This window comes from Chlorocebus sabaeus, chromosome X (genome assembly GCF_047675955.1).
Source record: "Chlorocebus sabaeus isolate Y175 chromosome X, mChlSab1.0.hap1, whole genome shotgun sequence".
NCBI lineage: Eukaryota > Metazoa > Chordata > Mammalia > Primates > Cercopithecidae > Chlorocebus > Chlorocebus sabaeus.
Window position 1 is genome coordinate 15,159,975 of NC_132933.1, and position 144,179 is coordinate 15,304,153.

The 144,179-nt window shown below is 40.0% G+C and overlaps 1 protein-coding gene across 1 annotated transcript; it reads left to right on the forward strand.

The window, feature by feature from the left end:
- Positions 1-128,195: 128,195 nt before the first annotated feature.
- SOX3 (SRY-box transcription factor 3) lies at positions 128,196-130,354 on the forward strand. Its single transcript, XM_007992866.3, has one exon. It carries the CDS (start codon positions 128,213-128,215, stop codon positions 129,551-129,553), a length of 1,341 nt encoding a protein of 446 aa, XP_007991057.1. The 5' UTR covers positions 128,196-128,212; the 3' UTR covers positions 129,554-130,354.
- The last annotated feature ends 13,825 nt before the right edge of the window (positions 130,355-144,179 follow it).

Sequence of the window (144,179 nt, forward strand, 5' to 3'; positions counted from 1 at the left end):
GCTGTTTTGCATTTTTAATTGTGTGTTCATTGGAGCAGCACTTTTAATTTCCTTCAAGAATGTTTCCTTTGCGTTCACTATGTGACTAACTGTTGCATGCCAGAGGCCTGGCTTTTGGCCCATCTTGTCTTTTGACAGGCCTTCATCCCTAAACGTAATCATTTCTAGATTTTGATTTAAAGTGAGAGACATGGGACACTTTCTTTCACTTAAACACTTAGAGGCCATTGTTAAGGTAATTACTTGGTCTAATTTCAGTATCATTGTGTCTCAGGGAACAGAGAGGTTCCCTCAGAGGGAGAGAGACCAACTGGTTGGTGGAATAGTCAGAACACACACGTTTCTCAATTAACATTGTCATCTTATATGGACTCAGTTTGTGACGCCTCAAAACAATTAGATAGCAACATCAAAGATCATTGATCATAGATTGCCATAGCAGATGCAATAATAATAAAGTTTGAAATATTGTGGGAATTTTCAAAACATGACCCAGAGACACAAAGTGAGCACACACTCTTGGAAAAATAGTGCTGATAGACTTGCTCAACATAGGGTTGCCACAAACCTTCACTTTGTAAAAAAAAAAAAAAATATATATATATATATATATATATATATATATATGCAAAGCACAATAAAGTGAAGCACAATAAAATTAGGTATGCTTGTATATGTATGGTCCAAACACTTCTCATTGTCTCCATTATTCCACCATGGTTCAAACTTTCATCATCCTTCAGCTTAAGTATTGTAATAACCTCCTATCTCCTCTCCCTAGTTGCACTCGGGCTCCCTAATCTCTTTCAAATGGTAGCCAGATTGATCCTTTGAAAACCTAAGAAAGATCACGTCACATACCTCTGCTTTAATGTCCTCCAGTGGCTTCCCATCAAACTGAGGGTAAAGCTAACATCCTTACAACTTTACAACTTCTTCTTTTTAAGATGTAGTTTTGCTCTTTCACCCAGGCTGGAGTAAAATGGCACAATCTCGGCTCACTGCAACCTCTGCCTCCCAGGATCAAGAGATTCTCGTGCCTCAGCCTCCTGAGTAGCTGGGATTACAGACTCCCACCACCTCACCAGGCTAATTTTTGTATTTTTAGTAGAGACGGCGTTTCACCATGTTGGCCAGGCTGGTCTCAAACTCCTGACCTCAAGTGATCCACCCACCTCAGCCTCCCAAAGTGCTAGGATTGCAGGTGTAAGCCATCCTGCCCGGTCCCTACAACAGCTTCTAAGAGCCTGGACCCATGTAACCTCTCTGACCTCATCACTTCTTTCCATCTCTTGGTTTCTGTTTTTCACTCTCCTCCAGGCACACTCACCTTCATCTTTCTTCTTCTTCTTTTTCTTTTTCTTTTTTCTTTGCAAATGCTACACATGATCTGATATGGTTTGGATTTGTGTCCCTGCCCAAACCTCATGTGGAATTTAACCCTCAGTGTTGGAGGAGGGGCTTGGTGGGAGGCGATTAGATCATCAGGACCGATTTCCCCTTGCTGTTCTCATGATAATAAATGCATTCTTGTAAGATCTGGTTGTTTAAAAGTTTGTAGCACCTCCCCCTTCACTCTCTTCCTCCTGCTTTGGCCATGTAGGATGCTCCTCCTTCTCTTCCCCTTCTGCCATGATAGAAAGTTTCCTGAGGACTCACCAGCCATGCTTTCTGTACAGCCTGCAAAACCATGATCCAATTAAAACTTTTTTCTTTGTAAGTTACCCAGTTTCCGGTATTTCTTTACAGCAGTGCAACAGTGAACTGATACATGATTTCCTCTCAAGTCCTAGCATCTGTTCTTCTCTCTGCCTGAAATGCTCTTTCTCAAGCTATAGACATGGCTCCTACACTTAGCTCCTTCAAGACTTTGCTCTCAAATCTTACCTTCTGAGTGATCACTGCCCTGATGTCTATTTAAAACTCTCAGCCTCCACTCATAGAATTCTTTGATTTTTTACAATATTTATTCCATCTACTATCCTATATAAATATTTTAATTAGTTTTTTATTGTATTTTGCCCTTTTATTTAAATTAAAACTCTGTGGATGATGAGTTTTTTTTTTTTTTTTTTTTTTTTGAGACGGAGTCTCGCTCTGTCGCCCAGGCTGGAGTGCAATGGCCGGATCTCAGCTCACTGCAAGCTCCGCCTCCCGGGTTTACGCCATTCTCCTGCCTCAGCCTCCCGAGTAGCTGGGACTACAGGCACCCGCCACCTCGCCCGGCTAGTTTTTTGTACTTTTTTTAGTAGAGACGGGGTTTCACTGTGTTAGCCAGGATGGTCTCGATCTCCTGACCTCGTGATCCACCCGTCTCGGCCTCCCAAAGTGCTGGGATTACAGGCTTGAGCCACCGCGCCCGGCGATGAGTTTTTAATGTTTAATTCATTTCTGCATCTCTACCATGTGGAACAGTGTCTCTTGAATAGCAAAAGCTCAATAAATACTCATTGAATAAACGTATAGTATGTTAACTCTTACAGTGTTTATAATATTGAAAAACTGGAAATTACTTAAATGTGTAAATATTACTTAAATATTGCAATGGTAAAATAAGTTATGGTATAGCTATGTAATGAAACACTAAACAGCTGCTAAAAAGAATGATAAAGGACTATAGGCACTAATACAGAAATAGCTCTAAAATGAGGAATTTAAGTTGTAAAATAGTATGTGTTTATATTTGAAAAAACGATAAAATTACACATATATACATGTAAATGTAAATTTAAAAATTTGAAGAATGAACATGAAACTGCTGTGCGTAGTTTCCTCTGAAGAAAAGGATAGATTTGGGAGAGATGGTGGAGTGGAGTGGAACTTACAATACATTTACAGAGACGGTAGGGTTGACTAGCTTGAGAGGATAAACACTGGCTTAGTCTTTATGGAGGGAAATATGGAAATAACTAGCAAAATTTAAAATATACATATCCAGCAATTTCACTTATTTGAATCTATGCTTCCAAAAAATATTCTAAACAAGTTAGAGTTTATTAATTAAGAAAAAATTATCAAGTCTTTCTGGGTTTGCATCTTGATTCCAATATTTTCCAGATATGTAGCACTGAGTTAAATCTAAGCATCAGCTACTTCATTGCAATATGGAAATAATAGTAGTAATAATAACAGTAGAACCTACTGAACCATGTAAATATTAAATGAGATTGTTTATATAAAGCCCTATGCATAGCACTTGGCAAATACTAACCACACAAGAAATGCTAACTATTAGGACTATAATGGAAATAATAGTAGCAACTATTTACAAAGATATTTTACAAGGCAGTATATTACTGTTTGAAAGAGCGAAAACTTGAAAATAATCTAAATAAGTAAATGGTTAAATAAATTATGACTTTTAAAACTGGAAACACAAATTGGTAATGTAGTTAAAATTGATCTACATACATTAACATGAAAAAGTCTGGGCAACATAGTAAGACCCTATCTCTCCAAAAATTTTTTTATATTATCCAAGCATGGTAGCACACACCTGTGGTCCTAGCTACTCAGGAGGCTGAGGCAGGAGGATTGCATGAACCTGAGAGACTGAAGCTGCAGTGAGCTTTGGTGGTGCCACTACAGTCCAGCCTGGGCAACAAAGTGAGATTTCATCTCTAAAAAAGAAGAAGAAGAAGAAGAAGAAGAAGAAGAAGAAGAAGAAGAAGGAGGAGGAGGAGGAGGAGGAGGAGGAGGAGGAGGAGGAGGAGGAGGAGGAGGAGGAGAAGAGATCCTCACAATATATTTTTGAGCAAAAATGAAAGCAAACTGAAAAGTAATATGCATATAGGATGATCACGTTTATGTTTTATGTAATTATATATTTGACTGAGAACATTTATATGTATGTTAATGCATAGAAAACAGTTTTAGGCATGCACATCAAAATGTTACTGCTACCAACAACCTCCGACAGGGGTAGATTTAGGAGGATAGAGATGAGGGATGAGGAAGGATCAAATATAATTTTTTCTATTTTTAATGTATATACTTATATAATTTCTAAAAATATTTCACAACAATAATGCAATCATTTGGTATTCGTGTTAAAAGTATTAAAGAATTCAAAGGAAAATGAACATAGTGAGAAGAGAGGAAAAATGGTTATGAGAAATAGTCAAAGGTAACTTCCTAAAAGAAAAATAAAATATATGGAAAAAAAATACACTTGAAATTAAGAGCAGATTAGACACCTGAGAAGAAAAAAACATAGTGAACTTGAAGACACAGCAACAGAAACTAACCAAAATAGGCCAGGTGCAGTGGCTCACACCTGTAATCCCAGCACTTTAGGAGGCCGAGGCAGGTGGATCACGAGGTTAGGAGTTCAAGACCAGCCTGGCCAAGATGGTGGAACCCCATCTCTACCAAAAATACAAAAATTAGCCGGGCATGGTGGTGTGCGTCTGTAATCCTAGCTCCTCGGGAGGCTGAGGCAGGAGAATCGTTTGAACTCGGGAGGCGGAGGCTGCAGTGAGCAGAGATTGCGCCATTGAACTCCAGCCTGGGCAACAAGAGCGAAACATCAAAAAACAAAACAAAACAAAAACTATCCAAAATAAAGCATAAAGACAAAAAAGACCAAAACATTAGCAGAATCTCAGTAACGTATGGAACAAAATCAAACAGTCCTGGTATATGTATAATTGTAGTCCCAGAAAGCTGGTGAACAACAGCAAAAAATATTTAAAGAAATAATGCCCCAAAATTATCTAAATTTGATAAAAACTACAAATCCATAAATTCAATAAAGTCAATGAATACAAGTAGGACAAACACAAACAAAGCCACACTGAACACATCATAATAGAATTCTTAAAAAACAGTGATAGAGAAAAAATAAGTATAAGCAGCCAGGAATACAATATATTGGTGTCGAGAAACAAAAATCAGAATAAACATGAACTTCTCATCATAAAGTATATAAGTCAGATCTCAGCAAAATACGTTCTTTAACATTCTAAAAAAAAGACAACGTAAACTTTGAGTTCTGTAATCAATGAAGACATCTTTCAAAATTTAAGGCAAAATAAAAATTTTTCAGACAAACATCGGAATTTGTTTCTAGCAGAACTACATTTTAAGATAGGTTAAAGATAGTCCTCAAGCAGAAAAAATAATAGATGGAAATACGGATCTATAAAAAGGAGTGAAGAGTACTACAAGTATTGAATATGTGGGTAATAAGAAAGACTATTTTCCTCATTCACTTTTTTAAAAATTGCTTTAAAAATATTTGATCAATAATATGATCAACCAACATCATGTACCCCTAATATGATGCGCTGAGAAGGGTATAACACTTACGTTGTATCCTTTCCCATAACGCATAACATCAGTCTAATCATGAGAAAAATTTGGACAAACTCCAAATGCATGACATTTTATAAAATAACTGGCCAGTGTCCTTTGAAAGTGTCAAAGTCATGGAATGAGAGGCAAGGATGAGATATTTTCACAGTTTGGTGGAAACTAAAAAGACATGACTAAATAAAATGTGGGATCTCAGATTACATCTTAGAACAGAAAAAAAAAAAGTGGAAAAATTAATGGAATTTGAAGAAAGTTTATGGTTTGGTTAATTGTATTATATCAATGTTAACTTATTATTTTGATAATTGTATTATGGATATGTAAGAGTTTAACATTAGAGGAGCTGAATAAAGCATATACAAAAACCCTGTGTACTATTTCTGAAATTCTTCTATAAGTCCAAAATGATCTCAATAAGTTTTAAAAAAAAGATAGTTGACTAACTAAAGGAAAAACATATAACACATTTAGAAATAAAATCCAAGACAACACAGTAGAAAGGATGTGTTATGGATTGAATGTTTGTTTGTTTGTTTGTTTGACTCAGTCATCCAGGCTGGAGTGCAGTGGTGCAAACATGTCTCACTGCAGCTTTGAACTCCTGGGCTCAAGTGATCCTCCCACCTCAGCCTCCCAGTAGCTGGTGCCACAGCCATGAGCCACCATGCCAGGATAATTAAAAAAAAAATTTTTATAGAGATGGGGTCTCGCTGTGTTGCCCAGGCTGGGTCTGAATATTTTTGTCCCCTCCAAATTCATATGTTGAAACTTGATCCTCAATGCAATGATATTAAAAGGTAGGGCCTTTGGGAGGTCATTAGGTCATCAGGGTAAAGCCCTCAAGGATTGTATTAGTGCCCTCATAAAAGAGGATAAAGGGAGCTTGTTTGCCACCGCCACCATGTAAGGACACAGCTAGAAGGCACCATTTAGGAAACAGAGAGCTAGGTTTCCCCAGACACTGGGCTTGCTGGCACCTTGATCTTCAACTTCTCAGCCTCTAGAACTATGAGCAATAAATTTCTGTTGTTAACAAACTACCCAGTCTAAGATATTTTGTTATAGCAGCCTGAATGGACTAAAACAGATAAAAGAGACAAATGGAAGCATATTGGTCAAAAGTTCTTATATGTAAAATTGTATTGTATCATTTAAAGGTACACTGTAATAAGTTAAGATACACATTATAAACTCTAGCAAAACCATTGTTTAAAGTCCAGCTAATAGTCAAATAATGGAGATAATATGAAATCCTTAAAAAAAAAAAAGGAAAGTAGGAAACAAAGATATGTTTTCCAAAAGAAACATATGTTTTCTTTTAGAAAAAAATGTAACAAAGATGGAACAAGCAGAAAGCAACCAGCAAGTTAGTAGATACCATTGATAATTACATTACATACAGGCAGGGCATATCAGACTGAATGAAAAGAGAAACACTGTCTACAAAACACCTATTTTGAATATGAAGAATAAACTATACCATGTAAGCATTAATCATAAGACAGCTAGAGAGGCTACAGTAACATTACACAATGTAGACTTCAAAACAAAAAATATTACCAGAAATTTAAAAGGGCATTTCATAGGGATTAAAAGGTCACATTATCAAGTAGACCTAAAAATCCTAAATCCCAAATCCTATGCATCTAACAAGAGTGCTTCAAAGTAAGGAAGATAAAACCAAAAGAAATGAAAGGAGAAATAGGCAAATCCACATTATAGTTGGAAACTTCAACATTCTTCCCTTTCATGAATTAAAAGGACAAGCAGAAAATTAATGAGGCTATATAATATTTGAGTATCACTATCAACTAAATAATATAATAACCATTTGTAGAAAATTCCACCCAACAACTGCATAAAATGAAAATTTTCCTAATACACCAGAAACATTCATCATGATGGGCCATATTGTAGACCATAAAACAATTACCAATCAATTTCAAAATTTTTTTCTCTAACCAAAATGAATTTAAATTTGAAATAAAAAACAAAAAATTATGTAGAACACTACATATTCAGAAATTAACACAGATTTAATAATTCATAAGTCAAAAAAGAAATTCCAACATAAATTAGAAAATATTTGAGCTGAATGAAAAGGAAAACACAACAAATTAAAATCTATGAGTTGGAACTAAGAAAGAGTTTGGTGGAGAATGTATAGCTTTAAATGTTTATAATAGAAAATAAAAAAGGTTAAAAATCACTGATCTCAATTTTGAACTTAAGAAGGTAGTAAAAGAAGAGCAAGTTAAATCAAAATTAAGTAAAATCAAACAGATAATAATAAGTGTACAAATCTATGAAATAGAAAATCATAAAAAGAAAAAAGGAGAAAATAAGGAAGGCAAAAAGTTGATCTTTCGCAAATACTTAAATGGATAGGTATTTATCAAGAGTGATCAGGATCAAAGGACAACAATTTAACAACTAGCAATAGCTACACGCGCGCGCACACACACACACACAAATGAGAACCAAAAATCAGGAGAGCACTTACAGTCCTGGTTTTAATTTCATATAGCTGAAAGAGGCACTGAAGAGATAGAAAAAAAAACAGTCCAAAAATCACTGATACCACCCCTCCCCCAACCCAAGGCAGCAGTGGCATGGTGCAGAGAGCCTCTCTGGGCACTGGGGTAGCAAGAACACAGCAACTGGGAAACACTGAACTCAGTGCTATTCTCTTAGAGCACAAAGGAAAGCCACACCAAACTAAGCCAATGCCTGCTCGTGGAGGGAGCATGTAAAACAGCCCTAGCCAGACGGGAATTGTGGATCCCAGTGGTCAGGACTTGATTTCTTGCAAACCTCACCACTGAGGGTTACAGCACTCTGTGTTGCCAAGTAAACCTGAAAGGCAGTCAAGGCCATAAGGACTGCAATTCATAGGTGAGTCCTAGGGCTGAAGTGGGCCCTGAGACAGTGGACTGGCAGGGCATGCAACCTCCTAAGACACCAGCTGGGGCAGCCAAGGGAGTGCTAGCATAACCACTCCCTTAACCCCAGGCTGCACAGCTTGTGGTTCCAAATGAGACCCCTTCCTTCCCCTTGAGGAGAGGACAGAGAAGACTGGGTAAGACTTTGTCTTGCATCTAGAATGCCAGTTCAGCCACAGCAGATAGGGCACCAGTTGCAGCTGTGAGAGCCCCATCCCAGGCTCTAGCTCCCAGACAACATTTCTAGACACACCTTGGGCCAGAAGGGAACCCACTTCCTTGAAGGAAAGGGCCAAGTCCTGGCAGCATTTATTACCAGCTAACTGAAGAGCCTTTGTGCCCTGAATAACCAGCAGTGATATCCAGGTACTACCTCAAGGGTCTTGGGTGAGCCACTGAGACTTGCTGACTTTAGGTGAGACTCAGCACATAACCAGCTATGGTGGCTACGAGAGGCAAAACTCCTTCTGCTTGAGAAAAGTAGGGAAAAGTAAAGGGGACTTTGTCTTCCACTCTAGGTCCATCTCAGCCAAAGCGGGGTAGAGTACCAAGTAGTCTCTTGCAGTCCCCAGTTCTAGGACGTGACTCCTGGACTGTATTTCTGAACCGACCTGGGCCAGAGGGGAGCCTACTGCCCTAAAAGGTGAATCCCAGGACAGGCAGCATTCACCACAAGCTGACTTAAGAGCCTTTTGGCCTTAAGGGAACATCAGTGGTAGTCTGGCAGTACTCCATGTGGTCTGTGGTGGTGGTGACTATGGGGTGAGGCTCCTCTCCCTTTGGAAAGAGGGAAGACTGGGAAGGACTGCACCTTGTGGTCTGAGTGCCAGCTCAGCCACAAGACAATAGAACATTTCTAAGGTTTTGCCTCTAGTCCAAAACTCCCGGATGGCACTTTTGGACCCACCTGGGGCTAGGGGGACCTTGCTGCCTTGAAGGGAAAAACGCAGGCCTGGTTGGCTTTGCCACCAGTTGATTATAGAACCCCAGGGCCTATGAGAGAACATAGGCAGTGGACAGGGCACGGTTACAGCAGGCCCTGGGTGAGATCTATGGCTGTGCTGGCTTCAGATATGACTCAGCACAGTCATAATGGTGGCCACAGGGGTGCTTGTGTCAGTCCACCCTCAATGTTAGGAGATTCAGAACAGAGAGAGACACTCTATGTTTGGGAGAAAGTAATAAAAAAGAACAAGAGTCTCTGCCTGGCAATCCAGAGAATTCTCTGGGATCTTGTCCAAGACCATCAAAGTGGTACCTCTATGAGTCTGCAAGAACCACAGGGTTACTGGGCTTGGGGTACCCTCTAAGGAAGATACAGTGTAGATCACACCCAAGTCCATTCAAATACTGAAAAGCATTCCCAAGGACAGCTACAAGTAAGCTCAGACAGTGAAGACTGCAATAAATACTTAAGCCTTCAATGCCCAGACACTGAAGAACATCTACTAGCATCAACATTATCCAGGAAAACATGACCTCACTAAATGAACAAAATAAGGCACCACGGACCAATCCTTGAGAAACAGAGATGTGTGACCATTCAGACAGAAAATTCAAAATGATTGCTTTGAGAAAATTCTAAGAAATTCAAGATCATGGAGAGAAAGAATTCAGAATTATATCAGATAAATATAACAAAGAGATCAAAATAATAAGAATCAAACAAAAATTCTGAAGCTAAAAAATGCAGTTGGCATACTGAAGAATGCATCAGAAGTACTTTAATAGCAGAATTGATCAAGCAGAAGAAAAAAATTAGTGGGCTTTAAGATAGGCTAATTGTAAGTACATAGAGAATACAAAAGAAAAAAATTTAAAAACAATGAAGCACACCTACAGGATCTAGAAGAAAGCCTTAAAAGGGCAAATATAAGAGTTATTAGCGTGAAAGAGGAGGTAGAAAAAGCGGTAAGAGTAGAAAGTTTATTCAAGGAACGATAACTCAGAACTTCCCAAACCTAGAGAAAGATATCAATATCCAAGTACAAGAAGGTTACAGAACACCAAGATTTAACCCAAAGAAGACTATCTCAAGGCATTTAATAATCAGACTCCTAAAGATCAAGGATAAAGAATTCTAAAAGCATTCTAAAGAATTCTAAATGCAGCAAGAGAAAAGAAGCGAATAACATACAATGGAACTCAAATACTTATGGCAGCAGACTTTTCAGTTGAAACCTTAAAAGCCTGGAAAACAGTGGCATGACATATTTAAAGTGCTAAAGAAAAATAACTTTTACCCTAGAATAGTACAGCTGGTGAAAATGCCCCTCAAACAAGAAGAAATAACGATTTTCCCAGACAAACAAAAGCTGAGGGATTTCATCAATACCAGACCTATCCTACAAGAAATGCTAAAGGGAGTACTTTAATTAGAAAGGAAAGGACATTAATGAGCAATAAATAATCACCAAAAGGTACAAAAGTCACTGGTAATAGTAAGTACACAGGAAAACACAAAGTATTATAATACTGTAACTGTGATGCATAAACTACTCTTATTCTAAGTAGCAAGACTAAATGATGAACCAATCTAAAACACAAACTACAACAGCTTTTCAAGACACAGTCAATACAATAAGATGTAAATAGGAACAACAAAAAGTTAAAAAGCTGGAGGATGAAGTTAAGGCATAGAGTTTTTATTAGTTTTCTTTTAGTTTATTTGTTTGTTTATGCAAATAGTGTCAAGTTGTTAGTAGGTTAAAATAATGGGTTGTAAGATGGTATTTGCAAGCCTAATGGCAATCTCAAACCAAAAACATACAATGGAAACACAAAAAATACAAAACAACAAACTAAATCATATCACCAGAGAAAATCACCTTCATTAGAAGAAGACGGAAAGGAAAGAAAGAATGAAGAGAGGACCACAAAACAACCAGAAAACAATAAAATAGCAGGGTTAAGTCCTTAGTTATCAATAATAACATTGAATGTAAATGGACTCAACTCTCTCCAATCAAATGATACAGACTGGCTGGCTGGATTAAAACACAAAACCCATTGATTGGTTGTCTACAAGAAACACATTTTACTTGTAAGGACATGCATAGACTGAAAATAAAGGGATGAAAAGAGATATTCCATGCCAATGAAAACCAAAAAAAAAAAAAAAAAAAAAAAGCAAGAGTCACTATACTTTCATCAGACAAAATAGATTTCAAGACCAAAACTCAAAGAAAAGACAAAGAAGGTCAACTGTATAATGATAACGAGGTCAATTCAGCAAGAGAATATAACAACTTTCAATATATTTGCACCTGGCACTGGAGCACCCAGATATATAAAGAAGATATTACTAGAGCTAAAGAAAGAGAGAGAAAGAAAGAGAGAGAGAGAGAGAGAGAGAGAGAGATAGGCCCCAATACAATAATAACTGGAGACTTCAACACTCCACTTTCAGCATTGGACAGATCTTCCAGACAAAGTCAACAAAGAAATGTCAGACATAATCTGCACTATAGATCAAATGTACCTAATAGATATTTACAGAACATTTCATCCAAGAGCTGCAGAATACACATTATTTTCCTCAGCACATGGATCATTCTAAAAGATAGACCACATGTTAGGTAACAAACATTCAAACTTGAAATACTATCAAGCATCTTCTCTGACCACAATGGGATAAAACTAGAAATTAATTTTAAAAAGGAATTTTGGAAACTATAAAAATACACAGAAATTAAACAATATGCTCATGAATAAACAGTGAGTCAATAAAGAAAGTAAGAAGGAAATTTAAAAATTTCTTGAAACAAATGATAACAGAAATAAAACATACTAAAACCTATGGGATATTGCAAAAGCAATACGGACAGGAAAGTTTACAGTTATAAGCACCTATATCAAAAAAGAGAAAAACCTTCAAGTAAAAAATCTAACAATGCATTTTAAAGAACTAGAAAAGCAAGAACAAACAAAATCTAAGATTATTACATAAAAATTAATAATAAAGATCAGAGCAGAAATAAATAAAATTGAAATAACAAAGAATACAAACTATTAATGAAACAAAAGTTGGCTTTTTAAAAAGTTAAAAAAATGGACAAACCTTTAGCCAGACTAAGAAAAAATAGAGAAGATCCAAATAAATAAAGCCAAAATGAAAAAGGAAGCATTATAACTCATATTGCAAAAATTCAAAGGATTACTAATGGATACTATAAGCAGCTATCTGCCAGTAAATTGGAAAATCCAGAAAAAATGGGCAAATTTCTAGCTACATACAATTTACCAGGCCCCAATGGCTTCTCTGTTACATTTCACTAAACATTTAAAGAACAAATAATACCAATCCTAGTCAAACTATTCCTAAAAATAGAGGAGGAGGAAATACTCCCAAACTCATTCTGGGAGGCCAGTATTATCCTCATACCAATACCAGACAAAGATGTATCAAAAAAAGAAAACTACAGGCCAATATCCCTGATGAATATTGATGCAAAAATCAACAAAATACTAACAAACCAAATTTAATAATTCATTAGAAAGATCATTCATCATGACCAAATGGGATTTATCCCTGGGATGCAAGGATGGGTCAACATACACAAATCAACCAACATGTTGCATCATATCAACAAAATGAAGGATTAAAAACCATATGATCATTTCAATTGATGCTGAAAAAGCACTTCATAAAATTCAGCATCCCTTCATGATAAAAACCTTCAAAAAACAGGGTGTAGAAGGGACATACCTCAGCATAATAAAAGCCATATATCACAGACCAATGGCTAGTGTCATCCTGAATGACAAAGGTGAAATCCTTTCCTCTAAGATCTGGAACACGAAAAGGATGTCCACTGTCACCACCGTTATTCAACATAGTACCAAATGCTTGTACTGCAGCTAGTTAGGAACATTTAGTACATGTTGAATACATAGTACTGAATGCTTATAACTAGATCAACCATACAAGAGAAAGATATAAAGGGCATTTGAAGTGGAAAGAAAGACGTCAAATTATCCTTGTTTGAGGATAATATGATCTTATATTTAGAAAAACCTTAAGACTCCACAAGAAAACTATTAGAACTGAGGAACAAATTCAGTACAGTTGCAGGATACAAAATCCAAATTCATAAATCAGTAGTGTTTCCATATGTCAACAGTGAACAATGTAAAAAAGAAATTTTAAATAGTAATCCCAATAGTTTAACTATTTGATACTAGGTTTAATGCCTGGGTAATGAAATAATCTGTACAACAAACCCACATGACATGAGTTTACCTACATAACAAACCTTCACATGTACCATTATATTAGCCCATTTCACACTGTGATTAAAAAAAATACCTGAAACTGGGTAATTTATGAAGAAAAGAGGTTTAATTGGTTTCACAGGCTGCACACGAAGCATGGTTGGTGAGGCCTCAGAAAACTTTCCATTGTGGCTGACGTGGAAGGAGGCACATCTTACATGGCTGCAGTAGAAGGAAGAGAGTGGAGGGGTAGGTGCTACACACTTGTAAACAACCAGATCTCTTAAGAACTCACTCACTATCATGAGAACAGCAAGGGGGATATCTGCCCTCATGATCCAATCACCTCCCACTAGGCCCCTCCTCCAACACTGGGGATTATAGCTCGACATGAGATATGGGTGGGGACACAAATACAACCCATATCATTCCACCCTGGGGACCTCTTAAATCTCATGTCCTTCTTACATTGCCAAATACAATCATCCCTTCTCAAAATTTACCCAAGTCTTAACTAATTTCAGCATTAACTCAAAAGTCCACAGTCCAAAGTCCCATCTGAGACAAGGCAAGTCCTTTCCACCTATAAGCCTGTAAAATGAAAACCAATTTAGTTACTTCTGAGATACCATGGTTGTACAGGCATTGGGTAAATGCACCCATTTCAAAAGAGAAAAATCAGCCAAGAGAGAAGGGCTATAGGCCCTGCTCAAGTCCAAAACCCAGCAAGGCAGTCACTGAATCTTAAAGCTCCCAAATAATCTCCTTTGAATCCATGCCTCACATCCAGGCTACAGTGGGTGCAAGGGGTGGGCTCCCAGGGCCTTGGACAGCTCTGCCCCTGTGGCTCTGCAGGGCATGGCTCCCATGGTTGTTCTCAAGAGGTGGTGTTGAGTGCCTGTGGCTTTTCCAGGTGTGCAGTGCAAGCTGTTGGTGGACCTGCCATTCTGGGGTCTGGAAGATGGTGGCCCTCTTTTCACAGCTCCCTTAGGCAGTGCCTCAGTGGGGACTCTGTGTAGGGGATCCAAACCCACATTTCCTCTCCCCACTGCCCTAGCTGAGGTTCTCCATGAGGGCTCCGCCCCTGCAGCAGACATCTGCCTGGACATGCAGGCATTTCCAAACAACCTCTGAAATCTAGTCAGAGGCTCCCAAGAATCCATTCTTTCTCTCTGTGCACCTGCATGCTTAAGACCACATGGAAGCCACCAAAGCTTATGGCTTGCACTCTCTGGACCAATGGCCTGAGACATATCTGGGGCCCTTTTAGCCACAGCTGGAGCTGGAGTGGCTGTAACACAGGAAACAGTGTCCCAAGGCCCTGGGGTTGGCCCATGAAACCATTCTTCTCTCCTAGGCTTCTGGGCCTGTGATGGGAGGGGCCGCCACAAAGGTCTCTGAAATGCCTTCAAGACATTTTCCCCATTGTCTTGACTATTAACATTTGGCTCCTCTTTACTTATGCAAATTTCTGTAGCAGTCTGGATGCTTGCTGTGAAAATGGGTTTTTCTTTTCTACCACATGGCCAGGCTACAAAATTTCCAAACTTTTACACCCTGCTTTTCTTTTAAGTTCTACTTTTATGTCATTTATTTGCTCACAAACATTAGCATAGGCTGCAAGAAGCAGGCAGGCCACATCTTAAACACTTTGCTCCTTAGAAATTACTTATGCCAATTTCCTAAATCATCACTCTCAAGTTAAAAGTTTCACAGATCCCTAGGGCAGGGACACAATGCTTCCAACCTCTTTGCTAAGGCATAACAAATGTGACCTTTGCTCCAGTTCCCAACAAGTTCCTCATCTCCACCTGAGACCTCCTCAGCCTGGGCTTCATTGTCCCTATCACTATCAGCATTTTGGTCACAATTTAACAAGTCTCTAGGAAGTTCAAAACTCTCGCTCATCATCCTGTCTTCTTCTGAGCTTGCCAAACCCTTCCAACATCTGCCTCTTACCCAGTTCCAAAGTCACTTCCACATTTTCAGGTATCTTTATAGCAATGCCCCACTCCAAGACACCAATTTTCTGTATTAGTCTGTTTTTGCACTGCTGTAAAGAAATGCCTGAAATTGGGTAATTTATAAAGAAAAAGTGACCAATTGGCTCACAGTTCTGCAGGCTGCACAGGCAGCATGGCTGATTAGGTCTCAGGAAACTTAAAATCATGACTGAATGGGAAGCAGGCACATCTTACATGGCCAAAGCAGGAGGACCAGGGCAAAGGAGAAGGTATTACATACTTTTAAACAACCAGATCTCTTGAGAACTCGCTCACTATCATGAGAACAGCAAGGGAGAAATCTGCCCTCATGATCTAATCAGCTCCCACCAGGCCCCTCCTCCAACATTGGGGATTAAAATTTGACATGAAATTTGGGCGAGAATACAAATCCAAACCATATCAACCCCCAAACCTAAAATAAAAGTTTAAAGAAAAAAAAAGAAAACAAATGGTCTCCAGAAGAGCTCCACTCAGTAAATATTTCATAAGACTCTGAAGAGAAGTGCAGGCCTGAACTCTGATTTTGTTTTCCATTAATGTATAAGTGTTTATTAAGCAAAGATAAATGTAACTTAAAAAAAAGAAAAATATCAAAATAAAGGTATCAATAACAAAAAAGTAATCCCATTTACAATAACCACACATAAAATTAAATACCTAGGAATTAACTCAACCAAAGAAGTGAAAGATCTCTATAATGAAAGCTATAAAACACTAATGAAGGAAATCAAAGAGGACACTCTTTGACAGAAGAGTGGAAGATATTCCATGGAAAAACATTCCATGTTCATGAATTGGAAGAATCAATGTTGTTAAAATGTCCATACTACCCAAAGCAAACTACAGATTAAATGTAATCAAAATACCAAGGACAATCTTCACAGGAATAGAAAAAAAAAATTTATGAAACCACAAAAGACCAAGAATAGCCAAAGCTGTCCTGAGGAAGAAGAACAAAACTAGAGGAATCACATTACCTGACTTCAAATTATACTACAGAGCTATAGTAATCCAAACAGTGTGGTACTGGCATAAAAACAGACACATAGGCCGGAGGAACAGAATGGAATAGAGAACCCAGAAAAAAATCCACATACCTACAGTGAACTCATTTTTGACAAAGCTGCCAAGAACATATAGTAGGGAAAACAGTCTCTTCAGTAAATGGCACTGGGAAAACTGGATATCCACATGGAAAAGAATGAAACTAGACCCTTATCTATTACCATATACAAAAATAAAATCAAAATGGATTAAAGGCTGAAATCTAAGACCTTGAACTATGAAATTACTACAAGAAAACATTGGGAAAAATCTCCAGGACATTGGTCTAGGAAAAGACTTCTTGAGGCATACCCCACAAGCACAGGCAACCAAAGCAAACATGAACAAATGGGATCACATCAAGTTAGAAAGCTTCTCTGCAGCAAAGGATACAATCAACAAAGTGAAGGGACAACCCACAGAATGGAAGAAAATATGTGCAAACTACCTCTTTGACAATGGATTAATAACTAGAATATATAAGGAACTCAAATGACCCTATAGGAAAAAAAAATCTAATAATCTGATTTTTTTTAAATGGACTAAAGTTCTGAATAGACCTTCTCAAAAGAAGACATACAAATGGCAATTAGGCATATGAAATGGTGCTCAAGATCACTGATCCTCAGAGAAATTCAAATCAAAACTACAATGACATATCTTCTTATCCCAGTTAAAATGGCTTTTATCCAAAGACAGGCAATAACAAATACTAGTGAGGATGTGGGGAAAGGGAACCCTAATACACTGTTGGTGGGAATGTAAATTAGTACAACCACTACAGAGAACAGTTTGGAGATTCCTCAAAAAACTAAAAATTGAGCTACCATATACCCTGAAGAAAGAAAAACAGTATATTAAAGAGATATCTGTACTCCTATGTCTGTTGAGCACTGTTTACAATAGCTAACATTTGGAAGCAACTTAAGTGTCCATCAGGGAATGAATGGATTAAGATAATGTTGTACGTACACACAATGGAGTACTATTCAGCCACAAAAAATAATGAAATCCTGTCATTTGTAACAATATGTATGGAACTGGAGATCATTATGTTCAGTGAAATATGCCAGATACAGAAAGACAAACATCACATGTTCTCATTTATTTGTCAAATCTAAAAATCAAATCAATTGAACTCATGGAGATAGAGAGTAGAAGGATGGTTACCAGAAGCTGGAAAGAGTTGTAGGATTTGGAGAGGAGGTGAGAATAGTTAATGGGTACAAAAAATACAAAGAATGAATAAGATCCTCTATTTGATAGCACAATAGGGTGACTATAGTCAATAAAAACATAACTGTATATTTTGAAATAACTTAAAAAATATAATTGGATTATTTATAACTCAAAGGATAAATGCTTGAGGGGATGGATACCCCATTCTCCATGATGTGCTTATGTCACATTGCATGCCTGTATCAAAACATCCCATGTACCCCATAAATATATACACCTACGACATAACCCCCCAAAATTTTTTTAATAAAAAATTAAAAACAAAGAGTGACCAGGGTCAAAAAGAAAAAAAACACAAATGACCAACAAAGAAATGAAATGAAAGACATCACTATGGAACCAACTGATGTCCAAGGACGAATAATTCAATATTATGAATCACTTTATACCAATCAGCAATAAGATCAATAACCTAGATGAAACAGACAAATTCCTGTAAAAACACAACTTTCCAAAACTGATTTGAGAAGTACAAAAATCTGCATAGCCCTATATCTAAGAAAGAAATAGAATTTGTAATTTTAAAAACTCCCCATAATAAAAACTCAGATCCAGATGATTTATCTAGTAAATTCCATCAAACACTTAAGGAAGAAAATATCAATCTTACACAAACTCTATCAGAAAATAGAGAAGAAAGAAACACTGCGGAACTGATTTTATGAGGCTAACATAATGCTGATTTTAAAACTTGACAGAATCACTATAAGAAAGAAAAATTTTCCACATGAAAATAGATGCAAATATCGTTAACAAAACATTGCTATTTCACAGAGGCTGGAAAACTATAGCACACTGGCCAAATCTGGCCTGCCACCTGTTTTTGTAAATAAAAGTTTTATTGGAACACAGTCATGCCCATTCAATTATGCATGGTCTATGGCTGCTTTACTGTTACAAAGGCAGAGTTAAGTAGTTGCCACAAAGACCATATGGCTTGTAAAACTGAAAATATTTAACATTTCGTCCTTTAGAGGAAAACATTTTGTTGGTGTATGGCATATTAAATCCAGTAATATATTAAAAAGATAATACATTATCAGTAATTGATGTATATGTTAGGAATCCAAGCTTGGTATAACCTTCAAAAATTAAACAGTATAATTCACTACAATAAAGGAGAAAACACATATGATAATCTTAATAACTGCAAAAAAATCATTTGATCTAAGTCAACACTTTGAATGATTTTAAAATTTCAGTAAATTTGGAATTAGACTTTTTCATTGAGATAAACAATATCCCACTGCTGGATACATATCCAAAAGGAAGGAAACCAGTATATCAAAGAGATATCTGCACTCTCATGTTTGTTGAAGCATGGTTCACAATAGCTAAGATTTGGAAGCAACTTAAATGTCCATCAACAGATTAATGGATAAAGATAATGTGGTACTTATATACAATTGAGTACTATTCAGTCATAGAATATAATGAGATCCAGTCATTTGCAACAAGACTGATAAATCTGGAGATCGTTATGTTAAGTGAAATAAGCCAGGCACAGAAAGACAAACATCACATATTCTCATTTATTTGTAGGATCTAAAAATCAAAACAGTTGAACTCATGGATATAGAGAGTAGAAAGATGGTTATGAGAGGCTGGGAAGAGTGAGGGTAGTGGGAGGTTTGGTGGCGGGGGGGAGCTGGGAATGGATAATGGGCACAAAAAAATAATTTAAAAGAATGAATAAGACCTACTATTTGTAGCACAATAGGGTGACTGTAGTCAATAATAACTGTATATTTTGAAATAACTTAAATGTCATTGGATTATTTGCAACTCAAAGGAAGAATGCTTGAAAGGATGGATGTCCCATTCTCCATGACGTGCTTATTTCATATTGCATGCCTGTATCAACACATCTCATATACCCCATAAATATATACAACTACTATATACCCACAAAAATTATAAATAAAAAAATCCTACATATAATGACATATTTAATGGTAAAATATTGACCACTGATCCCCCAATACCAGTAACAAGACAAGGAGGTATGCTCCCAACACTTATATTCAATATTGTATTGCACATTCCGGCCATCACAATCAGGCAAACAAAAGAAAGAAATGGCACACAACAAATGTATGAAAACCCTAAATAATGTACAAAAAATATATAATTAAATGTATTAAGTTCAGAGTATACGAGGTCAATATAAAATAATCAATTGCATTTTATATAGTAGCAGCAATCTGAAAATAAAATTTAAAATTAAATAATTTTAAATAAATAGCATCAAAAATTAAATGTTTAGAAATCAATTTAACAAAAGATGTACAAGATCTCCATACTGAAAATTACACAAACTAAGATAAATGAAGATTTAAATATGTAGAGAGATATACCGCAGTCATGAATTACAAAGTTCAATATCCTTATTATGTTAATTCTCCTCAAATTTATCAATTGACAAATTGATCATAAAATTTATGTGGAATTGCAAAGTGCTCAGAGTAGCCAAAATAATCTTGTGCAGGGAAAAAAAGAACAAAGCTGGAGGACTCACACTAGTTGGTAATCAAGATAGTGTGGTTGTGGCTTAAGGATTGACAGGTAAGCCAACAGAACAAAATATTAGGTTGGTGCAAAAGTAACTGCGGTTTTTGCCAGTTTAAAAGTAATGGCAAAAACCGCAATTACTTTTGCACCAACCTAATAGAAGATCCACAGGTCATTATGTTAAGTCAAATAATGCAGGCACAGAAAGACAAATATCACATATTATCATTCATATATGGTAGCTAAAAATTCATATATGGTACCTAAAAATTTCATCTCATGGAGGTAGAGAGTAGAATGATAGTAACTAGAGGCTTGGGAAGGATACAGGGGGATGAAGAGAGGTTGGTTAATGGGTAAAAACATACAGTTAGATAGAAGGAATAAGATCTAGTGTTTAATGGCACAGTAAGGTGACTACGATTAACAGCAATATATTGTATGTTTCAAAATAAATGGAAGAGAAGATTTGAAATGTTCCCAACACAAATAAATAAATAAATAAATATTTGAGGTGATGCATATCCTAAATACCCTGATTTGATTATTACACATTGTATGTGTGTATCAAAATACCACATGTACTCCATAAATATGTACAAATATTATCTATCAATTTTAAAAGCAGTAAAAAAAAGAGAGTTCACAAATAGACCCATGTAATTGATTTTCCACAAAGGCATCAAAGTATTCAATGTAGAAAGTATAGTCTACTTAACAAACGGTGCTAGAAATTTTGATATCCATATGGAAAACTATAAACCCCAACCTTTGTCTCACATCCACACAAAAATTAACTCAAAATGGATCATAGAAGTAAATTTAAAAGTTCAAACTGTAAATCTTAAAGAAATAACACATGAAAATATGTGGTCTTTCAGTAGGCAAAGATTTCTTAGGGCATATAAAACACAAACTACAAACAAAAAATGTGACAAAATTAGCTTTGTCACCGGGCACGGTGGCTCACTCGTGTAATCCCAGCACTTTGGGAGGCCGAGGCGGGCAGATCACAAGGTCAGGAGTTCAAGACCAGCCTGACCAACATGGTGAAACCCCATCTGTAGTGAAAATACAAAAATTAGCCAGTGTGGTGGCACGCACCTATAATCCCAGCTACTCAGGAGGCTGAGGCAGGAGAACTGCTTGAACCTGGGAGGCGGAGGTTAGGGTGAGCTGAGATCATACCGCTGCGTTCCAGCCTGGGGGACAGAGTCAGACTCCATCTCAAAAAAAAAAAAAAAAAAAAAAATTGTAAATTTAAAAATTCGAACTGTAAATCTTAAAGAAATCACACAGGAAAATCTGTGATCTTGCAGTAGGCAAAGATTTCTTAGGACATATAAAACATAAACTACAAATTTAAAAAAGTGATAAAATTAACTGTCAAAATTTACATCTTCTGCTCTTAAAACTACTGTTATGGAAATGAAAAGTTAAGCTGTATACTGGAAGCAAATATTTTCAGTACATATATCTGATCCAGAACTTTATAAAGAATATATAAAAGACTTATGACTTAAAGATAAAAGACAACCTATAAAGATGGTAAACCTAAGTAAATGCAGAGATGAGCCATGTTCATGATTTGGAAGACTCTGGATAATAAAGATATCAATTCTCCTCAAATTAATATATAGGTTGAATGCAATCTCTATAAAAATTCCAGCAAAGGCTTTTGTAAATGTTGACAAGTATATTCTAAAATTTATATGAAAAGGCATAGGCCTAAGAATAACTCAATTGTGAAAAGTAAAAGAATTATGAAGAAGGAATCATTACCTGATATTAAGACCTACCATGTAACTACATTAATCAAGATAATGTGGTATTGGCAGAGGGACAGAAACATTCATCAAGGGAATAGCATAAAGAACTCAGAAATAGACCCACACAAATATGCCCAAATGATTTTTGAGAAAGGTATAATAGGAAGAATAGTCTTTTCCACAAATGGTGCTGGAGCCATTGGACATTTATAGGCAAAAATTTTAAAAAATATTATTGGCCTAAATCTCACATCTTATACAGGAATTACCTCAAAAGGAATCATGGACTTTGATATGGTTTGGATGTTTCGTCCCCTCCAAATCTCATGTTGAAATGTTATCCTTAATGTTGGAGGTGGGACCTGGTGGGAGGTGTTTGGGTCATGGGGGCAGATCCCTCATGCATGGCTTGTTGCCCTCCTCATGGTAATAAGTGAGTTCTCACTCTGATTTCATGTGAGATCTGGTAGTTTTAAAAAGTGTGCCACTTCCCCTATTGTCTCTCTCTCTTGCTACCTTTCTTATCAAATGATATACCTGCTCCATCTTTACCTTCTGCCATGATTGTAAGCTCCCTGGGGCCCTTGCCAGAAGTAGATGCTAGCATCACACTTTCTGTACAACCTGTAGGGCTGTAAGCCAAAATAAATCTCTTTTCTTTATAAATTATCCATCCTCAGGTATTTCTTTGTATAATGCAAAAGGCCTAATACGGACTTAAATGTAAAATGTAAAACTACACAACTTCTAGAAAAAAAAAAATAGAAGAAAATCTTCAGGATCCAGGACTAGGTAAGACATTCTTATACTTGACAGCAAAAACATGATACAAAAAAGGCAAAATTAAATAAATTGGACTTCACCAAAATTAAAAACTTTTGTTCAGTGAATGCCCAGGTGAACAGAATGAAAAGACAAGCTACAGAGTGGGAAAAAATATTGCAAACCATATTTCCAACAAAGGACTCATATTTAGAACATATAAAGAACTCACAAAACTCAGCAGTTAAGAAAACAAACAAATAAATAATCCAATTTGAAAACTGACCAAAAACATGAAGAGACATTTCACTGAAGAAGATATACAAATGGCAAATAAGCATGTAAAAAGATGTTCAACATCATTAGGCGTTATGGAAATGCAAATTAAAACCACAATGAAATATCACTACATACCTATCAGAATGACTAAAGTAAAAAATAGTCACCACGTTAAATGCTTGCAAAGATGCAGACAGACTGGATCATTCATCCATTGCTTGTAGGGATTTAAAATGTCACAAGTACTCTGGAAAAGCATATGGTAGTTTGCTATAAAATGAAACACACAATCATTGCACTACCCAGCAATTGTACTCCTGCAGTAACTATCTCAGAAAATTAAAAATTTACATTTACACAAAAACTTGTACATAAATGTTCATAGCAGCTTTACTTGTACTAGGTCAAAAGTGGAAACAGCCCAGATGTCCTTCAACAGGTGAATGGTTAAACAAATGTGGTGCATCTATACCATGGAATACTACTCAGCAATACAAAAGAATGAACTATTGATCTACACAACAACCTGGATGCATCTCCAGAGAATTACGATGAGTGAAAAAGCCAATCCAAAAAAGTTACATATTGTATGATTCTATTATATGACATTTTGAAATGACAAAATTATAGAAATGAAGAACAGATTAGTGGTTGCCAGCAGTTAAGTAGCGGGTGAGTTAGGAAGTGAGTGGATGAGAGAAACATAAGAGATCCTTGTAGTGATGTAAATGTTCTGTATTTTGACTGTATTGATATCAATATCCTGGTTCTCATTCTATAATTGTGTGTTGTAGCTTTGTAAGATGTTACTATTGGGGAAAAATGGGTAAAGGGTACATGGGCTTTTGCTGTATTGTTTCTTACAACTGCATGTAAATCTGCAATAATCTAAAAACATAAAGCTTAATTTTAAAAATGGGCAAATTATGTGAATATATATTTCACCAAAAAAGATACAGAATGGCTAACAAGCACATGAGATGATGATCCACATCATTAGTCATTAAGGAATTGCAAATTAAAACCACAATGAAATACCGGTACAGACTTGAAAATGATTAAATTTAAGACTGAAAGTGTCAAGTGTTGATGAGGATGTGTAACAACTGGTTTCCCATACACTGGTGCTGGGAGTGAACATTTACAGCCACTTCTGAAAAAGTTTGGGACTATATTTAAGTTAAACAGATATCATTACCATAAAACTTAGCAATCTCAACCCTAGGTATTTTATCAAAGGAAGATGAAAACACGTGACCAGAAAAAAGACTTGTACACCAATGTGCATAGCAGCATTATTCACAATATCCAAAAAGTGAAAAACAACTCAAATATCCACCAACAGATAAATGTATCAATCCAAAGTGGTATAGTCATACAATGAAATGCTACACAACAATGAAAAGGAATGAGCTACTGACAAACACAACAAGGATGAATCTCACGTACATTATACTGAGCGAAAGGAGCCAGACACGAGAGTACACACCATGATTCCATCTGGCCCTTTACAGAAAAAGTTTGTCAAACCCTGGCATATTGAATTCGGGAATTGGTTAAAAAAAAAGACAAATATAATCTGTAGTCCTGTAAAACAAATCAATGGTTGGTTGAGGCTGTCAGTGGGAAGTAACAACAAAGGGGGATAAGGAAATCCTTGGGACGATAGAAATGTTCCGCCTTGGTTGGGATCCCGATTATAAGAATTTATATACTTGCCAAAACTCAAAAATCTGTGAAAACATGTATTTGGTTGTATATAAATTATACATCAATAAAACTGACTGAAAAATATAGTCAGCAGACTTTGATAATTCATAGAGAACAGAAGGGGGTCCACAAGATTTCAAGTCATAAAGAGATATACTGATTTTCAAACACTGGGGAAAAGGAGGATACTAGAAACTCCACACAGGCTGGCTCACTATTAGATCTTCTGACAAATTCTGAAATTAATTGTGAAACAGACAGTTGAATTTAATGATGCAGATAATCTGTATGTGTCACCATGACTTCCCAAATGAACTGTGTGTATGCATGTGTGTGTGTGATTGTGTGTACTTAATAAGGTATAAGAATAGTAAATCAGAGAAATGAGAAATGCTATAGACCAGTGATTCTCAAACTCTGCAGCACATTGAAATCATCTGGGGAACCTTTAAGAAATACTGATTTCTTAAAGGAAGAACCTGTCTCCCATCTCCAGACATTCTGCTTTAATTGTTATGGGCTGCAACCTGGGCACTGGGGTTTTGTTAAAACAGGTGATTCTACTCTGCAGCTAAATCTGGGAACCACAGCTATGAACTCAAAAACTCTGAATTTCAACCAAGCACTAAACAAAAGCTTTCACTGTAACATTAGGGAAGATGAATGTGTATGTTGGATGGTAACATGTGAACAATTGTACTTTAAAGCTCCTTATTAGAAATCCAATCTCAACCCAGAAAATGGTGTAATGTAGGCATGCTGATTTACCCTGTTTGGGACCAGGCTCCACTCAACAGCTTACGAATAATTCAAACTGTTTTCAAAACACACCCTGAAACGCTGACCTTGACCTTTCAGGGACCAAAGAGGGTTGAACCTGAAACTCTTGCTTCAGTTTCCACTTCAGCTTCTGAGTGGTTCAGATTTTATCTCTTTTGCTTGTCATTCTGTGTAGAAATTATAGGTTCCTTTCATACCCACTCCCATAGAAAATAACCTGAAATCACCAGTATAGACACAGTAGTGAAGGCTTGCTGTTAAATTTACAGATAATACAAAATCAGAGTGATTGTACCTGTGATGATAGCAGAATCAAGACTTTACACAGTTTGAAATAATACCCAAAAGAATGTGAATTTAATAACAACAACCAAGGGTTGCTTTGTGTTATGGGGTTAAATTGCCTCCCCCACAAAAGAATTTATACGCTGAAGTCCTAACCCCATGTGCCTCAGAATGTAATGGTATTTACAGATAAGGTATAAGGTCTTTAGGGTGGATCCTAATCCAATATGATTGGTGTTCTTATGAGGAAATTTGGACACACAGACATATACCTACACAGACAAACAGATGGCTACGTGAGGACACAGCGAGAAGGCAGCCACCTGCAAACAAACGAGAGGGGCCTCAGAAGAAACTAGCCCTCCAACACCTTGATCTCAGACTTCCAGTCTCCATAACTATGAGAAAATAAAACTCTCGGTAAACCACTCAGTCGGTGACGTTTTGTTCTGGCAGACTTAGCAAACTAAAACCCCTTGTGTTTAGGTTCAAAAATACCAAATGCGTATTTATTAACATGGTGGACGGCCTTAGCTTCATGGCCATTCATGTCAGAGACATGGAATTTTAATCAAGTTTATGTTTAATATGAATTTGCATCAGTCAGAGTTCTTAGTTGCAAGTAAATGAAAATGACAGTGATCGATTTAAACAAAACTAACATCTGTTGGAAAGATCATCAGGTAGGTTACAGAATCATCAGGATGTCTAGGCTCATAAAATAGTCAGGAACAGAGGGAACTCGCAGTAGCTATAGCCATAGCGAACGCCACACCACAAACCTGATAAATACAGAACAAACACTGTTGCTGCTACATGAATGTTGAACATCACAGTAAGAACATGGTCATCTAGCTCACCCAGGACCCCACAGAGATCCCACTGCCCTTGCGGGGAGTATTGAGGGAACAAGTAGCTGGCGTTTGGTGTTCTTAGCTTCTACTTACATGGCACAGGATCATAGAAAAGGGAATATTAATGAAGGGCTCCTAAAACATAAAAGGTGCTGCATTTAACGTCTGGAGTTCAAATCATAAGGAAAGATATTCTTGCTCGATTCTTGATGGTCGGATCACACCTACAGTACTGGATTTATTTCCAAGCTTCACTAAACAACAAGGACACTGTAAAATAAAATATACAGAGGAGAATGACAATGACATGTTAAAAAATGGCGTTAGCAACAACTAGGGAAAAAATACTTAGAGAGGCTATGAGAGCTGTTTCCAAATAACTGAAGGGCTATCAGGAAGTAGAAATGTTCTATTTATTACAATGACATGTTAAAAAAAAAACCGGCTTTAACAACAACTAGGGAAAAATTACTTAGAGGAGCTATGAGAGCTCTTTTCAAGTATCTTAAGGGCTATCATGAAGTGGAAATGTTCTATTTATTTCCCATGGCTACAGAGGACACAGCTAGAAACAAGTTTTATGAAAATGGATTTCGGCTTTTTTAAAAAATAAGAAACAGCATTTTATTTTAAATGTTATATTTCTTATAGATATAAATAATTAAAAGTTATTTTATATTACTTTTATGAATTAATTTACATTTTGTCCTCAATCTTGAAAAAAATTAGCTCAGAATGCAATTCCAAATTGATACTTTAAGTTCTAGGGTACATGTGCACAACGTGCAGGTTTGTCACATATGTATACATGTGCCATGTTGGTGTGCTGCACCCATTAACTGGTCATTTACATTAGGTGTTTCTCCTAATGCTATCCCTCCCCACGCCGCCACCCCATGACAGGCCCTGGTGTGTGATGTTCCCCACCCTGTGTCCAAGTGTTCTCATTGTTCACTTCCCACCTATGATTTAACTCAGAACTTTGAACACAATATCCATTGGTTTATCCATTCCATGAAGATGTTGAGAAATAGGCTAAAAATCTACTGTTGCTCTGTAGTTCATTTGCATTTTATGTTTCAATGAATTTAAATCATTTCCTTTATTTTGGTGTTAAGCTTTAATGTTTTTAAAGAAGTATATCTTTGGTACTTTTCTTGGTTGATATTTGATAAGCACACACTTTATCAGTTCTTTATAATGTTTAAACACATCATACTTTCTACTACTTTCTCTCTCCCACTTATTTAAGTTCCTTTTTCTCTTATTTTAGATTCAAGGGTCATACGTGCAAGTTGGTTAAATGGGTATATGGCATGATGCTGAGGTTTAGGCTTCTTATGATCCCATCGTCCAAGGATTTCAGCTTTAAATAGGGAAAAACGTCTAATACTTCAAATTATTCTGCAGCAGAAAGCTCTATGTTTGAAAAAATGGGTAAAGATCCAGGCAGAGGCCATATGAGCACCTGGCAGAAGTACTGTTGGAGAGTAGTCGTCCTACTTTGGCTTCGTTGTTGAATCACATCATCTCAAATTCTCTTCTGAAGACTCCTTCAAAAGAGAATTCATGCCTTATTCTGCAGAGCATCCTCATAGAGCCTACTACTTAGACTGTGCTCCACAAACAAGCAGGAAACAACATACTCTAAGGAGGCATCACAGAGGCAGTAAGCCAAGGATTCCAACTGTGGATTCCATGCAGAGTTCCTGAGAGACCCAGGGAGAAGCATGAATTCTTCTGTGCCCACACTGATGATGTTTTAAAACAGGCCCAAACAGACGTAGAGAAGTTGATGGGCCTTCCTTCATGTCAGTGGTGCAGAGTTTGAGCTTGGCAGCTTTAGCCCGTCTAAAAGACCAGTAGGGCCAGGGCCATCAAGGATCTATTTACTTGAGGGGCTAAGTAATCCCTTTAAAAAAAGAACTCTTCAATTAGAAGAAGGGTTGGGGTGTTTAAATTTGGTATACATTCAGTAGGTCAGTTTGGAAAAGGAGAGGAGGGAATTTTCTAAGATTATCACTATATCTGTCTCTCAGATTGTCTCCAGTCTCACAGACCTGAGTCCTGCAGCAATGGGACCACCATAACAGGAGAAGAAAAAGTGGGGGCAGGAGAAGAGGAGGAGATAGGTGGAGAAGAAGGAACCCTAAAGTATCTGGAACACAAAAGAGAGGCATCAGTGTGTGTACAGAAACAAGCCAGTCCTCATCTGGAGTGCAGAAGCAAAGAAACCATTACAGCTTTGGTGGCCTCAATGATGGCCTTGTTGCAGTGGCCCAGTGGACCACTGAATCATTTCAGCTACTGAGTAATCACAACAGTATCTGCACCAGGACAGGACAGAAGAAAATGGCAGATTACAATTCCTGGAATATTGTAAAAGAAATCTGATGAAGACTGTGGTTTGTTTAAAAATGCGTGGAAATTAAGCCAAATAAATAGGATACCATTTTCATTATTGTAAACAAGTCTTTACTCTCAGCCATTGTGGTCAGAGAGACATGGGATGCTTCAGCAAAGATTCTACATTTATAAGACAAAAAGGTTACAAGGTTGTCTGTCCCCAGGAAACAAATCATACAAAGTACACAGTCAAAGGCCTCAGGGGAAAAAGAAAGTGGAATGTTGCCATCGATTTCAGTGTCTTAGCAGCACACTGCTAAGTGATCTTTCTTCCCAGTCCCTCTAAAGACAGAGAGCCATAAGTGCAAGGTTTATGGAGTGGCCAGAGAGAGTGTGGTGTCACCATGGTATCAGGCCACAGGAGACAAAGCTGACTGAATGGTGGTCCAGCATAGCTAATGATGTTGCTAGGAAACCCACATCTGCCACAGATCTACTCACTCTCCTTTCCGTGCATCATTAACTCACCACAAATAACATGGCAGCATCACCCATAAAGTTGAAAGCTTGCCCACCACAAGGCAAATCAGGAAAATCTCTTGCAACCAAGGCAGGAAGCAGCCTACTGCTGTTCTCTACAGACTGGCCATACAGCCAGCTGGCCTTCAAGGGAGCTCACCCATCCCTCTGTGACACCCAATCACCCAGGGTGCATACCAGAGCTGCTGCCAGACCTGACGTAGTCCAGATTAGCCAGCCTACACCACAAATAGAGTAGGAGTCATCAAACTAGTTACAATGAGAGCCCGGTTGCAACCTAGGGAAGGAATAGCTATGGGGAAAATCTCACCAGGGAATCGGAAGTCATCGGGTGGGATTGCTGGGGGCAAATGGCAGCAAGAAATGCAGCCTAAGTGTGATTTGTGTGTTCCTGTAATACTTAATGAGCACAAATTTCTGCAACATGGTGTTCTGGTCACTGAGGATCAGAGTTAAGTTAGAAACCACGCAGAACATCAAGGAGTTCATTATAGAGTAGGGAGAAAGACCTATAAATAAATAGCTAGAAACCAATGTGTGCAATGCTGTAGCAGAGAGATGAAGCAAATCCTGTAAGGAGACCAACAAAGAAAATCCACCAACAGCCCAGGAGTGGCACAGGCCTCTTTCATTGCTCATTAGGTGTCAGGGGCTATGGAAGTCAGCACAACTTACGTACAGAGTCAGGGCAGACTAGGAAGAATGGCTAACTCTGTCTGCTTGTGGCAAAGAGCAAGGAAAGAGGAGAGAGACATTAGCAGTTGGTCTTGAGGGATGAGGAGAATTTCACCAGACACTGAAGTGAGGTGGACCCAGGGATGCAGAGCAGTCACTCTTTCTAGGCCAGTGCTGTCCAATCAAACAGAACGTAAGCTACAAATGCAAGCCACATATATATTCTGAAATTTTCCAGTAATTGCATTGGAAAAAAAGTAAAAAGAATGGATGAAATTAATAGTATATTTTCTTTAACCCTATATATATATAAATCATTTCAACATGTAGTCAGTATAAACGAATTAAATTTATTCTTGAACAACACAAGGGTTAGGGGGCACTGATCCCCCACACAGTCAAAAATCTGCATAAAAGTTGACTCTGTCAAACATAACTACTAATAGTCTACTGTTGCCTGGAAGCCTTATCAATAACATCAACAGTCAATTAACACATATTTTGTATGTTCTATGTATTATATTCTGATACTGTATTCTTATAATAAAATAAGACAGAGAAAAGAAAATGTCATTAAGAAAATCATAAGGAAGGGAAAATATGTTTACTATTCATTAAGTGGGAGGAAAAGAAAGGATTGTTCTTGCTGTCTTAGAGGTGGCAGAGGTGGGAGAAAATCCACATGCAATTGAACTTCTGCAGTTCAAACCCATGTAGTTAATGTATATAGATAGAGATAGAGAAGCAGGTGTAGGGTATCCCAACACTTTTTTTTTACAGATGGCTATAAGAAGGTGGGGCCAGGAAAGGAGATTAAGGAAAAGGAGTCAATGAGGTAGGAAGAAAATCCAGAACCACATCAAATGTTACCAGGTCACTCTGTAAGGAAAAAACAAAAAGGAGAAGAGATCAATAGATTTAGCAATGTACAAGTTGCTGATGACCTTGACCACAGTGCTTTCCCCCTCCTCCTCCTCCTCCTCCTCCTCTTCTTCTGCTTCTGGAATACATGTGCAGAACGTGCAAGTTGGTTACATAGGTATACATGTGCCATGGTCGTTTGTTGCACCCATCAACCCATCATCTACATTAGGTATTTCTACCAATGCTATCCCTCCCCTTGTCCCCAATCCCCCGACAGGCCCTGGTGTGTGGTGATTGCCTCCCAACAACAGTACTTTCATTGGAGTGGTAGGAATGAATGCCTCACTGGAGTGGGTTTAAGGGAGAAGTGGAGAAGAAAAATTGTGGAGGATTAATTTAAACAGTTCTCTTAAGGTGCTTTGCTATAAAGAAGGTTAAGGAAGATGATGATGAGCATGATGTTGAAGCCCTGAAGAGTAGGGGCAGAGGGAATAATCTAGATGCTGTTTGAAGGTTTGGTGGCGGGAGTGGGAAACATTTTTAGCTAATGCTTGTTATTAAGGAAGCACTCACACTTGTTAACGAAAGTGACCAAGATAGGGGAGTAAAAAGTCCAACTGCTATTTGTACTTTATATCACTCTATGGTTTGAGGCTTGGATAACATTATTTTGATAAAGGAAATAATAACCACAATGATCAATAACAATAACATTCATGATAAGCAATAACATCCAGCACTGGAGTGACAACTACATGATGTGCCAACATCTATGCTAAGCATTGTATGACATTATGGCTTTGATTCTTACAACTATATGAGCTAAGTACTGTTTTGTCTCTATTTGGCAAATAAGAAATCTGAAGTGCAAAAAGTTTAAGTAACTTTCCCAAGGATGTACACTGATAAGGTTAGTATTTAAACTCAGGCATTTCGATTTCAGATCCCTTGTGAGAACTGAGAGTGAGGGATGTCAGCACCAGTGAAGGAAACACTTCTTGTCCTTAAAGTGATTTCTTACCTAGGTCAGCAGGTGCACATGGTGCAGACATTCCTATCTCTCTCCTAACTTGCTGAAATTATAGGCACAAAATGGGTATGGCAGGCCCTCAAACATTCTAGGATTCCCCCCTTCAGGTCTGATTCAAATATTCTCCAGTTCCTTGGAAGAAACTAGTAGAATGCAGACTCTACTTCATGCACTTGGTTGTATTTTGTGGTTAATCCCCTATATTTCCCTGAGGTTTAATAATTTTCAGCGAAGCAATGGTTGAAATCAATTCACAAGAAGCTTTAAGGGGAAAAATGTTTTGGTAGAAGCAGGTAACAGTGAAAAACTGTTGCTATTTTCTGACAGAGTAGTTGCCAATATGAAATGATTTGAAATCTCCATCTAATACAGCAGAAGAAAAAAGAGTAGGATGTTCTTTTATAATGACTAATGCAGGCACCTGCACATGAAGCAACAATGAAAGGTGACCCTGGTAGTGTTTAATTAGTAGACACCAGGACAAGCATGGCTACTGCAGAGTTAAGTTCCGACTTGAAAGAAGTTTCACCAGATCGCCTCCTGCTCCTTCAAACAACTCCAATAATCAAGCTGCAGTGGGAAAGGAAGAGCAATGAAAACAATAAAAATAGGACACACTCAAGTTCACACCTTTGGCTCTGGGTCTGATCACCTAAGAGTTACCAAAGAAAAGCACAATTGGTCCAGGAAAACGTCCCAAAGCATCTCTCTCCTCATCACCCCCCAAGAGAAGTTAAAAGAGTCACCACTATTGGGCTGCAAACAACATCCTAGAATATGTTGACAATGTCGATATGCTGGAAGGAATGCCAGGTTATGAATCCAAAGACCTCAGTTTGGATCCCTACTCTGCTACTTACTGGCTGTGCGACTGGGGAAAAGTACTTAACCACTTTGATCCTCTTGGAACGTAGAGATAATAATAGTACCTATCACCTAGGAGAGATATCAAGTCAAATGAGACGACTTATTAGAAGGTGTTTTATATACCAGAAAGCAATATTCGATACATAAATTATCCTATATGATCCCCAAATTTAGGTTTTGTACTATGGTTACTAACTTTATAGTATCTGGAGGGGCATATATTCTTACGCCAAAAAACTCATCATAACCTCTGAATCAAAGCCCAGTGAAGAATTTCAACCTTGGACCTTCTGGCTCAAACCCAAGCACTGTAGCCATCTCACGCATTTTAGAAACTGTCTAAAAATACTGATCTATAAGAAATCTCACAGATGGAGGGATCTCAACAGATCATCCGCTCCCACATAAGAACCTTCAGGCAGATTCAGGATTATATTTTCCATTCTTCAAAGAGGCCATTTATCATAGAGGTCAAGAGAGTAGAAAACATAAACTGTCTTACTAATAACAGTAATATTGGTAATGTTATTTTTTAATTACCTTATGTAAATTCTAGGATAAGCATATAACCATGCTTATCTCACAAGGAACCAAGATTCTCAGCATAAAACAAAAAGAAATGTAAAATCAAAGAAATTCAGTAAACATCCTGAAATCTTAAGTAAATTGGAAATATCAAAATGAAATCATAATCTATTTTTCTCTTTCTATAAAGTACATATTTCCGAGATCTTCCCACCAACAAGCCTAGAAGCAGTGACCACTCAGTAGCAATGAGCAGTCAGAGCACCTAGAAGCTGCTGAGACACTAAGTCATCACAATGAACATTCACAAATAAAAGATAAGAATTAAGCATTTATTCTGCTTCTGTACAAATAACACTTCAGGGTAACCAAAGCTGATGAGGGAAAGTTCTTTATAGAACCATTGCAACTAATAAAGAGAAAAGGAATGAAAAACCTCTGAAAACCACCATTTTGCAACTCCCAGTGAAATAATGGATCTAGACAACAATCACTAACTGATGATAAAACTATTAAGATAAAAGTTGATGGGGAAAAGTTCATAATGGCAGGATCAGACTGACATCACTTGAACCTACTGAGAAAAGTTTACACGCTTTTTAGTGATGATAACCAGACATTGTGTGGTTCATGATGTGATACAATAGGAAATATGCAGCACTATCTACAAAGGAGCCTAAAAATGTGCATGCACAGGCACAAACACACACATACAAATACCTCTTAATTTAATCAATCATCTAGACTTAGCCAGGAGTATAAAAAAAAAAATACCGGGAAAAAGAGGAGCAAATGAAACCAAAAAGAAGTAATTGATCAAATTGGGAATGTGGGACATATCACAGGTCAAATGAACTATTTTCTTAAATAATAAATGGCAGGGGTAGGGATCCATTATATATTCAGAGAAACATAGGGACATAATTTCCAAATGCAGTGAGTTGATCTTGCTTGAATTCTGATTTGAACAAACCAATGGTCAAAAGAAAAACTGAAGGCCACCAGAAGAAATGTAATATGAACTGGACATTGATGATATTATGAAATTACTGTGAAATATGTTAGATATGATAATGACATTTTTGTTATATATGTGGGAGCTATGCATTGAAGTATTTGCAAATAATAGCATGACATGATGTTGGAAATTTGCTCTACATGCATAAAAATATTTGGAAGACATGGTGAGTAGATAAAATAGCAGTATACTATTAATTAGTGAAGCTGAACGATGAGTATTTAGTGATTCATTATATTCTTCTTCTTATCTATGCTTGAAAATTTCATAATTAAAAGTTAAAAAAAACACAAAAATAAGATGAGCATACATAAGTTCTTGAGCCAGACTGCCTGGCTCTGCCACTCACTGGCCAAGTGAGAATGAACATATCACTCACCTTCTCTCTGCTTCCTTTTCCTTATATGCAAAATTGGGATAGTAACAGTGCTATAATACAGGGTTGTTGTGAGGGTTAAATGAATGTATACACGCAAAGTGCTTAGGGTACTTGAGTGTTAGTATTTGTTAGCTATCATCATCATCATCATCATCATCAGCATCACCACCTCCACTACTATCGCCAATGAAGACTTGGAAGTAATAACCCTCTAAAGGCAGGTTACTAAATCAGGGGTCTGCAAACTTTTCCTGTAAAGGGCCAGACAGCCAACATTTTAGCCTTTTTCAGGCCATATGACCTCTGTTGCAATTACTCAACTCTGCTCATGGAGCACAGAAGCAGCAATAGACAACTGGCTGTGTTTCAATAAAGGTTTATTTACAAAACCAGTCAGCAGGCCATATTTTGCCCACAGGCTGTAGTTTGGTAACCTTTGCATTCTATGATATGAAAGAAAGAAAAAGCTAAGTCTTCTACCTCTAAAGCTAAGTTATCCAATCCTCTTTCAACCAAACCAAGTCATATCATGAAGGGGATATGAAAAAAAAAAAGTCCTAATTTTGACAAGTACTGTTATCTCTTGCATATTACATAGCTAATTTCGATTGAGTACACATTTGCTTAAAGGCTGCAATCCTGCAAATCATTTTAAAAATAATAATATAGAAAATAACACTTCTTAAACCGACTTTCGCTACACATTAGAAAGAGCTCTCTTCTGTCCTGATACCCCCCATCACTGCAATGCTACAGAAACTCTTGTTAAATTTTTAGAAATTATACTCCTTTATTCAATAGTGGCTCTCCAACTCAACTATCATAAAAGAAATAAATTATTCACTTCCTGGAGGTGTCTTCCTTGCTCTTGATAGAGGACTCTCAAGTTCCATGCTGTGTCTCAGAGAGCTCGCCATCATGCAGGAGGACACACCTATGGAATGGCATTTCTCCCACTTCATTATCAGTGCTGCCAGCTTCCAAAACATACCATCACGAACTTTCCAGGCACCTCTTACTTTTGAAACTCACTGCATAGGGGTGCTCCCATTTTTCAGAATGTTATGAAAGCAAGACCATCTGATGGACTAGACCTCAAATTTGACTTCTGAAATGTTAGAAGTTAAGAAATATAATTAAACTGCAAGTGCATTAACATTTATATAAAATATAAACCAACTGCTTATCCTGATTCACCAAACAAATTACACTTTGAACATTATAAAAAACCAGCTACTTATCACCGGCACCATTTGAAATTATTGCTAGTACTACAACTCCAAATGCCTAAGATGCCTTAAATACAAACCCTGAACATTTACATACTGATTTCATGAGCAAAGCAAAAGGTATTTGCCGGTAACAGTACAGGACTCAGCAATTTTATTGTCTGAGTAATCCTGGTTCGTTCTGATATGAAAATTCAATTATTTTAGAACGGGCCCTCTCATTAAATTTTGACAAGCAGCACGAGCTCGGTACCAGTTATAGCTCGAAGAGACCGGGGGTGCCTGATAGCACCACACTGAATTTTAAAATGTAGTATTTTTGCAGGACAAGATTATCTGACAATTTTGTATTAAAAGAAGAAAAAATTAATCAAATACATTGTAATATTCAACATTGGTATATTTGGTCTTCTTTTTACAGATATTTTACTAAAATTTGCTGCAAAAAAATGTTTATTGCATGCTTTCGTCCTGATTTCACAATTGAGCAATGTACTAGAAAAATATGTATATGTTGGTAGTGAACAGGAAGTATTTGACTACACATTTTTACCTTCTGCTCTCTTTATCAATTGAAATGTATTTGTGGTGCTTATAAACCTAATTTCCAGAAACAGAAATGACTTTATTTGCATATAGCCGGTTTTTTATTAGGATGCTTTCTGTCCAATAAAAAAAAAAAATCTTTGAAAGCAACTTTTGAGTGAATTTATTGTCTTTTAAAGCAGACCTTACAGCTAATCACAAGAAGAAAAATAAACTGTTTTATTCATTTCCATAGAGTTCACAAAAGAATAACAAGTATCTAGCTCTGGGTTGGCTTGGTTTATTTTTGTCACGTCTTGTTTTTTTTTTTTTTTTTTTTTTTCTGCAAGACAGGGCTTTCAGGTGTTCTGAGATCTCGGCCAAAGCTCCAATCTGTCTGTCCCCACATGCCCTGTCATGAAGAGAGGCACACAAATAGCCCCTATGATGTGTTGTTTTAGTGACCAAAACATTCAACCCTAGGTAAAGAAGCCACCAGGTCAACAGCTCCAAACTCTGAATCAGAAAGAACAGCAATAAAAAGTAAGGTGAACTGCAAAGCAGAAGATTGGAAAAAAAAAAAAAAAAAATCTGGCTTCCTGCAGGGGCTGACTCTGAAACCAAGCAAGGCAACCCAAAAGCAAGTCTAACTGACAATACTCAGTTCTGAGCAGGCCATGTCTCCCTCCAGCCCCAGCTCTTAACTCTCCTCTTCTCTTGTCTTTCAGTACCATTCACGTCTTGGAGCCCTACAACTTCATCTTTGTGTGGTCAGTTACTCATTAACTCCTCTTCACCACTACACACACACTCCAAATGATATTTAACATATTTTATTGAATTAATTTTTATTCTGAGAAGTTTTAGAACATTGGATTATTAAGTTTTCTGGGCCTTGATGTTCTACCTTTAAAGTCTAAGCTCAGGGGCTTATATACAGTTGTTTAGACAAATACGATCATTGAAAAACGACATTATACATCTTGTTTGGAATAAGGAGAAGAAGTGATGAGGAAGGGGAGCCAAGCAAATAACTTACAATATAAAATATCTCATGTGTTGATTGCTGATGAGAAATATTAACATAAAGATCAGTTTGGCTTTCTCTTATCTGACCTGTAATCCTTACTGGCAGTGCCAGTTGAATTGGCAAATGAAGTCCTCTATCCTAGACTACTCCAAAAAAGTTATTTCATTTTAAAGAACTATCAAAAGATGGCAACCTAAGATGAGGGCCTAGTTCAACAACAGAGCTTGGGATATTCAGAAGCTAGGTACCTGCAGGTCACCTACAAAGGCAGTGTGAGCCAGAGCCCAAGTATTAGGTTTAAATACAGGCAGAATAAATGTTATTTCTTCTAGTACTAGAAATAGAAACAGCCTAGGGTTCCTGAAAGACAGAAGGCAAAACTATGCTTACATGTTAAGCTGAGCAAAGATGGGCTCTGTAGGCTAAGGACTGTAAATTTCTCACACCATAAAGTCAAAGTTTACAACACTCCTTAAAATAAGAATAGATTAGCCCATACATTTTGGTTTCCAGCAATAATGACCATGATAGTTTGCATAAAAGTACAGACTAAATACAAGAGGCCTATGGGCCATGTGGATAAAAGAACATGTAGCAATTGATGCATCCATCTGCGACACATAGTTAATAATATAATGGACAAGACATCACATACATGAAATACAGATTTCACAAGTGATTTTATCACTGATCACACTCTAGGGAGCAAAATGGAGAAGTGAGCTCAAGCTTTGGAATTCACCTGTCTTAGCTACATTTGGATAGAAATAAGCTGAGTTTTCCAAGGTCAGTCGCAGGGCCCTTTACTCCACCCCAAATTCAGGAGGTTACACCTGTTCAAAATACTCAACAATAGGACTTTACTGATATTAGCACGCCAATCTGGAATTTCTGATTATTCAAACAGAGGTTTGATTAATGTAACTTGTCCCAGTAAAGCATTCTTCAGAGGAAGTTACAGTTTATGTGAACAGCTTTGTAGAGGGCAGGCAATGAGATGTCTCAAATATAAAAGAGAATAATCTGGCTTGTAGCACTTTCAATATTGTAGAATCACAGAATCTCAGGTTGGAAGGTAATCAAGACCACCAAGTTCAACTTGCCCATCCAATATGTGAATCTTCTCTAGTACATTTCTCATCAATGAACACTCACCCTGGGCTCAGACGTCACTGGTGACACCTCCAGAGGCAGCTCACTCTGCCTTTGGGCAATCGCAGCTTTTAGGGATGTGTACCTTAGGTGTCAATCTGCCTTCCTAAAACTTCAGTCAATTTAAGGTCCATTCAAGGCCATTTAAGGCCCAATTCAAATTCCTCTAGGAGATCTCCTCTGATTCCCCAGAAGGAACTCGCACAATCTGCTGCTTATTTCTCTATGAGGCACTCATTTCATTCTGAACTGTCTCTTAGCTATTTGCAGGTCTCTTCCGCCAGACTGTCCTACTAAAGCCTGGAGGCTAGATCATTTTCACTAGCTTTGCCCAAAGTTGCACAACTGAAAAATAATAGACCCTGCATCTGAACCCAACAACTCTGGCTCCAAAGTCCATGTTTGGAACCACTACTCTGTACTGTCTCAAATATTAGCTTTTTCTAAAATAGTTTATGAAAATTTAAATTGTTATCCTCACTACCAATATTCTCTACTCACCTCCCTGGCTTTAGTATTTTCTCATAGTATTTACTATCATTTAACATACTATGAATATATACTTCCTTCTTTATTTAGGTCATTATCTGTCACTCTGCCACCCTACTGCCCCACTAAAATATAAACTCTATAGAGGTCACAGATTCTTATCTGTTCTGTTCACAGTTGTAGTAGAACAGTGGCTGGTACAGAGTAGTGCATGGTAAACTTTTGTTGGATGGACCGATGATGGATTGGTAACATGGATTTCACATCCTCAAGAGTTTCAAAAGTATTGGAGAGTTAATACCAATTGGTCACCAATTAAAAGAGTGACTGAATCCTCTGACAAAAATCCAGTTGATATGCCTGATAAAGACTGAATTCTAGGTGTCCGGCCTTGAGATCAGGGAGTTGACCCAAAGAGCATCTATGTATGTCTTAATTCCTCAATGGTTGGTCAAGCACCTTCTGGGGACAGAAGCACAGAATCATCACCCATAGACCTACCCTGGAAAAAGATTCCAAATGCTCTTTGTTATGAACTGAACATTACGAGATAGTGTTTATAGCCTCTCTTTCCAGCAATGATGTTCAAAAGGAAGGTGCCATAGGTAGTCTAATATTACTAACTTACAACAAACCAGAAAAATTTTTCCCTCTATTTTATAACATGAAATGAAACCCCATATAGTAAAGTCAATTGTAGTAAATTGCTTTAGGGCTATGAAACATTTAATATGAACTCAGTAAAAAGAAGTGAAGATATCCTACAAGCATTCCAAAATTTATGAGAATATCCCCCACCAAACCCCTTCGAATGAAGAAAACACACTCTATAAGTAATGAGAAAACAATCAGGTAAAATTTAGTTCATTTTAAATATGCAGAGACCCACAGATGACGAAGTCCAGCTCTTCAGTTTAGAGGCAAGGGCACCGAGTACCAAGAAAGTAAAAGCAATTTGTTGGCTGCTCCATAGAGAGCAGATGACATAATGAGTGCTAAAACACAGATGTCCTGATATCCTGTATTGAGAGCTATCTTCTATACCATAGAGTTCCCTTAATCCAAGCACCAGACACGATGTGAAGAGATGCTGTCTTTTTTTGCAGCATTACATTCCAAAGATGTCAATTTTTAAACAAAGGTTCCCCCCAACCAAATCCAAAGCCAGAAGGTTTTAATCTGGACCTGTTTCTCTCAGCCCTTGAGTAAGGGAATTTTCTTTTGTTCCCAGGGACAGGGTTTCAGGAAAGCCAAACTCACAAGATGTTAGCACTAGAAAGTACTTTCTTCAGTGAGAAGAAGGCAGAATATGTAGGAAACAAAACAGAACTCAGTACCTGTACATGGATGCAAGCTTCAGGACTTGCTTCCCTCCTTCCTCCCAATCCAGGCACTCATCAACCTCAGACACAAACAATTTCTTATAAACCTACATGTGAGCTGAAAGGCTTAATTATATTGTCTGCGTATGTTTGCATCAATACCACGTTCGGAGAGAAGGGGCTGGGTCTATGTGCCCTTTTTCAGAGACTCTCACATAGCACCATGTGTAACTCTTTTATGTGTAAGAGTTACATGTGTACCCACTATGTGTAAGAGTTACACATGGTACTATGTGAGGGTCTCTGAAAAATGCACTCTTTTAAATTATAAATTATGTAAAACCACTCTTTTCTCAGGAGATCATGAGCACTGAAGAGCCAAGGAGTGTAGGGCAACAGAGAGGAAAGTCCCAAGTTATGCTAACAGGGAGAGAATCTTGCTGAAATTTCCAATTGTCCTTTGCTCAGTTTAATCAAGTCTGGGAGGTGTTCAGCACCCTCACAATGGTTGGTGGGGTATAACCTAGTCGAGTATCAGTATCAAGGACTAAGCCATATTTCTTAACCCTGAAGTACATTCATTTGTTCATTGGTTCAACCCACATACTGAGCCCTTGTGCAGCCACTATGGAGGATACAGAACTTGTAGTTCTAGTACCAGCCATAGGAGTCTACTCCATGGTAGCAACAGGGTAAAAAGCGGCCAGCACCTTGACAGAGACATATGCAATGTATTCCAGGAGTTTAAGAAAAGGAAAGACATAATTTCCAAGTTGCAGAATCCAATGGTATTTGTGTTTTGAACTGTGTTTGACAAACAGATGGTATTTGGACATGGGAAGATATGAATGAAAAGGAGGTAAGGTGGAGCCTTCTGAGTGAAAGGAACACCACTGATGCAGAACCATGTAAATTAAAGACCAAGCACCAGGACAAATGACAATGCTTGAACAAGATTTATATGTGAAGTCACAATGAATGCTAAGGACACAATCTCATCTGCAAACCACGTTGCTTGCCATCTTCTACCCAGCTGGAGACTTTACTTTAAGCTTCACGTTTACGAGGCCTCTATCTGGGCCAGAGCTACAGGAAGAGACATCACAGAGGGAACTCCCTCCAGGAACATACCTTCTCTTTGTCCCCATACATTAGAAAAGAATTAAATAGAAAGATAACATATGTGATCCAAAATTCAGTTTTCCCCCAGAGTACTGGAGAAAATTCTCTGCTACTCACAGCCTACCTCTATTACTTTCATTTGCCTCCACCTCCACCTTCCTGTGTTCTGCTTCTGCAGGATTTGACTCACAACTAGTCAACTGGATATTAAGGTAGAAATCACAGCCATCTGCTTTCCACTCAATTCAGAAAATCACCCAATTTTTTATAGATGTCTAAACCTCTTAAATCTTCTAGTCAGTTTATAGTAAATATATGTACAGAAGACTTTGCAAAAAAAATTCGTGTCCTATTTTCTACATTTAATTTAGGTAGGTTGTGGGAGTTTGAGTTTTAACAGAGTATATTTTTGGTAGTATAAAGTACCACGGAAAAAAATAACAAAAAAAAAGATGGAACTGCTTCGTGATTCTAATTGGCCTGTACATCGAATTTAAACAGCATCAGTCTGATTCTACCACACAAAACACTGAGCAAACAAGAACTGGTTTCCCCCACTTGAGGTCTTTGAGCTGAAACAAGAATGAACAGTTTGCATGGGTGGCACTACTCGCTGATTCTTGCTATTAGGCAATTTTTCCCCTTTGGAATAAAAATGCCAATTAGTCCTTTTGCCAGAACACTGCAATTGAGCATTTTAAGCCACTTCTTTTCCAGGCCTCTTTTGTGCAACCTTTCACACAGAGATTTGTTGTGTGGAGCAGTCTACGGATGGGAAGAAAGCTGTGGCCTTGGGCCAGCAACCTCCAGAGTGGGCAGGACCTAATAAAGACCTCACCTAAGGAGGAAAAGAAAAGATCTTTAAAAAGGGTATGCTAGTGGGGATAATAGCCAGCTCAACTGTATTAATGCTACTGCCTTGGCTATGCACATAAGCAAGATCACATTTCAATTGGTGACTTGGTACTTCATCAGTTGTTTATGAATGAGCATGCAGTTTCAGCACAGAGCTATAATTTCTACCTCACCCAAAACAATGGCTTATAGAGGGTTGAGGCTCTTTACCAAGAGGTTAGATTGGCTTTGAGGCTATGTAGTGTAGCGGTTAGGAGGCTACTATCAGGGTTCAAATTCTGTGCTACTTACTAGCTGTGTACCCTTGGTTAAGTTACTTGACTTCTCTGTGTCTCAGTTTCCTCAGTAAAATGGGGTGAATTGCAATACCTACCTTAAAAAGTTGTGGTGAGGATTACAGAAGTTAGCACGGAATAAGTGAATAGAACGGGGCCATAAATGGTAGCAACAGTTATGTTTTATAAAATTGTATGTCAAAAACAAACATGAATGTGTATTTGCCTTCTCTAGTACAGATCAAGAAAGTCATTTAGCTGGCAGCATCGGCAATCTAGAAAACACTTTTAAATCAGAAAAGAGAAAAGTCGCCGAAGGGCCCAAAATGAGGCTGCAAAGTTCATGCTCCACATCTCTGCCCTTGGCTCAAGGATGGGCTCCTCCAGCCTTCATTCAAAGCCTGAACAATCCTTTATATTTTTTTTATAACAGCTGTATTTATACTATACAATTCCTTCCTTTAAGATGTACAATTCAGTAGCTTCCAGTATATTCACCGGCTTGTGCAACCATCACCTTTATCTAATTCCAGAACTCTTTCATCACCCCAAAAGCCATTAAGCAGTCACTGCCCCATTCCCCCTTACCCCAGCCCCTGGCAACCACTAATCTGCTTTCTATTCCCATGGAATTGCCTGTTCTGAATATTTTATATAAATAGAATCATACAAGATGTGGTCTTTTGTAACTGGCTTCTTTCACTTACCACCATGTTTTCCAGGTGCAACAATGTTGAAGCATGTATCAGTACTTCATTCTTCATATGGCTGAATAATACTTTATCATATGGATATGTTACATTTTGTCTATCTGTCCTTCATTGATAGACATCTGGGTTTTTCCACTTTATAGCTAGTATGAATAATGCTGCTACAAACAGTTTTGTACATGTTTATCTATGAATGTATATGTTCATTTCTTCCTGGTATATACCTAGAAGTGGAACACATGATAACTCTGTGTTTAACCTTTTGAGAAACCTTCAGTTTGTTTTTTCCAAAGGAAGGAATGGCACCATTTTACATTCCCATTAGCAATGCATGAGAGTTTCAGTTACTCCACATCTTTGTCAACATTGTTATTATCTATCTTTTTCATTTTAGCCATCCTAGTGGCTTGTAATTTTGATTTTCATTTCTCTGAAAGCTAATTACGTTGAGCTTCTTTTTATCTGCTTATTGGCTATTTGTGTATCTTCTTTGGAGAAATGTATATTCAGATGATTTGCGCTTGGACACAACCCAGCAACAAGCTGGGATAGCTGGTTTGGTTGTCTTAACAATTAGCAGTAAGACATTGGAGAGGAGGAATCACTGAAAGGTATAGCTGCCTGCAGGGAAACATGCTGCAGTCAGTGAGAGAAACAGCAGAAAGAAGAGCAGATATACAACCTGAAAAATCCTGACCGGGTGTGGTGGCTCACACCTGAAATCCCAGCACTTTGGGAGGTTGAGGCGGGCATATCACGGGGTCAGGAGTTTGAGACCAGCCTGGCCAATATGGTGAAACTCCGTCTCTACTAAAAATACAAAAAATTAGCCAGGTGTGGTGGCGGGCACCCGTAATCCCAGCTACTTGGGAGACTGAGGCTGGAGAATCGCTTGAACCTGGGAGGTGGAGGTTGTAGTGAACCGAGGTCCCGCCATTGCACTCCAGCCCGGGCCTCAGGGTGAGACTCTGTCTTAATAATAATAACAATAATAATAATAATAATAATAATAATAGAAACTGAAAAATCCTGGCAGCCATTTAATGGGAGAAGCAAATAGCCTGAAATATCATCTTAATAGCCCTGTGGCCATATTGTCTAAAAGCACAGTATTGGGATTAGAAGGAAGTAGAAAGGAAGATGGAACTGTCTGCACAGTCCATGGGCAACAATACCTCAACGTGCCCTATCTCCTCTCATTTGCACTCTCAACGGTGAGCTTGACTTCATAATTATACCCATCAGCATCTGTATTACAGTTAATGTTTGCATTTTGAGCACCTACTGCATGCCAGGTCTTAATGCTAAGGATTTTATACATATTATATCATTTTATCCTCACAACATCCCTATGCCATTAGTTCCAGTAATAGCCTCATTTTGCATGATCTGTAAAAGAAACTGAGAGGTTAAATAACTTGCAAAATGTCACACAGCCAATAAATAGCAGAGCTAAGAATTAAACCCATATCTGCTTGAGTCCAAAGGCAGTCACTGTTCTCTAGACTGTCTACTGATGACAGCTAATAGTTATTGAGCTGTTGCTGTTTGCCAAGTATTATGCTAAACGCTCATTGCCTCATTTGATCATCATTACAATCCTAAGAGATGGAGTATATATGTAGCAGGTAGTTGATGAAAGTGGATAGCAATGGCATGAGAGTGAAGAAATAAGTTCGTGACAAAGAAGGAATGCTAGGTAAAGCTATTCAGTTTTTGTGCACCTATTTTATCTATTTAGTTTGCCACACAGTCAAGGAAATTAAACGGACAAATATTTATGTGCATTGCTTGAACAATATGAGCAGTAATATTTTTTGATTATCTAATACACGTGAGGCACTTTACAAACATTATCTAATTTACCGCAGCAGCCACCTTAGCAACTTGGGATTACCACGACCAATTTACAGATGTAGAACCTAATTCTTAAAGGTCAAATGATCTGCTTAAAGGACATGCACAACCATAAACCAAGTCTGCGTGACTTCAGAGCCTGGGCTCTTAATCACTGCTCTCAGGACTGAAAACTGGTAAATTCACTGAAAAGTACACACTATCAAGGTGAAAAAAGGTAATAGCTGAACCAAATGGACTTTAATCTTCAAAGTCTGTACGTGACATGAACTGCAAGGAGAGTTTACTTTTGTCCAGTTTCAGCGTGGCTCTTTGAAGTGGCAGTCCACAAGGACTGAAAAGAACCTCCCCAGACAAAAGTGTGAACAGGCTTGATCCCAGTCTGATCCCAGACATATGACGAGCACCTCTTCCTTGTCTCTCCCTTGAAGGTATCCGCTTCATATCTTGCTACCTACTCTCTTAATCAATCCCCTCAGCCTTCAGAATTGACAAATACCTGTGCCTTCCCAGGTGTAAGTCTGACTCCTCCGGACATTTATCATCCCTTCTTTCATCTATCTGCAACCTCAACCCATGAAAGAGGTAGTTGTCAAACCTTTATTTTGCTCTCAAATAAAATCTCTTGTGGAACTGCAATCCGTAAAGCAAATACAAACCAAGCTCATTGATTGGTAGAAGGGGGAGGTTCAGGGAACGCAATCTAAAAACCAACCACAAGTCCCTGAGACACTCCATCCTGGATGGGTAGAAGGATGTTCCACTGGCTGGAAAAGACCACGTGTGAGGTTTCATCTCCAAGTAGGGTCAATGGTCTCTCTAAAAAGAGGTGTAATTCCTCAAGCTGAATCTTTTTCCTTCTCTTTTTCATAAACTATCATTTCGCATTATGATGAAAGTGATTTTAATGCTTAACTTGTGGGACTAGTCTCATTATTTTAAAATGACAACTTGCACACAAGAAAAAGTCGGTTAGGAGCTTTCAGTCCATTTTATTTTCTTGTTTTTTTCAATAATTCATCTAGACGCATAGTCAAAATTCCTGACAACTTTGATTCATTGCATTCTTAGCTCAGAAACTTGTATATCCTCCTGGAAATGTTTATATTTTGTCTATAAGCTTATTTATAAATAAAATATATTTTTATGTTTTACCTTGCATTTTAATTATTAAATATTTTACTTGACTAAGATACCATAGATTATAAAATGTCCTACTCTATAATGTATCACTGGGATACATTAATAATGACGACATAATCTCGTTTTGTTTTGGTTTGGTTTTGGTTCTTTTGTGCATGTGTGTGACGGAGTTTTGCTGTTGTCACCCAGGCTAGAGTGCAGTGGCACGATCTCAGCTCACGGCAACCTCCGCTCCTGGGTTCAAGTGATTCTCCTGACTCAGCCTCCTGAGTAGCTGGGATTACAGGCGCCTGCCACCACGCCCAGCTAACTTTTGTATTTTTAGGAGAGACGGGGTTTCGCCATGTTAGCCAGGCTTGTCTCGAACTCCTGACCTCAGGTGATCGGCCTGCCTCAGCGTCCCAAAGTGCTGGGATTACAGGCATGAGTCACTGCTCATAATCTTTTTATTTATTGTGAAAAATAAATAGAATATAATAATCTTTTTATTGTGAGACATTTTTAGACTTATTTAGATTTAGATGCAGATGTTTCCTCTTTTGTACATGCATAAAAAGTAAAAAAATAAATGAAGTAATTTGATTGTGACATTTTAAAAATTATACTTATTTAGGATCCTCCTTTTCAGAATCATGTTTTGATTCAATCATCAATAACCACAATCTTGTGTTCCTCATCATGTTTTCTTGTGTGCTCTGAAAAGCATTGGCAATGCAGGATTTCTTTTTTGTAAAGTGCTCCACTGGCTTCTCTGGGATTTTCTTCTATGCTGCTGCTACCCATTTTGCAATTTCTGTCCAGCATATGTGAGGAATGCAAATAATAACACAACAGTCTACTGGTGACGGCAAAAAATGTAGGACGAGTCACATTATTTTAAAATGACAACTTGCACACAAGAAAAAGTCAGTTAGGAGCTTTCAGTCCATTTTATTTTCTTGTTTTTTTAAATAGTTCACCTAGATGCATAGTCAAAATTCCCGACAACTTTGATTCATTGCATGCTTAGCTCAGAAACTTGTATATCCTCCTGGAAATGTTTATATTTTGTCTATAAGCTTATTTATAAACAAAATATATTTTTATGTTTTACCTTGCATTTTAATTATTAAATATTTTATTTGACTAAGACACCATAGATTATAAAATGTCCTACTCTATAATGTATCACTAGGGCACACTAATAATGATGGCATAATCTTGTTTTGGTTTGGAGATGCTAAAGATGATTTCAGAGACGTTAAAATGAGAAAAATCTTACAAGTGATGGAATGTCTTTCCATAACACCATTGAGATCATACACGACCCACTGTCTGCAACGTTTTCCTCTCTTAATATTTATTTTAGACACAATCCATATTCGCACATATACATCTACCTCGCTTTTGTATGAATGTATTGTAAATTATTTTACCAAGAACTAGTTTATTTTTCCTAGAATCTAAGATTTTCCAGGTCTTAAAAGTCACCTATTCCAACTCCCTAATCAGGGCTTGTGAGCACACCCAAAACACTTTTTCAAAACTGGTTAAACTCAGGCAAGCATCTGAATTCTACTACCTGTTTGCAGATCACAGTTAATTGATTTGGTCTTGTTGTTACCTACACACACCTACATATTATTGCTGCTGTTACCTACATGGGGCATATGTGTACATGTGCAAAAAGCCATCCAGACATTTATATCCTTAGGATAACACCGTCACGTACCTAAGGATGAGGAAGTATTAAATCACTGCTGTCAGGGTCAGCTGCACAATTTGCAGAACATAATGTGAAATGAAGATGCAGGGCCCAAGTTGGAGATGATGAAGCCTATCCGCCCTTTCTATGGGCCACAGACCCAATGCACAACAAATGGCCAACCCTCAAGGCATCGTAACGTCTGTGTTTGAACATGTTAGGTACCTGACTTGGGGGTAGCTGAAGGGACCCCCTCCCAAGCTGCCTGCTGAGTGCATAAGTTTCTACTAGCCCAGGGCTGCATACAGAGTGGGACAAGACACCTCAGGTGTGTGCACTCAACCATCGCCTCCCTGCACCCCGGCCCAGGCCCGCACCAGGGAGTGAAGAGCAATGGATGAACTTGGGCCTCTTCCGCTGACACAACTCATTTGCTGCCCCAGGCAGAAGACAATGGTGGTCACTAGGCAAAGTGGGCAAGGAAGAGCTCGAGGAAGAGCCCTGGGGGGGACCAGGGTACCAGAGGTTAGGGAGTAGACCACCCATACCAGGGATGCAGTAGGTGGCAGGAACCAGCATCCGTGGAAACTTTTTTTTTTTTTTTTTTGAGACGGAGTCTCCCTCTGTCCCCCAGGCTGGAGTGCAATGGTGCCATCTTGGCTCACTGCAACCTCCACCTCCCGGGTTCAAGCAATTCTCCTGCCTCGGCCTCCTGATTAGCTGGGATTACAGGCATGCGCCACCACGCTCGGCTAATTTTTGTATTTTTAGTAGAGACGGGGTTTCTCCATGTTGGTCAGGCTGGCCTCGAACTCCTGACCTCGTGATCTGCCCGCCTCGGTCTCCCTAAGTGCTGGGGTTATGGGTGTGAGCCACAGCACCCAGCCAGTGGAAGCTTTTTTAAAGGCCTCAGCATGTGCTCCATTCTCCCCTCGCACTTCCCCCCAAAACATGCATCCAATGATAAAATTAAAAATTTCAAGATAGTGACCACAAAGCATTAAGCCTCAAACATGGATGGGGTCCTTATGAGCCCAGGGCCCTATGTGACTGCTCTGTCTCAGACCCAAAAAATGGTCTTGACTGTCATGAAAACAAAAACAAAAACCAAACCCCTGCATACCTCTCACCTAAACTACAATGGCAGAAGTCAAATTAAATAGACTGAAAGTCCACTGTGTTTGAAGGCTAAGCAACTCAGACTGAGGAAGGTTTATCGTGAAGCTCCACAAGTAGATTGAGCTTAAGGGCCCAGCACTTGCACGAGGCTCCTGCCTGAGTGCTAGCAGTTGCTTTAAGCTCTCGGGCATTCCAGGAATAGCAAAACAAACAAACAAACAAACAAACAAACAAAAACGGTGCAGTCAAAAAGCACTGGCATGTCACCTATTCTGGTAAGTTGCCTGAAGAGATTTGAGAAAAAGATCGCATTCTAAAATATTCATTTCCATACCTAATTTTTTAATTATACTTTATGTTCTAGGGTGCATGTGCACAACATGCAGGTTTGTTACATATATATACATGCGCTATGTTGGTGTGCTGCACCCATTAACTCATCACTTACATTAGGTACATCTCCTAATGCTATCCCTCCCCCGACCCCCTCCCCACAATAGGCCCCAGTGTGTGATGTTCCCCTTCCTGTGTCCAAGTGATCTCATTGTTCAATTCCCACCTGTGAGTGAGAACATGCGGTGTTTGGTTTTCTGTTCTTGTGATAGTTTGCTAAGAATGATGGTTTCTAGCTTCATCCATGTCCCTACAAAGGACACGAACTCATCCTTTTTTATGGCTGCATAGTATTCCATGGTGTCTATGTGCTACATTTTCTTAATCCAGTCTGTCACTGATGGACATTTGGGTTGGTTCCAAGTCTTTGCTATTGTGAATAGTGCCACAATAAACATATGTGTGCATATGTCTTTATAGCAGCATGATTTATAATCCTTTTGGGTATATACCGAGTAATGGGATGGCTGGGTCAAATGGTATCATTAAAACGTCAGGAAACAACAGGTGCTGGAGAGGATGTGGAGACATAGGAACACTTTTACACTGTTGGTGGGACTGTAAACTAGTTCAACCATTGTGGAAGACAGTGTGGCGATTCCTCAAAGATCTAGAACTAGAAATTCCATACCTAATTTACGTGTAATTTTGTATTCATTTTTTTTCCCAATGTCATCTCAACATTTTATCAGCTCCCGTCTTAACTGTGTTCATTCTAAGGAGAATGATGATCTACGATACCTCAAGGTTCTCTATAGGTATTCAAAGCTCACATTCAACTTCAATATGACAGAAATTGGAGAAACTTGTGGCAATAAGTGTAAAATGCACTTTAAAAGAAACAGAAAGCTATAATGCAATCAGAGTACTTACTTTCACCCTAAATCAATCTAAACTTGAATTAAACTTGGGGAATATTTCAGACGTAAAAACTACACTGGCAGTCATCAAAAACATTCTAAGTAAAAAGAAGACAAGGTACTTTTTAAGTACACATCACACAAATGTGATTTTATTTGTTCTTCTTCTATTGCTTACAAAGTTCTCTGGTCCACATTAAAAGGACAGAGAGGAAACCAGTGTACTGTTACCAATGTTAACTTGGTGCCCCAGGTTAACCTGATCCCTAAAACCGATTACTTTAGCAAGGATAATCTAATAAATGACTGCTGAATCTAAACACTGGCTTACAGGAGAACAACTGGTCATTTGTCCGCAGCATTCATTTCCCAATTATTGTCGGCAAGTGCAGTATTCTTTAGTCGAAATATTAAGGGTTTGAGAATTTCTAAACACAAACTGACTTGGAAATCAAACTGTTGGACTTTAGAGATAGTTCTTAGCAAAGACTTCGAAGTTATTCATAACCAATTACTTTTTTTAAAAAAATCGCATTATGCATATTAAAGTATAATCACCTAATAAGTAAAATTTTTTTTAAAAATTACATTAAAACAGTGGTATTCCATCCAGTTTAGTATAGGCTTGAAATTTTATCATTATAAAACTATTTTTAAAACACAACTGTATTAAATTTAACTCTATTTTCGGACTAGATACTGTAAGAAACAGATTAAATTAAAGCTAAAATGCTTACGTTAATAGACAAGACTGACAAATTTAGAATGTGGAAAGTTCTAAAGGATAAATGCTTTTTCAACAAATGTACTGCAAGAACAAAAAGAGGAATAAGAAAACTGGTATAGATTTAAAGAGATATTTTATTTGCAATGTGTGAAACTAATTGGATGTTGATTCAAGGAAAAACAGCTAAAATCAAAATCTCTTGTTTTTTGGAGTATTATTTGCCAGGCTTTGTCTCTCTAAAGCTCTTCTTTATCCCCTTGTAATTAGTATGTATTCACTAGGGAGGTACACTGAAACAATGTAAATATCCCATTCTTTATCACACTTTGGATTTATTTTGATGATGAAATTATCCCCAACTTAACCAGTAGGAGCCCCTTCAAGTTGGCTTCTGTGCATTTGTGTTTTTTTTGTTTTTTGTTTTTGTTTTTTTTTATTTGAGATGGAGTTTCGCTCTTGTTGCCCAGGCTGGAGTGCAATGGCAGGATCTCAGCTCACTGTAACCTCCACCTCCCGGGTTCAAGCGGTTCTCCTGCCTCAGTTTTCCGAGTAGCTGGGACTACAGGCATGCGCCATCATACCCGGCTAATTTTTTGTATTTTTAGTAGAGCTTGGGAAGCTGAGGCAGAAGAATCGCTTGAATCTGGGAGGCGGAGGTTGCGGTGAGCCAATATCGTGCCATTGCACTGCAGCCTGGGCAACAAGAGCGAAACTCTGTCTCAAAAAAACAAAAACAAACACTGTGAAATAAAGCAATTTTGGCAAAATATTCACAAATACTGAAGCTGGTGGGAGGTATACAAGTTTTCATTGTACTTTTCTTTCCACTTTCATATATGTTTACGATTTTTCAAAATAAATATAAAAGTGAAAGAAATATGTCAACCAAATGCAATTTGTAGAGCTTGTCCTGATTCACCTGTAAAAAGATACTTTATTAGACAATTGTAGAAATTTGAATGCTGACTTGATGTCAAATAATATTATTAATAAATTACTGTCAATGTTTAGGAATGACAATGGTATTGTTATGTTAAAAAAAAACACTCACCTGTTAGAGACACTTACTGAAGTGTTTATAGATGAAGTGATAAGATGTTTGGGGTTTGCTTTGAAAAATGTAGAGGTTTAGCCGGGCGAGGTGGCGGGCGCCTGTAGTCCCAGCTACTCGGGAGGCTGAGGCAGGAGAATGGCGTAAACCCGGGAGGCGGAGCTTGCAGTGAGCTGAGATCCGGCCACTGCACTCCAGCCTGGGCGACAGAGCGAGACTCCGTCTCAAAAAAAAAAAAAAAAAAAAAAAAAGAAAAATGTAGAGGTTTGGCAGTGAACATGAAATAAGATTGGCCATAAATTAATCATTGTTGAAGATAGCTGATGACCTGGGAGTCTATTATATAATCCTTTCTATTTTTGTATATATTTGAACATTCCCATAACAAAAATGTGTTTATGGAAATACTGAAATTTTAAAAATAATGTCTTAGAAATAAAACAGTAGAGATGATAAAGTTATGTTTTTCCTATGGGATTATAAATAAAACACTGAACAGATGTTGGGGTCCGCGTGTTTCCTAAACAAAGGAATGAACACACAAGACAACACAAGACAAGACAAACATGGTGGCCGCCTCGAATGGCGCGCTCTGCTTTATTTTATACAGTCGTTTGTGGAATGTTGCCAAGTCACAGGACACATTGTTGTTTTTTCATCCAATTCATTCTTGTTGACCTTTCATCCAAGAAAGAAAATATAAATGTACAACAATCAATTTCTTTTGATTTAGGCTAGAAGTCTAATGCGCTAGCCATTGCGCCACAGAGCCTGCTTGCGAAATATGCAACACCGAATGTAGACTCCGTGGGGGCAAGTATCTCATCTGTCTTGTTTGCCACTGAGTATGACATGAAAGCCAGAAACAATCACATTCTTAAAATAAGAGTATTGCATGTAGGAACTCATGCCAATACATTTGAATATCTAGGTAAAATGGATGATTTTCTAAGAAAGTACCGTTACTACAACTGACTAAACAAAGAATAAAACACGTACAATGAATAAAAACTAAGTTTGAAATTGGCTATGTTGTCAAACATGTATTTCTCTAAAGGTCACTAGATCCATAAAGGTTTATAGACAATTTTCATGATTCTCCCAAGGAACAGATATTTTCTGTGTCGTTTTAACATTTTAACTATATCGTATTTAAATGTGTTCCCAATTTATTTCACAAATTTGCAAATGCCTAATACCAAACTTGAGAAAGACAGCACAAAAAAAATTATTGTCAGACTAAACCTCTCCAGAAATACAAATGTAAAAATCTTAAATAAAACATTAGCAAATATAACCCAACAATATATCAGAACATAATACATAACTAAAAGAACAATGCATTTTGATTCTAACCAAAAAGATGACTCAATATTAGGAAATCTATTGACATAATTTATTGTATAAACTGGTTAAAGGAGAAAAATTATACGATCTTTTCAGTAGATGCTGAAACAGCATTTGATAATTCAAAATCCATCCTTATTTTTAAAAAATAATGAACGAGGAGAAGAAGAAATCTTTCTAAACATGATAGAATATTTATCAAAAATTACCATCAAGCATACCTAGCAATGAAACACAAGAGCTCTTATTAAAATCAGGAACACAATAAGGATATCCATTATCACCACTATTATACGACATTATCATATAAATTCTAGCCACTGCAACAAGAGGCATTTATTTTGAAAGAGGCAAAATTATCATTGTCTGCAGATGATATGACAGCTTAGAAAATTCAAGAGAAAAACTATTAGAAATAATAAGAACAATTCAGTTATATATATATATAAACTCAAAAGATTTTCTATGCAAGCAATAATACATTAGATAATGTGGTGAAACAGATGTCATATAAAATAGCACAAAAAAATCCATAATGCATAAGTCAGAAAATCAGAGATCACAAACAGATCCATGGGTATATGGGAATTCAGTATACAATAAAAGTGATTTAAGATCTACATTTGTTGTTTTCCATTTACACAATAATATTTTTGTCTTTTTCATTTTTATCATTACTTTGACAAATAATAATTGTATATATTTATGGGGTACAACGTGATGTTATAATATAGGTATAAAATTAAAATCCTTAGGAGTAAATTTAACCAAGGAAATGAAAGATTTGTATACTGAAAACTGTAAAACATGTAAAAGAAATTTAAAATGACACAAATAAAAAAGTAAATAAATAAAAATTATTTTTCAAGTCAAGGCATAAATGATAGATTATCCACTTCAAAATTAAAGTTCGATCTTTTTTACACCAAATAAAAGTAAATTGCAAACATAGTAAACATTTAAATATTTTTCAATTAAAATAAAAGCAAAAGAAGAAAATACAGAATATTTTTATAATCTTGGAGCAAGGAAGACCTTTCTAATAAGACATGAATCCAGAAACCACAAAGCAAAAGACTGATGGATTTTTAATTCAGTACAAAATAAAAATATCTATAGGGAAAAGAAACCATAAGAAAAGTTAGTAAACAAATAAAAAGCTTGGAAGAAAATATTTGCAATGTAAGACAAAGGACTATTAATAATGTGACTTTGTGATGGAATAAAGAGCGCTTACAAATCAGCAAGAAAAAAACAAATCCCCCAACTAAAAAAAGATATAAAGGATACAGGTAGCAATTTCCAAAAGTAATCTAAATGGCTCTCAAACATATCAATAAATCAGGGATCATCAAACTATTGCCTGTGGGCCAAATCTGGCTGCTGCCTGTTTTCGTATGTATTGGAACCCAGCCACAACCATTTCACTTACATATTGTCTATGCATTGTAGCTATCCTACTACAATGAGGCAGAGTTGGGTAGACGCAACAGAGACTATGTGGCCTGCAAAGTTAAAAATATTTACTACCCAGTCCTCTACAGAAAAAGTTTGCTGAACTCTTGAATTGATGGTTAATTTCACCAATATTAAACCACAATATTGTCATTCAATAAATATGTACTGAGCACTTAGTTTACACCAAATTTTGTCTATCAGACTGATGAAGATTAAAGAGCATGTCACTCTCCAGTGGAGGCAACAGAGTAAGGAAATAAATCCTCTTTTATAGTATTGGTGAGGTGTAAATTGATGTAACCATCTTGGAGGAATATATAAATATATGCACACATATATACACATATACATGTACATATACACATATATAAGTTTAAATGGCATACGCTTGATTCAGCAATTTCATGTCTTACAATTTATCCTAAGAAAGTAATAGCCCCAGTGTATGAGAAGCTACAAGTAAAAGGATAGCCACTGCAGAATAGTTTATAATAGTAAAACACAGGCCGGGTGCGCTGGCTCACGCCTGTAATCCCAGTACTTTGGTAGGCCAAGGCAGGCAGATCACCTGAGGTCAGGAGTTCGAGAACAGCCTGGCCAACATGGAGAAACCCCGTCTATACTAAAAATACAAAAATTAGCCCAGCATGGGTGTTGGGCGCCTATAATCTCAGCTACTGAGGAGGCTGAGGCAGGAGAATCACTTGAACCCGGGAGGCGGAGGTTGTGGTGAGCTGAGATCCCGCCACTGCACTCCAACCTGGACAAGAAGAATGAAACTCTGTCTCAAAAAAAAAAAAAAAAAAAAAAAGGTGTAACACTAAAAACACATAAGCATCAATGTCAATCAGAATAAGTAGATAAATAGAGAAATAGACAAACAGAAAGAATGACATAGGTAGATACATATGCATTAAAAGAAATATCTTTTTATATACTTATGAAAGATTTGTGAAGTATATATACCAAATTGTTAGCAATGGCTGCTCCTGGCAGGCGGATACAATTCTCCGTATTTTTCGAATGCTTCAAAATGATGTGTTATCAAGAACTGAAAATGAAATAAAGATATTTCTGGAGGGAGGAGGGATAATTAAAGTTTACATTGCGAACCAAAGGGAGAAATGATAATTTTTAAAGATAGTGTTATAAAATTAGCTAAGACAGACCATAAAGGCCTGTTTAAGCTTCAACATTGGCAAGAATAATTACTCTGATTTGTTTTAGGTTTCCTTTCACTTTGGTTTACCACTGAAGCAGCAAACAAAAACCAAAGAATATGCACAAGATCAAGGCTAGAAATGAGTGAACCACACCACCACAAGGCACCACTAGCCCATAATGCACCTCTGTGCGAAGTAGAAAAAGGTAACCCTTCCTCCAAGTAATGCAACTTCAACCAGTGAACCTGGACTGGATTTCAGCGCCCAGTTGCTCCCTCTACTGGGCACACTTGTATAGGGAACAATGCGCACAAACTGAAGTTAACTTTAGTTCCTCCTTTTCTTCTTAGCCACTTCCAGAAGTAGCCAATGAATTCAGCCTACAAGCATTGATTAATTTGTCAGATCAAATGAGGAGATCTCATGTTTACTGCCTTTTAAATTGTTAAACCTGTAGGAGCAATAGCAGGTCAAAGGAGTGAATATCCACATACCACCATTTAAATATTTCAGCCTAGAGAGACTACATCAGCACTCAGCAGATTCACCCTATTTCCACATATGGAATGTTTTCCTTCACCAATCACATCCTTTAAATGTATTATTTTTTTACTGTGACTTTCAGTCTATAGTTGGCCTGGCCTTTGTGTAACCATTGAAAAATTATGGTTATCTGGGGGCAAAAAAATTAGATAGGATTTAATACCACACCACATACCGAAAAGAATTATAAATGAATTATAGAATAAAAGGGTAAAAAATGAAAGCATCAAAAATGAAAATATTTGTTTAGGGGGCAAAAAATTAGATAGGATTTAATACCACACCACATACCGAAAAGAATTATAAATGAATTATAGAATAAAAAGGTAAAAAATGAAAGCATCAAAAATGAAAATATTTGTTTAGTATTTCACTGATATGAAAGGCAAGGACTTTCTAAGAAACCTTCAAGAGAAGATAGCATACACAAAGAATATATACTTAACTTTTAAGAAAACGTAAATCTCTTACAAATAAAAAAATCATAAAGTTAAAAAGTGATAATATAGAAAGAAATAATATTCACATTGATATCCTTTCAATATAAAAAGTCATTACAAATCAACAAAAGGGCATATCTCAGTTTAAAAAGGAATAAAAGGCATAAAAAGTTGAAATAAGTTCAAAAGGTACATTCACACATGAAAGGATGGTCAAATATAGTAATAATCTAACAAATACATAGTAAAACAAAATTGAAATACTAATTTCAACCTATTAACAAAGAAAACTATTAAAATTCAATACTGCTAGTAAGGGTTGGCAGGGAGGGAGTGAGACGGACACACTCATATTTGTAGACTCATACACTGCTAACAGGAATGTAAACTGCTGCAACCTTTCTTGAAAGCAATTTGTCAGTAAGAACCAAGAATCCTAAAAGCATGTAATTCAGTAAGTACACATCCAGATATATAGTCTATGAAAACAATCAGAGCTATATAAGAAGATTTCTGTCACAGGATATTAAAAAATTATAACAATAAATTTTTTTATCAATATAAATGTCCAACAGTAAAGGAATAATGTAATAAACTGTGGTACAGCCACATTAAAAAAAAATGGAAAATTTTTATATCCACTTAGTTCTCTTCCCTACAGGTAATGATGCTATTTACTTTTTGTTTATTCTTCCAAAGATATTTTATAAAAATTAATAGCATCATTGCCTATAGGGAAGAGAACTGAGTGGATGCATAACTTTCAGTGTCTATATGTGAATACTCTCTGAATTTTGAATTTAAAAAAAATTACATTTTTATATGTAAGCTTACTTAACTCATGAAAAGTCTGATAACAAAGTATCTATAGCCACACCTATCCTTACCTCTTTACCTCCATTTTCAGGTAATAGAGTATCCCTCCTCCCATTCCTGTACTCTTAACATTCATCCATTTCTTCCTCCTTTGAAGGAAACATAAATAATCTACACTTGGCATCTATGTTTTTAAGACACTATAAAACGTACTACAATATGATTTTTTCCCTTTACTACACTACTGAAATTATTCTCAATAAGGAGACCAATATATTTTAGCTGTGAATTCAGTAAATATTTTCCAGCCTTTGTGTAATTGAATTTTTCTGCTACCATGGACATTCTTTATTACAAATATCTTGAGAATCTGTTCTGATCCTTACAGCTTGGAAGACTGGAGCCTGACAACTTGCCATCTAGTACATTGTCTGCCTCCAGAGACCAAGATTTCTGACTTTCCCATCATTCTCTAGCATCTGAATCAGAGGCTCAAGCCATAAATTGGCACATAAAGGTTGGGTGACTATACACTCTAGTTACCATGAGACACTCATTGTTGGTATTGGTATTTGTTGGTAATTATTAATAGCTCCCCTTGTCCTCAAAAATCTGGATGACAAATTATATTGTCACTCTACCTAAGGAAATATAACAGCCAGAAAGTGAACGAATGAAGTACTGCCAACAGGCAGCTCCCCAGTAATGTACAGTAATGTTCCCTGCTCTGCGAAAGAAAAAGCTTAAAATGATCACTTGAAGAAAACAAAGCATGTGCAGTTAAGGAAATCCAATTATAATATTACAAAGGCTTTCTGGACTAAAAAGCGTATTTTTAAATTTAAAAATTCAGTAGATATATTGAAGGATAAGCTGATAGCTTGTTATGACAAAAAATTAGGGGCCCGGAAGATGGAGTAGAAGAAATCTTTCTAAACACAGAAGAAAATACAAAAAGATGTAAAAGAGACTTAGAAAACAAATGGATATGGAATACCTAATCTGTAAATAACAAGAGTATTAGAAGGAAGAAAAAGAACATGCAGGTAGGGTAATAATTAAACAAACAATAGAAGAAAATTTTTCCCTAAAAAAAAAAATTGCAAGCCGAGGAGGTCTCACTGAATTCCAGGCAGGATTAATGCTTTATCATATTAGAAATATAAATCACATACTGCAAAGCACCTAAATCCTAACTGTACAGTTTTATGAATTTTTACATATGTAATACCTGTGTAACCAACACCCAGGGCAAGATTAGAACATTACCATCACCTAAGAGAATCCTTCATGGCCTTTTCAGAATCAAAATCTATTTTGCCCCAGAGGTAATCATTAATATGATTTCTCAACACATACACTTGTTTTGTCAGTTCTTGAATTTTATATAAATGGTATCATACAGTATGTACTTTTTTGGTCTGGCTTCTTTTACTCAACATTATGTTTCTGATGCATCGATGTTAAAGTATCAGTAGTTTGCTTTCATTATTGCTCTGTAAAATTCCATTGCATGAATATTCCACAATTTATTTCTTCATTCTTCTGTAGATGATTATCTGAGTTGCTTCCAATTCTGTTGTCATGAACAAACCTATGAATGTTCTTGAACATACATTTTGTGGGCATGCACACTCATTTCTCTTGAGTGTATAGCTAGGAGTTAAAGTGATGAGTTAATAGTGTAAATGCATGTTAATCTCCAGTAAATACTGCTAAAACGTTTTGCAAAGTGACTGAAAAAATTTAAACTCCCACCAGCAATACATGAAAGTTATGCAGATTCCACATTCTTGTTAAAAATTAGGATTTTCAGGTTTTTATCATTTCAGCCAGAAAATAGAAAAGATTAGAGCATTCTCACCTCATTTTATGAGATCCTCATTGGCAATATCAAAACTAAATACATTAAAAAAACCTATGTAACAATATCCTTCATGATTGTACACATTTTAGCAAATCAAGTATCCAACAATATATACAAGTGTTGTTATTTTATCACCAAAAAGGGTTTATCCCAGGGATGCAAGGTAGATTTAAGATTTGAAATTCATTCAGTGCAATCCACTATATTAAGAGAATAACAAAGAAAAAATGTATGATCAACCCAGTAGATACAGAGAAGACATCTGACACAATTAAAATTTCATTTGGGATGAAAGAAAAAAAACTTCTAAAACTAGGACTAGAAGAGAATTTCTTTAAACCGATAAAAGGCTTATACAAAAATTATGCAGTGAACATCACACCTAACAATGAAAGACTGAATGCCTTCTTTCTCAGATCAAGGGAATGGCAAGCATATCTGTTCTCACCTTTCTATTCAATATTGTAGTGAAGGTTTTAGCCAGATTATTGGGTAAGAAAATAAAATAAAAGGCATAGAAATCAGAAAAGAAGAAGTAAAACTTTCTTGATTTCCAGAGAACAAAATTTGTCAAATCCATTGAACAGTGCAGCTAAAACAGATGAGTTTTATTATAAATCATACCTCAACAAAGCTATTTTTTTAAAAATCAAACTCCCCACAGAGAAAACTCCAGGTTCAGGACAAGCTAGTTTCATAGTCTCACTGGTGAATTTTATCAGCCATTTAAAGAAGAAACAATATTGCTAAGAGAATTATTTAAAAGGCCCAAATAATGGGAGATATATACCAAATTCAAAAATTGGATGATCCATTATTATTATGATGCCTATTTTCCCAGAATTCAGTTAATGAAATCACAATCAAAATGCCAGCAGACATTTTGAAAGAAACTGACAAGCTAATTCCAAAATGTACAGGAAATTGCAAGAAGAAAAGTATCAACAAAACAATCTTGAAATAAAAGACCAAAGTTAGAGGACATACATAACCAGATTTCAATATTTACTTTAAAACTACAATTATCAAGACAATGTACTATTAATGTAGGACCTACAAATTTTTAAAATAGAACAGAATAATAAAGAGCCCAAAAATAGATCTACACATATACAATTTTTAATATATGATAAAGGTGCCATGGCAACACAAAGAAGAAAGGCAAAACAAAGTTATCACATGATCCAGCAATTCCACATCTAAGTATATATCCAAGAGAATAGAAAACATATGATTAAACAGAAACTTGTACAAAAATGTCCATAGTAGCACTATTCATGTTAGCCCAAAAGTGGAAACAACCCAAATGTCCATCAACCGATGAATGGCTAAACAAATTGTGATATGTCCACGTAGTGCAATATTATTCTGCCAATAAAAAGAATAAATTACTGATACATGCTACAGCAGGGGTCCCCAACCCACTGGCCAAAGACCAGTACCAGTCTGTGACCTGTTAGGAACTGGGCCACACAGCAGGAGGTGAGCGGCAGACAAGAGAGTGAAGCTTCATCTGTATTTACAGCCACTCCCTATCACTCATATACTGCTTGAGTACTGCCTCCTGTCAGATCAGTGGTGGCATTAGATTCTCATAGGAGTGCTCACCCTATTGTGAACTGTGCATGTAAGGGATCTAGGTTGCACACACCTTATGAGAATCTAATGCCTGATGATCTATCACTGCCTCCCATCACCCCCAGATGGGACCATCTAGTTGCAGGAAAACAATCTCTGGGCTCCCACTGAGTCTACATTATGGTGAGTTGTATAATTATTTCATTATATATTACAATATAATAACAACAGAAATAAAGTGCACAATATATGTAGTGTGCTTGAATCATCCCAAAACCATCCCCCACCCTGGTCCATGGAAAAGTTGTCTTCCATGAAACCGCTCCCTGGTGCCAAAAAGGCTGGAGACCGCTGTGCAACAGCATGAGTAAATCTTGAAAACAATATGTTAAGTAAAAGAAGCCAGACACAAAAGGTCAGATATTGTAGGATTTCATTTATATGGAATGTCCAGAACAGGCAAATTCATGGAGACAGAAAGTAGATTAATGGTTTCCAAGGATTGGGAGGAAGGGGCAATGGGAAGTGACTGGTAATCAATACAGAACTTATTTTTGAGTTGATGATAATATTGTGAAACTAGCTAGTGATAATGTTGTACAATCTTCTGAATATACTAAAATCTACTGAATTTTACATTTTTAATGGTGAATTTTATGGTATATAAATTATATCTCAATAAAAAATATTAATTTGAGATCAATCATAGACCTAAAAATCTATTATGCTTTTAGAAAAAAATGGGAGTATATTTTTACAGCTTTGATGTAGATAAAGTTTCCTAATAAGAATACAAAAGGACTAAGGCATCAAAGGAAAAAATGGTAAATCAGACATCATTGAAAATATATAAACATCCATTCTTCAATGTACACAGTAAAGATAATACTCTCCTGAAATGTGAGAAAATATTCTCACCGCATACAACTGACAAAAGAACTCCAACAAATCGATAACAAAAGACAAACAACTCAATTTAAAAATTGTCAAAAGATTTTGAACAGACACTCCCCAAGGAAGACATACAAATGGCCAATAAGTACCTGAAAAAGTGTTCAACAGCATTAGTCATTGGGAGCATACAACTTAAAACTACAATGATATACCACTTAACACCCACTAGGATAGCTAAAATTTAAAAGACTGACAGCATGAAGTGTTGACTTAGATGTGAAACAAATGGAATTATCCTACTTTGCTGATGAGAGGGTAAAATGATACAAACCACTTCTTAAATGTTGAGTGGTTTCTTACAAACGTACACCTAGAGGCATTTGAATAGCTAGGTAGTTAACAAAGAGAAATGTAAACTAATGTCCACTTAAAAAAATGACTTTGTGAAAAAGTTGTTCATAGCAAGCTGCTTTATTCATATTAGCCAACAAATGGAAATAACCCAACAGATGAAAAGATAAATAAACTGGGGCATATTAAAAACATAAGAATACTACTCAACGATCAAAATGAACAAACTACTTACATAGACAACAACATAGATGAATCTCACAGGCATTAAGTTGAGCAAAATAAATCAAGTGGAAATGAGAGAAAGTATTTCATTGACAATAGCATGCATATAAACATTTAGAAATATACTCACATGGAAAGTACAGAAACTGATAGAGAAAACTATAAAAATTGTATTAAAGGATATGAAATTCAATCTGAAAATATAGAAAAATAGACTATTTCCTTAGATAAGCAGATATTATAAAAATGTAAATGCTCTCAAAAGTAATGTATAAACATAATGTCATGCCTATTAGAACCCCAATAGGTTTGTGTGTTTTTAATTAAATAAAATAATACTAAAATCCACATGGAAAAATGCATGTCTGAGAAGATCCAGAAAAATTATGAAGAATGGTGAGGTGAAGTTTGATTAATTAAGCTGTAAGCAAATAATATGAAACTGGCATAGAAACAGGCAACTAGATTGGTGGAACAAAGTTCCTAGAAATAGATTCCAGTATTTATGATAGTTTCTGACTAAAGCAAACTTTCAATTCAATAGGAAAAGGATACTTAATGTAATCACTGGCCCATATATTGGGTTCTCCACTTGGAAGAAAATTAAGTTTGTTCCCCCAGCCCCCTTACATCATGTATAAAAATTAACTTGAGGTGGAGTAAATATTTTTTAAAAAAATTAAACAATAAAAATGATGTGATAAAAACTAAGAAATTATGTACACAATATAGACGTGCATAAAACCTTTTTAAACAAGACAAGAAAAATAGACACTAGAAAAGCCTGACGTATTTGAATATTTTAAAAATGTAATTTCTTTTTTTTTTTTTGAGATGGAGTCTTGCTCTGTCGCCCAGGCTGAAGTGCAGTGGTGCCATCTCGGCTCACTGCAAGCTCCACCTCTCAGGTTCACACCATTCTCCTGCCTCAGCCTCCCGAGTAGCTGGGACTACAGGTGCCCGCCACCACACCCGGCTAATTTTTTGTATTTTCAGTAGAGATGGGGTTTCACTGTGTTCGCCAGGATGGTCTCGATCTCCTGACCTCATGATCTGCCTGCCTCGGCCTCCCAAAGTGCTGGGATTACAGGTGTGAGCCATCGCGCCCGGCCTAAAATGTAATTATTTTTAATGGGTATAGAATTTTAGTTTGGGAGGATTGATTAGTTCTGGAGATGGACAGAGATGATGACTGCACAACAAAATGAATATATTTAATGCCATTGAACTGTACACTTAAAAACAGTCAAAATGGTAAATTGTATGTGTATATATTATCACAATAAAAATAAGATTTTTATGACAAAATATGTCCCAAACAAATTTAGTAGACAACAAATGAGTTAAATATACAGATACATCTACATACACATATATTTTATTTTTTAATTTTTTTTATTTTTTATTATACTTTAAGTTCTAGGGTACATGTGTACAACGTGAAGGTTTGTTACATATGTATACATGTGCCCTGTTGGTGTGCCGCACCCATTAACTCATCATTTACATTAGGTATATCTCCTAATGCTATCCCTCCCCGCTCCCCCGACCCCACAACAGTCCCCAGTGTGTGATGTTCCACTTCCTGATACATACACATATATTTTAAACACCTATGACAGCAAAAGACTTAATATCTATATATTTTCAAATAGTCAAAGAACTTCAAAAGACATCAACAAGAAAAGATCTGTGAATGGCCAATAAGCACACGAAAAAGTGCTCAATGTTATTAGTTGCCAGGGAAATGAAAACCAAAACTACAGAAATATCACCTTACATCCACTAGAATTGCTAAAATTAAAATAACTGACAATGCAATAGCCAGGATGTAGATATTCTTTTTTAAAGAATAGAAAGAGAGATACAGACACAGGGAATGAAGGAGATAAAGCCCACAGAAAATCAAGCAATACACAGTAGAACAGATCCAAATGATTGGTAAACATTTGAGAATATGCTTACAAGTTGTTAAAGAAATGCAAATTACAGTATTGAGATATCACACCTAATCTGTAAGATTATAACAAATTAAATAGGCTGATAACAACTACAGCTGTCACCTTCACTGATGTAAGGGAATAGGTAATCCCATCCATTGAAAATGAGAATTACTATTTCACTTTTGAAAATCATATCCTTGAGTCAGAAATCCCACTCCTACGGTTTTTTTTTCTTTTTCTTTTTTGAGATGGAGGCTTGCTCTGTCAGCCAGGCTGGAGTGCAGTGGCGTGATCTTGGCTCACTGCAACCTCTGCGCCCCCAGGTTCAAGTGATTCTCCTGCCTCAGCCTCCTGAGTAGCTGAGATTACAGGTGTGTGCCACCATGCCCGACTAATTTTTGTATTTTTAGTAGAGACAGGGTTTCACCATATTGGCCAGGCTGGTATCAAACTCCTGACCTCAAGTGATCCACCCCCCTCAGCCTCCCAAAGTGCTGGGATTACAGCATGAGCCACCACACCCAACCCCACTCCTACGATTTTATCTCACAGAAGTAAAAGCACCAGTATATGAAAAGTATATATAAAACATTGTCTGCCTACATTAAAAAACAACAACAACAACAAATATTTCAAATGAACAATCTAACCATGTACCTCCAGGAACTAGTAAAGAACAAACCAAACCCAAAAGTAGCAGAAGAAATAATAAAGATCACAGCAGAACTAAAAAAATAGAGACTAAAAAATAAAACAAAAAAAAAATAGGAAGGATCAATGCAACAAAAGGTTGGTCCTTTGAAAAGATAAACAAAATTGAAAAACCACTAGCTGGACTAACCAAGAAAAGAAGACAGAAGACCCAAATAAACAAAATCAGAAATGATAAAGGAGACAGTACAAGCGATACTACAGAAATACAAAAGATCATTGGAGACTATCATGAATAATAGCACACTAACAAAGTGAAAAATCTAGAGGAATGGATAAATTCCTGGAAACATACAATGTACCAAGATTGAATAAAAAAGAAATAGAAAACCTAAACAGACCAATAATGACAAACAAAATTGAATAAGTAAAAAAAAAAATCTCTCAACAAAGAAAAGCCCAGGACCAGATGGATTCACTGCTGAATTTTTCCAAATGTATAAAGAAGAGCTAATACCAATTCTCCTCAAAGTATTCCAAAAAATTGAAGAGGAGAAAATGCTCTCTAACTCATTATTTGAAGCCAGTATGAAACCAATAAGAGCACCAGCCAAGGATACAATAAAAAAAGAAAACCATATGACAATATAATTGACAAACATAGCAAAAATTCCTAACAAAATACTGGCAAACCAAATCCAATAGCACATCAAAAATAATAATAATACACCATGATCAAGTAGGATTTATACCAGAGATGTGAGGATGGTTCAGTATTTGTAAATCAATAAACATGATACATCACATCTACAGAATGAAGGACAAAAACCATATGATAATCTCAATAGATGCAGAAAAAGTATTTGATAAAATTCAATACATCTTCGTGATAGAAACACTCAACAAACTAAGCATAGAAGGAACATACCTCAAATTAATGAAGGCTATATATGACAAATCAACAGCTAAGATCATACTGAATGGGGAATGGTTGAAAGCCTTTCACCTAAGAATTGGAACAAGACAAGAATGCCCATTTTCACCATTCCTATTCAACACAGTACTGGAAGTCCTAGCCAGGGCAATCAGAAAGAGAAAGAAATAAAAGGCATCTAAATTTTAAAAGAGGAAATCAAGGCCGGGCGTGGTGGCTCACGCCTGTAATCCTAGCACTTTGGGAGGCTGAGGCAGGTGGATCGCAAGGTCAGGAGATCGAGACTATCCTGGCTAACATGGTGAAACACTGTCTCTACTAAAAATACAAAAAATTAGCCGGGCGTGGTGGCGGGCACCTGTAGTCCCAGCTACTTGGGAGCCTGAGGCAGGAGAATGGCGTGAACCCAGGAGGCGGAGCTTGTAGTGAGCTGAGATCACGCCACTGCACTTCAGCCTGGCCAACAGAGCAAGACTCTGTCTCAAAAAAAAAAAAAAAAAGAGGAAATCAAATTGTCCCTCTTTGCAAATGACATGATACTGTATTTAGAAAAACCAAGACTCCAACAACAAACTCTTAGAATTGATTTTTTTAATTTAGTAAATTTGCAGGATACAAAATCAACATACGAAAATCAGTAGTGTTTCTATACACCAATAATGAAATAGCCAAAAACAAAATCAAGAAGACAATCCCGTCTAAAATAGCAACAAAAATAAAATAAAATATCTAGGAATAAATTTGACCAAAGAAGTGAAATTTCTCTATAAGGGAAGCTACAAACACTGCCAAAAGAAATTGAAGAGGACACAAATGGAAAGACATTCTATGCTTATGGACTGGAAGAATTAATACTGTTGAAAGGGCCATACTTTCCAAAGTAATTACAGATTCAATGCAATCCCTACCAAAATATTGATGCCATTTTTCACAGAATAGAAGAAAACAATCCTAATGAAAGAGGAGAAAGTAAGAAACTGGTCAAGTGGGCGGTTAGGGTGGATCCTTGGTAAAACTGCTTCAAACAAAGAACAGACTGAAAATCAAACTGTAGGTCCCAGATAAGAAAGAGTCCACATCCTTAAATGGAAACCCTTACTCTGTGAACCCAGATGAACGAATTCCACCCCTTTTTGGACACATTTCTCTCTCCTTGGCATGCCTTAGTATCTTACTTTTCACCTATTTTATATATGCCTACCTTTCTGTAATTGGCTGCAGGCTAAGTCTCCATTTACATAGGGTGAATCATCACTTCAGTCCCCAGTTGGTCCCAGATCAAGGTCCTGGGCCAAGTCATCACTTCAGCCCATGATTGGTCCCAGGCCAAGCATTCACCTCTGCTTCCAATTGGTTCTTTACACTATCATACCTCTTTCTAAGTGGTGCTTTCTCTAAAACGGCTTGCAGACCAGTCAGCACATTCTTCCCCTTCCTAGTCCATAAAAACCCTGAACTCTGCCTCACAGTGGGCTACCCTCTTTTGAGCCTCCTCTCTGTGGCAGAGAGCTTTCTTCTTTTCCTTATTAAACTTTTGCTCCAACCTCACCCTTTGTGGCCATGCTCCTTAATTTTCTTGGTCATGAGACAAAGAACTCTGGGCGATACCTCAAACAATGAGAGATGGCTACATTGTGGTACATTAGTGGGCCTGTAACACTAACATTCATATTGAACCAAAAAAGCCAGAAGAGTCAAAGCAATCCTGATCAAAAGAACAAGGCTGGAGGCATCACACTACCTCACTACAAAACACATTACAAGGCTATAGTAACCAAGACAGCATGATATTAGTATAAAAAATAGATACATATACCAGTGGAACAGAACATAGAACCCAGAAATAAATCCACATATTTACAGCCAATGGGTCTTTGACAAAGCTTCCAGGAATATACATTGAGGAAAAGACACCCTCTTCAATAAATGGTGCTGGAAAACTCAATAATTATATGCAGAAGAATGAAACTGGACCCCTATCTCTCACCATATATTAAAGCCAACTCAAGATGAATTGAAGACTTAAACATAAGACCCAAAATTATAAAATTACTAGAAGAAAACCTAAAAAAAAATCTTCAAGACATTGGTCTAGGCAAAGATTATATGGCTAAGACTTCAAAACCATAGACAACAAAACCAAAAGTAAACAAATGGGACAATATTAAACCAAAAGGCTTCTGCATAGCAAAAGAAACAGTCAACAGAGTGAAGAGACAACCTCTTGAATGAGAGAAAATATTTGCAAACTACTCATCCAACAGGGTACTAATATCCAGAATATACAAGGAACTCAACTCAACAGTGAAAAACCAAATAATCCCATTCAAAGTGGATAAAGGAAATGAATAGACGTTTCTCAAAAAAATAGGCATACAAATGGCCAAATATACATGAAAAAACACTCAACATCACTAATCATCAGGGAAATGCAAATCAAAATCGTAATGAGATATCATCTCCCTCAGTTAAAATGGCTATTATTAAAAAGAAAAAAAAAATAGAATCTAGTGAGGATGTGGAGAAAAGGGAACTCATATCCTGTTGGTTGGAATGTAAATTTGTACAGCCATTATGGAAAACACTATGAAGATTTCTCAAAAAACTAAAATAGAACGACCACACAATGCAGCAATCTCACTACTGGGTATTTATCCAAAGGAAAAGAAATCAGTTTATCAAAGGAATATTTGCTTTAGCATGTTTATCCCAGCACTACTCGCAATAGTAAAGATGCAAAATCGACCTAAGTATCCATCAACAGATGAATAGATAAAGAAAATGTAATGTTAATACATCATGGAATATTATTTGGGTATAAATAAAAATGAAATCCTGTCACTTACAGAAATATGGATGGAACTGAAGGTCATATGCTAAGTGAAATAAGCCAGGTACAGAAAAACAAATATCACATATTCACACTCATGTGGGAGCTAAAAAACAGAAAAAAAAAAAAAAGCAACTTGCTCCCATAGGCATAGAGAATAGAATGATAGATACCAAAGACTGGGAAGGGTGGGTAAGTGGTAGGGGGAAGGATGAAGAGAAGTTGGTTAATGGTGCAAACATACAGTTAGATAGAAGAAATAAGTTCTAACGTTTGAGAGCAGAGTAGGGTGATTATACTTACCAACAACATTTTGTAGATTTCAAAGTAACTAGAAGAGAGAACTTAAGTGTATTCAACACACAGAAACGTGTAGGATACCCTAAGCACCCTAACTTTATCATTACACATTCTATGAACGTAACAAACACTGACATATACCCCATTAAAATGTAAAATATCCTATATCCATACAACAAAAAAATCCCATATTTGTATACCAGAAAATGACCAAAAGGGGCAAAAAAGAAAACTCTGTATAGGTAGGTAATATCTAAAAAAAGTATAGGGAGGTGTGAGATTGTATGAACATAAGAAAAATAAAGGATACTCACCAGGTGAAACTCTGATTATTAGGTGTAGGAAGGAAAAGGTATAAATGCAGTGTTCACATAAAAAAAAACAACAGTATTTAGTACATGATTCAATTATGTAAAAGTATCTAAATATGCACAAGAGATTAATGCAAGGAAAAATATATTCAATTCCTTTGGTTTCTTCTTTTTTCTTTTCCTTTTTTTTTTTTTTTTTCAGATGGAGTCTTGCTCTTGTCATCCAGGTTGGAGTGCAGTGGCGCGATCTCTGCTCACTGCAACCACCACCTCCCAGGTTCAAGCGATTCTCCAACCTCAGCCTCCAGAGTAGCTGGGACTACAGGGGCCTGCCACCATGCCTGACTAATTTTTGTATTTTTAGTAGAAAAAGCATTTCACCATGTTGGCCAGGCTGGTCTTGAACTCCTGACTTCAAGTGATCCTCCCACCTCGGCCTCCCAAAGTGCTAGGATTACAGGCATGAGCCACCATGCCCAGCTCCTTTGGCTTTTGAGAGTAAACAAACTTGTTATTCTTCTTCTCAGTCTGTCTTAAATATTTCTGACTCTGTCCACTTAAATGTAAGTATTCTCCAGGGCTGCATTGTCCAATAGAAGCAATGTGAGCCACATATGTAATTTTAAATTTTCTAGTAGTCACATTAAAAACTTAAAGAGAAACAGGGAAACTTAATTTTAAGATTTTTGTTTAACCGAATATACCAAAAATACTATAACTTCAAACTATTAGTAAGATGTTTCATATTCTTTCCTTTATCTTTTCTTTCTTTTTTTTTTTTCACTAAGTCACTAAAATCTGGCGTGCATTTTATTTTACACTTAAAGCATTGCAGTTTGGACCAGCCACATCAACAAGCTCCATACCCACTTCTGGCTAGTGGCCACCATATTGAACAGTACAGCTATAGGGTTTTGGCCTAGGGTCATATCAGCAGGACTGCACTCCTTCTGGAGTCCTTGGGGAAAATTCATTTATTTGTCTTCTCAACTAGAGGCATTGGCTCTCTCTCCCTCGCCTCTGCCCTCCTCACATCACTGCTTTCTTCATTATATCTGCTTCTCTGATTCTCCTACCTCTCTCTTTCCCTTATAAGGACCTCTGTGATTATATTGTGGCCACCTGCATAATCCAGGATACTCTCCCCATCTCACGATCCACCATCACAACTGCAGAGTCCTTTTTACCATGTAGGGTAACATATTCACAGGTTCTGAGGATCCCGACATGGACATCTTTGGGGAAAGAAGGAATTATTCTATCTATCACAATGATTAGTGGCATAAATTTACAAATTGCAAACAACATTTTTGGTGTCATAACTTTATAAAACATAATAAATACTAATACTTTATTAATGTGATGATTGATCATAAGATTTTTTTCTGGCTCACTTTTTAACCAATTTATTGATTAGATCATCAAAATTTATACTTTTAGCAACTTCATTTTCAATCAGTATAATTGGAAGTACCATCAGTCTTTCTTGGCAATGCATGATGACAAATAATTATTGATAATTTCAAATTTAGAGAAGGACCTTCCTGCTTATACCACTGTTAATGGAGTTGATAAGAGGATTTTATATCCTGTGTAAACACTGTGATAAATGTATAAATTTCAAAACATCTAGAGTTGATGATTCTCATGGAACATTTTTTCTCAAAAGGTTTAATTTTTCATATAGCTCAGTTATATGTAAGTCAGAATTTAATTTTAAATGTACATTTATACAATACCATTTTAATGTTTCCTCTGACATTTCCTATAATTTTTGATGGTGGTCGTATAATAAACCAAAACTGGTATCATGATTTGCATATAATTCAAACACCTTTTTATACATCTTATTACTGTATATTAAATTACAAGGAAAATTAATTTTAAAATTGTCTTCCTCATTAGTAATTGGTTCCTTCAAAGTTCACATAAAAACACTGTTCTTTTCTGTTGAATAGAATTTTTGGAAGGTGTATGCGATAATTCAATACATTCATATAATTTGTAAAGATCAAATCACTGCAACCGGGATATCTATCACCTTAAATATTTGCTTTTTCTTCATACTGGAAATATTCAAATTATTCTCTCCTAGCAATTTTGAAATGTACAATGGATTATAGTAAATTATAGTGACCCTACTGATCTATTCAACACTGAGTCTTATGCTTTCATCTGTGTGTTTGTACCCATTAATCAACCTCTCTTCATCCTCCCCACCCCACTACCCTTCTGAGCTTTTGGTATCCATGAATTTAATCTCTATCTTCATGAGATTCACTTTTTTAGCTCCCACATATGAGTCAGAACATGTAATATTTATCTTTCTGTGCTTAGCTTATTTCACTTAACATAATGGCCTCCAGTTCCATCCATGCAGTAGCATGGATGACAGAATTTCCTCCTTTTTATGGATGAATAGTATTCCACTGTGTGTGTGTATATATACACATGTATATATATACATACATATGTGTGTGTGTGCATGTGTGTGTATCACATCGTCTTTATCTATTCATCCACTGATGGGAACTTAGGTTGATTCCATATATTGGCTATTGTGACTAATGCTGCAATAAATACAGGAGTACAGATGTCTCTTTGATATATTGATTTCCTTTCTTTTGGATAAATATCCAGTAGTGGAATTGCTAGATCATATGGTAGTTCTATTTTCAGTTTTTTGAGGAACTGCTATACTGTTCTCCATAGTGGTTGTATTACTTTACACTCTCACTAACAGTGTCTAAGAACTCTCCTTTCTCCATATCCTCTCCAGTATTCATTATTCCCTGACTTTTTGATAAAACCCATTTTAACTGGGGTGAAATTATATCTTATCGTACTTTTGATTTGCATTTCTCTGATGATTAGTGATGTTGAGCATTTTTTCATATACATGTTGGCCATTTGTATGTCTCATATTCATATCTTTTGCCAATTGTTTAATCAGATTATTTGTTTTTTGGTTATTGAGTTGTATGATCTCTTTATGTATTTTAGTTATTAATCCCTTGCCAGATGGATAATTTGCAAACATTTTCTCCCTTTCTGTGGGTTGTCTCTTCACTGTATTGATTGTTTTCTTTGCTGTGCAGAAAGTTTTTGGCTTGATGTGATCCCATTTATCTACTTTTGCTTTTGTTGCCTGGACATTTGAGGTCTTACACAAAAAAATATTTGCCTAGAGCAATATCCTAGAGCATTTCCCCAATGTTTTCTTCCAGTAGTTTCATAGTTTGCAATTTAGATTTAAGTCTTTAATCCACTTTGATTTGATTTTTGTATATGGTGAGAGGTGGGGTCCGTTTTATTCTGTATATGGTTATATAGCGTTCCAGCACCATCCATTTAAAGATGCTCCTTTCCCCCATTGTATGTTCTTGGTGCCTTTGTCAAAAATGGGTTGGTTGTAAATGTTTAGATTTATATCTAGGTTCACTATTCTGTTCCATAAGTTTATGTATTTGTTTTTATGCCAGTACCATGCTTATTTAGTCACTACAGCTTTGTAGTATATTTCAAAGTCATGTAGTGTGATGACTCCAACTTTGCTCTTTTTGCTTGGGATTGCTTTGGTTATTTGAGGTCTTTTGTGGTTCCATATAAATTTAAAGATTTTTTTCTATTTCAGTGAAGAATGTAATTGGTATTTTGATAGAGATCACATTGAATCTGTACATTACTTTGGGCAGTATGGTCATTTTAAAGGTATTAATTCTTTTGCTCCATGGGCATGGAATGTCTTTCTATTTGTTTGGGTCCTCTTCAATTTCTTTTATCAGTGTTTTATAGACTTCCTTGTAGAGTTTTTTCACTTCTTTAGTTAAGTTGAATCCTAGTTATTTTATATTCTTTGTAGCTATTGTAAATGGGATTGACTTCTTGATTCCCCTTTCAGATTGCGCACTGTTGGCCTATATAAATGCTACCAGTTTCTGTGTGTTGAATTTGTATCCTGCAACTTTACTGAATTCATTTACCAGTTCTAACAGTTTTTTGGTGGAGTTTTTAGTGTTTTCCAAGTATAAGATCATGTTGTCTATGAACCAGGCTAATTTAATTTTCTCCTTGCCAATTTGGATGTCCTCTATTTCTTTCCCTTGCCTAATTGTTCTGGCCAGGACTTGCAGTATTATTTGAATAAAAGTGGCATAAGTGGGCATCTTTTTCTTGTTCCATGGATGATCTTTAAATTTAACTTGTATTTATAAGCCTATTTGCTTTGCAATGTTGCAGTCATTTACACAACCTGAGATTATAAACTCTGAATAATTCTAATAATTCCTTAATATACATTATTACAATCTCCATGTGTACACTCTTTTTTTTGTCATAGCTTACTGAGACAGTTTAATGCCTGAATGCAAGTTGTTCTTGTCCCTGTACTCAGAATGGAGAGTTAATATTTGTGTAGATTCCATAGGGTCTGGCTTAAGAGACAGGCAAGTCCATCTCCTGTCACCAGTCTCAGTGCCTCCACCACAAGGAATCCTTGTTCTCTCCTGCGGCTACAGCTCCTGCTGCTACCAGACCTGCTGCTTCTGCTATTGCTGCCACCACCATTGACAGCACCCTTCTGGGTCCAGGTCCCAGCTTGGCTACCTTAGGGCCACATGTACCCCAGACTGTACCAAAGGCCTGTTTGTGCATGTCAGACCAATTGCTCGATGCCTGTTTGTCCTTCCATGCCTATGAACCTAAGCCTTCAAGTGTGCACACTACCACCTGCTATATCTCCACTGTTCATGCACATGCTTCATTGTTTCATTACACTTCACTTATAGAACACAAGATCAAAAATAAAATTTTCATGAATTTCAAGATTGCAATAGTAGAGAATTAAACTAAGTTTGGGGCCCTTCTTAGAGTGGAGACCCTGTGCAACTGCACAGGTCATAGGTCACACATCAATGAAGACTGCCTCATGCCAGTTAGGTCCCTTGGTATATAACCAATCAATGACCATATATCAGGCGCTTGCCATAGGCCAAGTGTTCACTCATGGTATCTTTTTCCAGCCTCTCCTAAATGTTCCCTACACAAGGAGGAACCTAGAGTGGAAACAAGAGACTGTTTCGACTACTGACTACCGACTACCGAAACAACTGCTCAGATAGCTGTGTGCCTTTGTATTTTCATATGCATTATCTCACTACAGGGCCGTAACCCCCTGAGGAAGTGAGAGAACGGATTATTGGCTCTAATTAATTAATCCTCACAACAATTCACAGTGGTCTGGAAGTATTTGTAATGCTGTCTGACAGATGAAGTCACAGAGGTTAAATGACTTTTCTCTCTACCTCACCAGGCTGTTGTGAAGATCAAAGTAAACAGAGGTTATGAAGAGGGTTTTTGTCAACAGTGAGGTAAAGGGTACATATGAGGGATTACCACTATTCTTCCTTGGCGACATCACGTGGTAAAGACACAGGAATTCAATTCAGATTTACCTCTAACTAATCAAGGTCTTACCTTTTAAGTGCTAAATCTTTTCAGCTCAGGTTACCTGACCAAGCAACATAAGATCACTATACCTTAATCCAGCCTTCTCTTATGGTCTGCCTATTCAAAAAGTGCAACTTGCTAGTTCCAGAAAGATAAAATCATGCAGCTCACTAAGAATATCTCAAATAAATTAGAAAATGAATTTGAGATATATGAGAAAGAAAAAATACTCTCATATGTTCGGAAGGTAAATAACATATTACTATAAAACCACTGGGCTAAAAAGTAAATCATTTAAAAATTATAAAATTTTGTAAACTCAAGGGAAATTTAAATATCAATATGTCAAAAATTTGTGTGGAACACAGACAAAAATTTATAGCTTTAAATACATGTATTAGAAAACAAGGTTTTTAAAATGAGCTAAGCAGTCAGGAAGTTGGAAAAAAGTCAACAGAGCAATGCAAAGAAAAGTAAGAGAAAGAAAATTATGCAGGTAAAGGAAGAAATTTAAAGAAATGAAAAAAAATGAAGATTAATTTAAAAGCAGAACCAGGTTATTTGAAATATAGTAAGATGAACAGGCCTTAGGAAAGAATGATATATTTTTTAACAGGAAGGAGGAGGGAGAAAGAGAGAGAGAGAGAGATACACACACAAACACACACACACAATTATATATGTATATATACACAGATATATGTACATAAATGTATTTTGTACATATATTTATGTGTATGTGTGTGTGCATGTGCATACACACATGCTCAAAAGACCTCTATGGCAAAATAATAAACTCTAATAATGGCCTAAAAATAATCTGAATAATAAAGAAGGCATTCCAGCATCTTGGATGGGACTCAATATTATGAAACACCAATTCTCCCCAAATTGACATATAAACTCAATGAAATCTCAATAGAAATTCTAGTCAGATTCTTTGAGGAACTTGGGCTCTAAAATTTATATGGAAAAATAAAGGTCCACAAATAGCTAAGTCAACTTTAAAAAGTAAGAGTTATGTTCCACTGGATATTAAGACATTACTAAAAAACTAAAGAGCTTCTGCACAGCAAAAGAAACTATCATCAGAGTGAATGGGCAACCTACAGAATGGGAGAAAATTTTTGCAATCTATCCATCTAACAAAGGTCTAATATCCAGAATCTACAAGAAATTTAAATAAATTTACAAGAAAAAAAAATCCATCAAAAAGTGGGCAAAAGATATGAACAGACATTTCTCAAAAGAAGACATTTATGCAGTCAAGAAACATATGAAAAAAAAGCTCATCATCACTGGTCATTAGAGAAATGCAAATCAAAACCACAATGAGATACCATCTCACACCAGTTAGAGTTCCAATCATTAAAAAGTCAGGAAACAACAGATGCTGGTGAGGATGTGGAGAAACAGGAATGCTTTTACACTGTTGGTGGGAGTGTAAATCAGTTAAACTATTGTGGGAGATAGTGTGGCTATTGCTCAAGGATCTAGAACCAGAAATACCATTATACACAGCAATCCCATTAATGGGTATATACCCAAATCATTCTACTATAAAGACACATGCAAACATATGCTTATTGCAGTACTATTTACAATAGCAAGGACCTGGAACCAATCCAAATGCCCATCAATGATAGACTGGATTAAGAAAATTTGGCGCATATATACCATGGAATACTATGCAGCTATGAAAGGGAATGAGTTCATGTCCTTTGCAGGGACATGGATGAAGCTGGAAACCATCATCCTCAGCAAACTAACACAGGAACGGAAAACTAAACACTGCATGTTCTCACTCATAAGTGGGAGCTGAACAATGAGAACACATGGACACAGGGAGGGGAACATCACACACTGGGGCCTGTCGGGGGTGAGGGGAAAGGGGAGGGAAAGCATTAGGACAAATACCTAATGTATGCAGAGCGTACATTTTTCACACGGAAAACCTGCATGACGGGTTCATAGGTGCAGCAAACCACCATGGCACATGTACATCTATGCAACAAACCTTCACGTGCAGCACATGTCTTCCAGAACTTAAAGAACAAAGGAAGGAAGGAAGGAAGGAAGGAAGGAAAGGAGGGAGAGAGAAAGAAAGGAATGAAGGAAGGAAGGAAGGAAAAGAGAGAGAGAGAGAGAGAGAGAGAAAGGAAGAAAGAAAGAAAGAAAGAAAGAAAAGAAAAGAAAAAAGAAAAGAAAAGAAAAGAAAAGAAAAGAAAAGAAAGAAAGAAAGAAAGAAAGAAAGAAAGGGAAAACAAGTGTTTGGAAAGATGTAGAGAAATTGGGAATATGCAGCACATGCATCTCAGAACTTAAAGTAAAATGAAAGAAAGAAAGAAAGAACATAACAAGTGTTTAGAAAGATGCAGAGAAATTGGAACATAGTGCACTGCTGGTAGAAACATAAAATGATACAGCAGGACAGCGCTGTGGAAAACAGTACAGTGGTTTCTCAGAAAATTAAAAACAGAATTACTATATGATCCAGCAATTCCAGTTCTGGGTATATGCCCAAAAGAGTTGAAAACAAGGTCTCACATATTTGTACACCCGTGTTCATGGCAACATTAGTCACAATAACCAAAACATAGAAGCAAACCAAGTATCCATCAACAGATAAACAGAAAAGCAAAATGTGGTATTTGCATATAATGGAGTATTATTCAGCTTTTAAAAAGAAAGAAATTCAGGTGGAAGTGGGAGCCTCTGGCAGGGCAGGAGCCTGGAGTGGGCGGTGCACAGATGTGCACGAGGAGACCCGCTGTAGGTGCAGCTGACTCTGCCCGACCCCATCTTACCCTGCACCTGGCCGCCAAGAAGGACTCGCTGGTGCTGCTGGGCCGTGTCCCCGCGCACCTGGACTCCCACTGCAGATTTCCAAATAGGATAAATATGAATAAAATTATATTCATTAGTCACAAAAGTAATATTTGTATTAGTATTTTGAAACGTACATATATACATATACACACCTACATGCTCACGCTCACACGTATAATACCATAAAGAAAATAACAGAGATACAAACCCAAATTCAAATGAATTAACTGAAAATCCTGTAATCTTTCATTTGAATTGTAAACATCAGTGTGAACTCACGATTCATTTTTCTCTTTCTAGAAAACATGTCATCTCTAGTTCTACTTGCTGCAAAGGCCTAGAAACAATGATAGCCCGGTAGGAACGAGCATCCCTGACATCAGATAGTGCTTTCTATATAGCATTTCCTCCCAAAAGGAGCCAAATCTCTTGGGAGAAAAGACTGATCCTAGGTTAAAGCAAAAAATATTCACGATGAATCTGTAACATCTTGTTTTGCCAGTGAGCAAGGAAGCTACCAAATTTTAATGAGATCTGTCAAAAGGAACCAAAAATCAACTTTAAGGGGCTCCCACTGGCCAAAAATGACACAATTTGAGCATCAAAAAAAACAAAAAACAAAAAAACAATGACTTCAATAAATTGAAAGACAGCAATTACTGATGAATTCATGAATTCATAATAGTACTTTAAAAATCTCATTCTGAACACTGGAATTCATTAGGGTACCTTCTCATTATTTTGAAAATTGTTAAATAAAGGGAAAGACTCAAGCATTTATCAAGCCTTTCCAATATGAACTTTCCTTCAAGGTAACCAAATAGTTGATGAGGAAAAGTCCCTCTTTATGAAAAATATTACTGCTAATAAAGGCAGAAGGGATGATAGACTCAGAAAATCACCATTTTACAGCCCTTATGAAATAATGGATCTAGGAAATGATCATCACCAATTATCAAACCATTAGTTGAAATGTTGATGGGGAAATTTATAACTGATGGATCAAGCTGCCAGCACCTAAACCCAGTGACTAATTTTAACATCATTAAACGTTGGACAACCAGACAATATGTGCCTCCTAATAACTATGGAAGTACACATATCCACTATAAAATTGTTTTGCCAAATAATATTAATAAAAGAATTTTAATCAAGCCTCTGTATCTAACTAATTACAAAAAATATGGAATATAGAGGAATCAGTTAAACAATACCGAGAGGATGTATTCAGCCAAATCCAGTATGTGGGAAACTCTAAACAACAAACAAACTGGTTTCTTCACCAAATAAATGACATTTACAAATGGACAGCCTGGCGCAGTGGCTCACACCTGTAATCCAATACTTTGGAAGGCCAAAGCAGGAGGCTTGCTTGAGCCCAGACATTCCAGATCAGCCTGGGCAACACAGGGAGGTCTCATCTCTAAAAAGAACTTTTAAATTAGCTGGCCATGGTGATGTGCACTTGCAGTCCCAGCTACTCAGGAGGCTGAAGTGGGAGGATTGCCTCAGTCTGGGAGGCTGAGGCTGCAGTGAGCTGTGATCTTGCTACTGCACTCCAGCCTGGGTGACAGAACAAGATCCTGTCTCAAAAAAAAGTGAAGTTGGGGGTGCTGTTGTAACAGCGGCTTAAGAGACATGCCAACCAATTGCAATGTGTACATCTTGCTTGGATCTGAACAAATCAACTGTGAAAAAGAATACACAACCAAGGAACTTTGAATATTGAGTGTAAAATATTAAGGAAGTATCATTCATTCTATGTGGCTATGCCTTTTTAAAGTGTCCTTACTGTCAGTACAGGGTCACACATGCCAGAGCAGTATCTTGTACTAGCAGAAATTGGCTTTTCTTCTCTTTTATTATGATTTTGTTTTAGAGGCGAGGTCTCGCTCTGTCACCCAGGCTGCAGTGCAGTGGCACAATCACAGCTCACTGTAGCCTCGAACTCCTGAGCTCAAACCGTCCTCCTGCTTCACCCTTCTGAGTAGCTGGAACCACAGGTGTGCACCACCACATCTGGCTATTTTTTTTTTTAATTTTTGGTAGAGATGGGGTCACGCTATGTTGCCTAGGTTGGTCTTAAGCTCCTGGCCTCAAGGGATCCTCCCCTGTCAGCCTCCAGAGGCTTTGGGATTACAAGCATGAGCCACCATGCTTAACCAGAAATTGACTTTCAAAGGAATGAGTTAGCCCACTCCTGGGCAAAGACTATTTCTGGTTGTTCAAATCATTAGGTAATTGATTATTGGGGTAATTGATTATTTATAAGGGATGGATTCAGCTGTTACTGTCTAAATCAACTGATTAATCTTAGCGTTTCTGAAATGAACCAGACATAATGTGCCTCAAGATTTGATGGAACAGAACCTAACACAATGCTTGGCACACAATGGGGCCTAATAAAATTTTGTTAAAAGTGGGCTCCCATCATGGCCCCAGACCTACTCTTCTACTGCACCATCTTTCCTTTTTAAATTCTTCCCTCTGCAATATATAACTGCTTTTAGCTCAGGCTTAAGACCACCAATGATCTACCCTATAACAGTGCTGCAAACACTGCTGCCATTCCCATCATTCCCATCACAACAACCATTCCAGACTCTGATTCTGTTCCTGTTAGTCAGAGTTCTCTCAATTCTTGCTCCATGTGGAAGCAGGCTTTTTCCTTCTCAGAATGACATCCTTTAGAATGTTTGACCCAGAAGTGACCATAGCCTCTCTAAAGCCTCTTCAGGTGGATAGCTCCACATGCCAAGGAGAAACTGACGCCACATAGTTGGGCGAAGGGTGTCTACCTCCCTGTACCTCCCGGTGGTTTATGCCATCTCTACAGACGACTCTTTACCAAGGCATCGAAATGGCTCTGGGATCCTTCATTCTCTCTTGTCTCAGAATTCGACTCTTTCTGAGGTACCACCTTCATCTCCCAACCTTCCTTTGTGCACAGAGACAAATAGAGTTGTTCATCTTAGTGGCCTTCAATTAAAAAAAGACCTGAGGGACCTGCCTCCACATCACAGAATTCCAGAGCTCTGCATGTAAATGGGCCCATCCAGGATACTCACTACCCATAGAGAAATACAAAGCCATCTCTTCTGGGAACAAAAATGAAACACAAGAGGAGGACGCAGCAGGCACAGGCGGTGTTTAGAATAAAAGGAAAAGGCTGAGCAAGCAAATTAAAGCCTTTTCTCTGAAAAGTAAAGCAAAGCAGAGAGAGTTACCATAAGGGTTTCTAATGTTGAAGCAGCAATTAATACCCCAAATGGAACCTGAACAAGAGCTGAGCACAGCAGCACAATATTTCATCCTCCAATAAAAAGTTCAGAAAGTTCACAGTGAGCGAATGACATTTTCTACCTAATCCCGGTAAGGGACACCCGTTACACAAGGCAAAATTTTAAACAGACACAGTTCAAACATATAATTAATTTATTTCAATAGATCGAAAAGTCAATACACACATGGATACATGGGTAAACAGGCTATAGAAACAGACTCTTTCCTCTAAATATGCACATTATTAACTCTTGTTTAAATCATGTTTGTGCTATTGCTTTGACTGTTGGATGTTGCTTTTCCCAAAAACGCTGGGCCTGGTTAAATCGTTTACTAGATTCCTTCTCTTTAGCTCCTGTTCAGGAAAAATCCACAGGCCCTAATCAAAAGTTATCACTTTTACTTAGTTGCAGACACTGAGATTGCAGATACATTGCTCAGAAACCGAACGGGACTGACATGAAGGCAGATGACACCGGGACCAAATTACTGGTCAGTGAATAGTAAAGTGATCCACATCTGTTTTGTCCTCTCCAAATGATTTGACCATTAGAACATTTCCCTGGAGTAAAGTATTATACCTGCTCCCGTTCCACCTACCGCCAAACTGAGAAAGCATCCATTTGTAATCTATTCACATACAGAGTGTAGTTGAGTTTATTTTTTAATCATTTAGCAAAGACCTAATAGCACTTCGCTAAGAACTGTTTGTGCATCCATGCAGGAAGCATGCAGCTACTGCGCCCTACTCCATTCCACACTGGCCCCTTTACACCAAGTGTGCGTGTGTGTGTGTGTGTGTGTGTATATGTGTGCGTGTGTGTGTGTGTTTCAGGGAGGTGGGGGTGGGGGCATGTACACTGCCATTAAATCAGACCTCCACTTATTTGTAATAAACACTTGGCAGACGGAAAGAAAAATTCTCAATGGCTATTTATTAAGCTCCCAACATCCTTGGGGTGTCCCATGGGGCGCTGTAATTACAGAAAACGTTTTCGACTCTGCTTCTTTTTGGACTGCCCGGCTGGAAGGCCCGGGCAGTGGGCTATGGTAACCACTCTTCATTTTCCTGGGCTATTGTAACCCTAATGAGATCCATTCTGATTGCAATTATGACACTGCGCAGCAGGTGAAGCCATATGGAGCGTGGTCATCTTGAAGCAGAAGCTGAAAAGGGGGCTTTTGTCTACCTGGCTCTGCACATGCATTTGCTAAAATCAGATCCCACCTGGTCCTGCAACAGCCCTGTGAAGAATGGGAACTGTCTGAGGGCTGAAGCTTCAATGCATGCCCACATTACAAAAGAGGGGGAAAACAACTGCTGAGTGCCTACCATGTGCCAGGTGCTGTGTTAGGCTTTTTCTCATGTCATCACATCAGCCTCTCAGTGAGCCAGTTATCACACAGTATTCTACAAAAACTAAGACCCAGAGCAGTTATTGGGCCTGCCCTAAGTTGCACAGCATGAAAAAGACAGCACTAGGATGACCATGACAGCGCCCAGTCTCCTGACTCTAACACTTAAATGTTTCCTATTACAAGAAGTTGTCATTGAAATCTCAAACTTTCTGTTGCTTTGTTTTGTTTTGTTTGTATTGCTTGCCTTGTATAAACATATTTTCATAAAAGAGTCCTTTTTCCAGAGGACGCCTAAGCTCTTTTTGTGCCATATTACATGACGACTGAGTGGAGGCAGCTACTGACTATATAGAAACCCCCAGAGCCCACCCATCCTTACCATCTTCCATTCAGGTGTGGATGGGTTAAAAATCAGATCCCAGGTCACACATATAACTGCCTTATACTGCTCACCAGGACTATTGCCCTGATATAGGCTGGATAAACTGGGGGGGGGGGGGGGGGGGACAAAAAACTCTTTCATTGCACATAACCATTTTTTTAAAAAATTGAAACCATAGTACTTCTTCCTTTCCCTCCTCCTCTCTCTTCCTTCTGTTCCCCGCATCCACATCTGCCCCCATGACAACAAGCCCAGCCAATAAGAAAGATAAAGGAAACTTAGAGTCTGCAGTTCAGGGCCACATTGGTCTATTAAAGCCCAACAAAGAGTAAAGCTTTATGCCAAAGAAAACAGGTTTACCTTGAATTTGTGAATTGAGAGGCTTCTGAAGGAGTCAGAAAAAACCTTTAATATTAGGCAAAACTTATTATTCCATAGGCTGCAATAAAAGAGTATTTAATTCTAGGTGGCCACGTAGCCTAGCATACTAACCCTGAGAAGAATATGCACTATGCAAAGAAAGGAGCTTAGGTTCTAAAGAGAGAATTTAATTATTGAGTAAAAACGGTAACTATACATTTGTATGTAAATATGTAAAATGACTGATGAAAAGATAAATTATTTTCTTAAATAGAACTATTTACTCTTCTCAAGACCTGCGTGAATTTCTGTCATAGAGTTGAGGTCTCCCTTTTGCCTCTAAAAGGCAAGGAATAACCTGCTTTGTTTTCTGCCCCAATAACCCGCTCAGCAAACCACTGTCCCCACATGCAGACTCACCCCAGCTCTGAGTTTAGGATCAGTGCTGCAGCCCCAGGACATGGTGGCATTTAATGCACCCTATTAAATATTTGGGGGACTTGGTATCAGGTCGGTCATTGCTGCCAGCCCTGCTAACCCTATGCCCTAATGCTAGGAACTGGACTTCTCCTTACTGTCAACAATAGACTAAAAATTCATGCCATTGGTCCTGTAGCTGGATCTCTATTCTGATTCCCTGGCTCTTAGTCTCGCTCTTGTCCTGCTCAGTGCCTTAGTCTGGAAGCCTGGAGAACAAGGCAGGGCTCCAAAAGTCTCCTGCAGGGAGAGATACCTGCCCTCAATCTCCAGCCCAGTGCCTAGGCCTTGTCTATAGGTTGGCAGCCTGCCATCCCAAAGCTGTCCATCCTTCCCTGATGTCATGCTTTGCCTGGATCACGGCAATCCCCTCACCCTCATTCCACTGCCTCATTCACACCGGGTAGTCAGGCTTGACTTTGATAGGTCAAAGTCAGCAAACCCTTCTGAGCACGGCCTGGATAATCGCCTCCCCTGAATCTCAGTTTCCCATAGAATCTCTTAGCAGCATTACGACTCCCACTGCCATGGGGACTACAAGTCCCTCACATGGCTATGGGCACAAAGGGAAAAGCTGCAGTTCCACAGACTCAAATATTTGGAGAAAATAAATTCCACTTTTCCAGCATCTGGCTGAACTACTGCAACAAAATGGTTTGGGGGCCAAAGAAGGCTTTGGAGAAGATACAATATTCCCTAAGACAACTGCTTTAATGTAATAGTCCATCCTCTATGTTCCTGAACTGTGGATGTCAGGGAGGCTGACTAGGACCTATAGGTTAAGGAAGCAATTTGCCTAACCATCATTACCATTCCTGCCGGGAAAAGAAAACTAAAGCACTCAAATACACTTTTTTTTTTCTTCCTTAAGACATATCTTCCTCTATAAAGATAAAAAAGATCATTATAAAAGCCTGAAATTCCAAAAAGCAGAAAGAAAAAGGTACTCGTGGTCCTAATACTAGAGCCAAAAACAATCCTTTTTTCCTACCCTTTTGCTATGTTCAGCAGCTAAACCTGTTTTAGAATTAGAAAAATTCTGAGCATCTTAATGCCTAGTAAACAACGAACTCTTTTCCCTTGTCCAAGACTCTGTCAAGAATTGTAGGGGCACTGTCCTTCACAGGGGATACAGCAAGCAGATACAAGAGGAACGAATTTAACAGCCACTCCTGCCCTGTCCCTGCCCCATCCCTAGATTCATCATTATCAGGGAAAAAGAACAAGAGCATAGAGAAACCTCCAAATGACCATCATTTGCTGGGTACTTACTGATCTACGACTTTCAAGAAGTTCTTAGGTTAATTTGAGAAAGGTAGTATACCCCCCACCAATCTTAAGGAATGAGCATTGTTAAATAATGATGAAGTAAAAATACCAGAGAACTAGCCTCAGATCCTGTCTCTGTTCCTATAGTATAGATACAGCCTTTATCTTCGGGGCTAGAGTCTTCATTTGCAAGGTGAGGGATTCACAGTTTTTTCCAAGGCACTTCCCAGCGCTAGAAATTATTTGAATTCCAAAGGCCCCACAAGAACTGCGTTGGGGGTTCAGAGGTGAGGTCAGGAACAACAACTGAAAATCAGGATCTAAGCTCTGAGATGTGAAACTCCAGGCTCCAAATTAGCACAGCATCTCATCACCCAGGTTGATGAAATAAGGCCATCATTATCCCAGCACAGGAAACCCAACGGTCCCGATTTTGGATGACATCAGAAAGCACAGCAAACCTAGAGAACAGATGACTGAATTTCACCCCTGAGAGACCATGAACACCAATTTTCAGAAATGCCTGAGGAATCATGGAGACATAATAATAGCTAACATTTATTTAGCACACATGATGCTCCTGGCACTGAGCTCTAAAACCAGATCTCAAGAATCAACTAACGACCTAAAAGTTCAACGACAGAAAAATGATTAAATAAGTGATCGGATATCACTCACCAACTAAAAATACTTTCAAATAATATCTAATGAAATAGGAACGTTCACATTTTGTGATATTCAGGGAAAGAAACAGGATTCGAAAATATATAAACCCTATAATCAGAATTGTTTTAAAAATCAACACAGGAAGACCAGAAGGAATACAACGGTAATGCTAAAAGTAGGCAGGACTAGCTACATCCTTCACAGGGCACAGTGAAAAATGAAAATGTGTGGATCTTTGTTCAAAGGTTATTAAGAATGTCATGATAGCGGTAGCAGAGCATTAAACCAAGCGCAGGGTCCATCTAGGTACTGAGCTCTGAGAGATTGCATAGGTTGCATGCCCTGGAAATGGCCCTGGTGCCAGTTAGGTGTCTCTGGGTGTTAATATGATTGCTGATTGTTTTCCATTTTTCTGTATTCTCCAAGTTCTACTAAGTGAATATATATTATTTTTTATTATTAGAAAATACAGTGAATACTTTTAAAAGAACCAACAAAAGTTAACTGATATCTACCTGTAGTAATAAAGAGCATGATTTGAAACACTAGCCATAGTATATCACAGACAGATGAAGACTGAATCTGGTGTGCAAGGAAAAGTAGAAATCTGGTCAGAGGGGAAAAAGTCAGAAGCTGCCATGAGAAAATAGGAAGAGGGAAGGGAAGCCCCGCACTGGGGTGAATAAACAGCCTTGAGTGCAGGCAAAAAAGATGGTCCCACAGTAAGCAAGAATCACAGTGGTGGTGACAGTAACACAGCTTTCCCAAGTGGTAAGTCACTCACCCTCGTAACTAACTCATGATGTTCGCAGCAAGAGACTGTGCCAAGAAGTTTAAAAGTTAATACTGGTGGTCTGTTAGGGAACCAAAAGTACCCAGTTGGAGAGGGGAACCTAGGAGTTTCATCAGCCTAGGTAGTGAAGGCAAGTTCCAAAATTATTCTAAGTTAGTACATATTTGGTATGTCTTTGTACCCTCAGGCCAGTATGAGGGACGATCCACATGTATTTCACGAATTTATTTTAGCTAATATTTATTGCCTGTTTCTTCCCAACCACAATGCAAGCTCTACAAGGAGTAGTATTTTTAACTGTTTTGTTCACTATTGCATTCTCAACCCCTAGGAACATGCCTAGTACATAGTAGCCATTCAATATTTGTTAAATGAATGATATACAAGTAATTACAAGTTTGGTACAATTCTTTTGTATTTATATTGAGAGACAGGGTCTCACTATATTGCCAAGGCTAGTCTCAAATTCCTGGGCTCAAGCAATCCTCTCAGAGCCCAAAGGTTTGGATTCTTACCTCCTTGTTTGTGAAACACAGAAAAGTGTTAGTCAATAGATGGGACAGTCCAAGTCGCAAGAGTAGAAGAATGTCCTTGTTTTTGAACTCCAAAGGGAACATTAGAGACTCCTTCTTAATTATTCTCTGTCATACTTATTCAGTGTTCATCCCAGAGGAGTGAACAGGGTCAGTTATGAGCAACACACCTACCCACATCTCATTAAGATAAATCAGTCCTGGGGAATTCCCCGGAAGACAGACAGTTTTTCCTCTGAGCTTGAAGAGGTGACCCCAGACATCACACAATTTCAGGATCATTTTGAAATTTTATAAAAAATTCCCAACGCCACATCCTCTGTGAACAGGTGGAAGATAAAAAATGAAAACAGAGGCCATAACTGGAAAAGGGTTAAATATGGGCTTGGGAATGAAAACAGCCTGTCTCTTTCTCTATCCCACAACCCTGCTCAGGCTGCACATGTGTACAGTGGAGTGGATGACACACTGCCACAAATCCAGAGCACTTGAAGAAGGTAAGCTCAGCCACAAAATACTTTCCCCCCTCTTCTTTTAGGGCATCCCTTTCACCAGCATAATAAACTGGAAATGTCTCCAACGCTCCATCATCAGCTGCAGGTACTTTTCTGAATCTACCACTTCAGGCCTTTTCTGAATCAACAGAAAAATGTATGCACATTTCACCCCCTTTCCATTTCCCTTCCCTAAGGCATGATTAAAGAATTTAGTAAGCCGGCTAACACGGTGAAACCCCGTCTCTACTAAAACTACAAAAAATTAGCCGGGCGTGGTGGCGGGCGCCTGTAGTTCCAGCTACTCAGGAGGCTGAGGCAGGAGAATGGCGTGAACCCGGGAGGTGAGGCGGGGCTTGCAGCCGAGATCACGCCACTACACTCCAGCCTGGGCGACAGAGCAAGACTCCGTCTCAAGAAAAAAAAAAAAAAGAATTTAGTAAGCTGGGTGTGGTGGCTCACGCCTGTAATCCCAGCACTTTGGGAAGCCGGGGCGGGCAGATCACGAAGTCAGGAGTTTGAGAGTTTGAGACCAACCTGGCCAACATGGTGAAACCCCGTCTCTACTAAAAATACAAAAAATTAGCCGGGCGTGGTGGTGCATGCCTGTAATCCCAGCTACTTGGGAGGCTGAGGCAGGAGAATCACTTGAACCCAGGAGGCGGAGATTGCAGGGACCCGAGATCGTGCCATTGCACTCCAGCCTGGGTGACAGAGCAAGACTCTATTTCGAGAAATAGACAAAAAAAGAAAAAGAAAAAAGAAAAAAAAAGAATTAAAAAGAATTTAGTAATGTTCAATCAAAAAACAGCAGCTTGGAAGATTGCTTTTAGGCCCTGTAGAGAAATTGAATATGTTCTGCATTGACCCAAAATTCAGGATCTGCCAAAAGGACTGAGCTGAGACTCACTTACGAAAGGTCAGGGGCAAAACAAGAATGAAATTTTATTTGACCATGGTTTACAATTATGAATTCTATACTTCAAGCGGAGACACTCTAAAAGGCCCATTTACCCATCTACTCATCATCCTGGGCTAAAACTGGGAAAGAAAGATGACATTTAAGAGAGTGCCTTGATTTAGGAACAGAATTGTGGTGTGCACACATAGGAAAGGGCACGCGGTGGCTGTGAAGTTACAAGATCTGGCTCCATCACAGAGATCTTGGACAATGTGCAACACATGCGGGAGAAATGAAATGCACCTAATCCCATCCGGTAGCCAGCCCAGGGATTTCTTTAAAAAGATAAAATACGATTTTATCTAAAATAGAACATTTGGACTCATAGGAGGACAAACTACCTGCTACCAAGGAATTTGAAAAACTGAATCTAAACATGGGAAAATATTTATGTTTTCTCACTGCAGGTGGGTGAAAACAGACAAATCATTTATGTTAAGCAAAATTTTAAGTTGGTGGAGACAGCTTCCATTACACCAACAGTTTATTCTATGGCCTTTGCTAACTATATCATAGGATTTGTGCTGGTGAGCCTTCTGCTAGTTAGATGACCCTAGGCGAGTTACATAACTTCTCTGTGCCTTGGATTCTTCATCCTTAAAATGGAGGTAATAAAACCTAATTTATAGAGATGGTGTAAAAATTAGTGGCAATATGTATAAGGTACCTAGAACATCACAGATATGATAGTGGTAATGGTTATGTAATAGAAATGACCAGGAAGATAATTTGTACTCATACTTCTGCCATTAACCATTGCCAGTTTCTGGAGTATATGGAAAAAGATGAAACATAATAAGAGGATTCACATCACCACCATCATATAATGATGAAACCCTATTATGAAAATGTGTGTAACCAAAAGTTACAAAAGGACTTCCAGAAGTCCTTTAACCTCTACACTATATTTGAAGTGTAGTTGACATAAAATTATGGTGAGCAAAGAGTTAGAAAACAGTGAAGGTGGACACTGGCTCACGCACATAGTCACTGCAGTAAATGTAAAAGACATACTGGAAAAGCTGATCATGATTCAATGTGGCTTTTCTGAAGATGTGGAAGAAATGTCAGGAGTGGGGGGAAATAATTGGTTCTCTGGTAACAAGGCAACTGAATGATCTGCAGACATCTTCTATGACTACTTCCGCCACTGAGCAGGCAGCTCCCATGAAACCTTCCCTAATGCCTTCCAACTTCCCCAAAAACCCCATTGTACTTCCTAGCCTGTGCCTCTCAGAGCATCCATTACACAATACTCATATTTTTTTGGTGTGGATCCATTTGGTGGCCCGTAAGTTCCTTTAGAGCAATATTTGATCTTATGTATCTTCATATTAAATGACAAGCCAAAGAAAAGTCCTTGGTACTGTGTAAGTGTGCTCAGCAAATGTGTCAATTTAATGAAGGGTGCAAAAACCATGTTGTACTGGTTCCTGATTATAATAACATTATATTCAATTCTCTGGCCAGGTATTAAAAGTATTTCCCCCAGCTGGGCGCAGTGGCTCACGCCTGTAATCCTAGCACTTTGGGAGGCTGAGGTGGGTGGATCACTTGAGGTCAGGAGTTTGAGACCAGCCTGGCCAACATGGGGAAACCCTCGTCTCCACTAAAAAACAAAACAAAACAAACAAACAAACAAAAAAAAATTAGCCAGATACGGTGGTGCGCACCTGTAGTGCCAGCTACTTGGGAGGCTGAGGCAGGAGAATCACTTGAACTCATGAAGCAGAGGTCACAGTGAGCCGAGATCATGCCACTGCACTCCAGCTTGGGCAACAGAGTGAGATTCTGTCTCAAAAAAAGAAAAGAAAAGAAAAGAAAAAAGTATTTCCCCCTTCTGCCTCTCTTTGTCATTCCTACCTTGCCTAGCACAGGGCCGACTGACAGGAGAAATTCAGACAAACAGGTTGAAATGAAACCCATTTGGATCTAAAGAAAGGACAAGGTTCATGCCATCATACTCTTCCATTGCCAATGAAACTTAGCTCTTTAGCTTACTGATAAGAGGCTAACAGGTTACCTGTTACAAACAATTCAAAGAGGGTAGGAAATGTGTCCCCCTCTTTGTACATCAGGAATGGAAATTGAGTGTCTTCTCCCATGACAAATTTTTAAAATAGCATTAACACTGGCTAATGAGAGAGCCTACATTATTAGTATGGACTAATGAAGTTCAATCTTAAAAGCCACATTTGTTTGTAATGTGGTGCATAGAAAACCAATATCAGTGGTGCCTGTGAAACGAGTGGTACTCACCTGTCATATGGAAGATAAAGTGAAATTAGGTGGGGGAAGTGGGGTAGGGGAGATATTTGAAGGCAGGAAAAAACAAAGACCTAGAGCTACTTCAAAAAAAAAAAAAAAAAAAGTTGGGGGCAGCTGAACAAAGGAAGGAATAAAAAACTTAAAAAAAAACAAAAACCTCCGTGTCCAGCTGGGTGTGGTGGCTCATGCCTGTAATCCCAATACTTTGGGAGGCTGAGGTGGGCAGATCACTTGGGCTCTATAGTTTGAGATCAGCCTGTGTAACATAGCAAGGCCCAATCTCTACAAAAATTAAAAAATCAGCCTGGTGTTACGTTGCACGTTAGTGGTTCCAGTTACTCTGGAGGCTGAGGTGGGAGGATCGTTTGAGCCCGAGAGGGAGAGGTTTGTGCGTGCGTGTGAGTATGCGTTTCCAACTAGACTGTCAGCTCTTTGAGGAAAGGGACCAGGTCTGCTTCCTTTCAGCATCCCAGTCCCTAACAAAATGACTGGTATGTGCTGGGTGCCTAATAGATGCTCATGTTAAATAAGATTATAAATTGTAGGACAGGGAGAGTGAGCTTGGCAAAGAAAAAAGAAATCTCAAAACTCTAAAGAAGAAAAGTGAAAACCAACTCCCAACAGAAGTGGAGTTAATGTAGGATTATACATGTCCCTCTTTCACTGTAATGATTTAATCTTTAGCCCAAGTCCCCACTTGAAGAATAAGGTACCTACATTTTTGTATCTGCCAGCAGACAGAGTGGGCATCTCTCTGGGGGTCAGTCTTTTCCCCTAACAAAGTACTATGGACCTGAGAGCCTACCTCATCTAAACACTAGCAACAAGATATATTATCAGATTTCTGGCAGGTTCCATCATGATTTAATAAAGCATAGAGGTCGGGCGCGGTGGCTCACGTCTGTAATCCCAGCACTTTGGGAGGCCAAGGCAGGTGGATTACGAGGTCAGGAGATGGAGACCATCCTGGCTAACATGGTGAAATCACGTCTCTACTAAAAATACAAAAAAAAAAAAAAAAAAAAATTAGCTGGGCCTGGGGGCAGGCGCCTGTAGTCCCAGCTACTCTGGAGGCTGAGGCAGGAGAATGGCATGAACCTGGGAGGCTGAGCTTGCAGCGAGCCAAGATCTCACCATTGCACTCCAACCTGGGCGACAGAGCAAGACTCCATCTTAAAATAGAATAAAATAAAATAAAATAAAATAAAATAATAAAGCAGACAGCAGCCTCTTCTATTTCCAGAGCCAATGGGACATCCACAGCTACATCTCCCTTTTTTGTTGCTGGATGAAAAGCTGTCATCAAAGTCAGTCCCTACAGACTCAAAAGACAAAATTCATTCCACCTTAAAATAACTCTTTGAGGGGCTGGGCGCAGTGGCTCATGCCTGTAATCCCAGCACTTTGGGAGGCCAAGGCGGGTGGATCACGAGGTCAGGAGATCAAGGCCATCCTGGCTAACATGGTGAAACCCCTTCTCTACTAAAAATACAAAAAAAAAAAAAAAAAGAAAATTAACCTGGTACGGTGGCGGGCACCTGCAGTCCCAGCTACTCGGGAGGCTGAGGCAGGAGAATGGCGTGAATCCAGGAGGCAGAGCTTGCAGTGACCGAGATCACGCCACTGAACTCTAGCCTGGGCGACAGAGTAAGACTCCATCTCAAAAATAAATAAAATAAAATAAAATAAAATAAAATATTCTTTGAGGTAGATATTATTTTCCTGTTTGCAAATGAGAAAACTGGGGATGAGCAGTGTCTTGACACAGATCATGCAGCTGGTAAGAAGCAGGTTTGGTACTAGGACTCAGGTAGCCACAATTTACCCACTCACTCTTTCTCAGGAATTCAGAGTGTTAGCTTTCAAAAACAGAAGAATTGGTGACTAACTGTCCCAGTTTTGTCAGGACTTGAGGGGGTTCCCAGATGTGGGATTTCCAGTGCTAAAGCCAGGACAGTGGTAGATGGTGGCCATAGCAGGGACTATGTCAATTTTGTTCACCATTGTAACCCCATAGCCCATTGTGGGTACTCAATAAATATTTGCTGAATGAATGAAGGAAGGAATAAATGATTTTATGATGGTTCCAGGACACCTTTCAGTGCTACAAATCCTTTATGAAAGGCCCTTTGAGGTGTCTTCTTAGCCCTCTCCCTGACTCATCAAACAGCAAGAGAGGATCATAGAGTTCCCATGCTTGAGAATTTCAACGTGCAAAAGGAAGACTAGAGAGATAAACTAACGAGCAACTGAAAATGAGTTCTGCTTGTCTTTGTGGCTTTAGAGAAGGAAAATAAATGAATGGTAAAGTTGATTCTTATTTTCAAAGGAATTTAACATTTAGAAATGTGTGTTTGTTGCCTACTTTCAATAGCATGTTTCCTTCTTAAGCCAGACTCCAAGCCATCTTCCTGTCCAAGTTTTCTGTCATGCCTTATTGTCTAGTCTGTTTAGCTATTTCAAAAAAGGTTGAATATCAACAATGGCTTTCTGGCCGGCATTGTCAACTTTTGTATGAAGCAATCTTGGTTGAATGAGAAGATCCCAGAGCTTATAGTCTCGTCTACTATGCTGTCCCAGGCTGGGCTTGAATGTGTGTGACTGATAACAGTGCACATTTCTACCTGCCTTATTACATTCCTGCTCCATAATTCACTGGCCACTCTCTTTTTAGGAAAGATCTTTATGGCAAAGTGGGCAGTACAGCAGGTAAGTGCTCCCAGGGAAAAAGGAAATCCAGCTGCCTTGTGGGGCTACTGAGCTGGGTGTGGCCTCCCCCAGGGCTAGCTCCTCTGAGTCTTGTCAGGTCCACAGCCCTCACAGCCTTGAGGTGGCCTGCGCAGAGGGCATGCTTTTCAACAATTTTCAACAATTTGCAGTGATAACTAATCAGAGTATCTGCTCTGTATTAAGGGTTAAAACACTGTGAAGAGAGTTATGCTTTGGTTTGCTTTTACTTTTGCCGGGCTAAAATGAAAAAACAAATATGCTGATTTGGAATTGACTTTATTTCTCAATGCTGGTTTGTGCTCCTTTCAAGGTGACTCTAGGAGGTGCCAGCGTATAGTGTCCTGCATCTGCAGAGAGCTCCCAATCTCAGAAAGAGCCTTTTTTCCCTCTGCCCTCAGGTAAACAAGTGTCCCAGCAGGGACCAGGCCACTGGCTACAGGTAACTTTTATTTAAAATTTCTGTTACTTCAAACAAAAAAATGTATTGAGTGTGTGGAACTGCTTTGTATTCCATTTCAAGATAAGTCGCATGAGATTGCATATCTTAGCATTAAAAAAAAGCCCAAAGGATAATTCCTGGGAAAAGCTTTATATTGCTTTGAGAACTGTCATGGTTAATTCGGCTTGTGTGACCTGCCTACCTCCTGGGTGGCTGGCTTAACTGAGTTACTCTAGGCAAAGAAGTATGTCAACACTTAACAAGAGAAAGAAAGTGAAAAAAGAAACAAGGTCCCCTAGTCTGTCACCAGTTGGGAAAGTTGGGTGGAAGAATGGAGATGAGTGAGGGAGGGAGTAAAAGAGAGAATTCCTCTTCCTACAGACTTTCTTAGAGAATAGAGCAACATCCTGAAATCTAAGTGAATAATTGCTAGGAAAGGAGAAAGAGCAAGATATCCTATAGTCTGTTCAGTTGGCCATGGAGCCGTCAAACTCCAGAGTTCATTTATCTATCGGATGTGGTCCTTTGTCCCAAACCCAGAGACCTTAGTAGGGTCTCTGCATACACGCGACTCACGGCAGACACAGTGTGAAAGCCATTAAAGTGCTCTACAATCAAATCTGCTGTCTGAAGAGTAGCCATCCAAGCAAACGACATGTAGGATTTTAGTTGACATGCAAGGGTAACAGATCTCCAACCAACATGTGAAATACATCAGTCATCCGAAGCTTACTTTTTAAAGGTGACTTCTAAAATAAACAATCAAAGATTTGCTTATTCTCTTTAGGATTTAACATAGCTTACATAGGGGCAGACATATAAACAGATGCCTCTCTCTGTCATACTGCTGCATCTAATTATTTTATTCCTTAAAAAAATTACTTTTGCTTTCTGGAAATCAATCCATAACTACCATTTCTGTGGTCATCGACCAAACTGTGACAGCGATTCATTTATGACAATATTTATACTGAGCTGTAAGTAAAATCCAAGAATTTAAATAAAAGGTCTAAATTTGAATGTTGCCATTTGAACAAAACAATGAAAACAATATATTCCCTCTCTGTCCTCCAACTTCTTTTTCCTCCATGGGAGAATACAAAATAAGTTTTTTAAAAATGGCCAATACAGCTATCCATTGAAATCAAATTGAATTGCTTTTGGGGGTGGGGAATCACCATTTGAAATTTCTTCCTTTCTTTTTTTTTTTTTTTTTTTTTTTTTTTTGAGACGGAGTCTCGCTCTGTCGCCCAGGCTGGAGTGTAGTGGCGCAATCTCGGCTCACTGCAAGCTCCGCCTCCCGGGTTCACGCCATTCTCCTGCCTCAGCCTCCTGTGTAGCTGGGACTACAGGCACCCGCCACCAGGCCCGGCTAATTTTTGTATTTTTAGTAGAGACGGGGTTTCACCGTTTTAGCCAGGATAGTCTCAATCTCCTGACCTCGTGATCCGCCCGTCTCGGCCTCCCAAAGTGCTGGGATTACAGGTGTGAGCCACCGTGCCGGGCTTTTTTTTTTTTTTTTTTTTTTTTTAGAGGGAATCTCACTCTGTCACCCAGGCTGGAGTGCAGTGGTGTGGTCTCAGCTCACTGCAACCTCCACCTCCCAGGTTCAAGTGATTCTTCCACCTCAGCCTCCCAAGTAGCTGGGACTACAGGCACACACCACCACACTTGGCTAATTTTTTTTTTTTTTGTATTTTTAGTAGAGATGGGGTTTCACCATGTCAGCCAGGTTGGTCTCAAACTCCTGGCCTCAAGTGATCCGTCTGCCTCGGCCTCCCAAAGTGCTGGGATTACAGGCATGAGTAACCGCACCTGGCAACCACTTGAAATATTTTCTAAACTGTGACTTGCAGAACTCACAGATCCTGTGCACCTAATGATCAGGCTGAGAAACTAAGATCACTGCCCTGCCCAAATTCCTCAGGCTCCTCTCCCTGTATATGTGAGCTCACTGAGGGATAAACAAAGGAGCGAAAGGGGAAAGTTATCAGAGGTGAAATTAACAAACTAGAGATAGACAGATGAGCAAATGAATAGATGGATGGCAGCCTGGCTAGCTTTTACATTTGTTTATTCCTAAATTTAGGTTTACCACTCTCCTTGGGTTTTGTGGAGTTTGAAGGTTTGAGGGCAGGAGGCTGTTGGACTTTGCATTTATATGTACTACTATCAATACTCAAAAAGCTAAATATTCTGGGTTAAAGATGGCTTCTTTTTTTTTCCCCCAAAAGGAAATTATTTTAAAAATATATGTATGCAAGATTACCTGGCAGTTAACAGAACTGCTTTGAGGAAAAAAAGCTATAAAGTTTATGCTGATCCAAGTATATGTTGAAAAATAGAAAAATGAAGGTTACCACTCTTCTGTTTCATTAGTAAAATATAGTTATATGTATAGTAGACTTAAAAGAATGTAGGCATTCACATTATTTTTCTAGTATGTCAATGCTTTTTAAACTTAAAGTACTTTATATGAGGCAACAGATTAGAATGAAAGAACAAAGGTGAGGATCCGGGTCTTTCTCTGCCACCAAATGTGCTGTATGACCTTGGGCAAATCGCTTCTCTTTTCTGGACTTAAAGAATGCAGGGCAGAATAAATTGAGAGACGTTTGGAGCAGGCAGTTGAAAGCCACAGGATAAAAAACAGTTGTGGCAAAAAGTGCCAGTTACTCAGCTTAAAATGCCATGATTTCTGGAGTACAAGAAGGTTCCAATGGTATGACATACCACATATCCTAGGCCAAACCAGGGAGATGAGTGGTAGGGCATTAATCAGAGTTCATTCTTTTTGGAGTAAGAATTGCTATGCTCCAGTCTAAACCAGAACTCAGGTCAATGGTCGTGTTGATTGGTAACGCTACTTTTTACTAGGATAAACTGCCAGGTACCAACTACTATAACAAAATGATGATTGTGGCATATATGTAATTAATATGTACTCATTATTAACAAGACATTATGTGAAACAGAAATGGAGTAAGTCATAGTCCCTGTGCCTGGTGTCTACATCTAATAGATCAGATTCTTACAAGGAGGAAGCTGACCATATTCTGGAAGGGGAAGACCACTCTGTTGCAAAATCAGACTCCTAGCTTTGAAATGAGAATTGTGTACAAATGGAATAACCACCATACCAAGGAATGAGTCAAGAGAAATGAAGAGAGCTTCTGCCAGGGAAGCCAGATAAAGGACAGAAAAGAAGGAGCTGAAAGGGGCCAAAACAGAAGGCTGATGAGCCTAGAGGAAAGCCTGAGAGTCCATAGTACATATGAAAAGTCACAGAGAAAGAAAAGTAGGGTCTCTGTAAGAGATGCTTAACATGGAAGTGGAGCTCGTAACTAAACAGGCTGGAGAAAAGGACTAAGGCCAGACTAAGCAGCATGGGCCTTGAAAAGACACTCCTAGAGATGAGGAACCAAGTTTTCCTCTCACCGCACCCTAGGTGGGGCATGCAGAACTGACATGCCGCTAGAGGTAGCAGGCAGAAGCCATCACCATTTTGGAGGGAAAAAATGAAGGCTGTTTTAAAGATGAATTGCTGAAAGTTCATCTGCTATGAACACAGAAAAGAAGTGAAAGATTTTAAGATACAGGCAAATGGAGAGTAATTATTAGTGCATGTTCCTATAAGCAAAGAGCATGGTTACGGATCCAGAGTTAGTTTGAGGCACAATCCTTACTATTCAAAGTGTAGCACAAGGACCAGCAGCACGGTTATCACCTGGGAGCTTTTTACACAGGCAGAATCTCAGGCCCTGTCCCAGACTTACTGAATCAGAATTTATATTTTAACAAGATCCTCGGGGGATTCTTATGTACATTTAAGTTTGAGAAGCACCTCACTAAACAGGGGTCAGCAAACTTTTTCTGTAAAGGGCCAGGAACTAAATAGGCTTTGTTAGCTACATTCGGTCTTGGTAGCTCCTTCTCCTCACCTCCTCCTCCCTCCTTTCCCTTCTTTCTCCTCCTTTTTTGCAACACATGAAAGATGTAGAATCTATCCTTAGCTACTAAGGACTGGTGAGGTTGAACCCACAGGCCTTGGTTTTCACACTGCTCTAAAGCATAACACAGTGCTGAGCTCAGGGTGGGTGATGTCACCCACAGATAACAAAGCACAGAGAGTTAAAATCCCCAGGGCTAAAAGGTTTACGTTGCCGAAGTAACTTTGTCACAAATTTTGCACACAACGCACGAGTGTCTTAACCTCTCCATGCCACAATTTTCTCATCTGTCAAATGGTGCTAATATCAGTTCGTACTTCACAGGGCTGTAAAGAAGAGCAAGTAAGACAATGTACATTGAAGTACTTTAGAAACTGTAAGACTATTATCCTGATTCATTTTGTCCCATTCAAAGTGAAAGAAGAGTTCGCTGTCCTACGGTGTGGTGAATTGGACTAAAACTGTTTTCTTCTCCTACCCAAATTACCAACCCCCATGTGTCAGCACAGAGAAAGGGAATGGCTTGGTCAGCCCAAGACTTGAACATAAAGACAAAAAAACAGACCTGGAGCTCATTTCAAATCACCAGCCCATAAATTCTCCAGCCACATTTTTGCTTTTGTAAAATCATTTTCCCTTTTAAATTGACATTTCATTTGTATTCACCTACTTACTCAATTTGGGCCTCAAATCCTCATGATCCTGTAGACCACGGAATGTTCTGTGTCATTCTTGTAGGGCTCACCATGTATTTTTCACTTGTGGTAAGTGTTGTATATACATCAAAGCATCAACCTCATACCAACTTTTTAAATTAGCTATTATTACATCTAATATTTTGAGGACAAGGGAACCAATTCAAAGTAACTTGCCCAAGGTTACCCAGCTATGGCAGAGTTGAGATCCAAAGCCTGCAATCTGATTCCAAAGCCCATGCTTTTAACTTCAAAGACACACAAGTAAAAAAGAAAATAAATGTTGGAGCACAGAGATAATAAATAAATATGGGAAAGGAGTTCAATGCCACGATACTCTCTGGGCAGACTGAGTGGTCAGAAAGGGTGCTGGCATTTCTGAGATACAATGTGCAGAGATGACAAAAGGCACGATGCATTTCTAGAATGAAAAGGTGCATGTATTAAGCATACCACCTTTCTTCATGTGGAGTATATACTTTTTAAGCCCTACACGATGGATTCACTGTTTTGTATCCACCTCTCCTATGCTAGGACCCCCAGAAGCTGACAGTTTGCAAAGGCACACACATCATGAGGTCTTCTTGGAGACTCCGGCCACCATAGACAATGAAGTTAATGCACAGAAGGCCCTGAGAGCCATATCACCCTCTCTCTGTGGTTGGTCAAGGTTACTATTTTGCCTTTTTGACATATTATCAATTATGCTGCCGACAGAGATACTGGACCTTTAGTTTTCTTACAAAAAAAGAAACTGAGTTTAATTAAACCATCAGTAACATGGACCTAATTATTTCAGACAGTATTTAATTAATGTTTCATGGGTACCTAATGTAATTAAGGTTCCTTTAATAAGACCTTCTGTGACATTAAAATATATGACCTTTATCTTCCTTATCTACCACCTTCTGACAACTCAGATTTGTCATTTTCACTAAAAGGTATAGTTTGATTAAATAGAACAGACCATAAAATTAATCTGGCAAATTATACTTGTTTGTTTCTTTTTTCCTCCCTGCTTAAGGTCTAATAAGTTAAGTCTTTTAATTAGCAATGCAGATACAAGTGTTCATGCTACCATTTTACTTTTAATTTGGCAAAGTGTTTCTTTTGTACATGAATTTTTGTTACCAAAGCAGATAACAACTATCCTTTATTAATCATGGTGAAGGGTTCAATCTTTAAGATAGGAAAAATAATGAGCTGTTCTTTACTTTAACAATGACTAGTGATTGTTTTAATATGTCCTGCTGTTAATAAGAGGCTTTAATTCTTAGTATTAGTACGCTATTCTACATATAAAAGTACTTATTGGCATTGCAAACAAACACAAGATACATCCTAAAATCTCAGGTGATTCAAAAGGTGCTCATGACCTTCTCCTCCTAAACTTGAAAGATCTCTGGGACCACCAATTTTAAAGATCTTTACAACCTTCTCCCCAAAAGCTGCAAATACAATGAGAACTGATTTGAAGGTCAGGGGGTCAGTCTCATATTGTTTAAGTATATAATTTGCTAAGAAATTATCTTGTTTAATAAAAGCAAGGAAAAGTAGGCTAAAGAGAAATATAATTCGAGTGGGAATTCTTATATTTCTACCCCAGTTTCAAGACCCCTGAAGACTGGACTTTCTTCTATTTTGGCTGGCAACAAAGGGACAGATTACTGCTTCCTCTGAAAGAGATGATCTGTCTCCACTTTCAAGGAAAATAGGCAAAGCTGGGAGGGGAAGAAGAAAGAGTTCTCCCCCAAGGCACTGACTACCTAGTTGCAAAGTTGTATACATAAGGTGGTGTGGAGAGGAGGTACAGGGTGAATACACACGGAGGCTGGACAAACCTCATGATGTGTGGGTCTTTGCAAACTCTCAACTTCTGGGTACCCTACAGTAGGGGAGGTGGATACAACACACAGTGAATCCATCACCTAGGGCTTGAAAAGTTTATGTTCCACATGCAGAAAAGGGAGTACACCTCTCCTAAGTCTGCTGAGTGAGAATTACCAACACATAAGATGGAGACTCTTACTGTTCTAGATCAGTGCTGTCCAACAGAACTTTCTGCAATGATGGAAATCTTCTCGATCTGCACTAATCAATATGGTGATCATATGGCTATTGAACACTTGTGCCTAGTGCAACTGAGAAACTGAATTTTCAATTTTATTTAATTGGAGGTAATCGAAATTTAAATTTAAATGTCTACATGTGACTGGTGGCTTACCTTACTGGATAGGGCAGATCTAGACAATCTCCCCTCTCCACTCACACAAGGGGAGAATGTTCAGTGCAAGACAGTCATCCTGGTGGGCAATCTGCCTCGCTGAGCATCGCAGTATCTGGGGACTGGCCCATAAATTCCCAGTTAGTCCTTTGAGTTTAAGCCCAGACTCTATTGCTTCACTTGGACACCATTTCCAATCCACACCAATTACTTCCTTCCCCAGCAGCTCTCGGGTAATGCCCCTAAGGAGTAATTTGCCCACACGTTGACAGTGTCATTTTGCACTGGCCCAACCACTGACAAAACTACTATGCCAGGTGAGGTAAGAAAGGGAAAAGAAGAGAAATAGGAGCTCCCAAAACAAATTTCCTGCAGAAAAAAAGGCCTATAAGGGGAAAACGTGTTAAGTGACTTTGAAATCAGACCAATCTAAGGTCAAATTCAAAAATCTCCCCTTCCTGGCTATGTGATCCTAAGCAAATCACTTCATTCTCTTGAGTTTCCATACCCACCTCTGTGAAAGAGAGGAATAACACATGCTTGCAGAATGGCTGTGAAGTCCCAAGAAGGCAATGTAGAAGAAAGTGCCTTAAAAAACCCTAAAGCACCACATCACCACATCAATATGACCTGTTGTTAGTCCATTGCTAGCAATTTTAACACTATGCTTGGCATAATGTGTGAAAACAGTTCCTTTTGCTTTTTTTTCCCCCAGATCCCACATTAAAACCTAGAATCGTGAGGGTAAGCATGGGAAATCTTGGCACTGATGCTATTGTTGCACACACAGGTGCCTAAGGAAGGCCCTCTGGGTTCTGACTTCACAGTCACGCTAAGACTCAGGGAGTAATACGGTTTGGCTGTGTCCCCACCTAAATCTCATCTTGAATTGTAATTCACATAATTCCCATGTGTCATAGGAGGGAGCCAGTGGGAGGTAATTGAATCACGGAGGCAGTTACCCCCATGCTGCTGTTCTCGTGATAGTGAGTGAGTTCTCAGGAGATCTGGTGGTTCTCTAAGGGGCTTTTTCTCCTTTTGCTTGGCACTTCTCCTTGCTGCCACTATGTGAAGAAGGACGTGTTTGCTTCCCCTTCTATTTTTACTGTTTAACTTTTCTGTATTTAGATATGTTTAGATACACAAATACCATTGTGTTATAGTTGCCTACAGTATTCAGTACAATAACATGCTCTATTGGTTTGTAGCCTAGAAGCAATAGGCCATACCATACAGTCTAGGTGCATAGAAGGCCATCCCATCCAGGTTTGTGTAAGTACATGCTATGATGTTCACACAGTGACAAAATCACCTAACAAAGCATTTCTCAGAACATACCCTGGCCATTCAGTGACCCATGACTGTACTCCACTTCCTTAAGAAAAGAAATAGAAGAAAAGTCAGAGTAAATTTGTTTAAAAAATTCTTTTATTAGATGCTTATCGACTGGATACTACCTAGTTATATTCAGCTAAGTGAGATCAAGGTTTACATATAAATGCCCAGCTCAAATTTCAATTAGCAATAGAGGTCTAAAGTGTGGCTTAGGAAGCACAAGGATGAGTTTGCTGGGGTACTGGAGATGTCCCATATCTTGACATAGGTGGTGGTCGCAGGGTCGTATATGGTCACAGGGTCGTATATGGTCACAGGGTCGTATACGTATTTTAAAACCGATCTTTCTCTACACTTAAGATCTGGATACCTCACTAAATGTAAATCACATCTCAATAATTTGTTTTTAAATTTCAATTAGTAAACTTTTAAAAAAGATGACCTATTATATCTGCAGAGTAGCATAAATATCCACCTCAAGAAAGTAACTAACTACCCCAAGGCTACACAGCTAGCTACTGAAAGATGAGAGGCAGGATTAGAATTCCAGTCTCCAGATCCTCAATCCAGTGTGCATTCCAATTATCCAGGATGCTTCAACTACCCACTGCAAGAGGAGAATGTTTTAGATTAGGACAGCAAAGGGCACACTTATGCTCTCAGTGTTCATTGTTGAATTTCCTTTTTTTTTTTTTTTTTTTTTACAAATCACTATCAGCAGCAATTGATAGCTGGAAATACTCACTTACCCAGAAATACACTGGGCTCCAAAAGCTGTAAACACTTCTAGCCTCCTTCTCTCCCTCCTGGGTGTGCTCCTAAAGTTTCCTGGCACCAAATATCTCTACCCACATCCATGCCTTGCTTCTCAGGACCACAGTGAGGCCATGCAGCAAATCTCTGGGTGATAGTTAGTGAGGGGAGGAAATTGGGAAGTGGTCACCCAGGCATTAGCTCATTCAAACCTCTGAGGGTTACAGGGAGAGAGTGGAGATGTTAAAGATAAAGGAAAACTATACCTTAAGAAGTGAATTGTAAAATTTCCTGCAACTAGCTCCTGACTCAAAAAGTAGCTGAAGCCAAGATGTTTTCAACTTTCTGTATGCTATCTTTGGACAAAAGGATTACATACTTAAAAACAGGAAGTTTAGAAAAGAAACAAGAAATGTAAACACATAGGAATTCTGGTAATGCCTTATAAGTTTTTATTATGACTAACTGAATTTCCATAAGAAGTGTGTTCAATAAGAACGATTAATTTGAGGCCAGGTGCGGTGGCTCATGCCTGTAATTCCAGTACTTTGGGAGGCCCAGGCAGGTGGATCATCTGAGGTCAGGAGTTCAAGACCAGCCTGGCCAACATGGCAAAACCCCACCTATGCTAAAAATACTGAAATTAGCTGGGCGTGGTGGTGCATGCCTGTTATTTCAGCTACTCGGGAGGCTGAGGCAGGACAATCACTTGAACCCAGGAGGTGGAGGCTGCAGTAGGCTGAGATCACACCACTGCACTTCAGCCTGGGCGACAGAGTGAGACTCTGTCCCAAAAAAAAAAAAAAAAAAAAAAAAAAAGAAGAACGATTACTTTGATTTATCAAAACAGTTGCAGGATGAAGTTTACATGTAATAAAGGAATTCTAATATTCTTTTTTTTTTTTTTTTTTTTTTGAGACGGAGTCTTGCTCTGTGCCCAGGCTGGAGTACAGTGGCGCGATCTCGGCTCACTGCAAGCTCTGCCTCCCGGGTTCACGCCATTCTCCTGCCTCAGCCTCCTGTGTAGCTGGAACTATAGGCGCCGCTACCACTCCCGGCTAATTTTTTTGTATTTTTAGTAGAGACGGGGTTTCACCGTGTTAGCCAGGATGGTCTCGATCTCCTGACCTCGTGATCCACCCGCCTCGGCCTCCCAAAGTGCTAGGATTACAGGCGTGAGCCACCGCGCCCGGCCGTCTAATACTCTTATATTAAATATAAAGAAAATATTTCTAACAGAAAACAATTATATTTGGACTTGTAAAGTGACCCTTTTCCCATGAATTCTTGAAATCAAATATCTTTGTCATCTCAGTGAATTATCTTGATAAATAGTTCTTTTGTGTACATCTTCCTCCTATAAAGGATTTTTCATTTCAAGAATGTGAAATGATGAAAAACTGGCAATTTAAAAATAAAAGTAAGATAGACGTGGATGTGAAGAAACAGACTTAGTTATATGCATTCAAATAAACATCATTGCTAACAGTCAGAGTGGAATATTACAAACACAAATCAGGCATCATTTTAATCAAATAGAATTTAGATTATAGACTTTCATGTAAAACCTAATTTACTTTGAATTCTCCGGTCACGACTTGTGTGTGCTTTACAGGACAAGGTTAAAGAGATTACATCTGGGTTCATGTCAGCAGCATCTGCTGGTTAGTTCTCCGTATGCTGATTTAATGAGAGGTCATGCACAGTCTGTTGGAAAGACTTCTGTTTCAGGCAGGTGCTTGAGAGAAGTCTTCATTTTCATTGTGATGAACAACAGGGTTTTTAGAATTAGGAAACTGATGTATCACTATCCTCAGATGTATAAAATAGTCTAATATTTGTCATCACACTAAAGTTACAGGCAGAAATTACAAACAGATCTTTGTTTTTGTTAAGCAATTTGAAAAAGAAGAAATGTTATTTTGAAATGTAGCTGTTTCTGCTACAATGTGATTTCTGCATATTTTCCTAAAATAATAATCATCCTAAAGAGATATATTTCTATGTGACACAGCACTATACAAAATTGTATAAATAATAGGCATATTATAGGAGGAGAAATGCATTAATAACTTCATGCTTAATAAACAAGAGGGGAATACAAAATAATTCTTCCTGAAAATTCTAATACCAATTTTTAAATAATTTAAATTCATTAAAACATTCTCTATTTCAATTCACAAGTTCTTCAGAGAAGAGCTTAAAGATGTTCCTGTAATTATTGTAACAGGAAGGGGTTTGAGCCATTAAAATAATCTTTGGCAATTCAGTGTGATTCCCCCTATTTATTCAGCACGCTTTTCTGAGTGTGCCTAAGTCCCCCTTTGCCTTCTCTGAAATGGTCACTTCTAAGCAGCATATCACAAAGAGGCTCAAATTCCAAAATCAATCAAGTCATTTTGCCAAAGAAAGATTTACAATCGAGTAATCTGTAATAATAAAGATGCCTTATGATAATTATCTTCTTTTTGAGCACATATTTGCGACTAGGAGTGTTAGAAAAACAGGGAGGGGTAGATGGAGTTCTTGGTATTTTATTAGGACAAGACTGAAAAATCTCAGCATTTTATTTTTATATTAAAACCCAATTTTGCATACTCCCTACTCACATACTGTTGTGCAAATCTAATAACTGGACATAGCTCTTGACAAAACTCAGTTTAAATATTCATTTTGAGCATGCATAAAAATTATAATAAGGAGATGGGCAATTTTCTCAACAGGCCTGTCATAATCATGACAAGAACTGATTATTCGTGGTAGGGGATACAGGATGAACAGGTGTTTGGGCTCAAGAGAATACATTAATTTCTCCAGTTTCAATAACTGGGATCTCTACTAAAGATACTAAAAATTTTTCCATCGCTCATATATCTGGGGGAAGCAGGTATGATAACAATGGAATAAACTGTTTTTGTGTGTGTGTGTTTTGTTTTTGTTTTTTTAAACAGAGTCTCACTCTGTTGCCCAGGCTGGAGAGTGCAGTGGCGCGATAAACTGGGGTTGCTCTAAAGCAACTAATCCATGGGTTTCCATCTACTTTAGAATGTATTAACCTATGCTGATTTTTTATTTAGTCATTAGCACTTTGTAAGTCTCTGCACAAGCTCCACACCTCTCTCTGGCTGAGAACGATCACCAGACTGCAAGGCCAAAGTAAAGGCTCTAACTCCCCTGGTGTCTGACACAACCCTCCACCCTCCCAACTGCTTGAAAGAATTCTGAAGGAAAATGGCTTCAGCTACAAGGAATGTAAAGAATTAGGATGTCTAATGACTTAGAAGTTGAACGATATTGACAATTCTCCCAGTGTTTAATCAAACATTTGAGACAAGTTGAAGAGTCGGACAGAGAGTAGTTTAAATTGAGGACAATAAAAGCAAACAAACTGTCTTGTCTAGACAAGTCAATTCCTGATTAAGTGACAGCGTGTCTGAAATAAAGTTTATCCTACTCCATAGCTACAGTAGTGAGTGGATTCAGTGGCCAACTTGACCGACAGCCGTATGTTCATTCATATATGGGTCTGAGCTGGTCCCTTGCCCAATTTTAATAATATATTAAATAAGAATGAATAAAGACAATGGAGATATCTTACTATCTTTTGGTCCTAACATGCATGATGTGCATGAACTATTAAGGCAGAGTTATGGTTATTGAGATTTCTAAAATTGTATCCTTTGATTCTTCTTGTACCCTTCTGAATGCTCACAGGATAAACGGTTAATAAAAATCTCCATTGCAAAATATGTTATGAAAACTAGGCTGCATGTTTTTTCCTTTATTAAGCAAGCACGTCTTAGTGTGGCAGATGCCTCAGTTCTTTAGTCATCCTACAGATTCATTGCTTGTTGGAATTCTGTCTGTTGGGGAAACTGTAGGACATAAAAGCCAGAAACATTTTTTCAAAGAGGGTTTCCTCAGAAGTCCTAGCAGTGAGTGGGGCAGGTAAAACCTGGGGTGTGCAAATTAGAATCTACATGTCAACAGGCTGGTTTAACATACATTAACATATTGGTGGGTAAGGAACCATTGTTTGTGTATTAATGAAGACATTTTCCTGATGATTGCTATGCATTTTTGCATGACTCTCACATCCAGAGTTTTCACAAAATGTTTCTTTCTTAAGCAGTGGGGGAAAACAGTGATTTCCCTGCGTGAAGCATCAAAAGTTACCATCGGGGTGGCCAAAGTAGAATAAGGCAGCACGTTAGTAACTAAAATATCAATATCAATCAATCAAAATCAGAAAAAAAAAAAAACAAAAAACAAAAAACTATCCTCTTCTGTGGCATGAAATCATGGCTGTTCAAAGTTGAAGAGATTTGTCCTGCTCAGCATGAGGCTGCAGATTCAAATACAAATCCTGACTCTTAGCAATTTAGTAAAGAGAAGGCCTGGAAGAACATCACACGTGGTGACCCCGGGATGGGGGATGGGATGGAGGGTGGGTAAGTAAACTCACAAGTGAATGTACCCCGGACAGAGCTTTGAGCATGCCATCTGGAAATGCTAGTTTCCCTAAGGTCACATTTGACCTTCTCCTAAAGTATCTGCCTAAAACCCTTCAGGTCAAGTGACAACTTACTAGAATCAGAAAGACTGTGACTCCTCTTCAGCCTCTGGATTAGAGTCCGCATGTTACAGAGGAAACCCTTTCAAAGACAGCTGAACCTTCTCAGCTCAGGCCTAGAAACAGAGAAGGCCTGGATTCCAGGAAGTGAGAAATGCTTTCCCACAGAAGTCATCAGGAAAGGCTTGGAGAGTAGAATCCCTGAATACCGTGGCCCTTGCTCTCCTCCCCTGTCCTCATGCATACTCCTCTACTCCCATTACCACTCAGCTCTTCAGGCCCAGATTCTTTCCTAGGCCTTGTTCTGGGAATCAGGCAGCCCTCTATGGTCAAGACTTCTCCACACCATCCCTTCCCCTACCCCTCCCCTCTCCCACTTCTTCCCTTCTTTGCTCAAACCTGAAGAAGCACTCTCTGCAGGGCCCACTGCTAGGGCACACAGAAAGGCCATGCCATTAAGAGGATCGGATTATCTCAGGGGTAGGGGACTGATGAATACAAAATAGGCAATGGCATTACACTGTGGCAGTGGCTGTCACGGAGGTCAATACAGAATGCTCTGCCTGTACAGAAGGGAGCGCCCACGAGCCCCGGCCCCAAACAGGGAATTTAGCACAACCTGTCTTTGGGTAGCTTTACGCTTTCAGATAGCTAAACTGTTGCCTCCCCAAAAGTTAGAAGACCTCTGAATTAAATAGCTGAGAAAGGGAAAGCATCTTATCCACTCAGTAAGATGGTAGGAATGGTGGAAGGGCACCCACCTATCTCCAAACTTCCTGGAAGTATAAACAGAATGCCTGGACCTTAACAAGAAAAAAAAAAAAAAAGACTTTTGCCAAACAAGAAGACAGAGTGTCTCTTTTGTTTAGACTGTTTTACAGTATTTAACACAGTAGGTTTTACTCTAAAATAGTGGTATCTAAGTAACTACTTTTTTGCTTTTTTGCCTTTGCTGCCCCACTGCCTCCAAAAGCTTCTACAAAAATCCCAACAGTAAGAGACAAGTAGGGCTGTTCCTGTTGAAGACGTGGTGGAAAGGTCTGAGGACTCTCCCAAGGGTCTAAAGGCTCTACAGACTGTATTGATGAATTTCTGTTCCCAGCAGTCTCCCCATGAAACTGTGAGACCCCCCAAACAGCAACCATATCTTCCTTATGTTCCTGTTCCCAGAAACTGCCACACTGCCTGGTAATTGGCATGAACTAAAAGGAATTAAATTGAAAAGGAAGGCTTGGGTAGGAGAAATTAAAATATGTGTGCCAGACAGACAAGAAGGTAAGTCACTCCACAGTTAAATGTGGTGGCTGAACAAACAAAAAGGTGGGGGACAAAATGAGGAAAGCTGATCTCAAGTAACAGGCAATCTGGTGCAGAGAGAGTAAAGCAATTACGACAATTAAGACACTTTGTAATTAAAGCAACATTATATACAAAAATCTACACAGGCAAGAACACAACCATGCCTGGGATCAGGGAACTCTGCTTGGAGGAGGTAAAACTAGAGCTAAAACATAAAGATCTAGTCACATAATCGGGAAGGAATGAAGAGACAGGTAGAGGCCAGATCAGGAAGATCCTTGCAGGCCACATTCAAGAGCCTAGTTTTATGCTAAAGGAAGTGGAGAACCACTGAATGACTCCACACAGGTAAGTTGCAGGGTTACATCTGGATAGCAGAAAGCTTAGAATTTCAGAAGCTATTTGAATAAACCAGTAAAGAGGTGGTGAGGCAGTGGCTTTGACTATGGAAAGGAAACAAACGGAATGAAGAGCTGTAAATTAAAAGGGCAGAACTGGCAGGGTTTGATAGCCCATCCTCTGGTTATTTTTAGTTTCTTCAGCAGAAAGCAGTGTCATCTCTAGCTGGATCTCCAGCTCAGTAATAGCCACATACTTAGTGGGCTGCAGCTCTAGAAGGTGAAAAGGAGGAGAAGGAGAGGGAAGGAAAGTAGGGCAGGGGAAGGGAAGACAGGAGGGAAAGGGGGAGTGATGGGAGTGGGGAAGGAGAGTGAAGTAGGTCCTTCTCCTAACTGAGCGGAGTTCAGCCTAGCCTGGAACTGTGACCAGGGACTTTCATCTGCTTTTCTTCTTGGTTTCCAATTTTACCTTTTCCAAGTCCTTTCCTCCTCATCTCCTTTCTTAGTGCTTCCAACCTGGAAACATACTTGTTATTCGCTTAGTAGCTAGAATCGACTCACTCACATCGTTCTTGATATGGTTCCTCTCTAATGAAGGGACACACGACTTCCCCTTATGAAATCGAGGATTTGAACACAAGGAGGCCTCAATTGTGTATGCTAAGACTTGACCACCAACCACATCAACCTGCCTACTTCAGCAGCCAAGAGAACTTTAAAACAGCCACGTCTTGAGTCCCCTGGTGACTACCGATAAAGCAATGGCACTAAAGGGAATGGAAAGGAAGTCACTGCCAGAACTTGCTGAGCAGCTGACCCTGACAACCTGAAAAACATCAGTAATCCTCATCAAAGCCATTTTCTTCCCGCATTTGCTTTTCAGAATGAAGAACGATTTCCTTAATCAGACTCATTGCCCACACTCTAGAGTGCTGCTCACTTGGGAACATGTGTCTACATTACTGAGTTGTTACAAGGATTAAATGAGATCACACACATAAATAATGCTTTAGTAGGCACTTCATAATAATAGCTATCATTATTATCATCAGCATTTATTCATTCAACCAAGCGGGCACTCAATAAATATTGATTGATCGATTGAATGAGTGAATGAAGTTCCTTGAAGCAGATGATTCTATAAAAGGATGCAGACAACCTTGGCAGTTTTCAAACTAGTCTAAAAGTATTCATCTTGAATATTTGTTCAGGACTTTTCCATTTACAAAGTCCTTTCACATAAGTTTTTTCTTTCATTTAAACTGCAAACTGCTCTAACATTCAGCACACTCAACTCCCCTTACTCTGCCCTGTTTTTTTCATAGCACTTGCCATCTTCTCATACACTATACTTGTAACTTTATGATATTTAGCTGTTTACTGCTTGCCCCTCACACCACCCACACTCCTGCCCCAGGCCAAATGGAATGTAAGCTCCACAAGAGCAAGGCTCTTTGTTTTATTCTCAGATGTATTCCAAGTGCCTAGAAGAGTTAGTACTCAATAAACACTTGTGGAATGAATGAATGAACAAATGAATGAATGAATGCTCTACAGCCATTGGTTAGAGGGAGCACAAAGTTAGACTCAAAGGTTGCTGGATTTGGAGAAAAATGTTAGAACTGGACTGATTGTAAGACATACAAAATGAAAAACTAAAATAAGGCGTGGGGTAGGAAGTCAAAGTGAGAGGGAACTCCTCCCCCTTCTGGCTTTAGGCTAAAGGAACTGAAATGCCTGTAGTAACCTCTCCTCTGGAATGCAGCTTCATTTAAACTTTTTTTTCTTCATAAAAAACAGTCGTTATTTTATAATTTATAAAAGCTTTTATCTATTATATCACTTCAATAACATAACCATCTGAGAAGGCAATGGTCATGCCCCTTTAACAGATAAACCCATGGAGGCCAACAGAGAATAAGTGAATAACCCTGGTGATACAGCTGGCATGCCACAGAACCAGTACTCCAACCCAAGGCTTTGGCTGGCCTTGTGATGTTGTGTGTTGTGAGGCAGTACTCCACAACTTCTCCATGTCGCCTCTCTCGTGCGTAACAATTACTAACGCATTTTGTTTTTTGGCTTGATATCTCAGAAATACTGAAAAATGGCCAAACTTCTTCATTACAATGAACAACTGATTATGAACGTCACTATAATAATGATCATTATACTGTTCAAAAACTGTTGACACACTATATGTAAATTCTACCAGGTGGTGGAGGAGGATTTGCTGGCACCTCACTGCACAGACAAAGCCAAAGTCACCGGCTTGGCCTTCAATGTTCTCCACAATTTAGCCCCAAAGCCCACCTTACATTACAGCACCTTCTACCTCTTAGCCACAGCGATTGCCTTGCCATTTCCCAAACATGCCTTGCCATCGGCCGTTGTGCTAGATGCTTCCTCATCTGGGATCCTTGCCCTCTGTGATTTTTCAAGGCACAAACTATAACTCAGAGCCCAGCTTCTCCAAAACTCCTTTCTAAATCATCCCAGACAAAATGAATCCCTCCCACCCCTCGACTCCTGCAGCACAGGACACCTTTGCAGACACTCTGAGGAGAGGCTGGCTTTTGTTGCAGTTACCAACATGTCTCCTCTAATAGACTGAGCTCCTGGAGAGCAGCATCTGTCTCTCCAGCACTGCCCAGGTCGAAGTAACTGATAAAAAGTAATTGATAAAAAAGAAGCACTTAACAAGACTAACATCAGCCCAATGTCTTGACTTAATACAACTGTAAATGGCTGAGCAATCGATTATTCCCTTTCTACCATAATGAAACTTTCTTCATGTCAGATAGTATGTCTAATCTCTACCTGGACCTCCGTTATGACCTCCTTTAGCAAATGCTTTGTGGCCTTCAAAAGTAAGGGATAACTTACCAAAAGGAGGACAAAAGGGACTACAAAGACCTGTTAAAATGGAGTCTCCTTTGTAATTTACAGAGTTATTCCTGGGGGCCACCCACAATAGCTGCCTCTTTTCAGAGAATACCACCATATATTTTTTAAATGAAACTGAAATGCAAAAATCAGATGAAAATTATGTCAGATGAGAGACATTAAATCTCTAATGAAATAGACTGGAGGAGAACCCGGGTTATCTGGACTGAGGGTCACTGAGACAAAGGGGAGAACAAAATACCATAATAAATGAATAAAAGAATAAACTAGGCTGGGCATGGTGGCTCACACCTGCAATCAAAGCACTTTGGGAGGACGTGGTGGGCAGATCACGAGGTCAGGAGATCGAGACTATCCTGGCCAACTTGGTGTAACCCCATCTCTACCAAAAATATAAAAATAAGCTAGGTGTGGTGGCTCACGCCTGTAATTCCAGCTACTTGGGAGGCTGAGGCAGGAGAATCACTTGAACCAGGGAGTCAGAGGTTGCAGTGGGCCGAGATCACACTACTGCACTCCAGCCTGGCGACAGAGAGAGACTCCGTCTCAGAAACAAACAAACAATAAAAAAGAATAAACTTAAAAAAATTAAAAAACAACCAGGAAGATCATCTGTATTTTACAGTTGAAGAAACTGACATCCAGGGACAGAAAGCAATTTATCCAAGATCACACTTAGACTGGTAGGAAACAACCAATTTAACACCCAAAACAATGAGCATCTATTGAGTATCAACCACATACCAGGCATTTTCACATCCACCGTCTTATCTAACAGTCGCATAACACCCTGAGAGATACGCTCAACAGCCAGCCAGAAAGATCATCCCAATCCACAAAGCTGACTATGTCACTCCCCTGCTAAAAACCATTCAAAGAGATTCAGTGACTTTGGGAATGACTTGAGGAAGCCTCTTTTCTGGAGCAGCATCAATTAAGCCAGTAAAAATTTGTAAAGAAAATCATTCAAAGACTCCGGAGATTGATCAAAAGACAACAAATTGAAAAGCATTTATTCAACAAAATATATAGAAACTAGGTCATATGAGCATGATCCTCTACAGTGGGAGGTTGAAACATTCAAGGTAAGGGCAGCACACCCTCTCCCCCGACAGCTGCACTTTACAGATACAAAAACTGAGAGTCACATAATTTAAGTGATATTGTAAGTGGAACTTTGAACCCAATTTTATCAGGGGTTGCTACTGACTCTCAGCGCTAATGTGAAGTCACAGGAGAGAAATGCTTCAGATTTGGGGTATTACTGTGGGAACACTTTCTAGATCCAATCTCCAAATGTGGCACCCCTATACTTATCAGACACAATGAATGCCTCTCCTGTAGAGTTCCAAAGACTAGCCCTACATCCTTAGGGCTGGAAATGTAAAGACAAACCCAAGATGGCAGCAGAAGGTTTAAGAAGCTCTAATGCAGATGAGTATCCACTACTCTGCTCATTCTGAAACCCAAAGCACCCCTGAATTCCTCCCGCTCCTGAAATTCCCACAAAGCTCACCCAGGATGAGAGCAGGTAGCTAGAGACGGTTGACCGCTCCCGGTAACTTTTTGATCCCTCTACTCTTCCAGTCCCAGAGGCTTTCCTCCTGCCCCATCCCGCCACAGATTAGGGCATCTTCTCCTGTGGATACAAAATCGGAATTTAGCTTTCTTAGTTTGGTTCTGCCTCTACAACAATTTTCTGTCAGAAGTGCTGAAACTGAAGACTCTAAACAGTGCAACTAGGAGAACAGCCATTTCTGAAGAAAATCAAGGGCCACTCCAGCTTTATTTGTTTATTGTTATTTTTTATTTTGGGGGGGTACATAATAGATATATATATTTATGGGGTACATGAGATGTTTTGATGCAGGCGTGCAACGTGAAATAAGCATATCATGAAAAATGGGGTATCCATCCCCTCAAGCATTTATCCATTGAGTTGCAAACAATCCAATTACACTCTTTAAGTTATTTAAAAATGTACAGTTATTATTGACTATAGTCATCCTGTTATGCTATGAAATCATAGGTTTTATTCATTCATTTTTTTTTTTTTTTTTTTTTTTTTGAGACAGTGTCTTGCTCTGTCACCCAGGCTGGAGTGCAGTGGCGCAATCTCGGCTCACTGTAAGCTCTGTCTCCCAGGTTCACGCCATTCTCCTGCCTCAGCCTCCCTAGTAGCTAGGACTACAGGCGCCCACCACCACACCCGGCTAATTTTTTTGTATTTTTAGTAGAGACAGAGTTTCACCGTGTTAGCCAGGATGGTCTCGATCTCTTGACCTCGTGATCCACCCGCCTCGGCCTCCCAAAGTGCTGGGATTACAGGTGTGGGCCACTGCGCCCGGCCTTATTCATTCTTTCTAGCTATTTTTTGTACCCATCACTTCAGCTTTCAGTGCTATTAAAAATAGCATCATACGGGAACTTTTGGAATCTTCAAAACCTTACAAGGAAAAGGGTCCTTACAAAGCATGTAACTCAATTGCCTCACTCCACAGGTCAGGAAAGTGAGATCCAGAGAGAGGAAGGGTCTCTTTGTAAAATCACACAATGTGAAAATCAGGCTCTTCTAGGGCAGTGCAGTGGAAGGAACCATCATTTACAGACAGATCAAATCTCAAAGTTTTGTCACTGAATGTGTAACCTTAGCCAGGTTGCTAGGATTAAACAAAGTTATACCTGTAAAGGTCATGACAGTGTTACCTTGTAGTAAGTTTCAATAAATGGTCACTATCATTATAATTTCCTGGAAGCTTTAGCAAACACACGTTTGCATATATATGTCATAAACCAAGAGATGAACACTGGAAAGTGAAAAGTCAAGGCCAGTGAACTGGATGCTTAGATCAGCAGGCTGCTTTGCTATGACCTTCCATGTGAACCCCACCTGGCAGGGATAAGGAACAAAATACAGGATTCATTTGACTTCCAAGAACGAAAGGAAATAAGTGTCACCACAACAGATTAGTGTGCATGGCCTGAGAAGTTCACACTAGTGTATTGCTTTACCTATTTAATCCTGAATCTGACTGTGTCAATTTTAATGTTTCTAATTAGTGTACCTTGAGACCTGAGGATATCTCTCTCCAGTCCACTTCTTGGGGAACAATCTAGAAGTGGGGGGATATTCCTTGTGCTTCCTCTGCCATTTGCCACTGCTCATTAAGACATCTGCCTTTACTTAAATATAGAAAAAATATGACATGCTTCTTAACAGGGCATAATTACTGATAACACTGCAGAATATGCAACTTAATAATAAATGCAGTCATTGGCAAAGTGCAAATTACAATTTCATGGAACGATAACTGGACAGAGTCAAGAAATGTCCTTTCCATGCCTGATTTTGCCAATAACAAGCTCCACTCTTTTAGACAGTCGCTTAATCCTTTTGAACCTGTTTCCTTATTTGTTAAAATATAAATAAGTTTGCCGTCTCTGTGCTATATAGCTCACAAGGTTGCTGTGATGACGATAACCTAACATTTACTGAGTCCTATGACTAGGTATCAGGCACTGATTCAATACTTTATTTACATAATCTCATTTATTTCTTTTTGTTTTATTTTGAGATGAGGTCTCGCTCTGTCACTGAGGTTGGAGTGCAGTGGTGCAATGACAGCTCACTGCAGCCTCTACTTCCCCAGCTCAACGGATCCTCCCATCTCAACCTCCCAGGTGGTTGGGACTGCAACTAGGTAATTCTGACCTCAGGCAATATACCTTTCCAGTGTTCATCTCTTGGTTTATGACATATATGAGCCTCCCAAAGTGCTGGGATTACAGGCATGAGCCACTGCAGCCCGTCAGGATTCTTTTTAATAAGAACTAAAGTGTCTCTAATTTATTTATTTAAAATAATGTTTATAATTCTCTTTTATTTCTTATTTTTGAAGCAGGGCCTTCTTCTCTCATCCAGGCTGGAGCGTCGTGGCAGGGACAGCTTGTTGCAACCTCTGCCTGCCTCTTGGGTTCAAGTGATCCTCTCACCTCAGCCTCCCAAGTAACTGGGGGGCTCGTGCTACCACGCCTGGCTAAGTTTTGAATTTTTTTTTTTTTTGGAGAGACAGGGTTTTGCCATGTTGCCCAGGCTGGTCGTGAACTCCTGGGCTCAAGCAATCCACCCACCTTGGCCTCCCAAAGTGCTGGGATTACAGGTGTGAGCCACTGCGCCCAGCTAATTTTTGCAATTCTCTAAATCTTTTCAGAAGCCACCGTGAGGAATGATAAGACTTTACTCTGTGCCGGTGATTAATATTACTTTTGTTGTTTTTTTTTTTTCATTCCACTTGTTCAGCTGTGCCGACTTCTGAGGCCTCACAGAAAATATAAAAGCTATAAAATTTGAACAAGACTTCTTTCCTAATTCAGCAGGATTCCTGAAGTAATCTATAGAAAGAACATATTTCTACTGACCCCTGAAAGTAAAAAAATTAAACCCTACATTTTAAGCAAAAAAATAAAGGATTTAAAATATGTATGACACTAATTAATTGTACATTTTTAACAGCAGGCATGTGTCTATTATAAAAGGTATTTTATGTTATCTCAAAATTAAACACAAGAGGCCTCTCCGTCACAAATGAAAACCCCCATCATCTCAGTGAGTGCTCTCCAGAGAGCTTTGACAGAAACAATCTCAAGTGACTCTGTCGAATGTGGGAGATGGCAACGCAGAATGGGAACCATGGAGTAATTAATTCATTTTTTTTCCTTCCATTCAAAGGCGACTTACTTAAATACCATGATTCATTCCACAAACATCTGTGCATAGCCCTGTAAGAGGTATAAGGAAAGTGAGACATGGTTCCCTCTTCTCCACACTGGAGGAATGTTCAATCCCGTTTGGGATAAAAGAAAGCCTAGTTGAAAAACAAGACAATAACTCTTACTTAAGCTGGCTCTGTACGAAGCAGAGTACCAGGTGCTTTCAGCTGTATCATCTTGTTGAATCCTCACCCTAATTCAGTGAAGAAGGCCTGACTACCCAACCCTATCAGATGAGAAAACTGAGGTTCAGGAAGATTAGCAAAGTTGCCCAAATCATACAGATGATAAATGCTCAAATTCAAGTTCAAATTCAGGTTTACCAGACCAATACCATTGTATTTGTTTTTCCTGCCACGCCACACTACTCTAAAGTGAAAAACCATAATCAATGGTCAGCAATTTGGTATTAAGGGGAGAGAGCTAAACTAAGACCTGAATCTTGACCCTTAGAGATTTCATGGAAGCTACTAAATGCCAGTCTAGAGCAGGGCCAGGACTAATGTGAGGCAAGTCAGGCACCTAGGACACAAAATTTAAGGAGGCACATACCCAGGCTCGTACAAAAGCCCCAACTGGCTGGGCATGTTGGTTCATGCCTGTAAACCCAGCACTCTGAGATGCCAAGGCGGGAGGATCACTTGAGGCCAGGAGTCCAAGACCAGCCTGGGCAACATAGCAAGACTGTCTCTACAAGAAAAAAAAAAAAAAAAAGTTTTTAAACAGTTGGGCATGGTGCCACGGGCCTGCAGTGAGCTGTGATCATGTCACAGCAGCCTGGGTGAAAGAGTGAAATCCTGTGTCTACAATAAATAAATAAATAAATAAATATCATGCTAATCAAAACCCAAGCAAATAACTGGCCTGGTCTCTGACCACTAGAAAATCACGGAGTGTCTTGACACATTCAATCCCTAAGTTCTGTTCTCTTCTAACAGTTAAAGCATAGAAAACTTTACTACATTAATAAGAAGATTATTTAATCCAGGGTTGCATTTGTATAGCCTTAAGAGCAGGTACTTCCCTAAATTTTGTGTGCCCTAGGTGCCCGGCTTATCCCAGCCCTGGTCTGGAAATTCAGCCCCTTCCTTCTACAATCTTAGAGTTTTAGAGCTGGTTGGAGATTACAAATCACTGCCAGCCAATGGTAATGGTGGTGATGATGATGATTGATGGTGGTGATGATGATGATGGTGGTGATAATGAATGGCATTATTTGAGTGCTTACTCACTTCAGATTTTGGCACATGCATCACCTCCCAAAGAGGCATTTCCTGAACATTCTATTTAAAACATCAACTCCCATCACTCTCTAGACCCATATCCTGCTTTGTCTTCCCAGCAATTATTACTTCCAGACACTCACTAATTCTCTTTATTCATTTGTTTGTGTTTATTTGTTCCCATCTTCCCCTAGAATGTAAATGCGATGGGTATAAAAACTTTGTTAAGTCCACTGTTGTACCCCCAAGGTCTTGAAGAGTATCTGGCCTATAGTAGACCTTCAATAAAAATGTGTTGATTAATAAATGACCTTGCTTACTTACATCCATGTGACCCTTGAGCCTGTGCTCTTATTCATCAAGATCTAACAAAAATCAACTGGTGCAATTCAAGGCTTCCGTACAAGGATTCTGCCCTGGGGGATTTCTTCTCAAGCATTAGGATCCCTTTGTTTCCTTAATTTTAAAACAAGGAAACACCCAGGCTCTATTTTACATCAGCATCCTGAGAAATAGTTCTGCTGCATATGCTGTCCCCTTCCAAAGCTGCAGTTAAAGCTTCAGTTTTCTTTGACAGCAGTTTTGGGACTCCCACAAACTCCTTCACGGATGACCACAACATCACACATTGATACCTCTTTCCAAAACGAAAACCAAGTGCTACAGCACACAAGATCAGACTCACCAAAATACTCGCACAGCTCTCAGTCTGGACAACCTCCAGGCTACTGATTGCTAACTCCTACCACTAAACTTCACCTTGAGAAGGTGACAGGTTTCCTCTAGCTCCTGCAGAATTCTCTCTGAAAGCAGGCACCATCATAAGCAACAGACAAGAGGAACCGTCTTATCCTTGCATACTGGTAAGATGACTCCCTTTATTATAGGAATCCAAGGGTAGGAAGAGTCAAGGGACTTCATTGCCAAGGAAAAGCACCTTCTTCCAGTTGCCAAGGAAATCAGATATGGCAATGTCATACTCCTTGGCAAAATGCTTTTAAGAACTCCATTCTGACATCCATTTGAACACAGCAACAAAGAAGTTAATGCTCAAAAGCAAAAAGCAAACACACCAATTTATCCAGTATCGAAAATATGACGAGAAGCCATCAAATGGAAGCATCCATTTTCAACAAGAAATACATGCTGAATACAGGAGCATAAGAAGCATTTTTGTTTTGTTTTGTTTTGTTTTGGTGAGACTGTCGCTCTGTCGCCCAGGCTGGAGTGCAGTAACATGATCATGGCTCACTGCAGCCTCGACCTCCTGGGCTCAAGCAATCCTCCTACCTCAGCCTGTGAGTAGCTGGGACTATATGCGCATGCCACCATGCCTGGCTAAATTTATTTTTTGTAGAGACGGAGGTCTCACCATGTTGCATAGGCTGGTCTTGAACTCCTAGCCTCAAGCGATCCTCACATTTCAGTCTCTCAAAGTGCTAGGATTACAGATGTGGGCCACCACATCTGGCCCATAAGAAGCATTTTGGTAACAACTTTTTTGTCATTGTTCTTCAGAAATACATACTTTGAATAGTCATCCTAGTGGCTCTACTCTATCCTTTCTAAACTGGCCACCTCTCTCTGTTTAACTTTATTCAAGGGAATGACGACTCTCAGGGACCTGTCCATGGTTATTATGTTATTTTGTTTAAACGAATTTACAGTTTTGTTAAAATATTCTTTGTTTTGTGAACAAATTAATTATACTTAACTGTATTTTAAAAAGATTCTAAGTGATTTTATTAGCACAACCCTAAACAGGAAAATCACAAACCAATCCTATTGAATTGCACTATTGTTTAGTTATTCAAGGGATTTATACAGTGATTTATAAAGATGAGATAGATAAGCATTTTACTTTCAAAGGAAGTAAAGCCTTCCCAGCCTATAACTCTATTTTGATGTTTCTAGAACATATGTCTACAGGCTAAGACTCACTGCTATTATTACTGAATTTTTTTCTCATATTATTACTTTACGTATATTGAAAGGTTTTATTTTGTAGCACACCATACAAACATTTTTTTTTTCTTGCAGGCTAGATAATTTCACCAAAATGGTAAAGAATTAATATTTATAAAATGAAATTATATCTAATGATACTAAACCAATAGGGTTAGCAAATTTCAAAATTTTTATTTTTAAAACACAAAGATGTACAAACCAAATTATGGTCTAAAGGGCAGAGCAAAATTATCTAGAGATGGATTGAGTTCTGTGAACAATTAGAAACAATGCTGAAAGCTGCTCATTTATGTCCCTCCTCTGTCATCACCTCATCTGGGTCTTTCAATGATGGGCTGAGAAATATAGAGAAAAAAAAAAAAAGCAGGGTTTTCAATATGGTTTTTCTTTTGGAAACAATAAAAACATTAAACTTTATGTATATAAGTGTCTGTGTACCGAATGGTAGTCCTTTCATGAAACTCCAGCTTGGGTTTTGTCTGAGTGGGGAAGTGGGGAGGGAGTCTGTGAATACCCCCAGAGTCATTTAAAATATATAGTATTAGCTAATTGATGACAGGACTAAAAACAATAGTAAGTAGGCAGCCTGGCTGTGAGCCAGGAACAAGGCTTTATGGTGAAAGCGAGTTTACATTAGAGGCCTGTTTTTCCCCTTTCCTTATATGAAATGAACAGCTGTAATTGAAAAGCAAGGAGCTCTATGGTTTATAGAAATAGGTGTTGTGAAGAGCCTTGGCCGTCTAATTTTCTTCCTATTGCAGGGCAGGCTTCCATTGTCTGTTTTTTAGAGCTAATTTCTTTTCTGATCAAAAGGCCCACGTCGTTGAAAAGGTAGTAATGACTATTCATTTGGCTGAAGCCTCCATTCTCCAGACTGCAAGCTTTATTTAGAAATGGCTATTTCTTTCTAAAAGGAAAAGCTCATTTATGTCCTCTATAATGTCAATTAAAGTAGAATATATTTTAATTATTTATCCTGAGGAGAAACCTTTTAGGAACTTAATTTAGTATGCCTATGTTATGCAGACACTACAATATGTGAATGTGGAATGATATCTAGACACATGGGTTTTATTTTATTTTACCACTAATGAATAGTTTATTTGCAACTAATTAACAAGTTAAATCGGCACAATTAGTGTCGGATTTCTTTAATAATATAACTCATAAAGGGATAGCCATTGGAACTAGAAAATAAGGTTGGTTGTTGGCTTTGTAAAGAAACCATTCCACAAAAGGGACAGTTTTTTTCCCATTAGAAAGGGTTATTGGGACGTTCTTCCCGTTGCTTTTTCAAATGAAAGCTGAGCTGTGCTGCGGGAGGAAATATGCTCAGAAACAAGGGGAGATGGTGTTAATTACACAAACATCACATTAGCAAAGCCCCGACGTCCTAACTCGGCGATGCTTTTCGGAGAAACGGAATTGGGATGACGGCGGCCTAGACGCCAAAACGCCAGCACGACCAGACCTCTCGACAGATCTCGTTTTCTCGCGCCGTCTGGCCGCCAACCCGCTGGGAAACGGGTCTGCCTGAGGCTAGGCATCCTCCATACCTGGCAAGCAGCAAGTGGCACGCTAGCTGTTCCTGGGCCGCGTCCCCACTCTGTCGCGAGCAGCGGCCCCAGAGCCCCCTTTTAGGCCACTCAGACGGCAACGCCGGGACGCTGGACCGCCAGGGCTCCAGGCACGCGGGCGCTTCCGCGTCAGCCTCTCCGCTAGCTGGACTCTACGCTGCCGTGGGAAAGCGAGCGCACACAGGGGAATGAGCGTGGCCCCTGCGGGTCGTGGCGGAGCGACCCCGCACACGCCAGGTCCTTGTCCAAGATGCTGCGCTTCTCGCGAGGCCCGATTTCTCCATAGATCGACTAGCGGGATGGGGTAGCATGAGGCGAAAATTTCTTTCTCTCCGAATCCGGACTCCTCTTGAGACTTTCCCAAGCCATTGCCACTATCTGATACGGAATGGGAAAGTGCAGGGTCTCCGTCCCGTACTTGGTGCACAACTCAGCACATAGTAGGTGGATGACAAAGGTTAGTGAAATGGAAAAAAATGAGGGCCGAGAAGAGATGAAAAGAGAACATAGAAATTCTGCGCACCAAATTCCACGGCTTTCCACTCTCTTAAAAGAAAATGATAAATAAAAAGAAAAGCAGAGAAATAAAAGAGAGGGGAAAAGGAACTGCTGAGTGCTGCCTTCGAATTTAAAATTTTCTCCAGGAAGCTCTACCCAACCCCCAACCCTGCCATCCTGCGCCCCCTGTGGTTGGGGCGATAGCTTTGCTTGGCCATACTGGAAGTGCCAGGAGGTCCACTGATTTTCCAGGCACCCTTTCCCAAGAAGCGCTGCCTTGCCTGGTGGACACGAGTGGAGTTGTGGAGACGTGGAAAAACTCAAACAGCATTGCATACCGATAACGATTTTAAGATTGCTTTATTGGCCCCGGCTTCCTGCAGGTCACCTCGCCTCTGTACAGGTGAGCGCTGTGCCTCTGCAGCCACAGAAGGAACTGGAAAGGGCAAAAGGCCCAGTGGGAGGGCAGGCCTAGCCGTAGGGGGCCGAGTTCCTGGAGTTGCTCCGCAGGGGTGGGGGTTTGGCAGTCTGCTGAGCTGAGCGCGTGAGGAGAGTTGTGGGTTTAGGCAAAGACGGGTGTGGGAGGGGGGTGAGAGGCAAAGAGGCTGACAGCGATGGCTCAGCAAAGCCCGCTGGAAATGGGACCCCAGTGCGTGGGCAGAGCCTTCCTTCCTCCGGGAAAATGGCAACGTTCGGGTGGTGAGGTCAGCTAGTGAAAGCAGAAGGCAAAGGTTGTCAAATTCCTTGTAGTTGCTGCGCACATAGGGAAAAGAGAGCTAGTGATTAACACCTGAATACTCTGTGGGTGGAAGGAAACTGAGCGCCAACGTGTGGGCCGAGGGGACTCCCAGTGTATTTTCCAAGAACAGCTCAGCTAACCAAGTGAATAGAATGCGGAAACTTTTTTAAAAGTATCCCTGCAGCCTCCCAAAAAAGAGCAACACCAAACTACGATAGAATACAGTTGCACAGCCCGCAGGAGACTTTATGGTACCTCGAGGACCTTGTTGTCCCACACCTCGCAGCTCCTAGCAACCTTTCTTTAGAGACCATCAACTAAGTTATTACAATCTGCACCCACCAGCCTAGGGTCTTCAGCTCCTTCTGTGACCTGTAAGAAAGAGTACTTTCGCTGGAGACAGTGTTACGGGCTGGCGGATTGGGGGTGGGGTTCCTACTGAATGCTTCAGGAACTGGAAGGTGCTGTCTCTACCACCCTGTTGAAATGATGGTGACCTTTCCGACCTTTTTTTTTTTTTTTTTTTTTTTTTTTTTTTTTTAAACAAGGGATGGTTCTACAATAGACCTAAGCCTATGATTTTTTTTTTTTAATCAAGGCTCTCAATCAGTGGCCTAAATACACAATCTTGGCTAGAAGCCAGAGTAAACAGACAAGGGGTGTTCTCAAGGGAAAAAATAGAAATGACTGCTTTAAGAAACGCAAACTGTTGCGAGTTTGTTTTTGGTTTTGTTTGTCTGTTGAAAATCAAAGCGTCTCCGAGAGTCTCCAGGATAAGTTGTTCTCACTTCCTAAAAGCCAGACCCTGAGCTGGCCTTGGCTACACTTGAGAAACCTGAAAGGCGAACGCTAGGCCACAGTCGGAGGGCAACCTTTGCTGACCCTATTGTCAGGCCTCAGCCGGCCCAGGCGAGCCCAAATACCGCCCACCCCACCCCACTCTCCAACTCTCCATCCCCCAAACGGCACAGACACACATCCGTCCCAAACCACCCAGCACGCAGAGGACACCTCTTCTTTCTTCTTCTTCTTTTTTTTTTTTTTTAAGACGGAGTCTCTCGATCTTGTCGCCCAGGCTGGAGTGCAGTGGCGCAATCTCGGCTCACTGCAACCTCCGCCTCCCAGGTTCAAGGGATTCTCCTGCCTCAGCCTCCTGAGTAGCTGGGATTACAGGCACTCGCCACCACGCCAGGCTAATTTTTGTACTTTTAGTAGAGACGGGGTTTCGCCATGTAGGCCAGTCTGGTCTCGAGCTCCTGACCTCAGGTAATCCTCTCGCCTCGGTCTCCCAAAGTGCTGGGATTACAGGCGTGAGACACCGCGCCCGGTCGAGGGCACCTCTTCTAATAACTTGGGTCCCAATCACGCCAGGGACCTCGAAAAAGGTCCCCTATGAGCAGTTACTGAAGAGGAATCGATGCAGACACCTCCGCGCGGTCGTGGGATAGCTCCTTTCCTGCTCTTTCTACCAGTAGCTCTAAGGCACAATTGCTGAGTGTTCTTTGCAGATATAAGGCACTTGGGACACACCTGATGTCGGCCAAACCTAGAAACAGGAAGAAGGCAGAGCAGGGTGCCCTATGTACCCAAAGCCCACTGGCCCAGTCACGCTAGACTCTTGGTCCCGGAGTTTTGCTATAACCCGCCCTCTAAGCATAGGCATCACATCTGCTCCGCCGCAAAGTCGCTTGGTCTCTTTCGAAGGTTGGGGCGACCTCCAAGCCCCGGAGGGCGAAACGACAAGAGGCTACGCTGGGTGAAGTTTCCAATGGAAGCCAACAAACGGCGCTATTGTCGCGCCCTGGGTTCTGGGAGCCCCAGGGCTGGCTCCAGTCGGAGGGAGCGGGAGCTCTCTAGGGAGGGCGGGGGAATGGGGAGGGGGTCTTGGTCGGGTTCCCAGCCCCAGATCCGGAGCTCTGTGAGCGGCCCAAGGGCACTTGGAGGCTGGAGAGGGCGAGAGAGCTGCTGAGCGCGCTCTCTTCTCCTGAAGAGGTTGAAGGATCGGTCCTGGTTCCCGCTGCGTTCCTCTGCTTTCCTCGCTGGGTGCAGGGTGCGCGTTGGAGACACTGGAGTTGGGGCTCCGCCAGCTGCCTTGCCTTCCCGCAGCCCCGGCCGGAACCGAGGCCTCCTGCACTGTGGTACCTGTCGCAACAACCTCTCCCGATCCTCAGCGAAGGTTGCGCCGCTGGGCTGGTGCCTAAGCCTGCGCTGCAGGTGGGCTAAGAACTGATTTATTTCCAACCTTCCCTCATCTCCCCACGCCCGCAATGGTAACCTTGCTTGTCTATTGAAATAATAGTTTGTATTTAGAAAGCGTCCTCCCAAGAGTTTCCAAGGAAATCTGGCGTGGCTCTTACCTGAGAATGTGCAGATCACCCCAGAACCACCAGATACGGAGATTTTATGTATCTACCCCCCGAGAGGGAGCTGGCCTTAGCGAGAAGTCGGGAGAATTGGGAGAGTGTGCCTGGTCCTGGCAAAAGACTGCTGTAAATCTGGCAGGAGGATGTAGGGCAAAAATGAGCTCACGTAAGCCTCGTGCTAAGTGTGATCAAATGTCAGACAGCTGGGAGCAGTGACTAGTTTCCCCTGTTAATTTGCTGAGGGGAGGGTATCGGCCCAGCACCGTATCCCCTGCCTTGGGAAATATGCAGCCCAGGCGCTGTCACCGCAACGTTTACTTGGGTCCTAAAACTTGGAAAGAAACCTGACATCTGTCAAGCTACTGGACGCCAGGCCGCGCGTCGGTTGGGTAGTTTCCTAAAACTCGCTTCACTTAGCAACAGCCTCCGGGGCCCAGAAAAGCCCAGAGAGGGCACGCGGGGAAGACGGCAGGAGGGCAGGGATATTGCACATTGGCTTCTGTAGGAGAGGATGGATTTGCCTAAGAAAGTTTGACCTTGTCGGCCACTTCGCCAAGAAAACAGGTGCAGGTAGGGATTGCCTAATCATTATGTTTTCTGAGACGTACTTTTCAGCCCATGTTCGCTAAGCGCGCGCGCGCGCGCACACACACACACACACACACACACACAAACTATATCCACATACAGAAACCTTCCAGAGAGTTTACTTAAATTTAAAACCCTAAATCCGTATGCCCATCCAGTTGATCGCAGCCCTTGGCTGCGGAATACTCAGATCAGGTGGAACACAAACTTAAGGGGCAAGTTTCCAGATCCCACACTTCCGGGAGATGATGCCGGCTCGGAGCCGGGATTCTTTTGCCTGCGGTCCGCCTGGCCGAGAGGGGGCTGGCCTGCTCTGCGCCTCCACTCCCCCCCGACCCCACTAACAAGCCGAGGAGGCGTACGTTTTAATTCGTGGGGGAGAGAAAGGCGGATGAGCCCAGCGTGCAGAAGTCCGGGGATCGCGTGGTCTTGCATTAACGCTAAGAAGCTAGAAACCTGGGATTCCCCCGCGTACCCCCAACCACTTAAGATTATGCTTTCCGTTTAGTTCCCCACCTTTCCACGCGACTGGGGATGGTGGGGGAGCGAGACCCCACACCGTATTGACACCTTATTTTAGTTTCTGCCAAATCTGCCGGGATGGCTTCTCATTCCCACTCGCTACCTCGGGCTGCTCGGAGAGTTTCAAACGCTGTGCCACTCGCTTCAGCTGGCGGTGGCGATTATCGGAGTTTCCTCTCCCCGCAGCCAGAGTTCCCGCGCCGCTTGTCTTTGGCAGATAACCCAACAAGCAAGTGAATGTCCCTCTCCGAATCTCAGGAAGTCTCTAAAACAATAAAAGAGATGGACGGAATCCGTTAGCAGAGCCTGCTCCCGCGGGAGGCGGCGCGGCTGCGCGCCCAGAGTAGCGCTCAGCGGTCCCGGCAGGTGCGGGGGCAGTGGAGGGGGCCCGGCGGTTCGCCCGGAGGACGGCCTCGGCTCCGCTCCGGCCAACGTCGCCCCCCCCTCAAGAAACTTTTCTTTCACTCTGAGAGGCTCCGTGTTGCCATGAAAACGGATTTTCCAAGGGGCCCGACCCTCCCCCTCAGGGGCATCGGACTGGAAAAACCGAAATGGCCAGAGAGCAGAGACAAAAAGGGGCCGCTAAGCGGGGGCCAGGAGCGAGAGAGGGGAGGCCAGTTCACCCCCTACGTCCCACACATACTCTCCACACCACCTTGTGCGAGCGCCTCTGCCAGGCTCAGGAGACGGGCGACTGACTGCTTGCCCGCCCTCCTGCAAACCCCCAAGAGCCTCACAGCCGAGTGCACCCTGCAGTCCTGAAGCCTGTCTCCCATGCCCGGGCCCCTGACCCACGCTCCGTCCGGGGCGCACTGGTCCTCCTAGAGAAAGGTCTGGACAACCAGCGGCCAGTTTCAGGGAGAGCTTCTTGGAGACGCAGCCAGGAGCACTTCCAATGAGCCTGGAGTCCCTAAGCCGGCCTGGGTAGCTGATGGTGCCCTGTGTTCCTAGCGCTGGCAGCAGAAGCGGCCAGAAATCCTCCGTGCAGACAACGGGAAGCTTTGCAGGCTGGCCAGGGGATGGGGCGCCGGTCGGCCTTGACAGGGTTGCAAAGTTGTTTTCTAAATTCCGAAGGCGCCCCTCTGCCCCCTCCCCCCAATCTGCTCGCGTGCCCCCTCCCCCCGCCCCCGTCACCTCCTCAGGTTTCGTTCTTTCAAACTTTTTGAAACCCTAATTGGTGGCCTCGGAGTGGGTCTCGTGGACTCCCGCCTCCTAAGTAACTCTTACCACGTCACTAGGCCAAAGAGGGGAGTGGGGTGAACGAAAGGGCTCCCCGAACTTTTCTTTTTCCAGCCAGGCCGAACGGGGGCTCGGTAATGATTGGCCAGGGCGCATCACTGCGAACCTGTCAATCACGGGTCCTCCGGGTGGCGAGGGGCGGACCAAACGCCAACCCCGGGGGATCCGAGCAGGTATATAAGGGGCCCGGCTAGAGCCCAGCCAGATTGTGAATGCGACCTGCTCGAGACAACGCATCAGGTGCGAGACGCCCGTGGGTTCCTGCTGACTTGGCGCGGAGCATTTTGATAAGCCTACCCTTCCCGCCGGACTCGCTGGCCCACAGGCCACCAAGTTCCGCTCCGACGGAATCCCAGGGCCTTTTCACCGTGGCCGCTCCAGCCCCGGGAGCGCCTTCTCCTCCCGCCACGCTGGCGCACCTTCTTCCCGCCCCGGCAATGTACAGCCTTCTGGAGACTGAACTCAAGAACCCCGTAGGGACACCCACACAAGCGGCGGGCACCGGCGGCCCCGCAGCCCCGGGAGGCGCAGGCAAGAGTAGTGCGAACGCAGCCGGCGGGGCGAACGCAGGCGGCGGCAGCAGCGGTGGTTCGAGCGGCGGTGGCGGGGGCACAGACCAGGACCGTGTGAAGCGGCCCATGAACGCCTTCATGGTATGGTCCCGCGGGCAGCGGCGCAAAATGGCCCTGGAGAACCCCAAGATGCACAATTCTGAGATCAGCAAGCGCTTGGGCGCCGACTGGAAACTACTGACCGACGCTGAGAAGCGACCATTCATCGACGAGGCCAAGAGACTTCGCGCCGTGCACATGAAGGAGTATCCGGACTACAAGTACCGACCGCGCCGCAAGACCAAGACGCTGCTCAAGAAAGATAAGTACTCCCTGCCCAGTGGCCTGCTGCCCCCCGGTGCCGCCGCCGCCGCCGCCGCTGCTGCGGCCGCAGCCGCTGCCGCTAGCAGTCCGGTGGGCGTGGGCCAGCGCCTGGACACGTACACGCACGTGAACGGCTGGGCCAACGGCGCGTACTCGCTGGTGCAGGAGCAGCTGGGCTACGCGCAGCCCCCGAGCATGAGCAGCCCGCCGCCCCCGCCAGCGCTGCCGCCGATGCACCGCTACGACATGGCCGGCCTGCAGTACAGCCCCATGATGCCGCCCGGCGCTCAGAGCTACATGAACGTCGCTGCAGCGGCCGCCGCCGCCTCGGGCTACGGGGGCATGGCGCCCTCAGCCACAGCCGCCGCGGCCGCCGCCTACGGGCAGCAGCCCGCCACCGCCGCTGCCGCAGCTGCGGCCGCAGCCGCCATGAGCCTGGGCCCCATGGGCTCGGTAGTGAAGTCTGAGCCCAGCTCGCCGCCGCCCGCCATCGCATCGCACTCTCAGCGCGCGTGCCTCGGCGACCTGCGCGACATGATCAGCATGTACCTGCCACCCGGCGGGGACGCGGCCGACGCCGCCTCTCCACTGCCCGGCGGTCGCCTGCACGGCGTGCACCAGCACTACCAGGGCGCCGGGACTGCAGTCAACGGAACGGTGCCGCTGACCCACATCTGAGCACCGGCTTGCGCTCGTCCACCCTTGTTCCCCACCCCCACCCCACCTCCCGCCCCGCACCCCCAAGCTGGGACGCCTTGTTTAGCTTTGCTTGCCTGGGACTGTTGCCTTGTACCGATGACGGGGAGGACTGAAAGTTTTGCTGTAGCTGTCGGGTTTTGTACAAAAGCAAAAATAAGTCAGGAGCAGCGAAAATGGGACTTCTAGAGAGCTCTCTTGTCCCACGCCGCTGCTCCTTCTTTCACCTTTGTAGACTGGGAATTGCTGTGTTATTTGCAAAGAAAAAACAATCCCCCCACCCCCACTCCTCCTCCTGAGTTCCTGGGTTATTCTGTTACATTTGAAAATGTTGTCTTGTTAGTTTGCAGTTAGCCAAGGAGTGAATGGGAGAAACATAGTATCGGGTGAGGCTAGTTGGAGAACTGCAACGCCTACGCCCCCAGTCGTGTCGCGTCTGTTTTTCTCGTGGTTTTTTGGGGGCACTGACCGCTCCAAGCGGCGCGGCAGCTAAAGCCAATGTTAATTTATAGCCAGGTGTGCGTGTGTCTCCCGCCTCGCCGCCCCTGGCCGCGGGACAGCTTCTGTCCAGTCATGTTGAGTTGGTGATTTCTGCCGTGATCTGTTTGATATTTCGTCGCGCTAATGTGTTCAGATTTCGTTTGGGTAGTGGGGAGGGGCTACTTTGTTTCAGGTTTTTCAAGCTTTTACTCTTACTTCCTAAATGAGAGATCAATAAATTTTATAACCAACATGATGGAGTCCTGATAATTTTGCGGCCCTGAAACTTTTTTGCGGGTTGGGGAGGGGACCAACACTCGGTTTTACAACTGAGATCCCATCCTAGGGACGGGGTGGGACCTGGGGGGAGGCAAGCATAATCTGAAATGGTTTCCTTTTAACTACTGGCGATCCACCATACACTAGCTTCCAATAGTCTCAACTGAAACTCGAAAGCGGCTTGTCTTCTAGGAGCGTCTCCCGAGAGCGGGCACACGGTAGCTAAGGCGCCGAGCCCGCCGCCGCGCACTTGTTGATCGCAGTGAGCGTCTGCTGAAAGTGTCTGCTGCCGCAGCCACGCGAGGCGGGGCTGGAAAGGCGCGGCCGCTGAAACCGACCAAAAACGGGGCACTTTTACCTTTGTGCACTGGGGCGGGAAGACATTTGAGCCTAGCTGAAATATTTACAAAACGAAAACCCTTCGGAAATCTCGATGATCCTATTAAAAATAAATGGTTACAGGGATCCCCAGCAGGAAACAAATACATTTCAACCCTGGTAGCTGAACCGCCGAGTCAACATTCAGCGCTGGAAGATTTGGTATTAAAAAGTACTCCTTAGATTTTCAAAGATCTCCGAAACTCCTCCCAGGCGTTTTGTTTTTAACGTGTCAACTCAGTCCACCTATTTGTTTTCCAGAGAAGGCTCCTTTTCATCCAGAGTCTCGAGCCCGCTTTCTACTCCTTCCCCCTCCCCACTTTCCTCCAGTTCCTGACCCTTGGCCATTCCACTGTGCCCCCCGAAGGGCCTTTAGTTTCGCGCCCAGCCACACGGCCCCAGTGTATCTGTTTGGGGCCTAGGAAGAAAACAAATAGAACCAGTGTTTTTTTACCCCCTCCTCAGCTGTTTGAGGTGATTTCCTTAATCCCTTTAATCCTGTTACCTCGCTATCCCAGAATAACTAAACTCAGCCTTTCCAATAAGCTTGGCCTGGTGCACTGTTTTTATCCTCATCCACTACTGACCACAGGTTTCTTTGCTTGAGGTCTGCTGGGACCCTAGGCGACAGAGTCTCCTGTAAATTGGTCCGAATTCCACATTTCCAGCCGGCTTCCTTTGTGCGAGCCATTCACCTGCGGGCCGGGGAGGGCCTGCGGGGTGGGGTGGGGAGGGGGCTTTCTGAGGCTTCGGGGGTCGCGCCCGCTTTTTACACATCACTGAGGATCCTGGAGACTAAACCCACTCCGCCTCTCCAAGAAAGGTTGGGTCTCCCTGGGAAGGCAGCACCAGCCCCCTAAGACATTTCCACTGCCACCCCTCACCCCCCTCACTCCATCCCCTACCGTGCAGCATGGGGTGGGAGGGGGCCGGCGTTGATTTACAGACCCACACGCTTTGCCCTCCACCCAGTCCTCCTCCTGGTCCTGCCGCGCGTCCAGGCTCGAGCTCGGGCTGGGGCTCGTGTTCGGGTTCAATCTCTGCCTCGGTACCACTCCCCCTTCTCCCAATCCCGGGAACACAGACCTCGCGCCCCTCCTGGCTGGTTGGTGCTTCAACCCTTGCTGCTGTGATCGGAGCAAACCCGCAAGTTGCCTGATCAGTGAGTCTCATCTCCTCTTGCCCCTCAACCCGGGTGCTCCAAAAACCCAGGGGCGAGAGGAAACTCTTTTGTCCTATGTATCCCCCCATCATATTTTTCACCGTGTTTGGCCTTCAATAAAATACCTGTCCGTAGGTTACTCTGCGTTTCCAATTGCTAGCAATTGTGGACTCAAATTTGGTCTGAAATGACTCCAGGAAAGGGAGGATAAAAACAAGCAATTCGCCCCCACTGTGGGAGGCGGTGCCAACAGGGGAATAAACTCTGACACTGCTTCTTTCGAAGAGTCCATTGTGCTGCTGCCTTCTTAGAAGTGCCAGGGTCACCCTTTCAGCGTGCCTCACATACTGCTCACTCTCTCTCTAAACATCCATGGCTTTGTGCTTCACTTTGTCTGATTTCCAAATTGCCTTTAAGAGAAAAGATTTCATCAATCAGCACATTAGGAGGATTTAAATACAGATGAAAGATTTTTTTTTCTACCATTCAGCAATAGGGAAGAGAACTGAACTGAACTAGAATGAAACTTTCATCTTCTAGGCCGGAGTTTTCAAACTGGGGCCCCTCCCCCACTCCTCCCCACTCACGTCTATCAGGGGAACTGTACCTTAATCAGTTTTATACATTGGGGTTCTGATAAGGTTTAATTTATAGCAAGCGTTCTGCTGCTTAAACAGCAACAATAATGAAATCTGGTCAAACTCTAATTCCTCCTCCCTCCTCTTCCTTGTTTTACACAGGAGGAAACTGGCCCCAAAAGGGGAAATGACGGTGCTCAAGGTTGCGTAGCTGGTTCTACCGCGGCGCAGTGGAACCACACTCCCAGGGCTGGCAGGATACTCTCTCCTCTGCCGGCCACAAAACCAAGAGAGAAACCAGTGAAATCACAGCCCCAGCTGCCCCTCAAAGCCATAATCCAGCGGGGCGGGCCTCTAGAGAGAGGTCATTCCTGACACAGAGACACCTACTAGCCACCTCTTGGTGAATGAAAGTAATGTGGGAAGCATCAAGTCCTTACCGAGGAAAATGACTAGTCCATTTTGTAGCTTCTAGGACAGGCGCAGAGCTACTTTTTGGTGGGAATTACCCTAGGAAGAGTTCTGCTTTCGTATCTTCTGACTATACAACTTCCTTCATTAATCCCCCTTCTAGAAATCTAGGAGGAGGTGAAGGTGGGGGCTGAAGAGGCGCATCCAAAATGCAGCCAAAGATTTATAGCAAAGATGTTCATCACAGCCCTTCTTATGCAAAAAAGTTCCAAACAGACCAAATGTCCAACAGATGGAGAAAGGTTAAGTAAAATGTTTTAAAAAGGCTACTTTGCAGATATGAAAATCATTTACAGAGAAATTTTTAATGACACAGGAAAAAGCTTAAAGCACAAAACGTAAACAGCAAGATACACAGAACTATATTCAGTGTATATGACCTTGACTGTTTAAAAATAAGTATATTTGACTGGAGAGACATGCAAAAATGCAGGGTAGTGTTATAAATACTGGTTAGTCGTCCTTCTTGTACTTTCCAACTTTCTCTAATAAGATTGCATTCCTGTTATCAGTAGAAAAGGCAGGTTTAAAATATATTCTCTCCCTATCACAAGTACAAAATTGTGTCTCCTTGTGAAAGAGAAAAGTTCAAGCCTTTCCTTCAGCTATTTTGGGGCGAGGAGGGGGCAGGGAGCCCCAGGAGCAGTAATCCTCTAGCTTTTCTCCAGGTTGGGGCCTGCAGTTAACACAAGCAGGACAAGCACACCAGAGCAACCCCCTGCCAATTCCCCTCCTCAGTAAGCAGGAGCAGGATCAGATTAGTGAGCAGCTCCGTCATTCTTCAGACCCACTCACTGGAGAAAAAGACCTCCTTGGGCGCCAAGCTGAACAGCCTGGGCTGCGGGGAGCTGGGGCCACTGAGGAACCAGAAGGCGCTTAAATGCAGGGGCCGGATCAACCCTCACTGCCCTCCTGAGAAGGGGGCAGAGAGCAAGCCCAGGGGTGGGTTCCCAGGTCAGGCAGAGGAGAGGTTAGGTGAGCACCAACCAGCTGAGTGGAATACATACAACATGCTGTGTCTCTCCTTTCCATCGTCACCATCCTCATCCACACCACCAGTGTCATTTCTCGTTGGACCTCTGCCATGGCCTTCCTCTACCTGTTCTCACTACTTCTACTTGGCCTGCTTCAACCCATTTTCCCTAGAACATTCACTCCACTTGCCCAACATAAATCCTTTCATTGTTACTTTTTAAAGAACTTTCTGGTGGCTTCCTATTGATTGCACTTTAAAAAATATCCCAACTCTCAAAAGCATTGCCTGATCCAGCTCTTGCCTACCTCTCTGGGTTCAACTCCTTGGACCTCTTACTCTTCCTTCACTCAACCTCAGCCTGGATTCCGTTTGAGAAATGTTTGTTGAATAAATAGATTATGGTTTGTGTTAGTTTCACATGTTAACACATTTTAAAGTCTAGTAATTGTCTTAAATAAAGATTATTATGCACAGTACATATTTTACTTTTTGCATCTGTAGGATTTCCCCCAAATCCACACACCAAGCACAGATTTCCTAACAATTACATCTATTGGCAAAAATGCATGGTTTCTTGCCTCAGGGCTTTTGAACTTGCTATTTCCTCTACCTAGAATGTTCTTTTCCAAGCTTGTTTCTCAAATAGTCCAGTGTCCTTCTGAACATCCCAGCTCACGCACCACCTTTTTTTTTTTTTTTTTTTTTATAGAGATGAGGCCTCACTATGTTGTCCAGGGTGGTCTTGAACTCCTGGGCTCAAGCAATCCTCCTGCCTCAGCTTCCCAAAGTGCTGAAATTACAGGTGTGAACCTCCACACTCAGCCACTTTTTCTTTTCTTATTTTTGGAGAGACAGGGTCTTGCTATGTGGCCCAGGTTGGTCTCCAACTCTTGGCCATAAACAATCCTCCAACCTCAGCCTTCCAAAATTCTGAGATTACAGGCATGAGGCATGATGCCTATCCCTAGCACCACTTCTTTTAGAAAGGTTTTCATGGTGCCCTTCTCCAGAATAGGACAGATCTCCTTGTTATAAGCTGTCATAGCTCTGGGTGCCTTTCCAGGCACTGATTCCAGTGATTATTTTAATTAATTGTATGATTCTGCCTCTTGTCTGCTTTCTAGTCTGTGAGTTCCATGAAGGCAAAGATCATGTCTACTCTTCACCAATACTCAGCACAATGCCTGTTTTATAGGAGGCTCTCAGAATATTAATGAGTGTTTATTGCATGTTTAGGAATGGGTGCCCTGGGGACTTGAAGCCGATAGGATCAGTGAAAATCAAGATTGAATTTATAATTTTTTGTCTCCATCTCCTACCAGCTGTGGGCTCTTGAGGACATCACTTACTCTGAGCCTCGATTTGTTGAAATGTCAAGTGGGGACAACAATGTGTCCAGTTTGTGGTTAAGGATTCAATAAAAAACAGTGCTTTGGCCGGGCATGGTGGCTCATGCCTGTGATCCCCGCACTTTGGGAGGCCGAGGCGGGTGGATCACGAGGTCAGGAGATTGAGACCATCCTGGCTAACATGGTGAAACCCCGTCTCTACTGAAAATACAAAAATTAGCTGGGCGTGGTCCTGTAGTCCCAGCTACTTGGGAGGCTGAGGCAGGGAATAGTGTGAACCTGGGAGGTGGAGCTTGCAGTGAGCCGAGATGGCACCACTGCACTCCAGCCTGGGTGACAGAGCGAGACTCCATCTCAAAAAAAAAAAAAAAAAAAAAAAAAAAAAAAAATTAAAAATAAAAAACCCCACAAAAAACAACAACCAAAAAAACAGTGCTTTGAGGGCTAAGCACAGTGCCTGGCACACATTGTGCAGTATGCGTTAGTTATTATTCTCTTTGTAAATTTGAAAAAAAAAAAACTTTTTTTAGGGACAGGATCTCTCTACATTGCCAGGCTAGAGTGCAGTGACTATTTACAGATTCCATCATAGTACACTGCAGCCTCAAACTCCTGGGCTCAAGCAATCCTCCTGCCTCAGCCTCCTGAGTAGCTGGGACCACAGGCACATGCCACCACATTTGGCTTATGTAAGCTATTATGATCACTTTCTCAATAGCCTCTGTTGACCTTTCAGAAAAGAGGGAGTGTTCTCTGGTCAGACTGTGTACTTCCCACCATGAGTGATGCTTCTCATTGCTGAGGCTAGTTCTTGATATAAAAGAAGGCACAATCAGTCTTCACCATTAATAATGAAAAGAAAGCCATATGACACCAAAAGCATAAACAGACACACAAAAATAAATAAATTGAACTTCATAAAAATTAAAAATGTTTTGCTTCAAAGAACACCATCAAGAAAGTGAAAAGACAACCTGTAGAATTGAAAAAAACATATTCAAATCATATATCTGATCAGGGGTTTATGTCTAGACTATATAAAACCTCTTGAAACTAAATAATACAAACACAACTCAATTAAAAATGGGCAGAGGACTTGAGTAGACATTTTTTTCCCAAGGAAAATGTACAGATGGACAATAAGCCTATGAAAAGATGCTAAACATCATTAGTCATCAGGGAAATGCATATCAAAGCCAGAATGAGATACCACTCACAAATAACATGGTTATTATAATAAGAATTTAAAAGTAGACAGTAACAAGTGTTGCCAAAGATGTGGAAAAACTGGAATCTTTATTCAGTGCTAGTGAGAGTTCAAAACTCTTTGAAACAAGTCCAGCAGTACCTTAAAAGGTTCAGCATTGATTTACCATATGACCCAGCAATTCCACTCTAAGGAATATCCAAGAAAAATGAAAACATATTTTCACGCAAAAATCTGGAAGCTAATGTTAGTAACAGCACTATTCATAACAGTCCAAAGTAGAAACAACCTAAATGTCGATTATGTGATTAATAGGTACGTAAAATTCAATATATCCATACAATGAATAGTATTCTGCAATGAAAAGAAATCGAGTACTAGTATATACAGGGGCTAGTATACACACACATATTTCGTTGTTCTGTCTGCTGAGAGGACCTGGAAGCAAAGACATCCCAGTTACAGTGAATACACCCAGTGCCCAGATCTTAGTTTATAATATTATTCTTCAATAAAAGGAACCAGGGATCTTTGGGAAAATGACTGATTCTAGGACTGGGCCCAGAAATATACAAAATAAGCCTGTTGCATCTTGCGGTGATGGAAAGTAAGGGAAGGAAAAAGAGAGAGACAGAGAGAGAGAGAGAGAGAGAGAGAAAGAAAGACAAACAGGGAGAGGGAGAGAGAAGACAAATAAACTACAATGATGCTCTGTGTCAAAGGAACATGGTAGCCGATTAAAATAGCTCCCAGTGACCAAACTGGAACAATTTGAGAAACAAAATGAATAAAGCAGTATCGGATTATAACCTAAAGTATTAAAAATGCATGTATCCACACTGATATAAATAAACAAGACAATAAATAAATGAGAGGAGAGGAAGAGACAAATCTGTGCAGAAGAAGTCCAAGTAATTTATGTAGATAGTCTGGATCAGGGTAGTGGAGTACAGCTCCCTAGGCCTTAAGTGTGGGCTACTCACAGTGAGTACCTTCCAAAGAGTACTGTATGGAAAAGAGGCAAAAAGGATAACTGCAGTGGGGAAACCCAACAAACCCTATCAAATCCAGATTATCAAGGTCAACATCAACAGTCATAAATATGTTGATAGTATGTAGCCTTGATATGATGTGATGAGAATGGCACTTTAGTTCCGCAGTCTTCCTCCCCAAAACAATAATCCCAGTCTAATCATGAGAAAAGCGTCAGACAAATTCTAGTTGAGGGACATTCTACAAAACACCTGACCAGCAATCCTCAAAACTGTCGAGGTCATCAAAAACAACAAAAGGCTAGGAAACAGCCACGAGTAGCCTAAGCAGACTTGACTACTATCGTAATGTAAATGTATTATGGTATTCTGATAGGATCCTGGAAAAGAAAAAGGACTTCAGGGAAAACCTGAGGAAATCTGAATAAAGTATGGAGTTATATAGTAATAAAATATCAGTACTGGTTCATTATTTATAACATATGTACCATACTAATGTAAGACGTTAATTATAAGGGAAATGGGATATAGCGTTATATGGGAACTCTCTGTACAATCTTCCCAATTTTTCTGTAATTCCAAAACTGTTCTGAAAAGTAAAGTTTATTCTTTATTTTTTTGAGACAGGGTCTCCTTTTGTCACTCGGGGTGGAGTGCAGTGGCACGATCTCGGCTCACTGTAACCTCCACCTCCGGGGTTCAAATGATTCTCCTGTCTCAGCCTCCCCGGTAGCTGGGACTACAGGCATGCACCACCGCGCCCAGCTGATTTTTGTATTTTTAGTAGATACGGGTTTTTGCCATGTTGGCCAGGCTGGTGTCAAATTCCTGGCCTCAAGTGATCTGCCCACCTTGGTCTCCCAAAGTGCTAGGATTACAGGTGTGAGTCACTGTGCGTGGCTTAATTTTATTTTTTGAGACTGAGTCTTACTCTGTCTCCCAGGCTGGAGTGTAGTGGCTCTGTCACTGCTCACTGCAGCCTCAACCTCCCAACCTCCTGGGCTCAGGTGCTTCTCCTGCCTGAGCCTCCCAAGTAGCTGAGACTACAGGTATGTTCCACCACATCTAGCTAATGTTTTTTATTTACTCTTCATAGAGATGAGGTCTCACTATGTTGCCCAGGCTGGTCTTGAGCTCCTGGGCTCAAGCAATCTTTCCACCCCGGCCTTCAACGTGCTGGGATTACAGGTGTGAGCCACCATGCCCAGTCAAGTTGTTTTTTGAAAAATAAATGCTGAACATGGATGAACCTTGAAAACATTAACAAGTGAAAGAAGCCAACTGTAAAAGATTACATATTGTATGATTCAATTTGTATGAATATCCAGAATAGGCACATCTATAGAAACAGAAATTAGATTAGTGGTTGCCTATGGCTGGAGGGGTTGGGAGGAAATAGAGAGTTACTGCTAATGTGTATAGGGTTTCTTTTTTGCATGGAGAAAATGTTCTAAAATTGATTGGGATGATGGTTGCACCACTGTAAATATTCTAAAACCCATTGAATTTTAAATTTTACATGGATGAATTTTATGGTATTAAATTATATTCAATAAAGTGGCTATTTGAATTTAAAAAAACACCTGGGGCTCTGGTGGCTGATACTAGGAGAGGTGTTTGAGAGAAACCTGTCCAGCGCTAGGGACTATTGTACTAACCAGCTGCTACCTCAATCCAAATGCATTCTGCTAACCTAGTCTGTTAGAACAGGAAAAGTCCTCAGAAATCATCTAATCCAGCACTCTCACTTTACAAACAGGGAAACTGAGGCCCGGAGAGACACAGGCATAACAAGGTCACATAGCTTGTTAATGCCAGAGTCAGCAAACTAGATCTTGGGTATTCTCCCTCCCTGTTCAATGATTTTTACAACTACCCTCAACCTGCCTTTCATAAGGCTGAATGCGTTCTTTTCACCTCCACCAGAAACACTTTCTCAGTTTGAGGGTGTATAGAAAAGGACAAAACAGTCCCAAAAGAAAAACAAAGTAATCTTTTTAGTTACTAAAAGTCTAGAATTTCAAACTGAGTTTTTGTGGTAGCAACTCTCCTCAAAAATTTTAAAAGTGAGAGCTTCTGTATTAAATAAAATTTTCATTGACAAAAGGGTCCTATTTAAAGAAGTAATTAAGAGCTTGTTTCTTTTTAAAGTATGTATTCTCTATGAAAATGTCAATCAAAGGTAACTGAAGTTTAAATTACCATGTTTATTTTACTCTTACATTTTATTAACTGATGACAAATATGCTTTTATATGTGGATCTTGGCAATCCCCGATGAGCAAAAATAAAAAATGTATAATACTTATTAAACAGTATTCAAAACATTTAATGAACTTCAGTTTTTATCTAAACATGAAACCTTCAAGGACTTTTGAAATATGTTAAAAAGCTTTGCTAACGCCCATGATTTATTTACTCTATAAACACTTTTGAGGCAACCTATGTGTCAGGAAGTGTGCAACGATCTGGGAACAAAAGGAAGTCATGTGGCTCACAATGTAGGTTTGGCGAGAGAAGGTCAACAGGCCTCATTCTTGAGACAAAATGAAATGGGAACCATTTCATGGTAGAGCCAGGGTTCATGAGAGAGTCAAAGAAGGGGCTTCCTGGAGAAGAGAATATTTAAGCTGAGCCTTATAATATACATAGAAATTTCACAGGAAAAGAAGGGGTGGTGGGCATTCCGGGCTGATAGAACAGCATGCAAAACACACAGCCATCTATCTTGGAGTCAGGGAACTTTATGTGGTTAAAGAACATGGCTTTGGAGGGAGCAGATAGAGTGACGTCACGGGAAATGAGGCTGGAGAGGTAGAAAAGGTCACATTCGTGGGCCTTGAATGTCATGCTAAGGGGTTGTGACTTGATTCTGTACTCAGTGGAAACCATGAAATGATTTTGGTCAGTGCTTTATAAAGATCAAGCTGACTATGGTGTGAAGGACAAATTGGACAAGGAAGAGGCTAGAGGCAGAGAGAATAGCCAAGAGGCTGTTTGATTTTGGTTAAGGCAAGAAAGCAATCTCTAACTGAGTCCAGTAGCAATGAGCATGGGAAGTGGTAAGATCAAGAGGTAGGTAAGCAGGGTGAGTCTCTTCTTCACCCTGGCTGGGGGTGACTAGAGACAGAGGTAGCATGAACAGAGATAGCACAAGAAAAGGAGTTTAAGTTCTTAACTTTTTTTTTTTTTTTTGAAACAGAGTCTCACTCTGTCACTCAGGCTGGAGGGCAGTGGCACAATCTCGGCTCACTGCAACCTCCGACGCCCGGGTTCAAGAAATTATCCCTCAGCCTCCCGAGTAGCTGGGATTACAGGTGCCCACCACCTTGCCCAGATAATTTTTGTATTTTTAGTAGAGACGGGGTTTCACCATGTTGGCCAGGCTGTTCTCGAACCCCTGACCTCGTGATCTGCCCTCCTCGGCCTCCCAAAGTGCTGGGATTACAGGCATGAGCCACCGCGCCTGGCCAGTTCTTAAACTTTTAAAGTGAAAAGAATGGATTTTGATATGTGACTTTAGTTTGGTACTATATGTTTCCATGTATAATCACATTAATATCTACATCACTTTTGTTCAAATGAACCATTGCCCCATCAAATTTAATGTGGTTTTGTAAGTTAATAAAAACATATTCCATCTACTAGCATTGCTCAATAGAAAATGATTCTATTTGTTGCTTTATTAATTGTGCAATTGAAATACCATTATTTGCAAGTAGATAGTTCCAAACATTCAGAATTGATCTGTGCATTCTTTTCTGAGAAGACCTCTAAGGTGCTTTCCAACTTTAAGATTCTTCTATGAGAGTCTATGTGCAGGAACAGGATATCTGTAATGTCAAAAGCCCCAAGCAGCTCAGCAAAATTGGAATAGTAACAAACTTCTGTGCTCACACCCTGGGTAGGATAATGTTGTCAACACTTCCAGCAGAGCTGATAGAGCTGTCTTTCAGTCTGTCTGCAGGCTCTGTTTACATTCTGCAGGTTAGCTAGAAACACACTCACCACTACCAACCCCTGATAAAGATCTCTGGGTCAACTTGACATCTTCTAGACTCTTCATGTACTGTGTTTCTTCTAACAAGCTCTCCTGCTATGCCACATTATATAATTTCTTTGGGAAGAATAAATTAGGCTGAGTGTGTAAACAACATATGAACTCTAGAGATGTTGCTAATAATTACAAGCAGCAGAAATCAACAGCAGATTTATGCAGCACTCTTAAAAAGGGAACTTGTCCAATTTGGAGAGGGCTCAGGTTAATCTGAAAGGTGAAGAGACTCACTCATATTTGGAGTCTTTAGTGAGGTAAAATGAAAACCCAAATATGGCTGCAAAGATAAGAAATTTTTTTTTAGGATGCGACGTAGTTGCTTAGGAGAAGATATACATACATAGTACACACAAAAACACATACAATAACACTAGTTTGATGAAACATTGAGGATCTCCAGGACTTCAGTGTTGCACTTCCTAAGCCACCTCTACATTAATATTCCTAAATGTCCAGTCCATATGATTCTCCTAAACCTCCGCCCTTTGAATCCAGCTGCCTCCTAAGTATATTTCCAGGGGTGTCCCACAGGCCATCAAACTTTGGCCAGCAAACTAGTGTATCATATTCCTCCCCAAAGAGACACTTCCTACTTTATTTTCCATTTTAATTAAACAGCGTCGATGTCTGCCTAGATATCTGTTTAATTCTCACACACCAACCCAGCTTGTTCACATTTTCAGAATTCATCTGCTTATCATTGCCACTGCCTTATTGGGGCTTATATTACTTATCTATTGCTATGTAAGAAATTATCTCAAATGTTGGCAGTATAAAACAACAGATACCCTACTTGTTAATTTCAGTTTCTGTGGCTCAGGAATCTTGGTGTGGCCCACCTGGTTCAGGATCTCTTACAAGGACGCAGTCAAGGAGTTAGCCAGGACTGCAGTTATCTCAAGGTTCCATTGGGGTAGGATCCATTTCCCAGGTCACTGACGTGGCTGTCGGCCTGCCTCAGAAGATCTACTTCCCAGTTCACTCAAGTGGCTGATCGGCAGGCCTCTGGGTCTAGCTGGGTTTTGGCCAGAGATATAAGCCACTTGCCATCTGAACCTCTCCATAGGGCCACTCATGACATGGCAGCTGGTTTTGGAAGTCATAGCCTTTCTGTAACCTAATCTCAGAAGAGACATCCATCACCTTTACTGTATTCTGTTTATAGGAGTGAGACATTAGGGGCAGGCCACACTCAAGGGGAGGGGAATAAACAGGGGCCTGAATGTCAGCAGGCAGAGATCATTAGAAACCAACCTAAAGCCTTTCAACCAGAAGGTCCTTATCTTTGGCTGGAATGTAATGCAGGCACTAACATCTCACTGGCCTCCAGGGTTCCAGGGTCACCTTGCTCCAGGTCATCTTTCATATTGAAACCGGAGCAGTTTTCCTATGAAAACAATCTGATTATATGATGCTGCTGCTAAAAACCAACTCTGTTGGCAACCTGTGCTACCCACAGGACAAAATACAAGCTCCTTGGCAAGCCATCCAAGGCCCTCCATGATCTGCTCCTGACTTCTTAGCTCCTTGGTCTTGTTTCATATTAACACACTCTTCCTCTAGAGCAATACCAAATTTCCCACGATTCCCAGGTTCCCTGAAACAAACCAGGTTCTTCTAGGTCCTTCGACAATTTCAGAGGCAGTGAAGAGTGTATGCTCCTCTGGCTGCCTGGTCTTGTTTTCTGCCTCTCATCCATCGAGGCACAGCTTCAGTGGCACCTCCTTTCAGATTCTTACCCTGACTATCCCTGTCTTTGTGCCTCCCAAGCTCTTTGTATGTAGTTCCATTTGAGGAACTTACACAGTGCCTAGCATACATGATGAGACACTTGATGCCACTTTGTCATTTTCTTGAATAAAACCAAATAGAGCTAGAGCTGTACAAAAGAAAAAAAAGGCAAAGAATATTGAAGTTCAAATGAGGTAGGACTTGGAGGGCTTGAGAGGAGAAAGGAAAGCATTTGTCTGAGGTTACACTGCTTTTCAGTGACTGAGTTGGAACAACTAACAAGCTTAGCCAGACCTCCTTCCATCAACTCAAGTGCTCTTGCTACTCCTACCAAAGTACCTTCACTGCTTTTAGGCTCCCTGTTGCCCCCTAAAATCTATGATTCACCAAAGGTAGGAAAAATTGAAGTTTAAAAATAAGCCTGCAGGTGATGCTTCTCCGTTCCTGTTAGAACCAACATGCGTCCTATTATTATCTCCATCTTGTGTGAACATAGACTTCCGGCATGATAAGGTGGCGAGAATCACATTCTAATTTGGGGTAAAGAAATCAGAAGAAATTCCATCCACTTTTCAGTTTTTGTTGGAGGGCTGAATTTGTTTGCAGGAGTTTATGGTCCTGGAGGACCACTCTCGGGCCTCCTCCAGTAACTGCATTCTTCTCCATTTTCTGTAGGTTCGCTCAGCATTCTCCTTTCTGGGTACATGGATTTCCATTCCAGAGCTACAAGCTTCAGGAAATGTATGGACAGCAGAAGGTTCTCCTTTCCTTCTTCTTCCTTTTCTACTGAATACGAAAAAGCGCTGTCCTAGAGATAACAAGGACTTGCAGCATGTGATGCCTGAATAGCTACAGCAGCAAGGGCAATTCCAGTGACAGTGCAGGCTCTGAAATCAGCAAGAATGAGGAATCTGACAGGAGGTGCTGAGGAGGAATATGCTGCAACAGC

Coding starts and splice junctions, on each gene's coding strand:
- SOX3 (XM_007992866.3), top strand. CDS start 128,213: ATGCGACCTGCTCGAGACAACGCATCAGGTGCGAGACGCCCGTGGGTT.